This window comes from Microtus pennsylvanicus, chromosome 6 (assembly GCF_037038515.1).
Source record: "Microtus pennsylvanicus isolate mMicPen1 chromosome 6, mMicPen1.hap1, whole genome shotgun sequence".
Classification (NCBI taxonomy): domain Eukaryota; kingdom Metazoa; phylum Chordata; class Mammalia; order Rodentia; family Cricetidae; genus Microtus; species Microtus pennsylvanicus.
Genome location: NC_134584.1, coordinates 87,667,820 through 87,811,221, shown reverse-complemented (window position 1 = coordinate 87,811,221; position 143,402 = coordinate 87,667,820). Strand labels below are relative to the sequence as shown.

The following is a 143,402-nucleotide window of genomic DNA, read 5'->3' as shown; positions in this document are numbered from 1 at the left end:
GTTTTCTGCCTGCATGTATGTCTGCACACCAGAAAAGGGCACCAGATTCCATTATAGATATGTGAACTACCATGTGGTTGCTGGGAATTGAACTCTGGACCTTTGGAAGAGCAGCCAGTGCTCTCAACCTCTGAGTCATCTCGCCAGCCCAACCTGCTCTTTTTTTTTTTTTTGAGGGAAACAGAGGAGGAGTGGATCTGGAGGAGAGGGGAGATGGGGGAGACTAGAAGAGGGAAGGGAGGGGAAACTACAGTCAGGATGTAATGTATTAAAGGGAAAAATGGTTTCTTTTTATAGTACATTTAGTGTGTGTGTGTGTGTGTGTGTGTGTGTGTGTGTGTGTGTGAGAGAGAGAGAGAGAGAGAGAGAGAGAGAGAGAGAGAGAGAGAGAGAGAACACATGCATATGCACCATTGTATATATGTTGAAGTCAGAGGACAACCTATAAGATTTGTCTCCTTCCACCACAGGGTTCTGAAAATTGAAATCAGACTTTTCTGTAAAGCAGGAATCATGAAGGACTGTCTTACCTTGTCTTGACAAAGTTGGCAGTAACTTTCTTTTGTATCCTGCTTGTCCAATTCGGACAGCATATTGTCGGCAATAGAGAAAAGGGAAGTTTATTACCCAAATGACTAGCTTTTGCTATAAAAAAAGTAAACTCCATATGGAGGTTCTTTGATGCTCATCATTCTCTTTTGAAGTGAACTGGTACTGCCAGGAGAAGACATGTTTTACTATCATAAAAATTCTCATTTTATTATAGCATTTTAAATGTCATGCTCTGTAGATCTTGGAAGTGTTTGAAGATCATCTACCTATCTCAAATATATGTCTATATGAACTTGAAAACATGCCTAACATGACTATAAGCTTGATAGTAATAGATGACTACTAACCTGTACTTTTTAAAATATTCTAAATAGCTTTTAAAGACTAAAACTTTATAAAACTTTTTAAAAATGAACTGCATAGGTTCTAAAGAAGAATAGGAACTAGATATAGTATAACAAAAATAATCTTAAATTTGTATTTATATACAAAAATCCATATTAATGTAAAATAGAGACTAGTGGTTGTTTACAAGTAGATTCAACAATCCACCCTTTGATCTAATCATTTTTATATTATATCCCCCTTTTTCTTTCAGAAAGAGATCCTTGAATCTAACTTCTTTGTTTAGCTTTTTTTCCAACTAAGACCAACAACAACTTGTAACTAACCATCCTTAACGGATGACAGACATCTATATCCCTTTGAATGACCAAAAGCCATTCACCCTGCCTCTTGAAAAAGTGGACATCATATTCTCTAGACTGCTTCCTGTTGTCTGGGGGTGTTGGAATCTTTAGGAGACCCTGAGAAAATTGGGATAATGGTCAAGTCCTGGGAGAATTAGCTGTATAATTTGTTGTCCAGTCTCTGTGTGATGGGAAAGTGCAAGGTTTATCTGAAATCCCGGCAGGAGTAGTCTGTGAGAGGGTGGACCTTCTCAGCCAGCAGCCTTGAAGCTGTTCTGGATGCAGAACTCTAAAGAAACCGCAAAAGAAGCGCTCTGAGATGCTGAATCACCTGGGCCACCTGTTTTCTTTGGTGTCTGGTCTCCTTGCTCTGAAAACACAAACTTTCAAGGTAACAGACATATCTGCATTAACACAGTATGGAATGTATGGTGTGCCCAAGTCAGTTAAAGATGCTTTTTTGTTTTATTTTTGGGCAGGTAAAAGGCATCTGTCAACTTTATAAGTTCGTTTGGACTGCATAATCAGACTGTAATATAAATCTCTATCCATCCATATGAAAGGATGGCATGTAATCAGTCATGAAGATTCTGTAGCCAACAAGATTCATCATGTCTCATCCAGTCTCAGAGCTGTTCCCATGTCAAGGGATCGGCTTACATGTCACCTGTCCTATAGCCTTTTTTGGCTCCCTCCCCGACATCTGTAGCTCCCCTGGTCAGATCTGATCTCTGTTAAACTGGAAGGAATCTATAGTCTTTTGTTTCCACAGGAAACAAACCTCTTCTCCAACACAATACATTATCTGACTTCTATTTTGAAGTTAATACATTTTAAAAAATATATAGGTTGGTTTAATTTAGCAGTTTTCTTAATCCAGTGTCCCCAGGCAACTATTGGTTTTTGTACAAGAGCATTTACAAAATTCAAAGTTAACAAGAAACCGTATAAGATCGAGACCTGCCCCCTCCCCCGTGTATTTCCATCCTTACATGGTTTATTTTTTATTGCTTTACTATTTCTTTAAAGACTTTGCTTTATTATTTCTAAACTGTTTTTTTTTCTATGGCTGTCTATACTCATTTTTCCCCTTAACATTGTTAAACACACTGTAACCTGTTTAGAGGCTTTTTCTGTCTGGATCTGCTTTACTGCACAGCTGTAACCTTTTCTGTCTACACGAGTGAAATCTCAAACCACTGCTTTCTCGGGTCTTAGGTGGACATTCGTGGCCCCACGTTGACTGCTATATGCAGTCATACCTTTTTGTTAGGACAGCCAGCTTCCCAATAATGACATAAAGGTTTATTATTAATTATAAAGGCTTGACTAATTGTTTACACTTGTTACTAACTAGCTCCTATAACTTAAATTAACCCATTTTATCAATCTACTGTTTGTCTTGTGGCTCTATTACCTGTACTCCGTACTGCCCACTCTGCTTCCTCTCCATCTGGCTGGCGACTCTCTGCATGTCTGTCCTTCTTCCCAGCATCCTCTCTGGCCTGAACATCCTGCCTAGCTATTGAGCGTTCAGTTTTTATTAATCCGATCCGAGTGACAAATCTTCACAGTGTACAGAAAGACTATTCTATAACTTCCTTCCTTTCAGTTGGAATCTTGGATCTTTTGACAGGGCAGTTGTGGGACTTCCCTTTTTGAGTGTGTTGCATGCGAACTAGGAAGACATTTCAAAGGTGCCTATGAAGGAGGGGTCCGTACCCATCGACCTCAAAGTCTGATCATGGCTATCTCCTGTCCAAATGACAGTTGGGAATAAATGTACATTGCAAAAATAATTAAGGCAGGACCAATACTGTTCATGAAAGGGCAATGTTAGAGTTTCTGTTTATTGAATTATTATTTGTGAATATTTGTGTGTGTGTATGCTATCAAATTTCTTTGTTAATCTTTAGTTTTCTTTTTATTGTTCACTGAATTATTAAACTCAGTATTTACCTTTGTAGGTAGAATATTCTTATGAGGTGCTAGAGAGATGGTTTGAGGGCTAAAAGTGCTTCTTGTTATTCCAGAGGAGCTAAGTTTAGTTTCCTGGTATTCACACCTGACAGCTCACAACTGCCTGTAGCTCTAACTCCTAGGGATCTGACACCCTCTTCTGGACTCTGTGGGTACCCACATACATGTAACCCCTGTTTTCTTCTTGTAATTCAAGGAGTGAGTTCCCACTTCTCCGTCCTAGATCTTTGATCAAATACTTATATTTCTTCAGTGAATTGAAACTTGTTTGTTGGAAAACTTGGTCTTTCTCTCTGGTGCTGTTTTGTATGTTTGAAACTGTGATGCTATGTCCTTACTCCAAGTGTTGCATGAACTAAGTGTATGCTCTTACCAGGAGGAGATGCCTGTGATGCTGTGTCCTCTTCCAGGTGCTGCACAGGTTACATGTACACTCTTACCAGGAGTAGACGCCTGTGACGCCGTGTCCTCCTCCAGATGTTGCACGAGCTACATGTATGTTCTTACGAGGAGGAGATGCCTGTTTTTAAAGGACAAACGTATCTAAAAGGAGTGTTTATCTTGATTATTCTGTGCCTCTTCAGCTTAAGCTAAATTCAGAATGGAGCAGTGGAAAGACCTAAAAATAGCATTAAGCTCATCTTCTCCTTCTGCCCCAGTTTCTCTGAAAATAATTTTCTTCTGGGAACTGGAAACGACAGTTTGTGTGAGTATGAGCCATCTTAGAACTATATGGTTGTTCTAGGAAAAAAATGCTTTTAAAAAAAGTTTTGAGTTTTGTCTTAGTTAGGGTTTCTATTGCTGAGATGAAACACCATGACCAAAAAGCGCCTGGGGAGGAAAGGGTTTATTTGGCTTACACTTCAGCATTGCTGTTCATCAGTGAAGGAAGTCAGGACGGGGACTCAAACAGGGCAGGATTCTGGAGGCGGGAGCTGATGCAGAGACCATGGAGGGGTGCTGCTTACTGGCTTGCTTACTGCATGTTCTTATTGAAGGCAGGACCAGCAGCACAGGGAAAGCACCACCCACTATGGGCTGGGCCCGCCCCCCATTGATCTCTAAATGAAATGAGAAAATGCCTTTCAACTGGGTCTCAAGTAGGCTCCTCCCTCTGATGACACTAAAGCTTGTGTCAAATTGTCACACAGAACCATCCAATACTGGTTTTGTTTTCTTTTTAAAACTTAGTTTTTGCTACCAGGTTGTGGTAGCACACGCCTTTAATTCCAGCACTCGGGAGGCAGAGGCAGGCGGATGTCTGTTGAGTTTGAGGCCAGACTGGCCTACAGAGTGAGTCTCAGGACATCAGGACAGACACCAAAGCTACAGAGAAACCCTGTCTCAAAAAAAAAGAATGGTTTTGTTATTTTTAATTCTCTCTCTCTCTCTCTCTCTCTCTCTCTGTGTGTGTGTGTGTGTGTGTGCGTGTGTGTGTGTGTGTGTGTGTGTGTGTGTGTACATGAGTGTAGGTGTCCACAGAGGCCAGCTTGGTTAGATCCCCTAGAGCTGGAGTTACAGGTGGGTACTGAGAATCCAGCTTGGGTCCTCTGGAAGAGTAGTACATGCTATTAAGCCATGAGCCGTCTCTCTAGTTCACCTTTGGGTCTTTGTGAAATAATATAGGCACAGACAACACATCTTGCTATGATAAGAGGCCAAGACATTCCCCTAGAATATGAAAGACCTCAACCTAAGTCTAGCCAGGATTTGTAGCGTTGACGCTGAAAGGAATTTCGGGACTAGCCAGTAGAGAAAGTGGAGTTGCAAAGATATTTTTAACGCAGTCTTACTTCTATTTAGTGATCACATGGTCTGAGGTCCTTAGACCACGTGGGGTGTAGGGAGTGGAATGAGACAGTACCTGAGGCCATATACACTCGGACCTTAAGCTGAGTCCTTAATGTTTTAACATAAAATACCTATAAGTAAAAGGAGCCTTCAGCCTTGTTCGTGCAAAAACACTACTCTAGCCTCAAAGAGAATAGTGACATTTATTCTTGAGCTGGCCTGTGAACAAATTCCGTGTTCCAACATAGAAGCAGTTTCATGACGTTCTTATGGTAACTGAACAAAGAAAATCATGAAATCAAGACGCTTTTAAAACACACAGATGGAAACCTCAGAGAGGAGAGTGACAGCAAATCCTAGCAGACTCGCCAAAGGCCGCCTGACCAATCACATTCTTAGCTTTTTGGACTGGTTTTATTTGTTAATCGCAGGCTGTTAGGTCTGACACAGAGGTGAGCCAGAAATGATTAATTAGGGGGCTAACGATGTTCCCCCAAAATTATAATTGTGTAACTGGGCCCCAGCATACTGGCACCATGAGAGAAGTACTATTTAGGCCGTGGAACCCAGCAGGTAGGCAGCACCACCTGCCAAAACTAAAACAAAGACCCATTCCATCAAAGTCCATCGTTCTGGAAAAGACCCTAGCTGTACTAACCTCGCTTTTTGGCTTCCGTAGTTCTGCTGGCTAACTGCTGTGTCAACCCAGAATGTGGTGTTTGTATTTAAACGCCCACCCTGAGAAAGACTCAGGACTGCACTTGGGTCCCAAACACCCAGCGAAGTTGCAGGCCGGCTAATAAATAAAAACTTCCCATCGCCTTGAACCCGTGTCTGCGTAGTTTTCTCTACGCTGGATCTGCAGCATTCCAACCTCCCTACGTCACTGCCGTTCAAGCCAATCAGACTCTGCAGACTCAGCTTCTTTCCAGGGACTTTTGCCAGCAGCGCTAACTCTTGTTCATTAATTGTACTGAAGTTCCCGCTTCTCTGTTGGCAAGGGGCTGATTTTTCTAAGACTCCAAGAGAAAGGATTTCTTTCTCTCTCATACCCCCCCCCCCCAAACTTTCTGTCCTCCCTCAATTTAACCTTTCAAAAATTCAAACTGTAAATGATATTAATGGGGCGGGGTGGTATCTGGAGAGCGGGTTCAAGAGTTGAGACTGCCTGCTGCTCTTGCCGAAGACCGGGGCTCAGCATCTGACTCCCACGTCAGGAAGCTCACAGTTGCCCGAAAGCCCCACCTCCGTGGACTCCAACACCTTCCTCTGGCCTTTGCGGGCACCTGCATATACTCACATGCATATACCTTGACATAAGTAAAAATAATACAATTATATGTTTTTTAAACTTTTGTCTGTTTTTCCTAGTCATCCATTAGCTGCTTGTGGAAAATCACAAGCTTGCTGGATCAGTTAGTGGGTGGAAGAAATAACAGAGTATCTATTTATCAGAAACCTGGACAAATAGAAAGTGGCCTCAATGCACGAATAACCTCCTAGAATCCTCTGAAAGAAAACTTAAATGTTAATAATTGAAACTTGGATTTTACTGCATTTGCTGGAAAGACTTTTCAGCCTTTAGACCAAGGCTGAAAGAGAGAAACTAATAAAATGAGGGCCACCGATTTAAAAATTGTGAATTTCCTAGTGTAAAGACGGCGGTGTAAAACTAGAGCCCACCTCATGCCTGAAGAAACAAGACGTACTTTCTTGTTGTTGCTCTCATGGGTGTTTACCACACACCCCTACTGTAAGTTGTCTGATAATTTCTGTGGATACAAGACTGAGAAAGTCATGCCCTGTGGTCTGGCCCCACAGCACAGTCTCCTCAGTCTTAATGGAGGATGGTTAGCATTTGCCAGACCGGCCAGCAGTTCTGTAGTGATTGGGAGCCTTGACACTGCGACCTCATGTGTTGGCTTTCTGGTCAGTCATGGAATCCTCCTGTCCTCAGTCATGTGATGTAGGATTTCCCTCTATATGCTGTGATTAAAATTAATGAATAAAGAAACTGCTTTGGACCTCTAGCAGGGCAGAATTTAGGTAGGTGGGGAAAACTAAGTTGAATGCTGGGAGAAGGAAGGGCGGAGTCAGAGAGAAGCCATGGAGCTGCCGCCAGAATCAGACATGCTGAAACTTGCCGGTAAGCCACTGCCACGTGGTGATACACAGGTCAATAGAAATGGGTTAAATTAATATGTAACAGTTAGCTAATTAGAAGCTGGAGCTAATGGGCCAAGCAGTGATTTAATTAATACAGTTTCTGTGTGATTATTTCAGGGCTGAGCAGCCGGGAACCAACAAGCGCCCTTCTCCAACAGCCGTGAGATTCTGAAAGTGCCCTTTTGCATCAGTAGGAGAAACAAGACATTCTTTCTTTTTTGATATATTTATTATGTATACAACATTCTGCCTCCATGTATACGCGCACGCCAGAAGAGGACATCAGATCTCATTACAGATGGTTGTGAGCCACCATGTTCTTGCTGGGAATTGAACTCAGGACCTCTGGAAGAGCAGTCAGTGCTCTTAAACCACTGACCCATCTCTCCAGCCCAAAACAAGACATTCTTAAGGATATTATTTTCCCCATAACATCCTGTAATTGACTCAAAAGACACGATTTTAAATTTTGTAAAGAGTTGCGTTTCTACTTCTGACTTTCAGCCTCTTTGGAAACCGTCTGTGCCAAGGCAAGGTTCATTTGAGTATCAGTTTGTGTAGGTGTCTTTTAGGTGACTTTGTAAACAACCGTTTTTAAGTTTAGTGCATTTGGTGTCTTACAGATCCTAGAAATATGAATAGGCACCAGAAAAGCCTGGGCAGTGGGCACATCAGGCCAGAACATAGGCTGCTTTCCTCTGGTCTTGGGGCAGGCTCAATAGCTTGGCTAACCCCACTGAGGATGGAGAGCCACAGGGCAGCCCCAGGGACTGGAGGAGAAACAGGGCCGACTCCGGGAGTTGTGAGTTTCGAAGCGCGTGACTAACAGAGGTGTATTAGCTGTCTTTCTGCTGCTGTGATAGAACACGGTGTCCAAGACAACTTCAAGAAAGGAGGATTTGGCCGAGTGGTGGTGGCACAAACCTTTAATCCTAGCACTTAGGAGGCAGAGGCTGGTGCATCTCTGTGAGTTCAAGGTCAGCCCGGTCTACTAGAACTAGTTCCAGGACAGGCCCCAAAGCTACAGAGAAACCCATCTCAAAACAAAACACAACACAGTCCAGACGGATAAGAATTCATCATGGCAGAGGTGCCAAGCATGGTGACAGGCACAGAAGAAGGGGACTCACATTTTGAAGCAAAAGCAAGAAACAGAGAAAGGAAGCAGAATGGCTTTGCTTTCTTTTGAAACTCCCAAAGCCTGCCACCCATGACGTACGTACTTGTGACATACTTCCTCCTAAGCCTCCCCAGAGGACCAGCTGGGGACTGAGTATTTAAATGGTCAAAGCTGTGGGAGCCCTCTCACCCAAACCACTGTCAAGGGCTAAGGCAGAACGCCTCCCACCCACACAGCTGTACCTAACTTTGCAGGAATGTTGATACAAATAACAGAGCCTTTTCCCCTCTGCTCTGGAGACGCTGTTCATGTTTTCTTTTGTTCCTTTAACTGCAGACTTCAGAAAGAAGCTAGCGCCTGTTTACAGTGGACAGCTGTGAGCTTTGTCAATCCCTCTGTAGAAAGTTTCCATCGTCACGTTTAAACTTTAAACATGTGTTGTGTATGGGTGTCTTGCCTGCATATGTGTCTACGCAACACATGGATGCAGTGCCTTTGTCGGGTCCCTGGACCTGGGGTTACAGATGACTGCAAATCTCCACATGGGAGCTGGCAATGGAAGCTGGGTCCTTGGGAAGAGGAGCCATTGTTCTTTTTTTTTTTTTTTTTTGGTTTTTTTCAAGACAGGGTTTCTCTGTGGCTTTGGAGCCTGTCCTGGAACTAGCTCTTGTAGACCAGGCTGGTCTCAAACTCACAGAGATCCGCCTGCCTCTGCCTCCCGAGTGCTGGGATTGTGCGCCACCACCGCTCAGCTGGAGCCATTGTTCTTAAAGGCTGAGCCATCTCTCCAACCTTAAAAGGTTTTTATTATAAGTGCAGTATAATGCTGACCTTTTACTGGTTTACACACTTAAAAGGACATTCAAGAAAAATCTGGCATCTGGACAACCTTGCTACTTGAAATCCTGGTGTGTTTCTGTTTGCTCTGACCATGCAAGCATTTTGTCATCGTATATGTGAGGTACACTTGCATGTAATTTGTTTGTGATATCTGACCCTGTTCCTGAACCTGTAAGACATTTAAATGTTTGTCAATATTATAGATTTATTCTACTAACGCTATATTTATTTACAGATCTATCCTACTTACATCCTATATTTATTTATAGATTGTCAATGATATAGATTTATCCTATTAAACCAGATATTTGAAAGTTTCAAATAAATCGGTTTTTTTTTTTTGGTTTTGCTTTTTGTTTCTTAGTTTTTAGACAAGGCCTCATTATGTAGTCTCAGCTGACCTGGAACTCACAGAGATCCACCTGCCTCTGCCTCGCACTGGGATTAAAGGCTTGCGCCACCTAGCCCATTCATTGAATGGTGCAGCCCATATTTAGGGCAAGGTAACTCAATCTGCAAGCTCCCTCACGGATGTGCCTAAAGGCTGGTCTCTTGGGTGGGTGATTCTGGAGCCTGCCAAAGTGACAATATTAATGTTCATGGTATCTAATAGACAATTATCAAATAGATGAACTAAAGTTATTTAGTTGGTGTCTACTATGTGCCGGTTGCTATAATAGATTCTGAAGATATGAATCCTTGTCCCTGTGAACACTATACTAGGGAAGTCTATGGTAGAAAGACACACACTCGGTGAAAAAGCTCACATGCCACCATACAGCCAGGACTCATGACTGCTTTAATACACACATGCCACGCCACACATTGTGGTGAGAGGACCCGGGGACTGGATAAGAAGGACTGTTATCTATGGAGCATGCACGAGGAAGAGCTTCCATACTGAGGTGTGCTGGATGTGTGCTGGATGAATAAACAGACGGAAGAGTCGAAAGGGAGCTGGGCGCCCAGCCCTCTTGGCACCTGCTGGTTCATTTAACTGCCCTGTGGATCCCCCTCTCGAACAACAGGCACGTGGTATAACCAAGCTAAATGTGGTGTTTCTCAAGCCTGCTTCCACGAAGGTAATTTAGTCGTGAGTTTGGACCCCAGATAAGTCTGGGATTTTGGTCAGAACTGTAAAGAAAGACATTTCTTCCTTGGCAGATTGTACTTCAGAGAAAGGGTGGGAATGGACGGAGGCAATGCCTGGACCCAGGGGTGCCTGAAACTCATGTGGGAATGGTCAGGTTTGGATTCACACAGCCTGCACAGCGGTTACACTGACTGGGTATGGTGGCGCATGTCTGTGACCCCCTTACTTGAGAAATTCACAAAAGAGGACAAGGTGTCGAGGTCAGCCTAGACTGCAAAGTCCATGTCTAAAACAACAACAACAGCAGCAACAAATGCTTGTGTTGACCAAGTAACTTCCCCTCTTTCCATTAGATGTAAGCTAGTTTAAATAAGGCTTTAGTCATCTGGAATCAAGTATCTTTATTAACGTAACAACTTTGACTAATGTCATTCCTCTGCTGAGTCCAAAAAGGTTGGAGGACGCCAGCAAGTTTACTTAAATTTAACCAGGAGAAGGGACAGAACCACAGTATTTCCAGGAGCAGAAAGTTCATATTCACCACGTCCTCCTCTCTCCCTCTCTACCTGCTCCTTTGCTTCCTTCCTTCTATCATTCTTTATTTTCTTCTTTTCCTTCCTTCCTTTCTTTCTTTTTCTTTTTATTTCTTTTTGGAGATAGAATCTCACTCTGTAGCTCAGATTGACCGAAAACTCACTCTGTGGCCCAGGCTGGCCTCAGATTTGCAGCAACCTGCCTCAGCTTCCACATTAGAAGGATCTCAAGTATGAGCCCCTGCATCCTGTTCCACACTCTCCTCTAGACTTCCAGGACTGAGGTTGTACAGACTACACTCTCTCCTCTAGACACCCAGGACTGAGGTTCTGCACACTACACCCTCTCCTCTAGACACCCAGGACTGAGGTTGTACAGACTACACTCTCTCTTCTAGGCACCCAGTCCAAGATTGGTATAACACTGGCTATCCAGGAACTCACTCTTTAGACCAGGCTGGCCTCAAACTCACAGAGATCCACTTACTTTTGTCTCCTGAGTGCTGATATTAAAGTGCCACCAGTGGGGCCTTATCTCAAAAACAAACAAACAAACAAACAAAACAAAAAACCTTTTACTTCTGCTGTGAAGAATCAGGCAAGTAAGCAGACCCAGGGGGAAAGTCCAGAGGTTTTATTCCTAACTCAAGGGGGTCTGAGTCTCATTTTGATTGGTCAGCATCCAGCCTTACATTCTTATGTGATTGGCTAGCAATACAGAATGAAGCAGTTTCTAGGGAAAAATGAAATTTGAACACATATTTAATTTCAGAAATTGCTGCCTTAGGTATAATTTTCACCAAATGGAGCTAGCTTCCTTCCTTCCCTTCTTCTCTTTCCTCCTCCTCCTTTTAACTAGCTCTGTGGCTCAGACTGACCTTGAACTCAGAGATCCACCTGCCTCTGCCTCTCGAGAGCTGGGATAACTGGCTCTTTCTCTTGTGACAAGATCTATCTCACTATGTAGCCCTGGTTGGCTTGGCACTCACTATGTAGGTCAGGCGAATTCACGGAGATATGCCTGCCTCTGCCTCCCAAGTGCTCGTACTGAAAGGTCCATCTGACATGATTCGTGTGTTAGGACACACTCTAACTCACTCCTGGGATGTATTTTCAAAAACAAGCCTAAGTTTGTTCCTCAGACTCTAAAATTGAGAAAATACAGATGCTTATTTTTCTTTGTAACGAAATTTGGTTTTGCTGGGCAGTGGTGGCCCATACCTTTAATCCCAGCATTTGGGAGGCAGAGGCAGACTGATCTCTGTGAGTTCGAGGCTAGCCTGAACTACAGGAGCTAGTTCCAGGACAGGTTCCAAAACTACAGAGAAACCATGTCTCGAAAAACCAAAAACCAAAACAACAACAAAAAAACAAAAACAAAAATTCCCCCCAAATTTGGTCTTTATACTATTCCCAGATCGAGAACCCTGGCTGCCTTAGCATACTGGATTATAACTCTGCTGTAATTGGACCTCTTGGTCATAATTTAGGCTAGGATCCTGAGATCCTTTATACCTGAGCTGTGGAGACTTGAATAGAAAATGTCCTCTATAGACTCAGGTGGTGCTGTCAGGGAAAGTGACACCTTGCTTACGCAGTATGTCATTGAGACTGGTCTTGAGAGTTTAAAAGTCTCACCCCGCTTCTAACTTACTCTCTACTTCCTGTGTGTGGTTGAAGAGGTGATCTCTCAGCTTCCTGTTCCTCCCACCAGGCCTGCCTGTTGCCATGCTGCCTGGCTACTATGGACTTACGGATTGTCCCTCAGAAACTGCAAGCCCAAATGAACACTAAGTCACCTTTAGTCATAGTGTTTAAAGACAGCAACAAAAAGTACCTAGCCCACAGGCCTTGCCCCAGAACCCTGAGCAGAGAAAAGGATGCCACGTGTGCCCTGGACTCACTCACACTACCTTGCCCGTCTCCCTTAAACTCAGCCCGGATGACGTACTCGACATTTTTACCTCACAAGTCTCTGTTCAACCTCTGCCTTCATCGCCTCTGTTCCGGTCACCCCCTCTTGAACAGCCATTCTCCCCTTCCTCTCCACCCATGGAGCTCTCTCTAGCCACACTTCCTCCTTATCCAGACACGCGCAGTCTCTTTCAGACACTGTGGAAACAACACAGAATCCTCTGGGAGAACATCCCTCTTCATGACGTGGCTAACAGGGATCCTGGTACCCTTTTCCGAGAGATCTCGAATACAATCCGATTAAAGTGATTTAGTAAGGATCCCCTCCACCTCCACTAAAGGATTCCAAGGGCTTACTGCTGCTTTTGCCCTAACTTGGCAAGACCCCTGGCTGCATGTCCGAGTAAAAGCTCCACAACCAGTCTTTGACACACACTTGTACTGATGAGTTCCATTCAATTACAGCCTGGTCAGCTCCATTGCTAATGTGGAGCTCCCCTGGTCACCGACAAAGGAAATGATGAAGGAAGGACCCATTGGAACTGTAATATTATCAGAGGAAACAGAAAAGGCCATTGTCAACACAGGAAGCTTCCAAAAACAAACAACCCCCCCGTTTTCTTTCAGCCTAGCCTAGCTGAAGCCGTGTATACATATACTAACCTGGACCCTGAGAATATAGAAGGACAAGCCACCCTGACAGTACACCTTACAGTTCAAGCCTCTTCAGAAACTGGGGCATACATGCTCCATAGGACAAAAGCTTCAAAAACTAGACCAACAACTCCTGAACTCCTTTCCCTTCTTTATGAGACACAGTCTTCAAAGTCTTTAATAGGTGGGAGGAGTCTTCGACAGTCAGAACAGCTAAAAGAGCAAAGAGTCAAAAGACCTGGCCAACTTACGTCCAGAGCTATTGTGGCTGTTACTCTCATCTCTGCAAACGCTAGGGCTCCCTCTAGTGGCTACCTGGTTTAGTCTAAGCGACTAACCAACCTTGGGTCTTGTTATCCTGTGGTCAGCCAGGATGTTTCAGACACTGGGCTACAAGCATCCAAGAACCATGCCTAAGCTGCAAAGTGAGGTCCCACTGGGAGCAACAACTTCTTTCTCTTCCTCGTGAGGGAGGACCAACTTCCACCCAATGGTCATATGCGTGCCCCTGACTTTGTCCTGGACAGGGAGGAGTTCAATAAAAAAAAGAGACCTCTTCGAGGACTGACAGGGTTCTGAGATTCCCATATTTCCTCTCTGGGTGTGAACCTCAGGTAATTCTAGGTAGCATAGGGAACAAAATTATGTTCCTTTTAGCATTAGAGGGGTTTATTCAGCTCCAATCACTTCCCCCAGTTTGACCTTGCTTGCTACAAAGTTGAGAACAAACTGATACCTCTGCCTTCACCTCCTGAGTATTAGGAATACAACCAATGGCTACCTGGCCTGGCTTCTGTTTAAACTTTTCAAAAACAAGAAATCATCAGTTACAAGGGGGCCATAGTGGCACACGCCTTTAATCTCAGCACTCGGGAGGCCGAAGCAGGTGGATCTCTGTGAGTTTGAGGCCAGCCTGGTCTACAGAGAGAGTTCCAGGACAGTCAGGGCTATAGCCAGGGCTACACTGAGAAGTCCTGTCTCAAAAAACAACCCCCCCCCCAAAAAAAACAAAAAGAAAAAAAGACAAAGAAAGGAATCAATAGTGAGACTTGCTTATCTTTGGTATCAAATCATTGTTGGAAATTTGCTCTTGGTGCTGGAGAGATGACTCAGTGATGAAGAGTGCTCGCTGCTCTTGCAGAGGACCTGGGTTCAGTTCCCAGCACCCACATGGTGGCTCACACCATCTGTAGACATGGTAATGGGTCACACTCACCCTCTTCTATTTCCTATCCTCATGCTGCCTCAACTGTCCTCTTCCTTCACTTTTCTTTTTCTTTCTTTCTTTTTTGTTTTGTTTTGGGTTTTTTTGGATTTTTCGAGACAGGGTTTCTCCGTAGCTTTTTGGTTCCTGTCCTGGCACTAGCTCTTGTAGACCAGGCTGGCCTCGAACTCACAGAGATCCGCCTGCCTCTGCCTCCCGAGTGCTGGGATTAAAGGCGTGAGCCACCACCGCCCGGCTACTTTTATTTCTTTTTGCTATTTTTTTTTAGTTATAAACTGGTTGGCCCATTAGCTTTCTTTTTGCTATTTTTTTTATTGACTTTGAAATTTTTCTTTCTTTTCCTCCCCAACACAGGGCTTCTCTGTGTATCCCTGCTGCCCTGGAACCCACTCTATAGATAAGGCTGGCTTGGAACTTAGAGATCCTCCTGGCTCTGCCTCCTTGGCACTAGGATTAAAGGTGTACACCACCACGCCAGGCTAAGAAATTTTTTTCATACAATATATTTTGATCATATTCTTTCCCCTTCCTCAACTCCTCCCAGATCCTCCCATCTCTCTACCTATGCAAGTTTATGCTCTCTCTCTCTCTCTCTCTCTCTCTCTCTCTCTCTCTCTCTCAAAACAAACAAATAAATAAAAGCAGCAAAACCCACACCCAAATCCAAACAAACAAAAACCCAAAAAAGATAAAAAAATCAAACCATAAAATTAAAAATCCCATAAGAAAAGATCACAAGAAGAGTATGAGATCTGTCTTGTGTTGGCCAGCTACTCCGCCTCAGCATGGAGCCCACCCTGGAATGAGGCTTATACACCCATGTCACTCCACTAGAGAAAATCAATCTCCCCTCTCTCAGTAGGTATTGATTGCAAATAGCTTCTTGGTTAGGGGTGGGACTCTGTGCCAAGGCCCCTTCTCTGTGCTGGGATTTTGCCTTTGCCTTTTGGCTGCTTGAAAGGGCAAAGCTATCCACTGAAACATGACTGCTTCAGCTGCCCTTGACTACTGTCCGTTCCCCTGGACAAGACCCCATGAGCCCTCGCCCTGTCTGTGACTGACCCTTTACCGCTCAGCCTTGGGTAGGCCTTATATAAGTAACCACAGCTGTCCTGGGTTCATGAGAGTCAAGCCTCCATCACGCCATGCATGAGAGGGCATTTCACAGCCCTTCCTTATCGTTGGCTGTAACATGCTTTCTGCTCCCTTGTCTGCTGCATCCCTGAGCACTGGGAGGAGTGATGCTGGGACGGCCTTTTAAGGCTGAACAGTTACAGTTGCTTGTTAGGCTCATCTGAACCACTTGTGAGTCTCTGCGTCAACTGCTGTGCACTGTAAACAAAAACTTTGACCAAGGGTAAGCACTAGTCTGTGGATGTAAACATAAATATTTAAGGAGGACTTTGATAAAAAGTCCATTCATCAGGTAACAGTAATAGGTTCATCCCTGTGGCCTATGACTCCTCCAGTCATAGGGGTAAGTCACAGTTACACGTTTGACTTCTAGAATCAGTGAGATATGAGCTTTTGATTAGGTCCTCAGTGTTAGCCACAGCCACAGCAGATTGTAAAGCTTCTAGGTCTTTGATTGGACTATGACAATTCCCATAGCTATGGTAATTTGGTTCCTTGAAATCAAATAGCTTATTTCTCTAGTTTCTTGCCTTCTCTGCCCTAAGGGCCCTGAATAATGGCCAGCCAGAAATGATGCTTATCGGGTCACATTCTTTAACTGACTGCTCCCTGGTTACCCCTTGCGATCCAGCTGTGGGCCACAGCAGGAAACAGTTCAACCTCCTTCTCCACCCCTGCCCTGCTGCCCTATACCTGCTTCAGCTTGTGAGTGGGCAGCGGTCTCTGATTCCTACAGAGCTCTGCTCCGCGGGCTTTGCCCCCAGTAAAAGTTTGCGCTGTCTTAGCCACTCATTGCCTTCTCACTGACATTTCTCTTGGTGTCGCAGATGGGAAGTAGGGGTGCAGGCTCTCCATGGGGGTTCTCCTTTGCTCCTTTCTCCTCTCCACCCAACTCCGCATCTCTCTTTCCCCTTGAGAGTCTGACAGAGACCATCTCTCTACTGTGCTCCTGCATCCGGTTCACTCAGTCTTAGGGGCATTTGGAGACAATTTTTTTCTTCTCCCTTATCCAGAAACCATTCTTTTCTGACTGTCTTCCAGGTGGATTTTCCCAAAACCCTGGTGCCTGGGAGAGAACCGTTGGTCTCCCTTGAGACTAGTGGAGATATCTTTCCTCTTGCTGGGCCCTTCTACCAAGCAGCGCCATTGATTGGCTGATGACTCTTCCTTTTGACCTGTTTTCAATCAGGAAAGATCTTTCTCGCCCTTCCAGTCACGGGCACGTGGCTTTTTGGCATGTCTCCTGAAAACTGTTTCTACTATAACATTCTGTACTGCTAGTGTGCCAAGCTGGCACAGGCCAGGGTCATTAGGGAAGAGGCACCTCAATCCGGAGAACACCTCCATCAGACTGCGTGTAGGCAAGTCTGTAGGGCATTTTCTTGATTAATGAATGATGTGGGAGGGCCCAGTACTGGGGGTTGTATCACTCAGGGAAGGGGGTCCTGGGTGCTATAAGGAATGAAACTGAGCCGGGCGGTGGTGGCGCACGCCTTTATTCCCAGCACTCGGGAGGCAGAGGCAGGCGGATCTCTGTGAGTTCGAGACCAACCTGGTCTACAGAGCTAGTTCCAGGACAGGCTCCAAAGCCACAGAGAAACCCTGTCTCTAAAAAACAAACAAACAAAAAAAAGGAATGAAACTGAGCAAACCAGGGAGAGCAAGTCAATAAACAGTGCTCCTTCACGGTTCCTGCTCCAGTTTCTGCCTCCAGGTTCCTGCCCTGCTTGAGTTCCCGCCCTGACTACCCTCAGTGATGAAGTGTAAGATAAAACAAACCCTTTTCTCCCCGTTGCTTTTGGTCACGCTGTTTTATCACAACAACCAAACCCTAACTAAGACACAAGGCCTGACCTAAATGACCTCCACAACGGTTATCACTGGCCAGAGGCTGACACATTTGACCTCTAGATTCAAAAGGACCTATGTTAACTCAAAGGAATAAACCTGAGGTCCTGCATCTAAACCTTTCTCTCAGTTTCTGCCCTCTTCATCCATGCCGCTTAGCTTCTCAGGTTCCTGTCTCCACAAAACTCCTCCTCACGCTGCCTAAACCTATTTTCTCCACCTCCTGATTTTCTGTGGTCATGTGTTCTTCTCTCAGTGCTGACCACACACAGACCCTGCCTTCTCTCATAGTGTATGTAGCCCTTCCACAGCTAAAGGTCGGCCTCTCCAGGAAAAAGGGAGGGAGTGAGGGAGGGAGGGAAGGAGGGAGGGAGGGAGGGAGGGAGGGAGGGAGGGAGGGAGGGAGGAAGAGAGAGAGGGAGGGAGGGAGGGAAGAAGGGAGGGAAAGAGGGAGGGAGGGAGGGAGGGAGGGAGGGAGGGAGGGAGGAAGAGAGAGAGGGAGGGAGGGAGGGAAGAAGGGAGGGAAAGAGGGAGGGAGGGAGGGAGGGAGGGAGGGAGGGAGGGAGGGAGGGAAAGAGGGAGGGAGGAAGAAACCCTTCTCTCTCACTGGCTGAGGACAACTGCTGCCCTGTGGAGTTTCTTTCCCTGCTAACCCGCTCCTCCAGGCAGTTTCTCCCAGATCAGAGCAAATACAAATTCTCAGCCCTTAGAAAACAGACGTCTCTTCCCTCTTGCTGTCTGTGCTGTTTTTAGTGCCCCGACCACCCCACCACACTTTTTTAAAGCTCATCTCTATTCAGTCCAGAGTTCCAAACAGCTGCACTAGCTTACCAGACTCCTTCGTCACACCGGGTTCTTGCTCCCCGAGTGCCCTCCTTTTAGGTGACACCCTGAAGACGTGTGAATGTTCACAGGTATATATGGATGGGGTAGAAATGTGTGTGTGTGTGTGTATGTAAGTATATAACATTTTAAGGTGTATTAATTTTCTTTTTTTAACATTTATTTAATATATATACAACATTATGTACACAACTTTTATTATGTATACAGCATTCTGCCTCTATGTATGCCTGCACGCCAGAAGAGGGCGCCAGATCTCATTACAGATGGTTGTGAGCCACCATGTGGTTGCTGGGAATTGAACTCAGGACCTCTGGAAGAGCAGCCAGTGCTCTTAACCTCTGAGCCATCTCTCCAGCCCCTGATTTTCTTTTTGATACAAGGTCCCCTATGTAGTCCTGGCTGACCTGGAACTATGTAGACCAAGCTGGCCTTTAACTACAGAGACCCACCTGTCTCTGTTTCCTGTGTGTTGGGATTAATGGTGAGCTCTACCTGGACAGGTGATTTAATTCTTGAAAACTGTCAGTTTCTCATTTTCATCATGTTTAAGATGATTGCCGTATTCTGTCTGTTTCTGATTGTCAAACAGCTGAAATACCATGAATGCCTAACTCACTCTGTAGAACAGGTTGTCCCCCTACTCAAAGATCCACCTGCCTCTGCCTCCGAGTGCTGGGATTAAAGGCATATGCCACCACCACGCCAACTCTAATACATTGTTTAAATTTAAAATATATTATAAAATATTATAAACAAAATTAAGCTATTAAATTTAGAAAGACATGAAATGCTGTCTCAGTGCTAGCTTCTGTGGAGGCAGCAGCCTACCTCTGTCACGGAAGCAGTTCCTTCATCACCTGCTGCCAGGTGCCTTCCACAATCAGCTAAAAAGTGCCCTCCAGGCAGAGTTTGCTCTCTTGCCTCTTGCTCCTCTCTTTTTCCTCCTGTCTCTTCCCTCTTCTCTCTGTTTCTCTGTCTGCCTGCCTCTCTCATGTCCCCTCTCTCATGGCCTTTCACTCTTACACACGCGCGTGCACACGCACACAAACCACTACTGCCTCTTCCTGAGCGTGGAATCTCCCCACCTTTCCCTGGTCTTGGGAGTCGCCTCCCTCAACTACCAGAACTGACAAAAAATTTCCCCCTAAACTTCTTAACTTTATCTTCTGCTCTGTCAGCATCCTTCTGGGTCTAGGTGTCCCCTTAAATAAAATCTGTACCCAGGACAGCTTCAAAGTGGCTAGCCCCAAGTGGTCCAGCACAGTCTGCTTCAGCTAGTCCTCACTTTCCTGGTGCCGGATACTCCCATAGAGCCTGGACAGTGAGAGAAACAGCCAACTGTACACCCAGATCTGCACAGTCCTCCAAAAACCAGCAAGGAGACTGAGTCCTTTCACATACAGTGAAAGCAAAGAGTCTTTATTTTATACAAGTTTGCAAACTCGGTCTCTCTGTGTGTCCAACATATTGGAATAATCAGAGAGCCTCAAGCTCAGTTAGAGTTAGGTTTTTATAGTAATAAAGGTGGGGGGGGGATTTCTAAGGTTCAGGACCTCTGATTGGCTCACATTTGTCCAGAGGAGTCCTGGTGACCGCGTGCTGGCAGGTGATCCTATCTACAATGGTTGGAATGTTAGGCATTTCCTTTGGAGGGTCTGTTCCTGGGTGGTGCCTGGGTTATCTCAATTTGTGGTCCTTCCTGCAACCAGGTATTGCCTCAGGGTAAACTACTGAGACTCGGGCCTCCCCTTAAGCTTATCATGGCTGAGTCCCACACCAACTACACCAGGACTTGGCCAGCATCCCAGCTTTCTCAGGTCCCTCAAAGATGCTGAAGCAGTCTAGAGAACACGGCGCCCCCATTCCCACCTCACCAGCTACCTCTTCCCATTTCCTCACCCTTTTATAATAAACAAAAAGGAAGGAAGTTGGTTTCCTCCGCAGCAGCAGCCTGCCTCTGCTTCCAAAGCAGCTGCACCATCACCTGGTACCAGGCGCCTTTCTGTCAACAGCTACGTGACGGGTGCACCCCTTAAAAGTGCCCTCCAGGCTCAGTTCACTCTCTTGTCTCTTGTTCCTCTCTTTCCTCTTGTCTCGTCCCTGTTCTGTTTCTCTGTCTGCTTGCCTGCCTCTCTCTTGTCCCCACTATGACATCGTTTCTCACTTTCGCTTCCCTCTCCCCCATAAACCTCTTGCACTAACTCCGTTGTGGGAGGCGTGCTTGCTTGGTGGCATACCTTGGCAGGGTCCACAGAAGGGTAGCCACTTCACCTTTCTTTTTCTATCCTTTCAGTTAGGGTTTCTGCTGCTGTGAAAAGACACTGTGACCAAGGCAACTCTTACACATGTGAGAACATTTAACTGGTGTGGCTCACTTAAAGTTCAGAGATTCAGTCCATTATCATCATGGGGGGACGTGGTGCTAGAGAAGTAGCTGAGAGTCCTACGTCTTGCAGAAAACAGGAAGCGAACTGAGTGTCGTGGTGAGCAATGCTTGAGCAAAAGAGATTCCCAAATCCCGCCCCCACAGTGACACACTTCCTCCAACAAGGCCACACATACTTCAACAAGACCACAACTCCTAATAATGCCACTCCCTTTGGGTACCATTTTCTATGAAACCACCACAAATATAAAGTATATCATCGATAAAATGTTAAAAGAATTTTTTTTTTGACACAGGTCCTGTTTTTACAGCCTTGGCTATCCTGGAACTCACTCTGTAGACAAACTGTCCTCAAACTCAGAGATCTGCCTCCCTCTGCCTCCTGAATGCTAGGATCAAAGGAATGGATCATCATGCCCAGCTAACAAAATGGTTTTACATTAAAGTAGCTCTACAAAATTTTTTTTCTTTGTTTTTTCAAGACAGGGTTTCTCTATGGCTTTGGAGCCTGTCCTGGAACTAGCTCTGTAGACCAGGCTGGTCTCAAACTCACAGAGATCCGCCTGCCTCTGCCTCCTGAGTGCTGAGATTAAAGGCGTGCGCCACCATCGCCCAGCTCTACAAAAATTTATGAAGAATGGTTCTAACAATTATAAATTCTAAGGTCAAAAATTCTTTTCCATCCAGATAAAACTAAGTTTTGATTCTCTACAAAATCTTAGTAGTGTTTACAAAAGCAATGATTTTTGTTTTATTCTTTTACTATAGGAGATAGTAAAAAAAAAAATAATAAACCTGTAATTTACATCAGTTCCTGGCTTGATGGTTCTCATCCACGTTGATCAACTTGAGCACACGTCTCCCCAGCTGAAACTTCTCCAGAACTACTTCACATACCGTGAAGCTCTGTTTTCCCTTTTTATTTCTCAAAGACTATTCCTGAAACAAACTGTGCTAATTTAAATGAGAATGTGCCCCATAGGTTCAGATGTTGAGTACACGGTTCCTAGCTGGTAACACTGTGTGGGTGGGTTTAGGACGGTCTTGCTGGAGGAAGTACGTCTTGAGGGAAGGCTTTGAGATTTATTTATTAACACCTCATACCACTCCCAGTGTGTTCTCTCTATTTGGTGTTTATGGTTCAAGACGTGAGCCCTCAGTTCCTTGCTCCTACCAGTCTGTCTTTGCTCCATCCTCATGTGGTCGGACCCTCTGAAACTGCAAGCCCGAATAAACTCTTCTCTAAGCTGCCTTAGTCATGGTGTTTATCCCAGCAGCAGAAAAGTAGCTGATAGCCCACCCTCTCTCAACACACACAAATATCAGATCCCAAACAACCAATAACACAAGAACCTCGGGCTCGACAGATGTGACCATTAAATACTGCCTTTTAAAAATACTTATTTTTAGCCAGATGTGGTGATGCATGCCCTTAATTCCGTCACTCAGGAGACCGAAGCAGGTGGATCTCTGTGAGTTCAAGGCCACCCTGTTCTACAAATCAAATTCCAGAACAGCCAGGGCTACATAGAGAAACCCTGTCTCAAAAAACAAAACAAAACAAAACAAAAAAACTTTTGTTTTCTATGTATGGGTGTTTTGCCTACACCTATATGTCTGTATGTGTGTATGTCTATGCACCATGTGTGCAGTGCCCACAAAGGCCAGAAGAGGACTTTGGAGCCGTGGAACTAGAGATACAGATGATTGCGAGCTGCCATGTGGGTGCTGGGAATTGAACACAGATCCTCTGCAAGAACAGTGCTTTTCAACGCTGAGTCATTGCTCCAGCACGGCCTTCTGGTGTTAAATAACAGGCCTGAAGATCCAACCCCGATGACCCCAGGACTGAGGCACTCAGGACAGACGAACCTTAGCACAAGACAGTTAACCTCATTCCCTCCAAAGACCGAGACGGGACCTCTTCACCTTGCTGATGTAATTGTGTAATCGCTTGTCTGTCATTCTATTTTGTGACAGCACGGAGCGGAACACAGTGCACCCTTAAAATTCCCCAGAGCCACTTGTGACAACTTAGATTTCTCTTTTTCGTTAATTATTTTGCATGCTGAAATTATTTTTGAATGTCTTGCCTACTTAGAACTGTGTGTGTGTAAAAGCAAGTGTTTTGAAGATGTATTAAAAGGCTACAAAGCGTGTACTTCTAAACTGAGGTGCTTGTTTACCCTCTTCAGGTCTATCAGAATGGTATCTTTGGGTCTATTAGATATTTCATAAAACCTTGAAATATTATTTGTTTATATGAAACAAGATTATTAAGGTCATAAGGTAAAAGTCTCATTAGGTTATAGAACTTGACATTAGGGCTAGGTAGGGTGGCACAGCATTTGGGAGCAAAGGCTGGTGTTGCTCTATGAGTTTAGGGCCAACAGGGGCTACATGGTGAGGCCCTACCTCAAAACAACATTTTTTTACATTAGATACAAAGATTTTAATGATTTTTTTTAAAGAGATAATATTGATTTCATATCATTTGTGTAATAGTCATGGGTAACAAAAATAAAAAGATATAAAATTGCTTTTTGTCCAGCTGAGGTACTTTTGGGTGCTGGCCGTTGTTTCTGGACTAGTTGCTATTGGTTTCTTTGAAAAAATTGTTTTGTTTTTCAAGACAGGGTTTCTCTGTGTAGCCCTGGCTGTCCTGGAACTCTCTCTATGGACCAGGCTGGGATTAAAGGTATGCACCATCATGTCCAGCCCTAAAAAGATACTCTTAATATAAAAATATTAACTATGAAGTTTTTAAGTTGAGGTTGTAATATATCTAAAATGATGTTTTTAGCCGGGCGATGGTGGCGCACACCTTAATCCCAGCACTCGGGAGGCAGAGGCAGGTGGATCTCTGTGAGTTCGAGACCAGCCTGGTCTACAGAGCTAGTTCCAGGGATAGGCTCCAAAACTACAGAGAAACCCTGTCTCAAAAACCAAAACAAAACAAAAAATAAATAAAAATAAAAAATAAGGTTTTCAAGGTTATTTTGTCCAACTTAAAAAAAATCTATGCACATGACTTACATATGCCTATATTTTATATTGTTTACATGATATCTAATTAGCTTAAGTAAATTGTATAAACTTGAGACATGACCACTCCATGGTATGGTTAAGGGGAAGGTTTTTATTGTAGATATGGAGAGAGAGAGAGAGAGAGAGAGAGAGAGAGAGAGAGAGAGAGAGAGAGGAGAGAGAGAGAACATACCAAGCATAGCAAGGCCACAAGAGGAGTGAGTATCTAGGGGAAGGAATCCCCTGAGCTGGAGGGCGCTTAGGGCAGGAGAGACAGGTCACGTTACAGGTACTTGTGATACTGAGGGGGCGTGAAGCCCAGCATTTGCTTGATAAGCTGATAGGGGCCACAGGTAGCCATATATCCCTTCTGCCAGAAGTAGGGGACGTTTGAAAAGATGGGAACTGGCTGCACAAGTTCCAGAGCAATGCTGGCTGTATTTGACCACCAGAAATGCTCCCACATTCCAGGTTGAGCTCATTTTTGGCTCTTTGGACAGCCTTTGGGGGTTTGGGGCACTGGAGTTTCCTTCGTACCTGACACCAATGATTATTTTAACTGAAAGTCCAACGTTAGTCCAAAGCCTTTTAATTCACAGTGTAAGGAAAGTTTTGAAAAATGTCAGGCAGCATCTCAGATGCTCTGTAGTTCATCGTTGTCTCGGCTCTGGTCCACAAGCAATCTAAAACTGTCCTGTCGTTTGGGAAAGCAGACTGGCCTCCAGGACACAGTATCTTCTGTTCCCGGTACAGCTCTGTCCTCGGAGACAGTTGCCCTCTCTCAGAGGTGACTCTCTAAAGTTTGCTGCTCCTAGAATCCAAAGGAAAAAATTACTTCCTTTCAAAATAATTGTTTATAGTTTCTATAAGGTGCATGGGGCTTCTAATGAAAAGAACAAATTGATTCTTAAATCAGGTTTATTTAAAATAAAAATCTCTGCCAAACTATATCTAAACGTCATACAACAGTTACACCAGCTGAGCTGTTCTCCAAGACTGTTGTAACTGGCCTTCCAGGGGCACACTAGCGTACTTGGTCCCGTACTTGGTCCCAGGGCCTAAAATGGATACTATTTTGACCCTGACCCTCTGTGGTGGTTCAAACAAGAAATGTCCTCCCGAAGTACGTGTGTTTGAATATTTGGTACCCAGTTGGTGGCACTGATGTAGCAATGAGGTCTTTTTTTTATAAGTATCTTTTTATTTATTTATTTATTTTTTCTTGGAAAAAAAATTTCCGCCTCCTCCCATCCCTCGCATTTCCCTCCCCTTCCTCCCACTCCACACCCCCTCCCCTCCACTCCTTTCCTTCTCCCTCTCCAGACCGAAGAGCAGTCAGGTGGAAAGTCCAAGGTCCTCCCCCCTCCATCTAGGTCTAGGAAGGTGAGCATCCAAACTGGCTAGGCTCCCACAAAGCCAGAACATGAAGTAGGATCAAACCCCAGTGCCATTGTCTTTGGCTTCTCATAGTCCTCCTTGTTCAGAGAGTCCGGTTTTATCCCATGCTTTTTCAGTTCCAGTCCTGCTGGCCTTGGTGAGCTCCCAATAGATCAGTCCCTCTGTCTCAGTAGGTGGGTGCACCCCTCACGGTTCTGACTTCCTTGCTCATGTTCTCCCTCCGTCTGCTCCTCATTGGGACCTTGGGAGCTTATTCCGGTGCTCCAATATGGGTCTCTGTCTCTATCTCCATCCATCGCCCGATGAAGGCTCCCAATGATGGCTCTTCTGGTCAATGAGGTCTTTTTTTGTATTTTGTTGTTATTTTTAATGGGGGTTACTAACAGGAGTTTGCGGGGTGAGGGGCTACTTAAAAGGAGGAAGGATAATCCCAAACAGCTGCAGCACCGCACCGGCTCTCGCTCCACCTCCCCACCAACATGGATGACTTTTCAGAATCTCTTTCCTTTTCGGTCTGGTAGCATGTGTTTAGTGCTTTTTATAGTGCTGGGGAGCAACTTTTGAGTTTTCGTTCTTCCAGACGTGAAGCTTTCTGCGATCTCCTGTTTCCCGCTGACTCTGCGATCCTTCCCTTCCGTCCTGGAAGAAGTGGTTCAGTTTAGAGGAAAAAGCCCCACAGCAAATCCACGCTTCTGGAATCAGCACCAGTCACTCAAGGGACTGTTCAAAGTCTGTTTTTAAATTATGTTTTTTTTAATTAGTTTATAAAGTACTAGGTTTTGGGGGCTGGAGAGATGGCTCAGCGGTTAAGAGCACTGGCTGCTCTTCCATAGGCCAGGGTTAGATTCCCAGCTCACATTTTCCCATCCATTCATTGGGCGGGGCGGCAATGAATGTGGATAAGCAAGCATCCCTGTAGTTACTACAGTGTAACAGGATGGAGAGTCCTTCGGGAGCATGCCCAGGAATGGTACCCGCCTCATCCGCTAGTTCTACTTCAGATTTCCAAAATAGCTATACCAGTTTAAATTCCCACTAGCAGTAAATAAAGCTTCCCCTTCCCCATATCCACACCCGAACTTGAGGTCATTTATGTTCCTGATAATGGACTGGATGAGGCTGTTGAGATGTTGAATCCACTGCAAAAGACCAAAGACTTAGACTCAAGTCAAATTTAGATTAAATGAGTTTATTCTTACTGCTGGCAGAAGGAGGACACCTAAGAGCCAAGCAGCACCCCACGCCGAAGGGGCTAAAGGGGAAGGGGTTTGTAAAAGGTGATATCAAAGGTGCACATTACAATTATCTGTGGAGTCGCAGCTGGGCAAGAGAACTGTTTCACTCCCCAGTCAGCTCTTGCTCTATCCCGCTGTAGATCACCCCCCACCCCACCCCCACCCCGTCCGGTGGCGAACCACCAGCGCTCTCTCTCTCTCTCTCTCTCTCTCTCTCTCTCTCTCTCTCTCTCTCTCTCTCTCTCTCTCTCTCTCTCTCTCTCTCTCTCTCTCTCTCTCTCTCTCTCTCTCTCCCCGTCCCGCTGTAGAGCAATAAAAAGACCACAGCCCCTAAGTCCCGTGGCGTTAAGAAAAGTTTACCAAAGCAGACAGCAGGTGGTTAAACACCTCACAGCAGGAACACCACTATCTTGTACCTAACCCGCCAGCCGGCCGCTAGGCTCACCCAGACATTCCTGGCAAAGGTCAAAGGCCCTTAAGGAATGCAGGGTTTCTTAGCTGTCACAGGGGCGCCCTGAACACTCTGGGGCTGGAGCAGGCAGTGACGTGGTACCCTCAGGTTAGGGCTGGCTATCAGACCCACAAAAGTAGAATCTTTTTTTTTTTTGAATCTTAATTTTAACCTGCATTTCCCTGATGGCTAGGGATGTTGAACACATTTTAAGTGTTTAATAACCATTTTTCATTAAAAATTTCTTTAAAAATTAATAAAAAGTCTCTGTGAGTTCGAGGCCAGCCTGGTCTACAAGAGCTAGTTCCAGGATAGGCACCAAAGCTACAGAAAAACCCTGTCTCGGAAAAACAAAAACAAACAAAGCAAAACAAAAAACAACAACAACAAAATTAATAAAAGTTCCCTTTATGTGTGTGACTCTCGTTATACATCATGCATGTATGTGTGGGTACCCACAGAGGATCTCCTGAAGTCTGAGTTAGAGGTAGGTTTGGTGTCTCTTGACGTGGGTACTGGGAACTGAACCCAGGCCATCTGAAGAGCAGTAAGTGGCCTTCTATGGAGCCGCCTTTCCAGCCCCTTTCTCTATTTTAAGAAAATGTGAATTACATTTTGTTTGTTTTGTATATAAGTGCATATGCCACAACACTGTGTGATGGTCAGCAGGCAACCGGTGGCTTCTTTCCTTCCTGGGGATTGAACTCGGGTTGCAAGGCTTGGTGGCAAGCACTCTCACCAGCTTTGTTGGTTAGTTTTTGTCAGCTCGACACAAACTAGGGTCACATTTTCTTAACTGATAATTGATACGGGAGGGCCTAGACCAATGTAAGTGGTGTCATGCCGAGGCAGTTGGGCCTGGGCTGTATTTTAAAAAGGAGCTGGACAAGCCAGAGAGAGAAAGCCCACAAGAAACAGTCCTCCATAGAGGGTGCTTCAGTTCATGCCTCTAGGTTCCTGCTTGAATTCCTGTGTTGGCTTCCCTAGAAGATAGGCTGTAACCTGTAACCCAAAAAACATTTCCTTCCCACGTTGCTTTTGTGAAAGTTTTATCATTGCAACGGAAATGCAAGCGCTAGCCGGGCACCCCTCTGGACTCTATAGAGTACGGCTCCTTCTGAGAACTCTCTATTTAGTTCTATACCCATTTTAACTGGTTAGTTTGTTTTCGGAGGTTTATTTATTTATTTTATTTAGTTCTTTGTACATTTTAGAAACTACTTCTCTGTCAGATGTGTAGCTGAGCAAAGATTTTCCCCCATTTATTGGGCTGTGTCTTCACTTAACTGACAGTTTCCTTGATTGTATAGAAGCTTTGGGGTTCCTGATATCCCGTGTGTCAACTGCTGGCCTTTATTTCAGCATTTGTGAAGTCTCCCTCCTCAGAAAGCCCACACCTGTGTCTGTAGGGCAAAGGATGTTCTTAAATCTTCCTCTGGCAGTTTCAATGTATTGGGTCTTTAAAAATTTATTATTATTATTATTATTATTATTTTGTTTGTTTTATGTGTCTGGGTATTTTACCTGCATGTATGTCTGTGCACCACATGGGTGCCTGTTGCCAGGGGAGACTGGAAGAGGGCATCGGATCCCTTGGAACTGGAGTTTACAGAAGGTCGTGAGCTGCCATTTGGATGCTGGGAACTGAACCCAGGTCCTCTGTAAGAGCAGGCAGTGTTCCTAACTGCTGAGCTAACTTAACTCTCTAGCCTTTATTATTGTAATTTTCATGTGTGTGTGTATGTGTGTGTGTGGTCTGTGTAACTGTCATTGGTGTGTGGGTGCCACAGAGGCCAGAAAGGGCATCAGATTCCCTGGAGCAGGAATTGCAGGCTGTAAGCTGCCTGACATGGGTGCTGAGTTCCAAACCTTCCTCTGTAACATGTAATTCTCAACCTGTGGGTCTCGACCCCTTGTGGTCGCATATAAAGTAGATGCATTATGGTTCTTAAGAGTAGCAGAATTACAGTTATGAAGTAGCAAATAAATAGTTAGTGATTTGGGGTCACCACAACACAAGGAACTGTATTAAGGAGTCACAGAATCAGGAAGAACCACTGGTCTGGAAGAACAGCAATGCTCTAAACTGCTCATCCATGTCTCCAACCCCTCAAAGTACCAGATCTTCCGTACACATCTTTGATTCATCTGAAGTCGAGTTTTGTGCAGAGCAAGAGATAATGGTCTAGTTTCATTCTTTTACAAGTCGATATTGAGTTTTCCCATTATTTGTTAAGAATAATGTTTCTCCAATGTATGTTTTTTGACAACTTTGTCAAAATTTAGGCGCGTGTAACTGTGTGGATTTATTTATGGGCTTCCTAACATATTCCATTAATCTACATGTCTGTTTTTCTGCCAGCACTAACCTGTTTTTATTCCTCTGGCTCTATAATTTAAGATGAGTTAGGTATTATTATCCTAACAGCCAGTATTCTTTTTGTTGAGCATTGTTTGGTTTTCCTTGGTCTTTTGAGCATTCATGTACTTTTTGTTGGTTTGTTTGATTTGGTTTTTTGAGACAAGGTTTCTCTGCGTAGTCCTGGGGGGCCTGGAACTCCCTCTGCAGACCAGGCTGTCCTAGAACTGAGAGATCTGTCTGCCTTTGCCTCCTGAGCGCTGGGATTAGCGGTGTGCACCACCACGGCACCCAGCTGCATTCCTGTACTTCTTTTTTTTTTTTTTTTTTTTTGTGTGTGTGTTTTTTTTTTTTTTATTGATAAAAGAATAAAGGAAAAAAAAACAAATTTCCACCTCCTCCCAGCCTCCCCTTTCCCTCCCCCTCCTCCCACTCTTCTCCCCCTCCTCCCACCCCTCTCCCCTTCTCCCCACTCCTCTCCCCCTCCCTCTCCAGTCCAAAGAGCAGTCAGGGTTCCCTGCCCTGTGGTAAGTCCTAGGTCCTCCCCCCTCCGTCCATATCTAGGAAGGTGAACATCCAAACTGGCTAGGCTCCCACCAAGCCAGCAGATTGCGTAGGATCAAAACTGCGTGCCATTGTCCTTGGCGTCTCATCAGCCATCATTGTTCGTCATGATCAGAGAGTTCAGTTTTATCCCATGCTTTTTTTGGTAATAGTCCAGCTGGCCTTGGTGAGCTCCCAGTAGATCAGCTCCACTGTCTCAGTGGGTGGGTGCACCCCTCGCGGTCCCGACTTCTTTGCTCATGTTCTCCCTCCTTCTGCTCCTCATTGGGACCTTGGGAGCTCAGTCCAGTGCTCCAGTGTGGGTCTCGGTCTCTGTCTCTATCTCCATCCATCACCAGATGAAAGTTCTAAGATGATATGCAAGATATTCGTCAGTATTGCGCTAGGATGGGGTCATTTCAGGTTCCCTATCCTCAGCTGCCCAAGGAACTAACTGGGGACCTCAGCTTGGGCACCTGGGAGCCCCTCTAGGGTCAATTCTCCTGCCCACCCTAAAGTGGGTCCCTTAACTAAGAATTGTGGTTCCGTGCTCCCCTATCCAACCTTCCTTTATCCCGATCCTCCTATTTCCCCAAGTCCCCCCTCCTTCCCTTCTACCTTTTCTCTCCCCATCTCCCCTTACCCCCTTCCCACCCCACCCCCAAGATCCCATTCCTGTACTTCTTAAGACTCATTTTCAATGCCTGTGAAGAACGGCCTTGGGATTTTGACTGAATCATCCTGCATCTCTGTAATGAAGCCAACCTGACAATTTAGATGTTTTCTTGAATTCGGTGTGCAAGCATATTGGGAGTTTTGTATTGATTTGTGGATCGTTTCTGGCAGGAAAGTTATTTTCACGATATTAACTCTTCCAGTCCGTGAGCATGAGCGGTCTTTCCATCTCCTAGCGTCTTCTGTAATTTCTTCAAGCTTTCGTTGTAGAAGTTTTTTCATTTTCTTGGTTAAGTTTATTCCCAGACATTTTATTATCTTGGGGGTGGCTATGCAAGTGGGATTATTTCACTGATTTCTTTCCACTGAGGTTTGTTATTGGCATAGACCAAGACCATAGATTTTTGTGTGTTATTTTTGTATCCTGCCATCTGGCTCAAAGTGTTTACTGGCTCTTTTTTTTTATATGAAGATTTTAGGGTTTCTTATGTATCACATATCATACTCTTCAATGGGGATACTTTGACTTCTCTTCCTATAAATATCCCTTTTACTCATTTATATTGTCTTCTTGCTCTAGCTAAGCCTTTAAGTACCATATGTATTGAATTGGATTAGAGAGAGGACATGCTTGTCTTGTTCCTGGTCTTAGTGGGATTGCTTTGAGTTTTCCTCTATCTAGCATTCTGCTGACTATAGGTTTGTCATATACTACCTTTATTATGTTGGTATATGGTACCTTCATCTCTAGTCTCTCTGTGACTTTTATCAGGAAGGGCTGTTTGGTTTTGTCAAAGGCCTTTTCTGTATCTGCTGAGATAATCATATGATTTCTGTCTTCAATTCCATTTAAGTTATGCATTACATTTATTAATTTATATGTGTTGAACCATCCTGCATCTGTGTAATGAAGCCAAACTGGTAATTTAGATATTTTCTTAAATTTAATTGGCAAGCATATTGGGAATTTTTCATGTATTACTAGGGAGATCAGTCTATAATTTCCTTTTTATGTGTGTGTGTGTGTATGAGTGTAATGAATCTTTGCCCTGGTTTTGTTATCAGGGTAATAGTAACATTGTAAAGACAATTTGAAATACTTCTTTCCCTTTTTATTTCATGGAATATTAATATTGGCGTTAGTTCTTTGGCAGCTTGATATAACTCGGAAGTGGATCCATATGGTCTTGGACGCTTTTATTTGAGGAACTTTTAAAAATTACTACTGCTTCAATTTCATTGCTGGTTATATATTTGTTCATATTATTTGTTTAATTTTGATAAGTCAGAATGTAGAATTTCATTTATTTCTTTTAGGTTTTCCAGTTTAGCAGAATATAGGTTTTTAAGTTATATCTTTATGGTTTTCTGGATTTTACTGGTACCTCTTGAGTTTCTCCTCTTTTGCCTCTAATTCTATTGGCATCTGTTGAGGGAGCTGTGGGCTGCATTCCTGCTACCCAGCTAAGCTGCCTGACTAGCTTATACCCCGAAATAACAACATACAAACTGTATTCATTTAAACACTGCTTGGCCCACTAGCTCTAGCCTCTTACGGGCTAATTCTCATATTTTGCCTAACCCATTTTTAGTAATCTGTGTAGCACCAGTCTTACCGGGAAAGATTCAGCATGTCTGACCTGGCAGCTTGCTTCATCGCGTCTGCCCAGGAGAGGGGAGCATGGCCTCTGAGCTCCTTCCTCTTCTTCCCAGCATTCTGTTCTGTTTTCTCCTCCCACCTATGTTTTAACCTATGAGGGCCAAGCAGTTTTTTTATTCTTTAACCAATGACCTTCCTCCATCAGGCATCTGTTATAAAAACTCTGTTTTAACTTCAAATTTTATAAGATTTTTTTCTCTTACTTTTTTTTGGTTACTTTGGCTAAGGGTTTGTCAATCTTGTTTATGTGTACACAAATCCAACTCTTTGGACTAGAGAGAGAGCTCAGCAGTTAAGAGTACTTGCTGCTCCTGTAGGGGGCTGGCGTTTGGTTCCCAGCATTGAGTGGATCACCGTTCCCTGTAAGTCCAACTCCAGGAGATTGAATCACATTCTGGCCGCCATAGACACCAGAACTGGCAGACATATACTTATACACAGAAGCACACACATACACATAATTAAAAAGATTTTTTTTTCGCCAGGCAGTGGTGGTGCATACTTTTAATCCCAGCACTCAGGAGGCAGAGGCAGGCAAATCTCTGTGAGTTCGAGGCCAGCCTTGTCTACAAGAGCTAGTTCCAGGACAGGCTCCGAAGCTACAGAGAAATCCTGTCTCGAAAAAAAAAAAACTTTCAAAAATATCCAAGTTTTGTATTATTTTACTAATTTCTTCTCTGATTTTAATCATTTCTCCCAATTTGCTGTTTTTAGGTTAAGTTTATTCTTGTTTTCCCAACGCTGTGAGATGCACTATTAAGTTATTTGAATTTTCCCTGATTAATTTATTTGCTGTAGGCACTTAGAGCTAATATGCTATTTCTTAGGTCTGCCTTCATCTTATCCCATAGACTTTTGGTGGGTTGCATTTCCTAACTCATTATTCAATAGTGTGTTGTTTAATCTCCATGACTTGTGTGCTTTATATAGTTTCTCTTGATGTTGATTTCTAGATTTAGATTCATTGCGGTCAGATACAAGAAATTATTTTAATTTTTCTATGTTTGTTGAAACTGGCCCTGTGTGTTAATGTATGATCAATTTCAGAGGAAGTCCTGTGGGCTGCTGAGAAGATAGTGTATTTAGTGTTTGAATGAAATGTTCTGTAGATATCTGTTAGGTACATTTGATTTATGATGTCATTTAACTTCAACATATCTCTGTTTAATTTACCAGATGCCCTGTCCATTAGCAGAGAGGTGTTGAAGTCACCCACTGTTACTGTATCGGTGTTACTGCATTGTCGTTACCTAACAATGTCTGTGACTTAGCATATAGCTCCATTTGCTCTAGAAAACTGGGTGCACTGGAGTTTGAATACATTTAGAATTATAATAACCTCTCGGGGGATTGTTCCTTAATGAGTGTGACGTGACCTCTGACTAGTTTGGCTTTGTTAGAATTTAGAATGAATAGCCCTGCTTGTGCCTTTCTTTTTCTCTGGAGTGCCATTTCCTGTTCTTTTACCCTCAGTGGTGTTTATGTTTGCTGGTGAGGTGAGGTGTGCTTTTTCAGAGCAGCAAGAAAGGTGGGCCCCATTTACTGGTCCTGTCAGCATCTTTTTCCTGAGACCATCAGTTACTGAGACAATCAATATTAAGTGTTACTATTCTTTGTCATTTTGTTGCTTTTGTGTGCAGAGGAACTGTACTGCAGGGTCTCAGCATTAGGAAGGTTGAGAACCACTGCTCTAGGGTATGGGAGCCTTGCCTCTGCTTTCTGTTTCCAGGATTTTTTTTTTTTTTTGAACTGAGCTTGTCTATGGTCAGCAAGAAGTACACCACTGAGATACGCTGCCAGATTCCATGAATTTGGCTACTTGAAGTGCATCATACGGATGGAATCAGTCACTGAGAAACTAGTCCTTAAGATTCATACATGTCGGGATTTCCTTCTTTTTATGATTCCACTTGCTTTCCCCATTTTATTCCACCTGGGACCAGGGCCCACATTCATTGACTCTCTCATGTCCATCTCATAATTCAAAGTGTAGGTGGAATTTTCTGTCCTGACAGCCAACTCCCAAGCAACCACAGAGATTTATCACTCAACTGATAACTTAGGCTTGTTGCTAACTAGCTCATACATCTTAACTCCTATTTTTTTTGTCTCCCACATGGTGGTACGTTTCTTCAGCACAGCTTGTTCATATCACCCCCCCCCCCTCCCGCATCTCCTGGTGACTCTCTGCCTTTCTTCTTCCTAGTCTCCTCTGTGTCTGGCTGCCCCGCCTATACCCCTTCCTGCCTCGCTATTGGCCAGTTAGTTCTTTATTAAACCAACAAGAGCAGCACATCTTCACATTAGACAAAAGGATTATTCCACAGCACAAAATTCATTTAATCTCTCTCTAAAAGTCGCCAAAGTCTTAACAGTCTCAAAAGAGTTTAGAAGTCCAGGCCGGGCAGTGATGGTGTACACCTTTAATCCCAGCACTCGGGAGGCAGAAGCAGGCGGATCTCTGTGAGTTCGAGGCCAGCCTGGTCTACAAGAGCTAGGTCCAGACAGGCACCAAAGCTACAGAAAAACCTTGTCTTGAAAAAAAAAAACCAAACAAATAAATAAGTACAAAACAACACCAGAGCAAGCTACATACTTCTAATACACAATGGTACAGAGTAAATATTCTCATTCTGAAAGGGAGAACGAAACATGAAAGGAAGATCTGACCAAAGCAGGATCCAAACTTTTGGATCAAACATTGACCCCTACAGTTCCCTGTGTGGCATCTGGGTTTTTGATGGATTTATCTGAGACCCTTGGGCAGGCCAGTCTTCCAATTATCCCTCCTACATCCCATGATGGGCTGGTAGCTTTTCTCCATGGTTGTAGCACGTTTGTAGCGTCTCTAACAGCTTGAGGTCTCTAGTGAAACTTAGGTTTCACCTTCCCAGCTTTGTAAGATTGTCTCTCAGTGCCTCCCTGCAGGAAATCTCATCCTGCCACACATTGCTGGGTCTCTGCAGCTATAGCACAAGGCCCAAAGGCCCTATCATAATTATATCTCCCTTACTTGCAAGACAGATGCTGTCAGCTCCAGATTTCTTCTGGTCCTTTGGATCCAAAGTGGCAGCAGTTTTTTGTCCCTTCAGGGTGATCCTGGAGACTTCTTTAGGGGGTCATTTTGGAGCAGGGAACCCTTGTGGCAGGATTTTATTCTTCTTTTAAATGAATTTACATTTTCTCAAGTTTAGATTTTTTGACACGCGGTGTCTTGCCCTTAGGATACCTTTCCTATAGTACCGAGTATGTAGATGCTTTGTGTCTTCCCTATTCCTTTTCTGCTACTTTAAAGCCAGCGCATGCTCCTTTCTTCCTCAAACTGTACATTTAAAAAATATCCTTCTGTTCTCTCACTATGAATCTGAACAAGAGCAGTAAGAGCTGGGATTACAGGATTGCATGGCATTTTGTTTCCTTTTCCAAATAATTTACTTTTAATTTTAATCTAGTCAGTATCAGTGATACATCGAATCAAAACAGGGCATCCTCTCCCCCTTCCAGCCAAATACAAAGCACTGTAGAATGTTCTTAAGGCGGATATTTCCTATTCAGTGTGCCTGATAGCGGATCGCAGGCAATTATTTATTAAATAATGAATATTGAATCCCTGACGCTGTGAGCCTAGAGGTTTCATCGAACGTCCATTACAATTTCTCACGGATTAGCATTGCTGACATTTACAGGGGTATTCGTTGCCAGTATCCATTTTCAGTCTCAGGTTCTGGGGCAGACAGATAAGGGGGCGTGTCCAGCCAGGTCCACGGGTGCGTTGGTTGGTGGAGTCTCGCAGAAGCCACGCCCCTCGCGGCCAGCCGCCATAGAGGGCGTGTCTGTGGGACTTCCCTGGAAGGGCTGCGCCCCCCCCCGCCGCCTTTCCCCCCCCCGCACGCAGCCCCGCGCACGCGCACGCGCGCCTCCACGGCCCGGTCGCGCCTGGAGTGAGGAAGCGCTCTGTGGAGCGGCGGAGCTAGGGCGCTGCTTCCACGGCTGCTGAGGAGGGGAGCATGTCTGCAACTCGAGCCAAGAAAGTGAAGATGGCCACCAAATCGTGCCCCGAGTGCGACCAACAGGTGGGCCGGGCCGGCGCGAGCGAGCGGGCGGGCGGGGCTGGCAGGGCGGGAGGCCGTTGCTCGGCGGCGGTTGGCGGCCCGCGGCCGGCGGGGGGTCTGGGAGCCGGGACCCGGCGCTGCCCTTCTGGTCCCCTGCGGGCCCGCGGCCCCCTGCCGCCCCGGGTGGCTTTGTTCGCCTTTGCGGGGAGTGCGGTGCGACTCCTTAGCTGTCGCCCCCCGCCACCTGGGTGGCAGCATAACGCAGACAAAAGGACAGTAATGGTGCTAACTTTTTGCAAATTTTTGGACTTCCGGAACACCGCAATAAAACCAGTTTTGATGGGTGATTTCTAGTCCTTCCATTACGTTGTTAAGGTTGTTAACGGAACACGATCGAATGAAGTTGGCATTGAGGCTCTTCCTCTCTGCATGCGCCCCTTCCTATTAGTGCTATTTACTGTTGTAAATTTGACATGTCTGCTTCCAGATTTTTTTTTTAATTATGCGGGTTCGTGAATTTGAAACGAGTCGTCTAAATTGAATTCATGGAGTAGTAGCTGCAATCTTTAAAAGATACATGTTTTTCTTTTCCTGCATTTAAGCACGCTTTATTCTCATTACAGTGTAATGAACTAAAATTCTCTCAATTAAAACCATCCTTAAGGCCCTTCATGCCAGCATGCAGACCTTGATATACTTCTTTTTCCACTGACTGAATATTCAAATTTCCAAAATGACTACCTCGCTCTCCTCCCCTCCCCCTTCCTTCTCTCTCATTCTCTCTGGTGTAATTTAAAATGGGCGGAGACTTAAGCTGATTTTAATTTATTATTTAGGGCGTTTTCTTGTCGGTTTATCAAATCTTTTTTAACAGAATGTTAACATATTTTTTTCATATAATTTATAAAAACGCCGATCAGGGAAAGTTGTGCAAGAATAGAGACGATAGAGCTCTATAAAAACAGTCATATTTTCCAAAATGTAGTGTTACATTTATTCTTTCCACCAAACTAAAATTTTAACAAGCTTGAACTTTGTGCTCAATCTGTTGGTACATTACTTGGATGTTTTAATAATTTCCAGTTAAGGCTTCTATAAAGTGAATTATGCATTGTTTCTGTATGACACAAATCCCGTGTATCCTTTTGTTTTACTTGGCATAAAGTAATCTTTTGGGGGGAAAGGCCTGATTTTAATATTCTTGTTAGAGGCCAGTGAGATGGTGCAGCAGGGAAAAGTTCTGCTCAGGCCCAACCACCTGGGGTGGATGCCCAGGAGCCAGGAGAAGGGAGGAGAGAGCTGGCTGCACAGAGTTGCCCTATGACCTCCACGTTTAGTGCTAAGCAGGTCAGAGATGGGTGTAGGTACACCAGTTCTACACACACTAATGGTAATAAAAAAATACCGGAAAAAGCAAACAAACCAAAAAAACCTGGCTAAAGAAAGAGCAGAAGACAGAGTCCTTGAGACTGCTCAAGACGTCAGGGTTTTATTTGGAAAGATGACCTTCATCTCGATATCCAAATACAGGCGTCTCTTTTCTCGTTTTAATTTTGGATGTATCTGTGTTCTGTGGGAGTGAGAGGACATATGGTGGCAGTCTGCTCTCTTCCACCGTGCAAGGGTTGCAATCAAAGTGGCAGTGGTGCCCTTCGCCTCCGAGCCATGTCCAAGGCCTCACATGCATCCCTTCGTGTAATATCAGCTTTATCTTGGCTGCAATAATAAAATACCCAAAATAATTATCTAGTTTTTTTACAGTTCTGATGGAAGTTCAAGGCCAGGATGGGTTCTAGTGAGAGTTCCCTTGGCTTTCGATGCCAAGCTGTCTTCTCAGTGTCCTCGTGTGGCAAAACGTGCAGGTTTCAGTCTCTTTAAGGTCACTAACCCCATTAGGGGCGTCCCACTTCACTTAAACTCAGGCACCTTTTGAAAAGCCTTACTTGGAGATGCCGTCACAGTGGGGTTGAGGGAGTCAGCATGGACATGCTGGTCAGTGGACACTATTTAGTCCTTTATAAACTAGTGCATTGTCTTTTAGTCTCAATACCGAAGAGAATATACAGGATGACAAATGAATTTTTTGGTGATCTCCTTGTGGTAGGGTTGAATCCAGGGCCTTGCCCTTTGCTGATTTTTTTTCTCAAGTAATAGTAATTGAAGAAAGTGATAGGTTAATTTTAATTTTCTAATTACTTAAAAAAGTAGAAGCTTGCTAGGCAGTGGTGGTGCACACTTTTAATCCCAGCACTCGGGAGGTAGAGGCAGGTGGATTTCTGTGAGTTCGAGGCCAGCCTGGTTTACAGAGTGAGTTCCAGGAAGCCAGAGCTATACAGAGAAACCCTGCCTCAGGAAAAAAAAGTCGAAACTTTTAGTTTTAAACTAGAAAAAAAAAACTATAATCGTAAGCAACTTTTTAAACAAAGCACTAGAATATTGTCAAGATTAGAAGTTATTGCATAAACGTACTGGCTTTGTGGGAGCCTAGGCAGTTTGGATACTCACCTTACTAGACCTGGATGGAGGTGGGTGGTCCTTGGACTTCCCACAGGGCAGGGAACCCTGATTGCTCTTCGGGCTGATAAGGGAGGGGGACTTGATTGGGTGAGGGGGAGGGATATGGGAGGCGGTGGCGGGGAGGAGGCAGAAATCTTTAATAAATAAATAAATAACAAGAAATATTAAAAAAAGAAGTTATTGCATAAATACTGAATTAAGTTTTTGTATATACTTTACAAGCATAAATGAAAAATCTTTAAGGTGAAAAATTTCCAGTTGACTAGGTAGGCTAGTTTAAAAAACTGGTACGAGGAGGCAGAAAGCTCGATTTTTAGCAGCTTTTTAACATCTCTTATTTAGGCCCTTAAAAATACAGTTTCATAACTGTTAAAATTTTGTGTTCTACACTTTCATGAAGGTCTCATTCACTGACTGGAAAATTACTAAACTGTTCTGGGTATATTACTATTCAATGTATTTGTCATTTTTTTTTCATTTTTTTAAATGTGTATTTTTGGCTTGCTTTCATTTTAAACAATGTACAGTTTCTCCATATATATGTCACATCTGTCAAATGTGTGTGCTGTATGTGCCCACACCCATCTCTTATCTGGTTAGCACTGAAGAAACTCAGTATTCACCCTTATTTTGGGCAGATACATTAACAACTGTATTAGATGTCCAAAATCTCAGACAATGCCAACCCTGTCTATACTGTGTTTTTGCATATGTACACACACCTAGAATGAAATCTATGTTAGGCATAAGCAGTCAATAGCTAATAATTAAATAGAACAGTATATTCTAATAAAAGTTCTGTGATGTCTTGTGAATGAGAATTTTTGAAATGAAACTGTCTACAAAGACAGTTAAAACGTCAGTAATGTGGAGAGGGCGGAATGTTACTGGCTTAGTAGCGATGGGAGCTATCTTTAGCCCACAGATAGCCTTCTCTGCCTTGCTCTGTGTCAGATCTAAATCTGGAAAGATAAAAAGCTTCTGAGATGAGTTAACTTGAAACTCTAATTTTCCACCAATCAAAGGGCTAAAAGATTTGTCAGACAGCATCTGAGGCCTGTAATGAAGATTTCTCACTTTGCTGTGACTTTCTACTTAAATACCAGTTTATTTGAGAAGTGCTTTGATCTATGACTCTGTTCTGTCCCTATGAAAACTTCATGGAACTGCTTTTCATGTAGGAACATAGAATTTGGGATAACCTACATCTGTTCTTAGGCCTTGGTTACTCAATTTAGCTCCAGCATAAACTCTCTCTTACTCCTTTTGATGTGAGTGCTGTGTTTTTGCATCAACAACCTCAATCTCTTTCTAAATACCCCTTTCCATTTTTAACCTTCTTGTTGACTTTGGATAACTAAAAACTCAGAAAGCAAAAGTAATGAGATTTCTATAAATGAGTTTTCTGTATTGGTTTTAGTTATTTTCAGGATTAAAAAAAGTTAATGAAATATTGTAGTGCCCAAGTCCGTCCATTCGTCCGTCCTTCCTCCTTTATTTTGGTCCTGGACAATTTCAAGTACAAATTTTAGGAGCGCTATCATTTTCATATCTCGAGACTTTTTCACCCACAAATATTTATTGAATGTCTATTTTGTGCTAAACATGATCTAGACACCAGTAGTGTGACATTGAACAAATGTGTAGCTGACCTTGTTTTTCCTTTCTTCTTTAAAATTGACAGCCTGAATAGTACTTTTCAAAGAATGAATTGGTAAATAATAAATCTTAGTAAACAATATTTTGGATTTTCCCATTAAAAACTGAAAGTTTATTATTAAAACTTAAATTATTATTATCTTAATGTGAACTGAAATTTAAGGAGTGTTTAGGGCATTTGTATAAAATCTCCCTAACACTATAATTTAATCAGACTAACTAACATTATTCAAGTTGTCCAACCTGTTTGAAGATTCTTTTTATAGGATCTGGTTGTGGTGGGGTTTTTGTTTTAAATTTCTGGGGCAGGAGTTGAGAGGGACGTTCCACTAATAACAGGACTTTAGGATTCACAAGCTCCGATGTAGGAAGTGTTTTGAGTGGAACTCATTAAAAAAAAAAAAAACCATCTCATCATTGAATTAGTCAGTGGGCACCTGGGTATCAAAGCCAATCTTCATCTGTTAATTACAGAAACAGGTTTCTATGATTTTATTTTCTTCATATTTTTCCTTTGGTGGTATTTAGTGTTGAACTTGGGGTCTTGTACATGCCGGGCAAGTGCTCTACCACGGAGCCATTATATTCCTAACTTTTTAACTTTTTGAGACAGTGCCTTAGCAGGCTGTCTAAACTAATCTTGAACTGATTGCATAGCCCAGGCAAGCCTTGAACTTGTGGTCTACCTTCCTTAGCCTCCTGTGTTTCACTGAGTTGTACCATTGTTCTCTTCTTTTTAAATTAACTGGCTCACTAGTTAATTTATAGTGTGTGTGTGTGTGTGTGTGTGTGTGCATGGGCGTGCACACACACACACCCCCCATATGTGTATGGAGAGTACAGCCCTCGGGAGTCAGTTCTCTCCTGCCTTTTACCTGGTATTGAACTTAGGTCATCATACATACAAGCCATCTTGTAGGCCCCATTTATTTTCTCCTAAGTGTAAATTAAAGATCTTATGTTGTAAGCATAGTGACCCATGCTTACAACTCCAGCTCATGGGAGGGAGAGGCAGAAGAATCAAGAACTCAAGGGTAGCTTTTGCTATATATAGCAAGGCTAGTCTAGGCCACATGAGACTCCGTGTCAACAAAGCAAAAACCAGAGCAGCTGAGGTGGTTCAGTGATGAGGTGTTTGGGTGAATGCAAACCTTATTATACCTTGAGTTTGGAACCCAGGAAAAGTGGAAGAAGAGAATGAGCTTTGTAGTGCCCACACCTCTCCTACGCAATACACACTACTACTATTACTAACTAATAGAAGTTAGTAGTATTAGTAGTAATAATAATTTTTGGGGGGGTGTTTTCGAGACAGGGTTTCTTTGTGTAGCTTTGGCACCTATCCTGGAACGTGCTCTGTAGACCAGGCTAGGTTCGAACTCGTAGAGATTTGCTTGCCTCTGTTTCCTGTGTGCTAAGATTAAAGGCGTGCGCCACCACCACCACCCAGCTATAATGATAAATTTCTAAAAAAGAAAAGAGCCAGTGTTCAGTACTTTTTGTTTGTTTTATTTGTGTTTTTCAAGACAGGGCTTCTCTGTGTAGGGCTTCAAGACAGGGCCTCACTGTTCTAGAGCTCGCTCTGTAGACCAGGCTGGCCTCAAAGTCAGAGATCCGCCTGTCTGTGCCTCCCAAGTGCTGGGGTAAAAGTATGCACCACCATGCCTGGCCGTATTCAGTACTTTAATGCAAACAAACAAACAAAAGAACGGGTTTTTCTCCTGCCCTGTTAATAAGCCTCAGTTGTTTGGGCTCCACTCACATGATCAGTAGTTTGGTTTGGATCCATTTCTTGTTTTTTCATTCTCTGAAATGTAGCTAATCTAATTTTTCAGTTTCCATTCTCATTGCAGCTGAGTCTCACAGTCTTCCGTTCGTATTATTTAACTTCCCTCTTTTCCTCAGTTTGCTGTAAACTGCTGTCATTGTAACAGTGTAGAAATGCTGCCTCATTGTATGAAACCTCCCCTGGCTCTGATCTGTTAGGGTTTTCTGTTGGTTATTCACATTTACACGCACTTACATTGTGTTTAGTATTTTCATATTGGTACCGTAAGATAGTTCAGTGTCATAAACACTAGGAAAATGCGATTGTCTGTGAAGCGGTGATTATCTTAAAGAGATTTGCGTTCACCTCTGGTTCTTCAAGTAGTTCATTCAAGAGACTTCATGAGTACTGAGAAATCTAACCATGGGAGAAGAGTAATCCAATTTTTCTTTTTTTTTCCCTGCAGATTCCTGTTGCATGTAAATCATGTCCCTGTGGTTATATATTTATTAGCAGAAAACTTCTAAATGCTAAACATTCAGAGAAATCTCCATCTTCTACAGGTAATTGTGAAAATTAAACACAACAGTTTAGCTCTTGAAAACCAACTTGTGACATGGGTTCATTTTACTTAAATGTGAACTCCCTTATAATATAATATTGATAGTGTGTAGTATAGTTCTAACTTATTTGTTACTAAGTGTGGTAATGGTATAAAGTGAAAGACAGCGTGTGGCCTGCCATTTGATGGTTCTGCTGTGTGGGTGCCCGGTTTCTCACCGGCTCCCTTGCTGTTCTTGTCTCCCATTGCCGCTCTTTGTTGCTGACCTGTTGGTGGAATCACAGTATGTGAGACTCTATTTGGCTTCTGTCATTGAACAAAGTAGTTAACTTTAACGTCCTTTGTTTGTCTTGCTCAGTTGTGTTCTTTGTATGGATATGCCGCCATTTATCACTTCCCCTATTGGTGGACCATTGTCTTTATTTTTGTTCCCTTTCACAATGCTGGCAAAACTTGTAATAACTTTGGAGTTTTTTGTTTTAATTATAATTTTTTCAAGATTATAATTGTGTCATTTTCCCTTCCCTTTCCTCCCTCCACCCCTCCCTGTATAACCCCTTTCTCTTTCTCAAATTCCTGACTGTTTTCTTTGCTGTTGAATGTGTGTGTGTGTGTGTGTGTGTGTGTGTGTGTGTGTGTGTGTGAGAGAGAGAGAGAGAGAGAGAGAGAGAGAGAGGAGAGAGAGAGAGAATGTATTTTTAAATATAAACAGTCTGCTCAGCCCATATAATATTAATTGTATGTGTGTGTTTTCAGGCCTGACCATATGCTATTAGATAACTAATTGGCACGCCCCTTCCTGAGGAGTACTGTTTCTTTCGCTCTCAGGACGCCTTAGCTTTGTCTGGGCTCGAGGCCTTACGAACTTTCTTCTTTGTGTTAGTGTATCTATTGGTCTCATCCCTGTTCAGGCAAGCCATGCTGGTGAGACTTCATGGATATAATTTCTCTGACAATTCTAAGAGATACAATCTCACAGCAAACTTCTTGTTCCTCTGGCTCTTAGAATCTTCCTATACCCACTGTTCTCAGTGATCTCTGAGTCTTAGGTGCAGGAGTTGGGTTATAGATGTATCAGTTGGTGGGTCTAGGCTCCACAACTCTGCATTTTAATTGGCTGTAATGGTTTCCATCTGTTGCAAAGAGAGCTTTTTTTTCTTTTTTCTTTTATTTTGATGAAGGATAAAAGCTTTTGTTGTTCTGTTTTGAGACAGGGTTTCCCTATGTAACCATTTTGGCTGTTCTGGAACTCATTCTGTGGACCAGGCTGGCCTCAGACTCACAGAGATCCGCCTGCCTTTGCCTCCTAAGTGCTGGGATTAAAGGCATGCACCACCACCTGGCTGCATTTGAAAAATAATTGATACATAATTCTTGTAAGTAATTTGTGAGGTATAACACCAACATTTGAGTCATATGTTGTGTACATGGCCAGGGTTATTAGTGTTTGCATCTGCTCACGCACTTATCACTTCTGTTGTGGAGGTTCTGAGTCTTCTAGTTATTGGAAATATGTTATCAATCATTGCAGACCGTAGTTACCAAACTATGCTGTAGAATCACTAGAATTACTCCTTCTGTCAAGGTTTATTTTGGTACATGTTACTTATTCTGTCTTCATTCTTTTCCTTTGTGCCTGGTACCATTATTTCAGAATCGTGAGTGACAGCATACAGCATTTCGCTTAATGTGATGCTCTTTGTGATGGCTGATCTTTGTTGTCGACTTTATTGGACTGAAAATCATCTGGGAAACATGTCTCTGGGAATGTCTGAGGCCTTTTCCTGAGAGTTTTAACTGAGGGGGAAAGATCCACCCTGAGTGTGGGCAGCTCTCTTCTATGGGTTGTGGTTCTAGACTAAAGGAAAAGGAGGAAGGGAGCTGAGCTCTAATGTTCTCTGTGCTTCCTTAATGCAGGTACAGCGTGACAGACCTCACGTTCCTACTTCAGTGGGGCAGCAAGACTAACAGCTAATATATCTTCTGCTTCTGTCACATTGCTACAAATGCTAGAATTTGACACCCCTCCCCCCATGCCACACTCATAGGGATTCTTTGTGTAGCCTTGGCTGTCCTAGAACTTGCTCTGTAGATCAGGCTGGACTTGAACTCACAGAGATTTGCTTGCCTCTGCCTCCTGCGTGCTAGGATTAAAGGCATGCACCATCACTACCCAGCATGATTTCAGTTTTAATAGCTGAATACTATTTATGAACATTAGTGTGTGTGTGAGATTGTGATTTTCTTCATTAGTTTGTCTGTTGATGAACACTTGGGTTGATATCTAAGATCTGAAGAGTTGTAAATGGTTTTGGAGTAAACCATTTACAGGCAGCTTTTTTTTTTTTTTTTTTGGTTTTTCGAGACAGGGTTTCTCTGTAGCTTTGATGCCTGTCCCTGAACTAGCTCTTGTAGACCAGGCTGGCCTCGGGGAGTTCAGGCAGCTTTTTATTTGTTCATTTTATTTGCTTTGTATGTGTACCTAATGGAGACATTGGATTATATACGATACTTCTATCTAGCCATGTAAGCGCATATATATAGTTTTCCATATCAATTATACTATATTTTTATTAACATGTCAAAATATGTCCAGTGAACACAAAGACGTAACTCTCACCTCAAAAGCAGAGAGAGTTTATTCTGGTGCCAAGTGAGTGACAGTGGCCCAGGTTACCTCAGATTCCATGTTTCAAAATGGTAGCAGTTTGATGAATTTTAAAAAGTAACAGAACAAAAAAGTTTCAAATTAAGTCGCCTTTCAAACTCATTAGAAGAAATACTCGGTAGATGAGTTAAAAAGCTCTGCTGTGCCTTTCCGATGCTATTTGAGGACACTCTGAGATTTTTATTCAGTGGAAGCTAGTGGTCCTTTAATACTTTCCAAAAGGTTTTGCCTGATATCTCAAGGATAAAAAGATAGCCCAGGATAAATTGTAATTAGACCCTGGATCTGGAGCCTCTGACCTTTCCACATCACTGACATTCTGTTCCGCTAATCTGCTTGCACACTGTTCACTGGCAAGTATGAATTTTTTCATGACCTTTTGTTCACAGTAATTACACGGTAGCACGAGGCAGAGCCTTTAGCGCAGTCTTAAAGCATTTTCTGGGAGTTTGAAGTATAGCTACCTACAATCTGTAGTTCTTTTTGAATAGGCATGTAACTTAAAGAGCCTTAATTGTTTATAAGCACAAAGGATTATGTGAATTTTTAAGGCAACATATTGCAACAGCAAATGTTAGCAACCATCTGTCATGAGTGAGATAAATAGTCTTTTAGAGAACAATAAGTACTAGTTAGAATGATAATAATTTTTACGAACTTACCATGGAAAACTTCTCAAAACATTGTTAGGTAGTGGCATATGCCTTTAATCCTAACCCTCAGCACTAGGGAGTAAAAATAAATAATAAATGATCTATTATATAAAGTTAGGAATTTTTAAATGTTTAAAATGAATTTTTGTTTGTTTGTTTGTTGTTTTTTTTTTGAGACAGGGTTTCTCTGTAGCTTTGGAGCCTGCCTGGAACTGGTTTTTGTAGACCAGGCTGACCTTGAACTCACAGAGATTCGCCTGCCTCCCAAGTGCTGGGATTAAAGGTGAGCACCACCACTGCCCGGCTGACCACAATAACTCTTAATAAGCAAAACATTTAACTGGGGCTGGTTTACAGTTTCAGAGGTTAGTCCATTATTGTTATCAGACATGATGCATGAGAAGGAACCAAGAGTTCTACTTGTGGATCAGCAGGCAGCAGAAAGAGAAAGCGCGAGACCTGGGCCTGGCTTAAGCTTCTGAAATTTCAAAGCCCACCCCCAGTGTCACCCTTCCCCCAACAAGGCCACACCTACTCCAACAAGGCTGTACTTCCAATAATGCCTCTCCGTGTGAGTCTGTGGGGCCATTTTCATTCAAACCACCACACCAGCCTATGTTCATAGCTGTGTTTTCCCGCTGCCCTAGTTCTTTTTCTGTTTCTGTGATACAATACTGACGAAAAGCTTTGTTGTGCTTGAATCCAGTGCTGTGGGCTGTCACATTTCTTAAGTGACCCGCTTTTTTATAAGCTGAGAGTTGGGTCTAAAAATGGTGAGACTGGCTTTCAGTGTCAATACTTTTCCTGCAGACATGGTGAACATTCTTTTTTTTTTTAAATATTTTTTTATTATGTGTATAATATTCTGTCAGTGTGTATGTCTGCAGGCCAGAAGAGGGCACCAGACCTCATTACAGATGGCTGTGAGCCACCATGTGGTTGCCAGGAATTGAACTCAGGACTTTTGGAAGAGCAGACAATGCTCTTAACCACTGAGCCATCTCTCCAGCCCATGGTGAACATTCTTTAGACCCACAAACTTTGTGCAAGAAGTATGGCAAGCACCAGCCCCACAAAGTGATAAAGTACTAGAAGGCAAGAGGCTCTTGGTGTGCCTAGGGAAAGTGGCATTGTGATAGGAAGCTGTGACTGCAGTGGGCAGGCTAAGCCTGTTCTCCATAAAAGGCCTAAAGCTACAGAGAGTCGTGCTGAGGCATGAGTGTGTTGAACAACTGTATATCTACGGGAATATGAGCATTTGAACAGGGAGCCATTAAACGAGAAAGAGCCACTGGTCCAGTTCTAAGCTAATTTTGTTATAAGACAATAAAATCATGAGCTTTTACTCAAAAAAAACAAAACCCCTGAGACTGGATTCTTTATTTCTTGCCTGACTGTAGTAGGTACTTGCCCGTGTCTGTTAGAGATGTTAGCAGTTGTTGATGTTAGAAGTGGTTCTAGCACTCACGTATTTAGTGTGTTTGATAGCTTAAGAATGAAAATCTTCTCTTTGTCTGAAGATGATATGGTCTGAATAGAAAGATAAAAACAGGTTTGTTTAGCTGGGCAGTGGTGGCGCACACCTTTAATCCCAGCCCTTGGGAGGCAGCGGCAGATGGATCAAGACCAACCTGGTCTACAGAGTGAGTTCTAGGACAGCCAGAGCTACACTGAGAAACCCTGTCTCAAAAAAAAAAAAAAGAAAGAAAAAAAATCAACAAACTAAACAGCTTCTTCAGTATAGTGGCTAAGTATTTAGAACTTTAAATATCGTATGCTGGAGGTGTTAGGATATTTGACATGTTTCAGTTTGTTACAGTTGTGGTTTTTTAGTACTCAAATTGAACTATTATGGTCATTAGAGCCCTCTTCAAATTGGACCCTACATTTTTCAATAACTTCTCAACTGTATTTTTCTTGCAGTCTGGAATAATTGAATATTCTTATTTTTGTGTAATCCAATATGATTTAGTCTGAGGCCTAGGATAAACTATTCTGCACTGGCATGTAGAGATAACTAATACTGGTTTAATACCCGCCTCTCCCCCTCTTTTTTTTTTTTTTTTTGAAAGTACACTCTGTTTATGTAGTTCTGGCTGTGCTGAAACTAGGTAGACCTAGCTGACCTCAAAGTCACAGAGATCCACCACCTACCTCTGCCTCCTGAGGGCATGTACCGCTATGCCACACCCCCCTTTTTAAAGATACTCTCACTATGTAGCTCTGACTGGTCTTGAAGTTTCCACCTTTTCCCCTTTACCATTGTGATTTTAGGTTATTTGGAGAGTTAGCTTTCTAGTTTTTGAAGTTAGATGTATATTGAAGTAAAAAAAAAATCAACCTAACCTTTTAGTTTGTTGTAGGGAGTGATTTTTGCAATAATGAAATTACTGTATTAGTAAAGTTTCTGTATTAGTTTACTCCACTTGGAACAAGATTCTATTGCATCGGTGATTACCTTCTTTGTGGAAATTCCTTATTTTCTGTAAAACCATGTTGTATGGTTGCTCTCTAGTTGGTTTTATTATAACCTTTGTTGTGCCTAAAGCCAGTTTTACTTCTGTGTATTTGACAGTCACAGTTCAATCTGTAATTTGGGTAAGGGTTAGGAAGCAGTGGATTTTCCGTGTATTTTACTATGTTAAACTTGGAAATGAGATGAAAGACACGGGAAGGTTGTTGTGGAGTTGTTTAAACGTACAGAGGCTGAAATTAAAGTTGCCAAGTGAAGAAATTTGTTTTCTCTTACAAGGTGTTTTTTTCTACCTACATGGCATTCTGTTGTTTCTTTGTTGTGTGTGAGTATGGGGAAGATATGGGTGGGATTTCTAGATAGTACAGAATATGCTGGGAGGTGTGGTTTAGAAAGTAAGAGGAGGCGATGGAAACTGGGCAGACAGTTGTGCGAAGCCTAAAATAAACCACTTTTATTCATCCATACAGACAACAAGCATGAGGCCAAGAGGAGGCGGACAGAGAGAGTTAGGAGAGAGAAGATAAATTCTACAGTAAATAAAGATTTAGAAAACAGAAAGAGATCTCGAAGTAACAGCCATTCAGATCATATCAGACGAGGAAGAGGAAGACCTAAAAGTACAGCTGCCAAAAAACATGAGGAAGAAAGAGGTATGACTCGGTCCCAGCAGCCCCTTTTCAAATATTAAATTGGTAGAGATCATAACTAGATAACAGTAGTGAATATGGTGGAAGCTTTGAGCTCTTGGACGTAGAAAAAAAAATCACAATTCATAGTTTGTAAAAGAAAAAAAAAAACCTTTTTTTCCCATTGCAGTACTGGGTTTTGAGCCCAGTACACAGGCCGGATAACCTCTACTACAGAGCTGCGCTCTCGTCTCTTACAGTCTTAGTTGTTTTTTTTTTTTGATTTTTCGAGACAGGGTTTCTCCGTAGCTTTTTGGTTCCTGTCCTGGAACTAGCTCTTGTAGACCAGGCTGGCCTCGAACTCACAGAGATCCGCCTGCCTCTGCCTCCCGAGTGCTGGGATTAAAGGCGTGCGCCACCACCGCCCGGCCAGTCTTAGTTTTGAAATGAGAACAAAACACAAATTCTTGTGAGAAATCTGAAGTCTCACTCTAGGTAAAATTCACATTGTTACAAACTGGCAGTAAAAAAGTTAAAGATAATTGTATGTTTATGATGTGTTTCGAATATCAATAAAAATGATTGTACCTTTTTTAAAAACACAGGTCTAAGCAGTTATTTTAAACTGTTTTACTGTGCATTTTTAAATTGCTCTTTGGGAGATTTACATGCTTCCTACACAACTGGCTTTTGAATAGTTAGGTAAATTCTTGGTGTTTTTCTTTTGATAAGTAGTGTTTCTACTCATAACTTGTTTCTAGATGTCTGGTAGGACTTCTGCTTCTCCTTTTCCATTGTTTATACATTTTTTAAAAAAGTTTTATCATCGAAGATTTCAACATATAAAAGTGCAAGAAGTAGCCAGGCGGTGGTGGCGCACGCCTTTAATCCCAGCACTCGGAAGGCAGAGCAGGTGGATCTTTGAGTTCCTGGACAGCCGGGTCTACAAGAGCTAGTTCCAGGACAGCCAGGGCCACACAGAGAAACACTCTCTCAAAAAGACCCCCAGCAAAGAGTAAGAAGAATCATATAATGAGCTCCTGAATACCTGTATGAAAATTTGACTTTGACACCGATAATTAGTGGAGTCAGGTAGTTGCTATTTTTTTTTTATGTAGAACCCTCAGCTAAAATGATTTCATTTCCAGTGAAATAAATTTATAATTGTAGTTAGCTATGTTTTATGTATCTTTGGAAGCTTAATTTTAGATATACAGATATTTCCTATATAAACGCAAATGGTATTTGAGACACAGAATTATTCATGATTTCTCTGGTATATAGCTGTCTCTAGCTTTTACCACAATGAAAAGTGTTTTGATACTGTGCAATTAAAGAACATAATTTGTGTCATGAATTATTGTATAAGACTTAGGTATTCCTCAATTTTTGGAGTAATCTAAATCTTCCCTTCTGTTATACTATTCCAGCCACTTTGAGTTACTTAAACATGACTTCTTAGCAATGAGGTCATCAGAGAATCTTACTTGAAAGGCTATTTTGGAATAGAAACTGGGCAAGAAAGGTCCATAGAGAAGAAGAAAAGATGCAGTAATTGGTCAGACCAGACCATTGTTCTCAGCTGAAGTGAAACCAGCGGGGAAGGGCTGCTTCTGATGAGAGGCTGAGAGTCTGACAGGATAGTGGGGAGACAAAGGCTGTGTTGTTGAGCACATCCGGTTTCTGTGTACACAGCACTGAAAATTCACTTTATTAGTACTTGAAAAAGGAAGCACTTATTTGGCAGTGAATATTTTTCAGATATCTTTTGTTCAAGAATATTTTTGGCTGGGAGTAATGGTGCATGCCTTTGATCCCAGAATGTGGGAAGACAGAGACAGGTCTATGTTTTCTAAGAAAGCCTTGTTCCCCCTAGTTCCAGTCTCGAGCTTGAACCCAGGACCTTTTGTATACTAGGCAAGTATCATTCTATAGAACTACATCCCCAGAAGCCAAATTATTTATTTATTTGATTTTGATAAAATTTCAAGATATGATTTGGATTTCCACCCCCTTTTCAAAAGATGGCATCTTGCTAATTTATCCAAGGCTCTCTAACCAAGTTCTCTAACACAAGATCTTCCTGTATTAGCCTCCCAAGAGCTGGGATTATAGGCATATCCCATCATGCCTGAAATAAAGTGGAATCTCTTATGTACATTGGGCCCTCAATAAACTTTTTCTGTAAAGAGCCCAGATGTAAATATTTTAGACTTTGTGGGCCATACAGTCTCTGTCTCAGCTGCTGAGCTCTGGAGAGCAGCCGTAAGCAGCGTGTGAGTGCAGAGAGCTGTGCTGCGGTGAAAATAGGAGGGTGATGTTGTTCACTGGTCTTTAAGTAGAACACACGAGGGATGTCCATGAATTTTACAAAAGACCTCTTAGTAATGCTTTGTAGGGCTAACTAGCTGTTTGGTTTAATTTATTCTGCCTTTATTGGGCCTTTGCTCTTCAGGAACTTGAAAACTTTGAAGTAAGTGTAATTTTAAGTTATAATTTAATCTTAATAAATAAGAAAAAGTTGACACCATATAAAAATATTTTAATTGACTTTTTTGCTTTCTATTTTTGGCGAAAAAAGACTGGGAAGAAGAGAAAATGAAAAAGAGAGTCCTTTATTCACCAAGTTGACACTTTGAAAAGGAAAAGAAAAAGGAGTTTTGGTCTAGGGAACCAGACAGTGAGGGCAAAGGCACTGTAAAAGCTCAGGGAGACTAAGATTGAACAAGGCAAACACTGAGTTCTCTGACTGGTCTTCTATCTTTCAGTAAGAGAGACTAGACACAGTCTTCTAGGGAACTGGAAAAGCCCAGGAGAAAAGACCTCCAGTAAAAGACAAAGACTGCAGTCAGGTCTCACACGTGCGCATGCTGCTTCTAGTCAGCCCTTTCTATACTTTTAAATATAAACCACTAGAAGATCTAGAAGAAAGCATCTAGTAGAAAAAGTCAAGAATAAAGAAAAAGGAGAAAAAGAATGGGGAGAGAAAAAGTATTTTTCAGGGAAAGGAAATTAAGTGTTAAGAAAAAGATGCTGCCCCAGGAGGAGCAAGACGCTTGAGAGTCAGTGCAGGGCAAAGACAGAGCATGCCTAGAAAATAGTCTTCAAGGATCGCTTTAAATACAAAAAAATGCCAAAATGTGAGTTACAAAATGAAAAGTTTAATAGGTTTAAAGACAAAATTGAAGAAAGACTTCAGGAAGTAAAAAATAGAGAGAGTGAGAAAATAGATGGAGAAGATAAGAAAGTTAAAGGACCAATTTGAAAAGCTAGCATCTATGGTTTCAGTAAAAGAATTTAGAAGATGGAAGACGAGGATATTGTTGATGACTTCCAGAAGTCTCTCCAAACCTGAAAGACACTGAAAGGGCCTCTGAAATTCCCAATCCAGTGGAGGGCCAAAAATTAGAACAAAGCATATCATCACTGTTAAAGAAAAAGAAATGCCTAGGGTTTTTTTTTTTTGACAAAATAATCAAAATATTTGATTGAGTATAGTGGAATTCTGACTAGCAAGGAATAGACTACTTCTGTGTGAACGGCACTAAGGAAGTTTTCAAACATAGAAGGAAAGCTACATACAGTTTATCACTGACATTTAAGAAAAAACACAATCCAGTGTGTCACCAGGCAGGGCAGTGTGAATATTGAGAAGTGGGGAAGAGCCTGAGGAGTCCTGTAGAGCGAGGAGGGCCTGTGGCATGCCAGTGCCCTTTCTGTCGCCGTGATGACTCCGTGGCGGAGAGCACCATATAGAAGAGTTTGTTTGTGCTCATGCTTCCAGAATGCTAAGAGCATCATGGTGGAGAAGCATTGCAGGCATGGTGGCAGGAACAGGTGCAGAGAGCCCGCATCCTCACCTGCAGCCCCGAGCAGAGAGAGCAAAGGAAGTAGGCAAGACTTTTAAATCTCAATGTCATACTTCCTCTATCAAGACTACATCACCTAAACCTCCCCAAACTAACTGGGACCCAAATGTTCAAATGCCCAGGACTGGGAGGTGGTTTTTAGTCAAAACAATACACATGTCTTAATATTTGGGTTGCATGAATATACGAATCTGTCAGAATATATTCAGATCCTAAAGAATTTGTGCATTTTTTTATGGTATGTAAATTTAGCAGTGATTTAAAAAAATAATATAAGAAATTTGGGTTTTCTCAACAGCGATACCAGTGGTCAGAAGAAAATTTATTGCATTAATAATTCTAAGGGGAAATCACAAATCTTTTTGAACCAAACTGCAATTTATTGTGAAAATAGACTAAAGATACTTTGTGATATTCAGGGTTTCAAAAAGTATGCTACCCACACTCCTTTCCCAGGAAGCTACTGAAAGTTGCACACGCCACAAGGAAGAAGAAAGTCAAAAAGGAATACTGGGCTCTAGGACAGAGAGCAGCCGGCTCAGGAGAGGTGGAGAATCTCCCCTGGAATCCTCGAGAACAGCCGTTTCAGAGGAAGCAGATAGGGAGACTGGGAGGGATCTTTCCACGAAGATGAAATAGTGTGTGAATATCCTGAAAGATTTGTACAACTGAGACAGTTTGAGCTGAATTAGAAACGAGAGCTAAGCAAGTAATGAGCTGAGGCTGTGGAATGCTCAGGAGAGGAGACTCTAAAGCAGTCGTCCTTGATCTCCTGGGTGCAGTGCCATCCCTACGCACGCTGGCACATGCACACACACGCACACACAGAGTTAAATAGGATTGATTCTTCAGAGTAGTATTCAAAAAAAGTAAAATCACTCGTAGGCATAATGTAGCCATTGAAAATTGATGTTACTAAAGTTGTGATTTAAGAATAAGATGAAGGGATATGCAGTTTTGAGTTGGCCGTGAAACATAAAAAACAGTAAAATCCCGGTTTTCTAAAGTAGAAAAGGAATAATGCAGAAAACTCAGGAAGGAGCATCGTGTAACTGTTGTGTGGATGCAGATTTGTTTTATAAACAGAAAGGAGCAGCTGGGGAGGTAGTTGGAAATTAGGAAATAAGTATATAGGGATGCATTTTTTAGAACTTTTTTTTGACAAAATGAATTGGCTAAATTATATGCATGTTTAACTTTGATTCAGATAGCAAAATATTAAATCAGAAATAAAATTATTGCAAAATATGAAATAATATGAAGCATAAACACAAAGATGATGTTTTAACTGATTTTATGACTTTTGGGGATTTTTCTATTGCTTAACTTTCAAATTTTCTACTTTGAATGTGGTTTGCATTTGTTATTGGGTAGAGAAAAATGACAATTAAAAAGTTGGCTATTGGGCTGGAGAGATGGCTCAGTGGTTAGGAGCATTGCCTGCTCTTCCAAAGGTCCTGAGTTCAATTCCCGGCAACCACATGGTGGCTCACAACCATCTGTAATGAGGTCTAGTGCCCTCTTCTGGCCTGCAGACATACACACAGACAGAATATTGTATGCATAATAAAAATAAATAAATATTTTTTTAAAAAAATGTTGTCTATTGTTTCTGTAGTGAAGCTAAGGTGAAGATGTTAATATATTCAGAAAAGTATTCGTTGTTCAGAAAGGAATAACTTCTAGGGTGAAAATTTTGACAGATACAGTTTATGCTAGTGAAGGGAAAGAAAAAGACAAAATTTTTACAGAAATTATGCAATATTAGAAAATGAATAGAATTATAGTCTTCATTTCAAACCTCATTTGTGTCATTTTTTAAAACTATAGTTCAATAGCATTATAGTATTGTATAGTATCTGTCATTTGAATAAATACTTGAAAGCCTGAGAAATGTTGTTAAACTATTGCATCTGCACGTTTGTATTAAGATTTCCCTTTTTGTTTTAACAGAGAAACAGGAAAAGGAAATTGACATCTATGCTAACCTCTCTGATGAAAAGGCTTTCGTGTTTTCAGTCGCCTTGGCAGAAATAAATAGAAAAATTATCAATCAAAGACTTATTCTCTGATATTTGTCTGCACAGTCTGTTGACACTTTCTTCAGGATTACATCAGCAAATTCTCAAACAGTTACGGACTCTCAGGAGCGTTCTGACTGTATGAATGAGGCCATTGATTGTTTCTTTTCTCTGTTACTTAGTCCGGTGCCACACTTTGGGAGCAAAGCTGTGGGATTAGACTTTGCTGGAATTTCCTTGTTTACCAAGGATTATTATCAGTGTTTTGTGTTGGGATATAACTAAATGCATTTACAAAAAAAAAAAAAACTACCAAAAAATAAATAAATAAATAAAAAGCCCCGAAAACTGGATGGATATTTACAGATGAGAGGGATAGGAGTGGGGGTGGAAACGGGAAAACTAGGGCAGTTAAAATGCTTCATGGTTTTCAGGTTTGCACCAGAGATGCAATATTTTAAGTACTGTCAAGAGAGTGACTTTTAAATATTTATATTTCAGGCTTTCATCATTAACAAATTGCATATATACGATCCATTGACTTAATAAATTGGTAATTGATATTTTATTAAATGGAGAATTACGAATATAGATTATTAATTCTGTCTTCAATTGACCTTTTCCTTGGCCACTATTTTAATGATTTAAGGTAGAAGTTATATATTAAAAACTTTTTAGACAGTTTGGAAATTTGGGTGCTATATGAAGAAAAGCATTTAAGGCTGTATCGTATAAACACCTTGTTTTCTTGAATGTTTATTTATTGGTTTAAAAAATTTCTGTTATCAAGATGGTGCCTGTTAATCTAAACACAAGATATATTTATTACATGCAAAATATTTCTTAGCTACTTGTAAACAGTGATGTTTTGTCTGAATGAATGTTCATTTATACATAAATTCTGGTAATTATTTAAACTGTTACTTCATCCTGGAAAGAAATAAACCTTAATATTGAAAGTGAGTAGATTAGTGTGGTATAGCTCTTTGTCCTAGTGAAGTCTGTAAAATATCTCAGCCAGTTTTTCCAGTGTTAAGTCATGTTCCCATGCTTCGTGCATGCTGACACCGGTGCACTGCGTGCTGACACACTAATGCTGTGATTCATTTTTCCACGCTTGCAGCTTTGCTTCCTTTCATTTTTTCTTTCCCAGTCTGCTTGGAATTCCTATAGCTGCTTAGGGAAATGAGTCACTGTTTAGTGGACTTTTTAAAAAAGACTAACTTATTATTTTGTATGTGTGTACACATGCATTGAAATGTATGCATACCCCCACATGTACACACTAGCGCCTGGAAAGGCAGAAGAAGATGTTGGCTATCATGGAGCTGGAGTTAAGGTGCTCCTGAGCCTCTTACTGGGAACTGTCCTCTGTAAGAGCAACACGTGCTCTTAACCACTGAGCCGTTTTGTTAGCCCCTGCCTAGACATTTTTGCCCGTTTAAGGTACCCCTCCAGTATGTCCTTATAAGTCACATGGTAGTTATTTTTCTACTGTTGTGGTAATGTGCCACGAACCAAAGCACCTTACACAAGGATGGGCTTATGGTTTAAAGGGTTGGAGTCCATGGTTGTGCAATGGAGATAATAGGTGGCAGCCTGCTGGAGCGGTAGCTGAGAGCTCACATATCAAACCTCAAACTAGAAGCAGAGCTAGATCAAAATGCCACAAGTCTTTTGAAGTCTCAAAGCTTTCTCCCTGTAACATACTTCCTCCCGCAAGGCCACGCCTCTTAATCTTCTCTAAACAGCCACCAAATGGGGACCAGGTGTTTAACTGCTCAAAACTTATGGAGGGGACATTTCATTTCTATTATTTCTCAACAGGTCTACATTTTTCTCCCATAAATTTGCATCCAGCAGAGGGAGCTTTTGAGGCACTGCAGACAGGAATCCTCTCCACCTTGCTACTCTCTCCCTTGTTTCTCAGCAGTGTCTCTGAGACAAGTCTTAGTGTGTAGGATCTCCTGATGTGTATCGTAGGCTGGCCTGGGATTCATGATTCTCTTGTCTGCACCTGCAGATATTGCTGTAGTTTATGCATTTGAAACTCCTAATAAAGCTTTTTTTTTAAAATTTTTGAAACATAAAAACGTTAATTTTTTTTTGTCAAAAATGCTGTGATTAATACGTAAGCATCTCAGTGTGTGTTTCTCCATATGTTGTGAGAGTAAAGCACAGCTTTTCGAAGAAGCGTCTCTTCATAAAGAATTATAACAACTTATCCATTCAAAACTGAATAGTTTTAAGGAAAAGTTAGAATTTCATGGAGTATGATAACAGCTGATAGCTGAGCTTGCTGTGTAGAAATTATTTTATTTCAGATAGTATTAAATTATGAAGTTATTTCAACTTTTTTTTTTTTGTCAGAGGAGCAAATTAAATTAGGTTTTCCTTGTTTGCAGCCTAACTTATTTAGGCAGTTTCTCTAAACACTTTATTTTCTGGTTGTTTTAATTGCAAGCTGTTATTAAAAAATCAATGGATTTGTCTAGGTGTCTCCTCCAGAGCACCGTGCTGTCTCTGGTGTTGAGGTTTCACTTGTTAGCAAATGACCTTGGAGCAGGTAGTTCTTTAATTACTTGATCCTAAACTTTATTCTGTGGTATTACCCATATATGATTATTCAAGATCTCTCTTTTTTTAAAAATTATGTATACAGCATTCTGCCTCCAAGTGTGCCTGCAGGCCAGTAGAGGGCGCCAGATCTCATTACAGATGGCTGTGAGTCACCATGTGGTTGCTGGGAATTGAACTTAGGTCCTCTGGAAGAATAGTCAGTGTTCTTAACCACTGAGCCATCTCTCCAGCCCCCAAGATCTCTTAAAGATAATTAAAATATTAGGTTAGGTGTGTTGAAAATATTCGCAAATGTGGACAAGAGTAAAGTAATTTGGGAGGTAGGCCAAATCACAAATGTGGACGCTTACCCCCTGTGCTGGTTGGTTTTTGTTATCCTAACACAATCTTAGATATACCTGGGAAGATGGAATCTTAACTGAGGTGCTTCTATAAGACTGGCCGGTAGCCAAGTCTGTGGCTTCATCTTGATAATGACTGAATGTAGGGGGCACCCAAGCTCACTGCAGGCAGTGCCTTTTCTGGGCAGGTGAGCCTGGGTGTGTAGGGAAGCAGGCTCAGCAAGCCAGGAGGAGCAAAGCTGGTAAGCAGTGCTCTTCCATGGTCTGCCTTGGTTCCCTCCAGGGTCCTGCCTTGCCTTCCTCTAGGGAACTATGATTCTGGGGCATGTAGGCCAAATAAAGCCTTTCTCAAGCTGTCTTTGGTCACGATGCTTTACCACAACAGTAGAAATAAGTAAGACGAGTTCCTACTCCACTCAACTTCGTGATACTCTAAAACATTTTGGGAGTAGTTTGTTTGAGGCTTGAGTTTGCTCTTTATTAGTTTTAAATATGAGCCATCTTTTCATTGTAAGGATTCCTTGAGCTACACTCATCACACCATTTTTTTTTTGAATTTCCGAGACAGGGTTTCTCTGTAGCTTTTTGGTTCCTGTCCTGGAACTAGCTCTTGTAGACCAGGCTGGCCTCGAACTCACAGAGATCCGCCTGCCTCTGCCTCCCGAGTGCTGGGATTAAAGGTGTGCGCCACCACCGCCCAGCTTCATCATACCATTCTAATTCTCTTTTAGGTTTTATTTTTTGCATGTGGTGTATAGATGTACATTAGTGCAGGTGCCTATGGAGGCCAGAAGAGGGCGTCAGGTTCCTGGAACCCCTGCCCAATGTGGATTCTGGAAACCAAATTCTGGTGTTCTGCAAGAATAAGTGTTCTAACTGCCGAGCTGTCTCGCCAGCTCTTTGAATAGAACACTTAAAGTATCTTTTCAGAGGGGAAGTGGACACAGCCCCACCCCTAAACCGAGAAGCTATTGCAATTGACACCTTCTGGGGAAGGAAAATCAGTTTTCTCCAGTGTAGTGTCTGTATTGTCAACCACATTCCAGGGTCCCAGGTGTAGCTGACCAACACAAAATGGATATTTTGTAGGCAGAGTTTCTCTGTGTCCCGGCAGTCACTCCCAAATCTAACCACCCAGAGACTTAATATTAATTATAACTGCTCAGCCGATAGCTTAGGCTTGTACTAGTTAGCTCTTAACACTTAAAAATTAACCCATTTCTATTTATCTATGTGCTGCCCTGAGGTTTGTTTACCTCATCCGTGAGCTTTCCATTTCCTCGGACCCTATCCTTCCCAGCATTCTTTCTGCCCCCAAAGTCCTGCCTAGCTGTTGGTCAGTTAGCCTTTTAGTAACAATGAGCAACACGCCTTCAGAGTGTACAAAGATTGTCCCACAGCAGACTCCGTATTTCTTTGTGTGTGCTTTCTGTTCTGTTCTTTTTTTCTTAGTGATTTTGTTTTTTGAGACAGGGTTTCTTTGTGTAGCCCTGACAGTCCTGGAATCCACTTTGTAGACAAGGCTGGCCTCAAATTTATAGAGATCCACCTGCCTCTGCCTCCTGAGTACTGGGATTAAAGGTGTGTGCCACCACTGCCTGACTGTCTGTTTTTATTTTCCTTTTTGTTTGTTCTCCTTAGAACAACACACACACAGAGGGGCAGAGAAAGAGAACAATCATGAAGTTAGGGAAGTAGGGGTAAGATCTGGGAGAAGTTGAGAAAAAGAATATTATCAAAATATATTGTATGAAAAAAAGATTTTAAAGAAAGTTAAAAATATCTCTCGGCCATTTGTAAAGTAATTGACAGTAGTAATGTTACTCATATATAGGGCTTTGAACTTCTGCATAACTGAAACTTACGTCCTTGGACTGCCTTCCACTTGTCTTTCTTCACTTAATCCTGCATTTTATCTTTGTTATCACAGATAATAGAATCTTTTAAATACTGTGTGTGTGTGTATGTGAGAGAGAGAGAGAGAGAGAGAGAGAGAGAGAGAGAGAGAGAGAGAGAGAATTGCGTGCACGAGAGCTCTTAGGAGTTGGTTTTCTATTGTATGGGTCCCAGTGTCAAGCTCAGGTCAGCAAGCTCGGCAGCAAGTGCACTTACCTACTGATCCGCCTCATTCCAGGAGCCTCCATATTGTTTTCCATAGTGGGTATTCTGGTTTATATTCTCAGTAGTGTCCAGGATTTCCGTTTCTCCACATCGTGCTGGCACTTAATACTGTGTTTGTGTGATAGCTGCAGTAGCAGGTGTGAGGCAATACCTCTTCATGGGTTTGATCTGTGTTGCCCCATGCTCGATAGGGTGCACCTTTTCAAATACCTGCTGGCCGTGTGTGTGTCTTGAGAGATGCTTGTGTTGGTCCTTTCCCCACTTTTTAACAAGGCTATTTGTTTTCTTTCTACTGAGTTGTTGGAAGTACTTTACATGTGGTAGCGCATGCCTTTAATCCCAGCACTCAGGCAGAGGCAGAAGGATCTCTGTGAGTTTGAAGCAAGCCTGGTCTACACAACAAGTTTCAGGACAGCCAAGGCTACACAAAAAAAACCCTGTCTTGAAGAGAGAGAGACAGAGACAGAGACTGAATTCCAGAACAAGTTTCAAAGCTCCAGAGAAACCTTGTCTCAAAAAAAAAAAAAAAATGAAAACCAGTTGGGTGGTGGTGACACACACCTTTAATCCCAGCACTCAGGAGGCAGAGGCAGGCGGATCTCTGTGAATTTGAGGGTAGTCTGGTCTACAGAACGAGTTCTAAGACAGCTCCAAAGCTACACAGAGAAACCCTGTCTCGAAAGGTCAAAAAACAAAAACCGGGCTGGAGAGATGGCTCAGAGGTTAAGAGCATTGCCTGCTCCTCCAAAGGTCCTGAGTTCAATTCCCAGCAATCACATGGTGGCTCACAACCATCTGTAATGGGGTCTGGTGCCCTCTTCTGGCCTGCAGACATACACACAGACAGAATATTGTATACATAATAAATAAATATTAAATTAAAAAGACAAACCCCCCAAAACAAAAATTATGTATATCTTGTAGCTATTTTCTCCCATTCTGCATGTCGCCTTTCATTTTGTTTTGTCCTTTGCAGTGCGGGAGACTTAGTTTGGCTTACATGCAGCCCCTACTTCTGCCTTTGCAGTGCAGGAGACTTAGTTTGGCTTACGTGCAGCCTCTACTTCTGCCTTTGCAGTGCAGGAGACTTAGTTTGGCTTACATGCAGTCTCTACTTCTGCCTTTGCAGTGCAGGAGACTTAGTTTGGCTTACGTGCAGCCTCTACTTCTGCCTTTGTTGTGATGCCAAAAAACCATTAATGCCCTACACTGGAGCTTGCCCCAGCTGTTTTCTAGTTTCAGGTCTTACGTAACGAGTCCATTTTAAGTTGGTTCTTTTGTGTGATGTAGCTTCAGTTTAATTCTTTTGATGTGGCAATCCAGTTTTCGCAGCTTCAGGGACTGAAGGGTCTGTCTTTTCTCTGTGTGTCTTTGTGGTGCTTGTTGGAATCATAGCACGCTTCAGAGGCACAGTTCCAGACTACAGCAACAAAATGAATCCAAGTCTAGATAAAAATAGTTTTCATGATATTGAATAGCATTATGGCAAAAAAAATGTACCGGATGTGTTGGTGCACTCTTTTAATCCCTTGCAACTCCAGAGGCAGAGGCAGGTGGATCTCTGTAAGTTGAGGCTAGCCTCGTCTACATAGTGAGTTCAAGGTTAGCCAGAGCTGCATAGTGAGACTCAGACTCAAAAACACAGAAACAAAACCAAACAAGAGAAGTTCCTTAATCTATAAATGCTTTACTCCTGGAAAATGCTAATGACCATTTGAGACTTTGGTGGTGGAGGACCTTGCCGTGATGTTGGTGGCTGCTGACTGGCCGTGAATATGGATACTCAAGTCGGGTTGTGCTGTACGGGTTCTTACGTTAGCACTTGACTCCTAGTAGACTTTCTTTAACAATTGGAATCAGCGCTCTCAGATGCTGCCACTTTATCAACCGACACATTTCAATAAAGAAACTTTTGATGACGTTATTTGTGTATGGGTATGTGCACACGGGTGTAGGCACCCTGGAGGCTGGAAGAGGACTCTGGACCTTTTGCAAACTCATTAGCCATCTCCAGTTCCTCAGTCCCTTTTAAGGATTTTATTTTCATTTTATGTGTATGAATGTTTTACCTACTTGTATGCACAGTGTGAATGTTTGGTGATCTCAGAGGCCAGAAGAGGGCATCGGGCTCCCCAAAAACTGGAGTTACAGATAGTTGTGAGCCCCCATGTGGTTGCTGGGAATGAAACCAAAGTCCTCTACAAAAGCAACAACTGCTCTTATTGGGCTGTCTCTAGCCCCCTGGAATTCTGTTTTAACTCTGTTGAGAGCATCTTCACCTGTGGTGGATTCCATTTCAAGAAACCACTTACTTATTTATAAGAAGCAACTATCACATTTTTTTTAGTTTTAAAGACTTTTTGTTTATGTATGTGTCTGTGTGAGTTAATACCACATATGTGCAGGTGTCCATGGAGATCAGCTGGGGTTACAGGTGGTGGTGAGCCACCAGATGTGAGCGCCAGGAACTGAACACCTGCCCTCTGGAAGAGGCACCTGCACTCCTAACTGCTGAGGTATCTCTCCAGCCCCTACCGAAATCTTACCTTGTGGCTGTAGTAATTCACTCACATCTTAAGTTCTGCTTCAAGCCAACTATGAAAGTTGGAATCAGCATCTCCCAAATTCTTCCTGATACTTTAGCTGCCTCCCGTGGATCTTAGCAGCATCTAAAAGGGGCCTGGATGCGCAGTGGAACCCACAGCTCTAGCGCATTGCAAACCTTCCTGTGACTTGGTTTGTAGCATGGATGTGTGCAAGCAGTCGAGTAAACATTCATCTTGAACATTTTTTTTAAATATTTATTTATTATGTATAATTTATTTTTTTATTATGTGTATAATATTCTGTCAGTGTGTATGCCTGAAGGCCAGAAGAGGGCGCCAGACCTCTTTACAGATGGTTGTGAACCACCATGTGGTTGCTGGGAATTGAACTCAGGACCTTTGGAAGAGCAGGCAATGCTCTTAACCACTGAGCCATCTCTCCAGCCCCCCATCTTGAACATTTTTATTGGCACTCTTAGGGACCACAGGCATTGTTCAGTGGGCAGTAATACTGAGCATTAGATCTCAAGTGAGCTCAAAAGATTCAGAATATCATGCCATAAACAAATGTCATCCAGGCCTTGTTTCGTTTTCTTAGTACATGGTAGATTCATTATATATGTCTCACAGAATTTTTCAGAATGATAATGAGCATTGCCTTAAGTACAGTTCCCAGTTGTATTGCCACCCTCCCACCCCCCACCACGTGTCAGCCAGCAGATGCTTTGGTCCTTTGAAGCCAAGCATAGATGTTTGTACAAATAAGAAATTCCTAGACAGTGTCTTGCAATGTAAGACTGTTTACTTCCACACTGACAAATCAGTTTATTGTTGCTACAGTTAGGGTTAGGGGTACTGCCTTCATCTGCGATTTTAGCTAGCTCTTCTTTCTAGCTTGCTGCATTCACTCTGTGGCTTTGTTTTGTTTTGTTTTCGAGAAAAGGTTTCTCTGTGTAGCCCTGGCTATCCTGGAGCTCATTCTGTAGACAAGGCTGGCCTGGAACTCACAGAGACCCACCTGCCTCTGGCTCCTGAGTGCTGGGAGTAAAGGTGTGCGCCGCCACCACCTGTTGTACTTTAGTTTGGGGCATGGGTTTTAAACCTCCTGATCCCACCTCAGCTGGCTTCAGTCTTCTCTTCAGCAGCTTTCCCAGCTCTTACCCAGAGAGCTCTTCCTTGTGCTTGCACAGCCTGGTAACCACTGGCGTTCTTCCTAAGAGGCCCAACTTTTAGTCTGTGTGGCTGGCTGTTTTCATCGGAACTTAAGTTGAATCTCGTTTTTTATTTAATTAGAGAAATTCATGAATCTTCCTTTTTCTTGAACTATTAATTGGCCTTACTACAATGTTGTCTCAAAACAGGACCAAGGAGACTGAAAAGAATGGACTGGTGGTGGAGCAGTTAGAGCACACACAACACATTGAATTGTGTGGCTGTGGCTTGTGGAGATCACAGAGAACCTCAAACACATAGAAATACTGAAAAAGAGCTTGGAATATTACAAGAACTACCAACATTTGACCAGAAGATGTACATATTCACCATGGAGTTGCAATGAATCTTCAGAGTCTGTGTGTGTTGTATATATGTGCATACACATAAGTACGTGTATATATGGGTTCATTTGCCTGTGTGTGTGTTGTTTATATGTTCATACGTGTATTTATCTGAGAGTGTCTACACACTTGCCCATGCATGTGCATCTGTGGAAACCACAGGTAAGCATTGGGTAGCTCATTACTGACCCTCCTCATTGTTTAGACAGTCTCTCACTGCATCCAGAACTCACCCTTTCTAGAGCCTGGCTGGTGAGTGAGTCCTCTGGGTCTGCTTGTGTTGTGCCCAAGTGCTAGGGTTACACTGACTTTCATGTGGGTGTGGGGATCCAAATTCAGGTCCCCAAGCTTGTGTAGCAGGTGCTTTCCTGACCCAGTCATCATTCCAGCCTCAAATCTTCCATTTCTAAAGAAAACAAGGGGTGGGAGCATGGAGATGACTCAGTGAGGAAGGACGCTTGCTATACAAGCATCGCTGTTTTAAGCTGGGCATGGCTGCAAGTGTGCCCACGTGGAGGGGAAGAGAGAGTCACTCAGGCACACTGGCTGCTGGCCTACCTCACGAGTTTGTGGGAGACCCTGTCTCAAGCATCAGGTGGAGAGTGATGGGGCAGTACTCCTCCCTTCATGTTCTCTGGGCTTTGTGCGCACACAGGTGTGTACACCTTCACGTGTGTGCACACATTGCACATACAAACAACATTTAAAGCATAGTGACATGTAATCCTAGCGCTCAGGAGTCTGAGACAGAAAGATCGTTGTGAACTCTAGTCCACTATACACAGCGAGTTCCAAGCCAGTCTGCAGTCGGCTGTGTTAGACCCTGTCTAAAAAAGCAAAGATCTGTGAAGTGCAATGAAAAACAGAGGCAGTACGCCAGCAATGGCTCGCAGTTCTTGGCCTTGTTTCAGTGCTCTGCGTTCTGTTCCATAACCAGTGCTTTGTGCTAGCGGTACAAAGGGTACAGTAGCTTTGTAATGTAGTTTGAAATCAAGAAACATGAAATCTTGGGGTTGGCATGATGGCAAACCATCCATCCATACACATAAAATAGGAATAAAGAAATGTGATACCCCTTATTTGTTTTGTTTCATTTTGTTTTGTTTTCTGTTTGAAAATCGTTTCGGCTTTGGGAAGAGTCTTCTCTGCTTCCATATTAAGAGATGGATCAGTGGTTAAGAGCATTGCCTGCTCTTCCAAAGGTCCTGAGTTCAATTCTCAGCAACCACATGGTGACTCACAAGCATCTTTAAAGAGGTCTGGTGCCCTCTTCTGGCCTGCAGACATGCACACAGACAGAATATTGTATACACAATAAATAAATAAATATAAAAAAAAGATTGTTTTCAGATTCTGTACAAAATGTAATTGGAATTTTGATAGGAACTTGTTTATACGTTAGGTAGCTGATACATTGGAACAGTACACTTCAGATCCATCGTATTCAAGTCTGTAAGCATGAAATATCTTTCTATTTATTTGTGACTTTTCTATTTCACCAGTGTTTTCTAGTTTTTAGGGTACAGATCTTTTACTTCCTTGACTAAATTTTATGTGATTTCAGTGCTTTGTTCTCTTCTCTTTTATATAGATAGTTCCTGGTGCAAAGAGATGCAACTGAGCCGGGAGTGGTGGTCCACATCTGGAATTCCAGCACTTTGGAAATAATGGCAGAAGGACTGGGACTTTGAAGTCAGATTGTGTCAAAACTTTGACCCTAGAGGCTTAGCGGTTAAGAGCACTGGATGCTCTCCCAGAGGACCTGTGTTCGATTCCTAGCACAAATATCATCGCTCACAGCCGTCTGTAACTCCAGTTTTAGGGGATTTGACTCCTAGCCTCCACAGGAACCAGGCACACATAGTACAGAGACTTACATGTGGGAAAAACTCAAACACATTAAATAAAAACTAAGAATGTGGACTCTGTGTTTGAAACAAGAGCAATAAGAAAACTTAAACTGATTCTGTATGTTTCAATTTTACTGAAAACATTAGTTAATTCTAGTTTTTCATCTTGCTTTCTGCAAATGGGTAATAGTACATTCGGACTTGAATGCCTTTTTCTTTGTGTTGCCTGATTGCTCTTGGTGCAACTTCCAGACTTGTGTTGAGCGGAAGTGGTGGGAGCAGAAATCCTTCTCTTGTGATGATCTTAGAACGGGGGTGGGGGGGTGGGGTGCTGGGGAGAGCTCCCAGCAGAGAGAGCTTTCATTGCTCCCGTAGAAGATCCAAGTCTGGTTCCCAGTACGTGAGTCAGGCAGCTCACAACTGGCCGCTACTCTAGCTCCAGGGGAGCTGGCGCCTGATTTCAGCTTCCATGGGCATCTACACACACGTGATTCATAGAAACTCAAACAGCATTCATACATGCCCATGAACCCAAGGAAAGTGATAATAATTTAAATAAAAAATGCTTAAAGTAAAAGCAGTGGCTTCTTCTGGCAGGTGATGGGACAGGGGCCACAAGAGAGCCTGCAAGCAAGTCCTCTGGACAGCTGAAAATATTTGACATTTCTGTCCTTTCAGAGGCTGGCAGGAAGTTGCACACAGTGTGATTTAGTCTCGAATAGTCTATATGTGACAAGCATGGGAGAATCAGATACGGTTGAGGTCATAAACTAGGTGCTATGGACCCACAGCACAGACGGCTTCTTAACTCCCTGTCCCAGAAAGAGGGTGCTGGGACAGAGAGTGCTACAGAGGGCATGGCTGACTTTCCCAGGCTGTGGGATCTGACCACCCAGGGTTGTGGTTCTCAACCCATGGGCTGCAACCCCTTTGGAGGTCTATCACAGGGTCACCTAAGACCATCGGAAAACAGATACTTACATTATCATTAATAACAGTAGCAAAATTACAGCTATGAGGTAGCAGCAAAATAATTGTATGGCTGGGGTCACCACATGAACTGTATTAAAGGGCCTCAGCACTAGGCACTGAGAACCACTGATAGAGAATGACTCGAGTCTTAAAGGAATAGGCCCATGATCTGTGAATGGATCAGTGTGGTGCAGGAGGTCCTTCTGTTTATGTGTTGCTTTCATTGGTCAATCAATAAAGAAACTGCTTGGCCTGATAGGGCAGAACTTAGGTAGGTGGAGAAGACAGAACTGAATGCTGGGAAGAAGGGTAGAGTGGCAGAAGCCATGAATCTCCTGCCTGAGACAGACGCTGGTTAGAATCTTGCCGGTAAGCCACAGTCACGTGGCGATACACATTAATAGAGATGGATTAAACTAATATGTAAGAGTTAGCCAATAAGAAGTTAGAGCTAACGGGCCAGGCAGTGTTTAAATGAATACAGTGTCTGTGTGATTATTTCGGGTATAAGCTGGCTGGGCGACCAGGAGGGAACAAAGGACCACCCTCCTTGTGAAACATCAGTGTGCCTCTCTCCCTTCAGCTCCACCTGGCTGCCTATGGTCTGATCACTCTTTTCTAATGTTCTCCCACTTTAAGCTGCTCACCTACCCACGGTGGTTATGAGACTCTCTGTCGGAACATTTCCTTCTGAGGGTAATCCTGAATCAGCTCCTTTTCGCAAACCTGCCGTTTCTCTTTATTTAGGTTATAACCTGTGCTTCTGGCTGAGCGTCTGTGGGCTCCTCTGAACTCGGGGTGATAGGGACAATGGCCAGGAGATAGTAAGTCTCTTTTGTCCTGGACATAGGGGCCTGCTTTTCACTGCTAACTGAACGGCAGGGAGCTCCATCCCCTCCCCTTTTACAGTTACTGGAGGGTCTGTGGTGCCTATATGACCCAGAAGCACCCTTCCACTCCCTGTCAGTTTAGATTCTCATCTCTAACATATATATTCATAATAATGCAAATTTCCCTTCTACTCTTCCTATGATGAGACCTCCTGTTTTTCAGTTTTTGACTTAAAAGACCTTTATTATACTCTGTACGTGGATACTGCTTGTTTGTTTCCTGGCCATCCAGACCCGAAATAATCACACAGAAACTCTATTAATTACAATACTGATTGGCCAATAGCTTAAGCATATCTCTAGCCAGCTCTTACATCTTAAATTAACCCATTTCTATTCTGTGTATTACCATGAGGCTCGTGGTTTACTGGCAAGGTTCCAGGGTGTCTGTCTCCTTTGGTGGCTACATGGTGTCTCTGTCTCTGCCTTCCCCCCCCCCAGCATTCAGTTTAGTTTTCCACCTAGTTTTTTTTTTTTTTGATTTTCGAGACAGGGTTTCTCCGTAGCTTTTGGTTCCTGTCCTGAAACTAGCTCTTGTAGACCAGGCTGGCCTCGAACTCACAGAGATCTGCCTGCCTCTGCCTCCCGAGTGCTGGGATTAAAGGCGTGCGCCACCACCGCCTGGCTTTCCACCTAGTTTTATTCTGCTCTGCCCCACAGGCCAAAGTAGCTTCATTATCAACCAATGATAATAAAACATAGTCATAGCATACAGAGGGGAATCCCACATCAATACTCCCATCGCCCGCTCACCCGTTTGACCTAGGCCAAGCCCTGCAGAAGGACCTGTCTTCCCTAGACCTTCTTCCTTTCTTTCTGTGATGTGAATGATCTCTTCTGCAGCCCTACACTCCGGGAAGATCCCTGCCAGTCCACAGCTCTCCCCAGTGCACTGGCTTCCCGGGGCTGAGGTGCAGAGAGAAGGCCCAGGTCTGCATCCCTCACTGTTTGCTCCCTAGGTCTCCCTGCCTCAGGAGTGGCTCCACCCCCTCCTCAGGTTCAGGAGGCTCTCACATCACTCACCCAGGACACAGGGAGGCCTCCAGCTTCACTGGGCCGTTTTAGCTTTTCCCATATCTGGATTCCTAACTTATCAGGCACAACACACCCCCTCCGTGAGGCCATTAAAGGGCCCATAGAGGAGCCTCTCCCCTCTCTGCTGTCTCACCAGAGATTCATAGATCAGCTAAACATGCCCTGCCCCAGGCCTCTACCCTGTAGCCTCCAGACCTTTCAGACTGTTTCCTTCACTCAGCCAGCCGTGATCCAAGGACACCACCACTCCCAACCTCTCACCACACCACCTCTCCACAGGCAGTGTGAGAGCCAAAGTTACATTTTAAGTTGTTAATTACTGTGCCTAAGAGATCCATGAAACAAAAACGCCTCTTGACCTACAAGCCCCTTGCCCAAGGACAGGTACTTCCTAAAATGCTGGACATGATTGCTTATGGAAGATAACACGCCACGTGTTTTCACTGCTCCCCTAAACAAGTTTGTTTGACACAACCGCACCGGATGCATTTGATCACAGGTAAGTGGGAACTATGCAGGCAGGAAGAACGTCAGGATATATGCTTGCCACGGTTGGGTCTGTTTATGAGTTTGCCTCTTTAAGCCTCTGCAAAATGGCCATTTTCTGGGTACCCTGGAATGAACCTGGCCAAAATTCATCATTCTGGCAAGTATTTATTTAATTAAAACTTGCTTCAAATTTGGCTTGAAAATTGTGGAACTGGTCTTTCTCTCATGTTCTTGTGTTTAATAGCAGAGCTGACAGCTCCCACCAGGGCCCTCATCCTGGCCCAAGACAAACAGGCTGGCATCTCTACTGACTCCAAGTATGCCTATAACATCATTCATTCCAACACGTTGATCTGGAGACCCGGGATTCCTAACACAAGAGGAACACCCATTGCCAGTGCCGAAGCCAGCCATACAGGAACTCCTAGGGCCATCCAGTCTCAATGTACTCTGTAGGGGCACCAAAAGAATAGACACTATAGCTCCCTGACTGGTAAAATGGTAGATGAACTGGCCATGGATGCTGTTCTCACCCACCAGGACCTGAAGAGACAGAAACCTAATCCCTGCACACTCCCGTGGTAGCACATACATCGTCGGAGCCCACAGATGTGGATCCATTACACCTGGACCAAAGGCCAGAGAGTCCGGGCCTGTTCTTGCTCCTTCAAGGTTCTAACTGGAGGTCTGATCCAGGGTGTGGCTACCTACAGGATGTTTTGACCTAGGCTGTGGTTACTTGATGCTTTGGGTAGTGAGAAGGTGATTACTTTATTTGTTCCTTCATCTCAGTGAAGAAGTCTTTTGTCTTCCCCCTCCTCTTTGAACTGGGGTATGTAAAGTCTATGATACATAAACGTGGGCAGATTCAGCATTCACTGGGTTGCCCTCCCGACTCTATCCTGTGGCTCTGTCTATTTCTCTTGTGTCTCTCTGCTTCTGCTTAACATTTCTACTCCACATGCTCCCTACCCTGGAGTGTATGAACCCATCGAGGCTGGACCCCAACAATACATTAAGCCTCAAGCCCCATCCTATCAACCTCCCCCATACACTCTTGAGGTTCTTACGCACTCACACACTCTCTATACCACCCAGCGTAACAGACTCTCATTCCTCAAACAGTACCCGTCTGGCCGAGGCAGGAAGATAAGGTTTTTCTTATCTCTCCCAGACCTGAGACTTCTGTTTGTGTCCTAACCCTAGGCCATCACCTTCCCCACTCACCAGATGAGAGGGCTTCTGCCCGCTGCAGGCTGACTTGACACATGGTCCACAAATCTCTCTTGGTTCTAACCGGTGCTTTCTCAGCGTGGGTGGAGGATTTTCCTGTGTCTAACAGAAGAGCCTCCACTGTTACCCATCTCCCTCTCTCTGCAATTTTTCTCCTCTTTGGCAGGGAATTTCCCTCTTTTCAACCTCTATTCATGCCAACAAGTTCATCTCAGCTATCTCCCAACACCTCGTTTCTTAACATATGCTGAAAGTTCCACATTCCTTATCACCCACAGTCCTCGGGAAAGATGAGACTAACTAACCGCTTAAGAGAACTGATAGAACTCTCTAGAACTGAAATTTAGACCAGATAAAGCTTCTTCCAGCCCTTTTGAGAATCTGCTCCCTCCCCCCAAATCCCACACACCTCAGGCCCTTTGAGGTCACATGTTCTCCCTTGGGGCACGGTACACCCATCTCTCCTCCTTAAAATGCTTGCCTCAGAAACAGCAGTCATGAAATGCTCTCTAAAATCTAACCTGATTGCCGGATTTGTCTAAGAACAAGACAAGTTACATAGGCTTAACTCAGATCCCTTGAGCCAACAGCTCCACGTTCAAGACCTGCCTCTGGGCCCTGCCTGTACAAACTGGGGCACAGCTGTCTGTGGGGGTCCCTTCCCCAATTGCACTAGGTTACTCTCCAATTCAGGAGCTGATATAGGTATGAATAATTTGCACTGGTATGGATTTTAAGGTCAATATATGTATATGTATTTCTGATCCTGATTAAGGTTATTGTGATTGTGTAGTTCATTTTAAAAATGTGATGTATAATTAGGAAAGATAGGTTGATGGAAAATCATCAATAATAGTCAAGCTTGTAGTCATGTTAGTTAGATTTTCTAGATATGCATAGATATATTTCAGATAGGCATTCTTCATATCTTTCAAAGGCTGCAGAATATGGCATTTAATGTTTTAATAACTTAGGGTTTTTCATGACAATGAGACACTCTGCTCCTGGCAGCACCAATCTACTTCAAGAAGAAGATGGGCATCGAAGAGGATCCTTATGGAGTTTGATAGCCATTTGGGCAAGAAACTGCTCTTGCCTGGACTATTTCATAAACTGGACACAGAGAACCCGCAGAGAGAGGACTGCTAAATTTGCCTAAAGGTGAGACGGTCTTTTGGGATTCCTGATTCATGAAAGAGTCTGCGAGACATTCTGCAGGACACAGCAGATAATGACTGACTGCCTTTGAAATTTCCTGCTTCATGGAAATGTCTCTGCATACTATGGGCCTGTAGGCCAAAGATGGATACCCCAATGGTATAGAGGAACTTTGGGTGACTGTCCAGGCAGCAAAATGTCTCTGTCATTTCTAGAGTTTTGAAAGTTGCTTATTTCTTGTTTACTTAGGTAATATTATATCCTTCTGGAGTCTTTGATGCAGTTGAAGGCTAGATAGTTATAGTTGTTTTCCTTTGTTATGATAAAAGATAAAATAGATATAAATATTATAACTGTAATTCTTACTTGATAACTGTTTTGTTATATGTAATTTTGCTATGTTAAAGTTAAAGCCTTCTTCCTTTTTGTTTAAACAGAAAAAAGGGAAATGATGGAGGAAGGTCATTGGTTAAATAAAGAAACTGCCTTGGCCCTGATAGGTTAAAACATAGGTGGGTGGAGTAAACAGAACAAAATGCTGGGAGGAAGAGGAAGTGAGCTCAGACGCCATGCAGCTCATCACCAGAGCAGACGCGATGAAGCAAGCCGCCAGGTCAGACATGCTGAATCTTTCCCGGTAAGACTGATGCTACACAAATTATTAGAGATGGGTTGATCTGGATAGGAGAATTAGCCTGTAAGGGCTAGAGCTAATGGGCCAAGCAGTGTTTAAAAGAATACAGTTTGTGTGTTGTTATTTCGGGTAAAGCTAGCCGGTGGCGGGAGCTGGGTGGCGGAATGCAACCCACAGCTCCTTCAACAAGGAGCCTCTGGGGGCACCCATTTCACATGCCCCTCTTCTCCTGTTTCCCTGTCAGTTCCTGCCAAGTGGTATACTTAGTTCCGGATTTTAGAGTCATCTCTGGAAAAAGGATAAGTCAACCGCCCCATCCTCATCCGAGCCAAAAGGAATAGTATATTACTTCCGTTCCTATGAGGAGTAACCACAGCAGGGGCTGTGGCCCCGGGGAGCACAGCCACTGGACTCCAATACGTACAACACAGCCAACTCTCCTAACCAACCAAGGCTGACCTGACGCTGGCCAGGACAGTTCTGAAAAACGCCAGACTCAGTTGATTCCCTCGCCGCAATGGCATTACAGGATGGATGGTGATATCAAAATCCATCTCATTGCGGCAGAGAGGGGAGGAAACCGCCGTGTTAGGGGAGGCATGTGGATGGTGATATCAAAATCCATCTCCTTGCGGCAGAGAGGGGAGGAGACCGCCGTGTTAGGGGAGGCATGTGGATGGTGATATCAAAATCCATCTCGTTGCGGCAGAGAGGGGAGGAGACCGCCGTGTTAGGGGAGGCATGTTGCTTCTACAGGCATTTTTCGGGTGTCTAAGGAAGACTACAGACAGCTAAAAGAAAGAATAGACTCATGGGCCTGATAATCCCCACCATGTTTGACAGTCTTCTGGGGGCACTTGGGGAACAATGATTATGAGGGCCAAACTTATTATTATTATTATTATTATTATTATTATTATTATTATTTTTGGTTTTTCGAGACAGGGTTTCTCTGTGGTTTTGGAGCCTGTCCTGGGACTAGCTCTTATAGACCAGGCTGGTCTCGAACTCCAAACTTATATTTTAAGTTTAAATTACCGTCATTAAGAGATCTTTGGTACAAAAATGCATCTAACCTTTAAGTCCCACTTGCCCAAGGACAGATGATTTCCTGGAATGTGGGGGCTGTAATTCATGTAAAATAATTAGCCATGTGTTTTCACTTCTTTAAACAAACTTGGTTGCTCCAGCTACATAGGATGTGCTTGCTCTGGCATTGGTGGGATGTGTGTCGGCAGGAAGTAGTCAGGATGTATGCTTGTACCTGATTGGATGAAGGCAGGAAGTACATAGTCTTGCTACTTTTGTCTTTATAAGCACCTGACTAAGGTAATTCGTGGCCGTTCACTGGAAATCCTGGGTATGGACCTGGCCGGTGTCCATTGTCCTGGCCATTTAAATTTAATAAAGCCTGCTTCAAATCTGGTTCAAAAATTGTGGTAGTTGTCTTATTCCTGCCTGGTGGGATTAGCACTCTGCTGAATTCAAAAGCAATGAACAAAGCCGGATGTGGTGGCGCACAACTTTAATTCCAGCACTAGGGAAGCAGAGGCAGGCAGATCTCTAAGAGCTTCAGGCCAGCCTGGTCTACAGAGTGAGTTCTAGGATAGCCAGGGCTGCCTAGAGAGATGCTATCTCAAAATCCCAAAACAAACAGTGACACTGAAAAAGGAATGGGTGAAGTTGTCTGGCAGAGGAAACTTCAAGGTAGAATTCCATCTGGGTTGAGGCATGACTGCGGTGTGGTTGCTTTCTGTGCTTACCGGTTTTGACAGTGAGAGGAGAGAAAGTGGAGCAGGAAGGTGAAGGAGCACGCCTTCAGACCAGAAGAAAGCACACCCGGTTAGCACTGGGGATGGAGCTGTTTGGTCACAGAAGCTGTGCCGGTTACTGTTCTGTGGCTGTGATAAAACATCACAATCAAAAGCAGCTGACGGAGAGTTTCTTCTGGCTTATGGTTTCAGAGGAGTCTCGCGCTATGGTGGTGGAGCAGAGAGAAGACAACCAGCAACTGGCATGGCGACAGAAAGGGAAGCTAAGGGCTCACGTCTTGAACCACAGGCACAAAGCTCAGAGAACAAACTAGAAATGGCTCAAGTCTTCTGACTCTCAAGGCCTACCGTCAGCGACATACTTCTTCCAACAAGGCCGTATCTCCTAAGCCTCCCCACACAGTGCCCCACCTGGGGACCAGGGTTCAAGTACATGGAGTTGTGGGAGAGCATCTCATTCAAATCAGCACAGGGCCTGGGACCAAACAGATAAATGCCACTGAGGAGAAACCTCAGACCCTGGACAATAGGAGAGGTGCCTGGCGAGTTAGATGCGCCATCTCCAGAGCCCTGGAGTACAGCAGTGTGAACACGTGGCCAGAGACTGCCAGAAAATATGAATGAGCCTTCGGGGTACCCGTGGGAAAATGGCTGCCCAGGGAAGTGTTTTCCCAGATTCAGTTATGACGGTACACAGAGGTGGCTACAGCTGTGGCCCACAAGGGTCATGCTGCTGCCTGAGCTGGCTTTGTCCACATGGTGCTGGTTTTGCCTGTATAAGATCCGAGAGTAATGGGGTCATGGAGGCTGGCATCAAGATTCCCAAAAGCCGAATTCCCATGGACTCCCAAGTGGGCTGTGTGTGAAACTGTAAAGGTGTGTGAACAGTAAAATTGCAGTGAAGACCCCAGGATGTTGGAGGTGCCAGAAACACACGGCATCTGCTAAAGATAGCAGCAGGCGCTTAGTAGAGAGGCTGTCTACACTGTAGGCCACCGAGCTGGAGGGGTGGGGTGACGCCAGAGGTCTTGCATTGGTCTGATCTTTCCTCACTATTCTCCCCATCCTCCCTTTGAAAAGAAACTATTTACATTGTGTTTGTAGCAAATCACTCTCTCAAAGGGGGAAGGAGGTTTGAAGAGAGAGAAGGGGAAAGAAACAGTAGGGGGGAGAAAAAGGAAAGAGAAAACGGAACTCTTTTAGTTTTTGATTTGGTGGGCTGGTGAGTCTAAAAACTATTCTCCCACAGTGGTCACCAAATGGGTTTCCATCAAAGTCCCATCCCGTGTGTGTGTGTGTGTGTGTGTGTGTGTGTGTGTGTGTGTGTGTGTCCCTGTCCAGAGATAGAAGGATAGGAAAATTGCTGGTGTTAATCCAGGGCGTATCTCCTTGTTAATGACAATTCCTGGAGAAAAGGCCTCTCTGCAGAGACCGATGGACTGATTAGAACTTGATGATGTGGAGAGGTTGGAATGTCCGCAATCCAGAGACCTTAGCCTGAGCTCTCTTCAGCCCTGCCTCCTGCCTCCCGGTTCCTGCCCTGCCTTCCTGCTCAGAATTGCTTTTGGTTGCAGTGTTTATTACAGCAATAGAAACCCTAACTAAGACCCTAGCTCCAAGTGATCTTGGGGCTATGGCCTCACTGTATCCCTGCTCTGATGTTCCTTCCCTTCAGTGTATTTTAAACCTGCCTTGATTTATGACTTTCTCTGTTCTGTGAAATTATAAAGCTTCATGAAAGTGCTTCCATGTTGTAACATGAAACCAACATCTGTGTTCCTTGGCCATGGTCACTCAAAATAGCTCCAGAATAAACTCCCCTTGTTACCTTATAGGTTTTGTTGATGTTTCTTTCTAGCCTTTTCTCTGTGTGTTTTCCTGGACTCCATTTAGTAAATATTGGACTTTTGTATCTTTTCTTGTTTTTTTTTTAATCTGTCCTTTCATGTTTTTTTAGTCTGTTCTGACAGTCCCTCTTTTATCATTATTTGAGCATTTTATTTCAACTATTACGTTACTGGTTTCTAATAACTATCTTTTCTTCAGACCGTCTTATTGGTAAAGTGTTGAGTCGTTTCTCTCCATCTCCAGATTGTCTTCCTTTCCCGTAGAATTTACTTTTCGAGTCTGTGTGCGTTTCGGTTTCTTTTTCAGGCTGCTACTTTTGCTAATACTCAGGTGGCCATCCTTAAGGAGAGGCTGCGTAACTGGATTTCTCTCAGCGGTGAGAGTTATGACATGATGCTCTGGAGAGGTGCGGCAAGGTTAAAATTCATTTTTAGCCGGAGGCCCCCTGGTTAATAGGACAGGATTTCCCTTAGGGGCACCAAGCTGATGACTAAAGCCCTGAGATTCTCTAGGACAATCGGTGTCAGATGCTTGTTTGCTTAGGTCTGGAGTGACCGACAGTCAGGGGAGGAAAAGCTGCTGTTAATCTATCAGAGATTGCCTGGTCACACAGTTGGCTAGGAGCTCTCCTCCCCAGCCTGCTATCTGACGCGCCAAGACTTTATTAAACTATCTGACGCACCAAGACTTTATTAAATTATCTTACTCTAGCTCATGCAGAATGCAGAACCAAATCTCACTTATTTTGCTTAGAGTTAGTAAGCCAGTCTACACTCCACTCCTAACCAATAGCCAGGTTTGAGAAACTCCTGACTCCTCTCCTCTTTTCCCACAGTGCTGCTTTCTCTTCCCTCGTCCCTTGCACACTGAGCCCTTGCTTCCCAGGGCTCCTTTTGTTCTGTTTTCCTGCCTTGCAGTTCTCAGAATCTCTCTCAGGGTCTCATCAGGTTCGGCCTGTGGTCTGACTGAGTAGCCCTACCTTTGACCTCTGATAGGGACTGCAGCTGTCGGACAAATACCGGCAGCAGTGCCGGCTAACCTGGTAAATACTGCAGTAACTTCCTTAGTTTGCTGGATCTGATTCTGATCGATCGTTCCATGACAGATTAATAAATACAAGTAATGCTGCAGCTGGGAATCACAGTTGTTAGCTATGTAACTAATTAGTGCCCAGAAATAAGACTATCGGCCTGAGTCTCAGATAGCCGAGATTCATTTGTTCCTGTGCGTTCCACAGGCAGGGGGTTGTGAGGCAGTGGGTCCGCTGGTGAGTTCTCCTTTATTTACTCAGTATGAAGAGATGCTGTGACATTGCCATTAGGTTGTGGGGGGTGGATAACAGAGGAGTTAGCAACACGGCCCAGAGGAACTCTCCGAGGGCTGGGGCCAGCTGACACATGCCACTTAGGTTTCCAAGGAGCCAAACGCCCCACTCACACACGGCTGATGCATTTGTGTCTAAATGCGGTGCTGCCAGGGCCTCTGGCCAGCTTCAGGGCAGGAAATAGAATGTCCCCTTCTTCCCCAGTGAAATCGGCCTGTGCATGATTTATACTGGGGCCAGTGAAAAGGCTCAGAGAACAGGCAGCCGAGGCAGGCAGACCAGGAGACGGCTTCTTCAGATCTTCACGAGCTGCCTACTTGCCCAGGTCTAAGGGCATCTGCCTGGAAGATGGCGATATTTGACATCTTACTGGAGACTTAGGGAAACAATGTCTCCCACTGGCCACTTGGGATCATGGATGAAGGCGCCTCTCGAGCTCAGGTGATAAATTTACGGTGTGTTTGTGTTTTCAGCAGTGTGTCGGGCGCTTGCAAACTCTCCTGAAAATGCTTTTAGAGTTTGGTTTTTCTAAACAGCAATAGAAAATGAACAGCTGCTGGACTTGGATGCATGTATTTGGTTTTAGTCTGACCAGGTCTGGGGAAATTACACATGTAATTTAGAGATCATAGTGCGATTTTCAAACATGTTGCCCTGATTAATAATTCAGACGCTTAATGCATTTGAGAATGTTGCAGCTGGTGACTGTTCCCAAACACTCACTAACTTTGCTTTACAAACATGTCCCAAGTTGATTCTACTTTGTAGATTATGAATTGTGCGTAAAGTTAAGAACCTGTCTTCCTAAGCTGACTGGGAGTCTATTAAGACAACAAACCAAACAAAAACAGCACAACTGGTATCATGGCTCATGCCTGCAATACCAGCACTTGGAAAACTGAGGCAGGAGGATTGCTGTGTGTTTGAAGTTAACCTGGGCCACATAGTGAGTTCTAGGCTAGCTTAGGCTATAGAGTGGCTAAAAAAAATAAAAAAGTACCAACCGAAAAACAAAAATTGTTGCTTTGTCTCCCATGATTTGCTACCTTTGAAGAGTTTGGTTCAGCTGTGACCCAACAGTTGAGCTCACTTGTGATTCTCCTGCATCACAGAGGTGGCTCTGTGTCAGGCTCTCTTGATCACTTCCGTCCATTTCCCCAGGGACCTTATCATGGCACTTCCCACCTCAAGAAAGTCCGTTGCTGGTTGTCTCCCTCACTATTTCAGTCCGAATATTTCTCATCACTTTTCAGTTCATCCTGCTGGATCTCCTGAGCTTTCCCTGGCCCCTTGAAGGATGAGAGATAGAAGGGGCCAAGCAAAGGCAATTTAGTGAATACAGAGGTAACAAAACTCCAAGAAGAGCCTAGGTCCCTTATAGCTCTCATCTTTCAAGGCTCAAGTTAAAGTTTGTTTTCTCCAGAACATTCCCCTGCCCCCAATTCTTTTGTCTCCTCTTTCACAGTGGCACTCTGGCTAAGCATCCAGAAAGATGGTTGTGGGAGTCCCGCCATCCGCCATGCCATTTGGTCTCCTGACTCTGGCTGACCCTTTGGTTCCTGTTCTGCTTGCTTTCTGAACCCATCCTCACTCCCTCCCTCACATGGCAGGGCTTCATGGGGGTCTGTCAGTCATCCAACCCCAGACCTGCTTGGTGTGTTCATGTCCTTGTCTCCTTTCCCTGTTCTTAAGGTCATTAGGACAAGCCAGGAGCCTCTTCTATGTTCCCTCAGGTCCCTCAGATCACACACACTGGTCCAGGAAAAGAGGAGAGGTGAGATGCAGGGAAAGAGCGTAAACAGGGGAAGATAAAATTCCTTTCATCAGATACAGACAGGCAGGAAATACTTGCGTATTGTACAGTTTTATTCCATCACACTTATGCCCTTTGTATGTATCTGTGAATGGCTGTGAGGGTTAATTTTGATCATCAGATTCACACACCTGACAGAAAAGAACCTGAACTGAGAAACTGACTCCATCAGATTGGCTCGTTGGCGTTTTCGTGGTGGTAGCGTTTTGCTTACTAAGTAATGAAGTAGGGTTCAGTTCACTGTGGGCGGTGCCACCCCTCAGTAGGTGGACAGGGCCTACATAGGACAAGCAATGGAACAAGCCCTGGGAGCCAATGTGAAGTGTTTCCCGCCTGAGTTGCCTCCTCTTCCTTCAGTGATGACTACAGTCTGTAAGCAGAGACAAACCCTTTATTCCCAGGGGCCAGCTTTGGCCATGCTGTTTATGACTACACAAAGGAGACCAGGGCAGAGATAGGCCACCTAGAGTCTGTGGTTGCTGTAAGGGATGCTTCATTTTGAGGGCGGATTGTGGATGTGTTTGAAGATTTGGGCTGAAAGAGCCATTGCTCCCTCAGGACGTAATGAAGTGTCCTGGGACTTGAGGGAAGACACCGAGAGCAAGGCAAACAATGGAAGCCTGGCTTATGAAGTCTCAGAGGGAAGCCTGAAAGTCCCTTACAGCATCTATCAGGGCCGTTTGTGAGAGAATCTGTGGTGTCTGGTCCTTTGGGGCTGAAGAGTGAGGTGTGACGAGCAGCACGGAAGCGAGGCTGGAACAATTGAGGCTGGCGAGCTAGGCCTGAAATGCCAGCTGTGATAGACAGGAGACCGGAGTCGCTGAGGTGAACTCTTCCAGCAAGTGTCGGGTCAGAAGCTGTGCTGCAGAGGGGGCCAGGGCTGCCTTTCAAGCAAGTAACCAAACTCGATAATGTGAGGTCTCCCACATGGGACTTCAAGGCGCTGAAGGGGACATGGAGAGCAGCTGAGACTTAGCACCATGTGGCAGGGTCCCTGGAGACAGCCAAGACACCATTGTTGAAAGTGCTGCTTTGATTGCAGAGGAGACATCAGAATAGAGAGAGGCAGGGACATCCACCAAAGACAGCCACAAGCAGGGAGTAGAGTCAGCTTGATTGCAGATATGTGGGACTCTCCAAGTCCTTGGATTCCAGAGGATCATGAGTCCCAGACACTGGACACGTTTTACCCTGTTGGGGTTGGTTTTGCTTTGATCTGATTGTAACTATGCCTTGGTTCGGCCCTTCAGGGATATAAAAGTATATAACTTACTTTGAATTTTACAGGCACCCACAGTTAGGAGAATTAGTTGAGACTTTTGATACGGTGCTTTTTATATTGTGATATCAATACGAGAGCTTGGGGACGCGGCAAGGTTGTGTGTGATTCAACAGTGACGTGTTTGTGTGTCAAGTTGGTGACGGGTGGACTTGTGATGGCTGGCCTCCCCTTGGTTCTCAGCTTGACGCACCTGGGAAGAGGGTACCCCTCAGACTGGCCTGTGGTCACGGCTATGGAACATCTTATTCTTGCTGGCTGGTGCAGGAGGGCCCGGTCCACTCTGGGGCAGATGGGTCTGGGTTGTTTAAGAAACGTAGCTGAGCAGGCCGAGGAAGCAGAACAATAAGCAGTTCCTTCACTGGTTTCGGCTCCTAGCTCTTGTCTTGGTTTCCTTCAGAGATGTACTGTAAGCTGTAAGCTGAAACACACCCTTTCTTGTTCAGGTTGCGTTTGGTCAGTGTTCTATCACCCTTTATCCATTGTTCTGCGATGCGGCCTTTACCACCATCCACACTTCTGGGGTTTCTTGTGGCACAAGGAGAACTCTGAGCTCACAAGTAAATGCAGCCAGGGAGCCTAAATAAGATTGCAGTTAAAATCATCTAATATCAAAGGTCTGCAAGTTCTTCTCTGAGCAGGATTAGTCCTAGCAGATGAGTGGAGGTTTTCAAGCAATGTGTGTGTGTGTGTGTGGCGGGGGGGGGGGTACAGAGGTCTACAGAAGCTCTTCCTTCTATACGACTTCGGGGGTGTAGAGGCCCAGCTCCCCACGTCTTCAAGAGTCAGAGATCCCAATCCCTCCTCCTCAGACGAACGGCCAGAGTGAGGCACATATGAAAACACGCCACGGACGGGAGCTTCCTTACGGCGAGAGCCGGCAGAAGGATAGCCCAGGCATCTGCCAGCATGGAGCCGGTCGGCCTGGCTCTCACTTGTGAACTTATTTGGGTTTTCTGAATTGGCAGTTGGCGAATACAGCCCCCTGGAGACAAATGCAGGTTCCAGTCAGACAACGGGAGGTTTCAGACTGCTATATGACTGCCTACATTTAAACTGAAGTTCTTCTGTGTACTTTGGAAATTTCTCGAGTTTTGCAAGCCTGAGTTTGTCTTTAAAAATGAAGATAACAGCTCCTACCTCCTACACTTGTTGGGAAGGCAAATAAGGTAATTTATATAGAGATGTTACACCAATACCAGCCCCTTAAGTGCACTTGCTCTCCAATAAACAATGAATAAGTAGATAAATGATTTAACTATTCATTTGGATTTAGTTCCTGGTGGTGCTTTTCGGTTTTCTTCCAGTGTCCAGCTAATTCCCTCTGCCCTTGCTGAGACAGGGAAGCTATCCAGCTGGGGATTCAGGGAGGGAAGAAATGAAACAAAAGGGCTTTAACCAGGGCTAAGATGGCTGAGCTCAGAAAACCGAGGCAAATCTACCAGCAGCACCGGGCTGGAGGGAACCACTACACCCAGGCGAGGCTTCAGCACAGTTGTTCCTCCCACTCTGCCTCTTCAGAGGAGCCAGCCTGGCTTGGGGCTTGGTTCCAGGCAGTTTCTGGATTCATCCTGTCAGGATACGGGGCTGCTTCGATCCTCTATCTGGGGTCACTATGACAAGACAAGTTAGAGACATTTTTTTTGTGTGTGAAAGAATTAGCAACCAATCTTGGTATCTGGGGGTCCCTGCATTTCAGCCCCTTCCTTACGTCCTCAAATGACTGTTAGAACTGAGCCTGAGGGACACAGGCCAATCGGACCCTCTAGCTGCCTCTGAGGTCTCTTAACTCACAGAACTGGTGGGGAGTTCCATGATCTCTCTAAGGGCTTCGTTTAGTCATCCAGTTCTGTCTTCGCCAATCACCTGCTGTGTATCTACAGAAACATTCTTCCCCTCTCTGGTCCTTAGATTTCCCATCTGAAAATCAAGGGAGATTATAGCCCCGTCTGAAATTTCTCTTGCCTCCCAGGGTATTCTGGGAAAGATCTGACTCTGGCACATCGTTGAGCACAAGTCCTGTGTCGCGACCTTCTCCTGGCTGCATTGTGCCTGAGTTCTTATGGAATCTACACGTAGTTATGGCTTCCTGAGTCCTTTCATTTGGGAAGGTAATTGTCGGATCCTCCTAGCCCAGAGGTAATCAATTAGGCTCCCAGCCAGAGTGTGAGCAGCCCCGTAGAAGAAAATTAGGGCTTCTGACCTCTTCTGGTGCTGGGTGGGACTTCTCTGACCTGAAAGGCTCAAGACAGGAATTCCCAGTTCATCTAGGCCTGTACCAGATCCTGAACAGAGTGTTTCAAGCCAGCTTAGCCCCAGGACTCCCCTACCTTCACTCCACCCTCTTTGGACTACGCGATGTTTGTTTCACAATTAGACAGCTTGCTAAGTGATGCAGGAAGTAGGCCCCCCTGGGAAGGCAGATACAGCCCAGCAAAGCAGATAACCAAGTGAAGCCTCTGGAAGCTTCTGGGGCCTGGACAGGGTCAAAGATAAGTGGAAATACCAGGCTTATCACTAAGCCTGAGCTCTTCCAGAGAAGCCAACCCAGCCAACCAGCCCACCTCATTCCCAGGGCTCTGTATAGTTGGGCAACATCTATCTCCAGGCAAAGTAAACACGACTTGGCCACTGTGGCCACAGGATGGGAACTCTGTGCCCTGTCCCAGCACTGTGCAGGCCTGGCACCAGAGGCCAGCAGCGGGCATCAGATTACACCCAGATATTTGCGGTAAGGGTGGCGTCAAGCCATGGTGCTTTGAAGTTAGAGCCTGAGAAACAATTGGTAAGGTCGCAGGACTAAAGAAGACAATGACGATTGTTCCCGAGGCTTAGGTCCTCTTGGATAAAGAAATGTAGTCAATAGAAAATTTTGATTGATGGGTATAGTCTGTGGATAGCCATCTTGGGCGTCCCTAAAAGGACAGCAATGTCAAGCGGTAACTAACCCTCCAGTGGGCGCTGGACTCTGGATTTCTGGGACCGATTTCCGTTTGCTTTCCTTTCTTAACTAAGTTTGGTTCCACAGAGAGTGTGTGTGTGTCTTCCAAGCTTCCAAGCATGTCGTCTAATGCTGCATGCGGAGGGTGCAGAGAGGTCCAGGGCAGACTGACCGGAGAGGGCGGAAATGTGTTCCCTGCTTGTACCCATAGCTGCCTTACTGGGCTGACAGCTCCGCGGGGAAGGTGGGGACGGCAGTCTTAATCTCTACCTGTGCTAGACACTGTGCAGGCGCTGGGCTGTCTTTCCCGGTCAATCGCAAGCCTCTGGTGAGGAGGAGGGATGCCGCAGGCAGCAGTCCCTATGGCACTACTCTCTGAGCGTCTGCTTCTGGTTCTAGAAAACATCTCTTGATACTTGGTTTGTTAGAGTAGGACCTGCCCCTCTCATAGCAATACACAATATTGTTATGAACGTACAAAAAGGAGGGGTGCTTTGTGTTCTGTTTCTTAGACGTGTGCCTTGAGTTCTCTGTAACAGACCTCTTTTTCCCACAGACAACGATGGAAAATTTTCAGTTGTTTTTGTTTGTTTGTTTTTGTTGCTGTTTTGTTTTGTTTGGTTTTGGTTTTTCGAGACAGGGTTTCTCTGTGTAGCCCTAGCTATCCTAGAACTTGCTTTGTAGACCAGGCTGGCCTCAGGCTCATAAATACCCACCTGCTTCTGCCTCCGGAGTGCTGGGATTAAAGGCGTGGGCCACCACACTCGACTCAGCTCTTTTCCCATACGTGTTTGCTGTTAGTTCCGTCGCTGGACTTCCTTAGCTAAATCGACCTGGACCTTTCTCGCTCAGGCTTCCAAGCTCATCCTAATCTTGCCACATTTCTGTTTCTGCATACTCAAGTGTTTGCTTCCTTAGGGCTGTATATATTCATCGCTAAATCAATGACTGGACTCTAACATCCTTCTTTCTTGTAAGACATTTCTGGGGTTTTTGTTTCTGTTTGTCATGCCTGCCAACCGTCAGGCAACCTGCTGAAGGCTTCCACTGTGTCAATCACTGATAAACCTTGTAAGGTTCCGCATTTCCCTGGTAACATGATATACACATTTAGTTACCTTTCTTATGTCACAGAATGAGCAAGAAGGGCAGGCTCAGAAGTTAGGTAACCCTTGGCCACCGTTCTAGATAATAATAGAGAGAGAGAGAAGCAGGAGTTAAATCTAATCATTCTGACTCTCAGGCCCCAAGCTCTTAACATTTCTCAGATATTTTAGGACTGGGAGTGTAGCTCAGAGGTACAACGCTTGCCTAGCATATGAACATCACTCCTCCAACCCCTAACAACAACGAAACAAAAAAACAGTGTGTGTGTGTGGGCGGGAGAGACACGTTGCTGCATTTTGAGACAAGGGTTCACAATCTCATGTAGCTCGGGGTGGCTTCAAGCTTGAACTGTTGACCCTTCTGCTTCTACTTCCCAAGTGCTAGGATCACAGGCATGGGCTACCACACTTAGCTAACTATTTTACAGACTGTTCCCCCCTCCCTTAGAATCATCCCTCGGGAGAATTCTTCATTCTCCTGCTTCAACATCGAGACTGTGTTGAAACTTTTTCCCCCTGCTTTGACTGGAGTTCAGCTTTAAAGCAGCTCCCCTGGGGAGGGCGCAGGGAGGAAAGGAAACTAAAGTGTCTGTGTTTCTACATCTTTGCGAGCTCTAGAATTCTCTGGCAAGGGTGCATTGTCGTCAAAGTTCTGAAGGGAAAGGCTTTCCAACCTAGAAGTCTACGTCCAACCCAGCTGTTTTCTAGTGTCCAGTTGTTAGGATGAGAAGTCTGATGTCTGACTTCTCATTGTTGTGTTTGTGGTTCATTGTGCAGTTTTGTTTTCTAATTTCCAGAAGCTTTTATTTATTTTTTAATTAAAAATTTATTCTATTTTAAAGTGTGTGTGTGTGTGTGTGTGTGTGTGTGTGTGTGTGATGCACATTGTAAGCTGGTTCCCACAGAGGCCAGGGGTGTTGGATCCTTTGGAACTGGAATTACAGGCTTCTGGGAGCTACTGGGCCTGGATGCTGGTTTTCTGGAAAGGCAGTGTGGACTCCTAGCTGTTGGGTCATCTCTGCCATAAAATTGCACAGTATAGTATTTGCTAAGTTTCTGAAACCTCAGTTAATTAGATGTGACACTAGCTGGGTACATACTTTAATATATTTTTTTCTGGTTTTTTTTTTTTTTTGGTTTTTCGAGACAGGGTTTCTCTGTGGTTTTGGAGCCTGTCCTGGAACTAGCTCTTGTAGACCAGGCTGGTCTCGAACTCACAGAGATCCGCCTGCCTCTGCCTCCCAAGACTTTAATATATTTTTGCTTATTTTCTTAAAATAATTTTGATTTTATTTTATGTGTGTGGGTGTTTTGGCCTGCATGTAGTCTGTGTACATGCAGTCCCAAGGAGGAGAAAAGAAGGTGTCAGGTCTTCTGGACCTAGAGTTGTGTGGGTGCTGGAAATCGAACACAGGTCCTCTGGAAGAGCATACAGTGTTCTATAATCAACAAGCCATCTGCGAATGGGGTATCCTGTCTCTACAAGTCCTCTGACTGAATGCTGTCTCTTTGAAACCTCAGGCTGAGGTTCCTGTCTCCTCCCGCTTTATAGTCCTCTCTCCACCCAGCCATCTCACTTCCTGTCTCCACCTCCCTAGTGCTGGGATTAGAGGTGTGAGTCACCACTGCTTTGTTCTGTTTGTTTCTCTTTTAGACCAAGCGGTCCAGGGTGGCCTTGAACTCACAGAGATCCTTCTGCCTTTGTCTCCCGAGTGCTGGGATTAAAGGTTATGACACCACTGCCTGGCCTCTATGACTAGTGATTATTGCCAGCTCCACACTCTGATGTCCAGGCAAGCTTTATTTGCGGAAGCACAAACAAAATATCACCACATTTGGCCACAGGGCCAGAGAGGCAGCTCCGTGGTGAAGAGCGCAGATCCTCTTGTAGAGGATCCGAGTTCAAGGCAGGTGGCTCACAAGCAACTATAACCCCAGCTCTGGGGAACCTGACACCTCTGGCCTCCACCAACATCTGAATCCAAGCGCACATATCTTCTTCCCTACAGATCTTATGTTAGGAAGAAAAAAAGCCTAACAAGAGCACAATGATCAAGAGCAAATGTCTTCGCAGTTAACAGACAACAGATGCAGAATTTACAGAAACAACCAAGAGGAAAGCTAAGGTGGAAGTTAAGTACTGTTTGTAGACTTACAAGTCTTCGTTACCTTTCCATCACCAAGAGGCACAGCGTGGAGGCCAACGTAAGGGCCTGTGTGCTTGCCTTTGCTGAGGAACATATTCTTACTACAGGTAGGAACTGTCTTAGTTAGGGTTTCTATTGCTGCCATGAAACACCATGACCAAAAAGCAAATGAGGGAGGAGAGGATTTGTTTAACATACACTTTCATGATCACTGTTCATCAACTGAAGGAAGTCAAGACAGGACCTTGCACAGGGCAGGAACCTGGAGGCAGGAGCCGATGCAGAGGCTATGGAGCGGTACTGCCTACTGACTTGCTTCTCGTGGCTTGCTCAGCCTGCTTGGTTATAGAACCCAGGACAACCAGCCTAGAGAGGAGGCCGCCCACAGTGGAATGGGCCTTCATCATCGATCACTCATTAGGAAAACACCTTACAGCCAGATCTTCAGGAGGCATTTTCTCTGAAATGACATTCCCTCCATTCAGATGACTCTAGCTTGCGTCAAGATGACATAAAGCAAGCCACCACAGGGAGTACACAAAACCTGGGGGAAGGTCGGCATCCATAACAATTCTGTTTCATAGAATGCCATCTTTGTAAAGTGTTTGCTTAAGCTTAGTGTCGTAGACTATTTAGGAGTACATATAAAAAAGAGCCGAAAACAACTAGCATCATTACATAGAAGAATTATACAGAGGTCTTTTTTTTTTTTAAATATATGAAGCCAGCTTCTTTTATGGAGTGAGATTTAGAATTTTTCTTTCAGCAGGGCAATGGAGTTACAACACTGGCTAAAATTTAGATCTCTTACAGACTTATGGGACGAGGTTAGTGGTTACAAATAGACCATGGACAAGTGCACCTTGCATAAAATAACAAATACTTATTTTGTCAGGTTAGGCAGATATATACCAGGGTTTCAACCACCAAGATTTCCCAGGTGGAGGACTGCCCTCAGATTCTGTTTAAGCTGACTAGGAAGGCAGCATTACATATTCATATGCTGCTGTGGGCTGCCTTGCATTTCTTGATGCTTAGTTTAGCCTGGCTCAAGGCCGAGGGGAAACAGGACCATACTCTGGCCTGACGTGCCTACTGCTTAGGTTCACTGTGGCTACAGCCATTGTTCAGCCACATCTTAAATGAATCTGGACTGTATCCCACGTCTGAAACAGAAATGGTTTTTTAACAAAACACCAAATCCTGTCTTTTAGGTTAAATATAAAATGTTATTAGGGACAGAACAATGGACTTCAGTTTAAAGCGTCCTAAGGTGGCTTAACCGTCTATTAGCTACAGACTGCCTTGTGATTTCCCCAGGTCTCCGACAAACACATGTTGCACAAGAACCCAAACTATATAAAAATAATTACATACACTTTCAGAGCCAAGAAACGGCAAAGTCCACTTCCTCAGCATCCCCATGATTCTGAACTGATGACATAGTCAATGAATAACTAGAAAGGAAAACCAAGATTTAAGTGTATTTTGGGCATCAATAGATGCCCACTTTGAATTCTTGAAAGACTGAATTACATCTAACTTTTAACTCTATTTTTAATTTTACATCTAATTTTACATTTAATTTTTACAGTATTTTACAAATATCAAAGTGTTAAAGTAGAATTAAAAATAGTAGAAATTTTCTGTAACGATAACTAGATGAGCTTCTTAACTGATTAAAAACTTCTATATTGTTTGGGAAAATGAAAACTTGCCAAATTGGCTTGTCACCTCTTTTGAAATCTCCTAAATCATGCAATTAGCAAACAAGATGGGATCTCAAGGCACAAGCGCAGAAGCTCCTCCAAGGAAAACTGATGAATTCAAGCTGTAGACTTTTAAGGGTGAAAGGTAGTGGAACCAAGGTGATTTTTAGGAATGTCTTTGTTCTCTAAAAATAGGCTCTCTCTCTCTCTCTTTTTTTTTTTTTTTGGTTTTTCGAGACAGGGTTTCTCTGTAGCTTTGGAGCCTGTCCTGGAACTAGCTCTTGTAGACCAGGCTGGCCTCGAACTCCCAGAGATCCTCCTGCCTCTGCCTCCTGAGTGCTGGGATTAAAGGCGTGCGCCACCACCGCCCAGCTAAAATAGGCTCTCTTATGAAGTCCTCTTGACTCTCCATGCCTCACTTACTTTCCTGTTGTAGTGGTAAGGCACCATGGCCAACGCAACAATACAGAAGGGAGGGCTTATGTTGGGCTCATGGCCCTGGATCCATCTCCATCACAGTGGGAAAGCAAGGCACCAGACCACAGCGTAGAGGCAGGAAGAGCTGGGGGCTTGCATCTTGAAACAGAGAGTTGAACTGGAAATGGAGGGAATCTTTTAAAACCCCTAGGCCCATCCCCAGAGGCATACTTCCTCTAGCAAGGCCACACCTCCTAAACCTTCCCAAATAGGGGCCCCAACTAGAACCCAAACATTCAAATGTCAGAGTCCTCTCATTCAAACCACCACACTTCTCTAACAGTTCAGGAAGCAGAGTTACAGCAGGAGAGGACAGCATACATATAATTTTCAACACACAATGCAGCTTTCTCTTGTTTTGAGACAGGGTCTAGTAGGGCCCAGTGGGCCTGGAGCTGGTTGAGGCTAGGCATGATTTGGAAGTACTGATCCTTTACCCCTGGAATTATAGGCCTATGTGCCTCCACCACCCCAGTTTGGGCAGTGCCAAGGATCAAACCCAGATCCTCTGGTAGGCTAGGCGATCATCAGTCTACCCCCTGAGGCACACCCCAGCCAAGTTTAGAGTACAGAACGCTCAGCATAGTCTATTGTAGCGCCAAGGTCCCTAGCATACAAGTTTCAAGGAATAGGATTATTTGAACAAAGGGACAAACGGGAGAAATATTCATGTGAAGATGGAGAATAGGGTGCTAATTCTCTGTATTACAATGAAAGGATAAATTTTTTATTTAAAAACAAAAGAGCGAGCTTCAAAATGGATTTGATATTGAAATTGTCATGTATATATATATATATCCCATACATATGTATGTATGCAAATATACCCCAAATTATCTTTTTTAATAAGAAATTATTTTTTATTATTTTTAATTTGTATTAGTGCTCTGGCTTTATATATGTCTGCTTGTGCACCACGTGCATACAGAGGCCAGAAGAAGGCATTGGATTCCCTGGAACTGGAGCTGCAGACAATTGTGAGCCTCCATACAGGGGCTGGGAATTGAACTCAGGTCCTCTGGAAGATCAGCCGGTGCTCTTAACCACTGAGCCATCTCTCCAGCTCTGGGAACAACATTTCTAATAGCATTTTCATTATGTTGCATCTGTCAAAGTTACATAACATTACATGTATAATGAGAACATTCTGTCTACAAATACAAGCATAGAATTTAATAGTTCAATGGATGGAGACTAATTCTAATATATCTTTGTGAATCTCGCTGGTTTTATCTTTATTATTTTACAATGTAGATTTATATCAAATTGTTAACTAGACAGGAGATAGATTTTTACCAGACTTGGAGGCCATTAAGATAGCCATCTCCCATTTCCTGGGTAACACACAAGAAAATAACATAGAGAAGGAAAGAGGCCAGAGATGCCGTGGCTTGGTGGAGGTCTAAGGGGAAGCTGCTTCCCCGTTAAAGCAAAAGAATTTGAGTTCTATCTCTGGTCCTGGATAGGGACATAACCCTCCAGTGGGTCTGAAAGTCCACGACATTCAATGTTATTGCCCTTTTCTTGGTGTAACCCTTAGAGATCCTCACTATCAAGTCTGCCTACCTTTCTTGCTACCTACCTTTTTATCTCTTCTTTGAAAACAGATCCCCATCCTATCCTAAGTGTCTGATCGGCAACCTGGACATTCTCTCATTCTGAAGAGCCCCCTCCTCCATTTAGCTTCAAATCAGTCTCTTATTGAGATCTGCCCCGTCCCCTTTTGGGAACTCTGTCTCAGAAGGCTCCCTTTTAATCTCTTTTCTTTCTTTAGCTACCAAGGTGTTTAGCCTGCCCATTTCCCTGTTCTCAAACTCCAACAACATAGCTTTAGGTCTTTCCAAATACAGTGTTCCAATATAAAAATAGTTTCATGGAGTTTTTATAGGAAGAGAACAAAGAAAGCCACAAATCAAGGAACTTTCAAAATACATTTGGTGGAAATTTTGGAGAGGTAGTTAACAGCAAGATGGCGGAACCTCAACAAGCCCCAGGTCTTTTCTTTGATTTTTGAAAAAAAATATTTTAGATTTATTTATTTTATGTGTATGAATGCTTTGCACATTATATATATGCGTATATCACGTGACGTGTGGCATCAGCAGATGTCAGAAGAGGCTATCAAATCCCCTGGAACAGAAGTTACAGTTGTCAGTCACCCTGGGAGTGCTGGCAGCTAAGCTGCTGAGCCATCTCAAGCCACCTCTCCAGCCCCGAGAGCATTCTTAGCTCTTCCAGTGGTAGAGGGGAGGGTTCTGCTAAGTTAATGCATCTGTCAGGATGTTAGAGCTGACACAGACGGGTCAGGATAGCTGTTTGGTAGCCCTGAAACTGCGACCTTCCAAACTCTGCCCAACCCTCAAGTTTAAGGCAGTTGGCCTCTGCACACAGCTTTTTTTTGGTACCTGTGTAGTTCACACACATCTGTCATTTCAATAGTCTGAGAGCCTAAATGAGGAACACAAGATTGTCTGTAGGAAAACTTCATCCCTGCCAGTCGGATGCACTTCCATACCTGGTTTATGTAATGCTGGCAATTGAGTCCAGGACTCTGTGCACACTAGGCAATGGTTCTCCCAGCTGAGCCACATCCCCATGTTGTGTATCTGTCTTTAATCTCATTAATGGGATAGACCAAGCTCCTCTTGAGCTTGCTGAGCTCATTTCATTACCAACACTCAGGACTGCTCTCAGAGCGAGTTTGGATCCTCCCAGGCTGAGGAACAGGCGTTCTGAAGAGGGATGGGTACAGGGATTGTGACCAAGCACAGCAAGGACACTATTGTAAGGCCACCTATGGCTTAAAATAGCAAAATGGCTTGATAGTGCCTGTGGGTGCTAAATTTCCAGGCCAGTTTATCAAAATTGCTTGTGTTCAGTAAAGGGAATCTAAGGGGAGTGACACACTAAAGACCCCTTCCCTTGGTGCCTCCCTGTCCGTGACAAAACCACCTTCGGAGCCCATGTGCCTGCCTGCCCTGGGCGTATTCACCTTTCTGAGCTCTGTTCTTTACCAAAGGGACTGGATGAAAGATGTCCGGCTGCTCTGTGACACCCTTGGCACTCTGAGATGCAAATTCACCTTCATGTCCCACCCCAGTGACGATCTGAATGTGTCCACTTCAGACATTGGTACTTCTGTAACAATCGATTCAAGCTAAGATTTTTCTAAGATAAAGTGTTTGAAAAACCACAGAAACACAGGTCTCATTGTCGTAAACACTATAGAGACTGGAAACTTAGACTTTGGTTGTCTGAGGTGTTCCTCATCAATGTTGGGAGCCAGAGGGTCACTGATAATTGTCCTCAGAGGGCCTTTTTAAGGAACAGGACCCATGGGGTTGCACTTGGTGAGTAGCCTAGGTTGTTGTTTCTCAGATCTATTTTTAGGTACAAGTGGGGACCCAAGTGCATGTGTGGTAGGGGCAAGACCTGCAGACTCTCCCCACAGGCGGTCCAAATCCACACTTCATGTATCATCCAAGCAGGAAACAACAACGAAAAGCTAGTTTTTAGTTTGTAGAAACAGTAAAATTTTCGTGACTGTGAAAGGCACAACTTGGTGGAATCGCCTTGCAGTTTGCTCTGCTCTCTGTTGTGAATTAGGTGTGGATGGCTCTGGACACTGTGTCTTCAGTGTCTGCAATTCTGAAAACTGCCTTGCATAGGCTGGCTAACAGATATACTCACTTAGGGATTTTTGCTAATAATAAATCACAAGGAAATTTATTTTAAGACAATTTGTTGATATACATACAATTTTATCATTTTAAAAGACCAAAGTGAATTTGTATGATAATGAGAACATGTTTTTCTGTGTTTTATTTTGTTTTGGTTTCTTGAGACAGGGTTTCTCTGTGTAGCCCTGGCTCTTCTGAAACTGGCTCTGTAGACCAGGCTGGCCTCGAACTCAGAGATTCACTTGCCATTGAGTGCTGGGATTAAAGGTGTGTGTCACCACTGTATGGTTATTTTTATTTTTAATTAAATTGGAATTATGTAATTTCTCCTTTCCTTTTCCTCCATCCAACCCCTCCTATATCCCCCCACTCAAATTCATGTCTTTTTTCTTTATTGTTATTAGATGTATAAAAGCACATGAATTGATAACTACAACCTACTGAGTTTGTTTAGTGTTACTTGTATATTAGTTCAGGTCTGATCACTTGGTATTGGATAATTAGTTAGTGGGTTCATCCCTGGGGAAGACTAATTCTCCTGTTCTTAGTTCTCCTTAGTTGCCTGTAATTCTTCGTCTAGAGGTGGGGTCCCGTGGATTTCCCCTCCCCAGTTTTCATGCTAAAAGATAATTTTCTCCCAGCCTTTAGCATCGGCTGTATGAACCCCAGCCTGCTCCGGGCAGATTCTTAAAATAACTGCCATCAGCAGCCTCTCAAAGGGGAATGTTAATTGTCACCATGATGTCAAAGAGGCCCCAAGAAAAGGGCCTGGGCTAAACTCACCCTGTCACTCCCTGGCAGTGGCTGAGTAGAAGATAGGCAAAGCAGACACACGGAAAACCTGGCCCTCTCAGCGCCCCAAATGCCCAGGCAGCAGGGCAGGCTGATGCTGTATAGCAAGGCTCTTACCAGAACAATGGCCTTCCAGACGTTACCGCCTAAGTGAGAAGCGGGCCTGTGGTGCTTCTTCGTGGCCTTGCCTTTGCCCTTACCTAGCCGGAATTGGGATGTCAGGAGTTCCAGAGGGGGATCCCGAGGGTCTGGGCCCCCTGGGGCTGCCAGCCTTGGGCATTGCTCCCTTAGCCAACATGGACAGCAAACTTACGGTGCTGAGCGAGAAGGTTGACAGACTCCTACATTTCCAAGAAGATGTCACAGAGAAGCTGCAGTGTGTGTGCCGGGGCATGCACCAGCTGGAACAAGGTCTACATCGGCTGGAGGCCTCCCGCGAGTTGAGTCTGGCAGCGCCCGACGGCCCTCTTCCAGCCACTGCTCAGGCTGCATGGCCTGAGGTCCTGGAGCTGGTGAGGGCGTTGCGGCAGGAGGGTGCCCAGCATGGTGCCAGGCTCGAAGCCCTCTTCAAGATGGCTTTGGACAGGGCTATTACTTTGGTAGGGGCCACATTCCAGAACTCAAAGGTGGATGATTTAATCACGCAAGGAACGGTGGTGCCCTGGAGGAAGGGCAGCCTGGCCGCTGGCTCCGAGGAGGTTGGTTCTGGATTCCCTGCCCTGGCTGGAGGGTGTTCCGGGACCCTGGTGGGAAGACCTGCCTGGAAATTATTCTTAGAAGAGCTGGGGACATTGTTGCCTTATCATGTATTCTGTGTCCCGTTGATGGGGAAATGAAAGATGGAAACTTAGGGAGAATAGATGGATTTCCATATAGTTCAATGATCCCCGCTCTAAGAAAGGATGAGGTAGTGGTCCAGTCAGAATGTAGCTCCTTGGGCAACTATGCCACCCAGATGTGAAGGACAAACTAGATGTGAGGAAAAGGAGGGTGCTGTGCTTAACACCCCTGGGACTTCTCTCTTGCCCCTTCCTGTCCCTTTATATCTGGAGTAAGAGACATGGTCATTTTATCCCACAGCCCTTCCTCAAACAACCAAACCCTCATTGTCCTCTACACTGCGCTTTGTCCCAGAGATGGCAAAATGTATAGCTGCCTGTGGGAAAGTAAGTGTTGACAGTGACTAACAAGGGACAGCAAGCAGAGGTGTGATCCCCCTCCCCCCAGGGTGAAAGATGGCATTTCTGGGAGTGGCTGTTCCCAAGGGTTGTATAATCACTCAACCGCTGGCTAATAGAAGCTTGTCCACTGGGCACACTGTGTGTGTGTCTGTGTGTGTGTCTGTGTCTCTGTGTGTCTCTCTGTGTGTCTATGTCTCTGTGTGCGTGTGTGTCTCTGTGTGTGTGTGCGCGTGTGTGTGTGTAGGGAACACCTTGTTTGAGAACAGCTGAAGACCAGCCGCTTAGCAACACCAGATAGCCTGGAGCCACCATTTAAGATTCTGCGGTTATCACTTGCTCCTGGCACAGAAAGGATTGATGCGAATGAGGCCTGTACTTGAAGAGGACACCTTCCTGCCCAGTCCCGCAGGTCCCAGGCCACCCAGCTGTCCCTCTTCTCCCTGTCTGAAGCTCCTCCCTCCTGGAGCACACCTCTCCCCTCTCCCTCAGCTCCCTGATCCCTGCTCTGCAGCCCTGAAAATGCCGGCCTGCAGAGAAAATGGGGCACATGCAGTGCACTCCTCTGGCCGAATCTAATTACATTACTAAAATAAGTTGAATAAATGGCCTTGAAAAGAAAAACTAAAATACTTTTAATCTGATAGTTTAACACGGTAAAAGAAAACACTTTTGATATAGGAGGCCCTAAGTTTAATCCCTAACATCAAAGAGAGAGGGAGAGAGGGAGAGAAGGAGAGAGGGAGAGGGAGAGAGAGAGAGAGGGAGGGAGGGAGGGAGGGAGGGAGGGAGAGAGAGAGAGAGAGAGAGAGAGAGAGAGAGAGAGAGAGAGAGAGAGAGAGAAAACCTCACATGAAAAGCATCTCCTTCCGCTGGGTCCTCAGGAGACTCAGTTTCCAGGTTCCTGTGAGCTGTCCAGGTAAAGGTTTTGCAACTAAAAGCACATTATGTGCAAAGCCTAACCAGTCTTCAAAAAGTTCATTTTAAGGCAAGGTATGGCAGCACAGGCCTGCAGGAGGATCAGGGTCAGTCTGGGCTATGTGCGGCTTTGTCTAAAACAATTAGAAGTCATTCCAGGGGTTGTGGGCAGAGGTTCACTATGCCTTCAGTAAAGAGCTTTGTTCTTAGTTTTCCTGAGCATGGGGAGGGAATTTCACCCCCTCCTGGGGGATGTTTCTGCTACAAGATAATAGCTATTTGCATAGCACATTACATTAAGAACTATACTACACAATGCATAATGTACGGACGATTTAAAGTCGACAGGAAGATTGAGGCTGGAGAAAAATACTACATTTCCTGCATGTCCTGGATACTATTGTTGGACTAGATGTCCAAACATCAGGGAGGAGTTGCTCCAGACACCACTCACATAACCACAAATTGATGCAAAAGCAAGAGGATTTTTATTCTGTCATGACAGGGTCCTTCAGGTTCGGGATATGAAGGACATCGATAGCTGTTACAGTCCATCTTTTAAAGTGAAAAGCCACAGACACAAGGCGGGGACCTGTAGGTTGTTTTCCAACTTATTGGATTGGCTTATTCAAAGGGGTACTAGTAGTGATTGGTCTATTCCAGGGCAAGAGAATAGCTGCGTGGTCAGGTGATAAGGGAGAGCATCTGTGGTCCATCCTGACCTTTGGTTCAGTGACTAAATTAATACATCAGGAACTGAGTCAACATCCGTGGGTTGTATTTGCCTCAATTCCCAAAATGGAGTTATGTTTGAAGATTATTCTCAAGGACACAGGGGGATGAGCAGTCCAGTGTGTGTGTGTGTGTGTGTGTGTGTGTGTGTGTGTGTATGTGTGTGTGCAACTGTCCCCTTTCCAAGATAGAGTGAGTGTAAGGTTTTAGAAAAATGTTTTAGGGTTGAGGGGGGCTTACAAATGCATTTAGAGTCTTTCGCTATGAGTGAATGTTCTTGAAGAGGTTTGTTTGTTTCTTTTTTTTTTATTTTAAAGATTTACTTATTTATTATGTATACAACATTCTGCCTCGATGTATGCCTGCAGGCCAGATCTCAGTACAGATGGTTGTGAGCCACCATGTGGTTGCTGGGAATTGAACTCAGGACCTCTGGAAGAGCAACCAGTGCTCTTAACCTCTGAGCCATCTCTCCAGCCCAGAAGTTTGTTTCTTTTTGCTTTGTTTATGCTTTTGGAGTTTGCCATATTGAAATATTAAAAATGAACATAAGATCCCATTTTTTCATTCATCAGAATGAAAAGAATAGTGGAAGAGAATTAAAGTGTTGGGTAATGTGTGTTTCAGAGGCAGTGATCTCATGCTTATCTAAGGCAGAGAACTAATCTGGAGTGAGTGGTGTTCAAAGGGGTCTCTCACCCATCATGCCCAAGGCTCACGTTTCAAACCTAGCCCTACAATCAGCAAACAAGTAGAGTTCAGCATTTGTGTCTAAAAGACATGGACTACCTCAGAAACAATTGTATTGCTGTTAGTATGGCCCTGAAGTAAACGCTTTTGCTATTATTTGAAGTCAGTATTCAAGCATCCCCGAAAGTCTCAAACTTAAACTTCTTAGTTTCCTTATTGAATCAGGCCCCAATGAAACAGTTGGTGATGCCTTATAAAGTTAATACTTCTTCTGAATTCATAGAAAGTTGTCTTTTTATTCAGGAAAACCTCAGACATAACCAAGGACAGAGAGAACGTGTCCTAACGCTTTGCCATCTTTTACTAAAGGGTGGACCATCGTCTAAAACCATTTGCATTTTCAGTGAATGACCTGTTCACAAATTTTCCTCCTGTTTCTTGTTTTGTTTTCCACCATTTCCTGTTTATTCATAAGGGCTCTTTCTAGAATAACGGAACTAACTGACGCCCGTGTTGTAAATACATAGGCGTCCGGTACAGGGGAGGTCAGGGACTGTGTGTTCATTCCTGCAGCTTTACCTGTCTGCGAGGCCCCACTGCATCTCCCTCTGCTCTTTGTGTTTAATTTGTGTATGGTTGACTGTCTGCTGGTTTGGGTCCTGTCTTCCCATTAGATTGCCAATTGTTAATTGGATCATGGCATGCTTCTGCTTGTCAGGGGTGAATTTGCAGCTCAGAGAACCCTTCTAACGAGGTGGAACCACAGGCCTGTAACAAATTCCTCATGCTGAAATCTAGACTCCAGAGACTTCTGGAGACCCTCCTTTTGTTTCTTAAGAGAATAGGGGTGTAGTAATCACATGTAGAACTGAATTACATCCTAACGCTGGCTGTTAAATTCGGAAATTATGCCAGGGCTTGGTCAAGGTCCTCCTTGATTACTTTATATTATATTTTGGTGGTAGTGCTGGGGATTGAACTCAGGGCCTCACTTATACAAGGCAGGTGTCCCGTCATTGAATTACTTCCCCAGACACCACCCACACCTGCTTCATCTTCTAAAGTACCCACTGAACTCTGTAATGATGAACTCGATTATCACTAGAAGCCAGCTACCCTCGGCTTCAGTTCAACACAGCCGAGCTGTTCAGGACATCAGCCTTCATGAGAGGTGGACACAGGAGCCTTCCTATACTGAAGAAAAGGAGGGGAAGGAAGGACTGTTAGCATCAACAGGGACTGCCTCAGGAAAGTGTGCAAGTCAGTTTCTGCTGATGAGGTCTGTGGCAATGCCTCTGGTTTCCTAAACAGAAGTGGCAGAGAAGATCCTGCAGAGGAAGGGAGAGAGGTGCTGTTTGATGTGAGGATTATAGCAACAACTAGTATTTGTGTGTGTGTGTGTGTGTGTGTGTGTGTGTGTGTGTGTGTGTGTGCGCATGTGTGCATGTCCTTTGGGCATTGGGCTGTGTGTTCTACATGTATTGTGTCCTTACTATTGAAAGAGGAAATCTGGGTTGGCTTCTCAAAAACCGAGTTTAATCCCTAGGCCTACCATACAGAGAGAGAACAGACTTCCATAAATTATCCTTTGAACTCCACATACCACCTTGGCACATGCTCAAGTGCACACACCAAAGGGAAGACAGAAAGAGAAAGAAGGAAGGAAAAGAAAGATGGAGTCCTTTAGTGTCCTGGGGCTTGCAAGACGCTTGCTACAAAGTCTGGACACCAGTGGTAGAACGAGGGGACCAATTCCTGCAAACTGTCATGTGATCTCCAAGGGTTGGGCTCATGCTTGTTCTCTCTCACACACACACTTATACACACACACCTAACACACACACACTGAATAAATGAATGAATGAATGCAATACTTGATGTTCTAGAACCACAAAGAAGTGAGAAGGGAACAGGGCTGAGAAAGGTGACTGAAGCCAAGGAAAAGCTGGCAAGGGAGTTGGGGGAACTTGGCAAGGGGGTTGGGGGAGCAGAGGACTTCGGGAACTGCTCTGGCTGATGAACAAAGGACTTAGGTCAGGAATGGAAAATCAAACTCTACCCACCCTAAGTCGGATCAACATTCAAGCTGCTATAGTTCTGATTGAGACTGGATTCCGAAGTCAAATCATGCTGACAGGATGGGGCACCATAGTCAGGGTCTAACCTCAGCCTGGGGGCTAGGTGGGGGACCCCATGTCACCCTTCCCAGTGTCTAACCTCAGCCTGGAGGATGGGGGACCCCATGTCACCCTTCCTAGTGTCTAACCTCAGCCTGGGGGCTGGGTGGGGGACCCCATGTCACCCTTCCCAGTGTCTAACCTCAGCCTGGGGGCTGGGTAGGGGACCCCATGTCACCCTTCCCAGGGTCTAACATCAGCCTGGGGGCTGGGTGGGGGACCCCATGTCACCCTTCCTAGTTTCTAACCTCAGCCTGGAGGATGGGGGACCCCATGTCACCCTTTCTAGTGTAGCAGTGTGGCAGGAGCCTGACCTCCCAGGTCAAATTTGTTGCTTTTAACTCTGCTTTTAGCACCTGACCAACTCCTCTGCTTCTGTGTCTCTCATTTTCTCTCTGTAAACCAGGAATTATCCCATTAGTAAATGTTATCTCAAAGAGTGGGCAGGACAAGGGGGAAACTAATCTGTGAAATGTTTGGAAAAGTGTGTCCAGCACATGAAAGTTACTTAACAGCTATGGCTATTTTGAAACAGAGCGGTGAGTGGCCGGTGTCGAGGAGCCCTCTACTAAGGATGCTGAGGATAAGGATGCTGAGCGCTGGTCCAGAGGGATTCTCCTCAGCTCTTCTTTAAACCTAAAAGGTCTGCTAGAGACCAGGGCCTGACAGACATGCTCAGAGCCCTACACTGGACCTGGCCACTCCATGACAGTCAGGAAACCCTCCACAAAAGGTTGCTTCTCTTGCTGGTGGTTTCAACCTTTGACCAGTAAAGTCCCAACTGTGGCTCCTGGTGTTAAGTCACAGCAATAGCTCCAGTTAACATGTCCCTTATCCCCTGTGCTCCAGGGAATGTGACTCACCAGCTAACTGGCCTCTCTCTGGCCCCAGCCACAGAGTTCCTTAATGGGGAGCCCAGAGATCAAAACAGCTGAAGACACATGTCTGCAGCATTGAAAAGATTTTAATTGATTTCCAACACTGAAAATTGAAATCTTTGGATTAAAATGCTAGGGATCCTTTGGGGGTAGCAGAATTGCCCTGCATTTTGTACATTGGTTGAGCTGGTATAGTGCACACCTTTAGGCTCAGTACTCAGGAGGCAGAAGCAGGTGGATTTCCATGAGTCTGGTCTTTATAGGGAGTTCTAGACTCTCAGGGCTACATAGTGAGACAGTCTCACAAAAAAGTTTATAGTTTGTATGTGTAATTTATTGTATACAAATGATGCTTTAATAAATTATTTTTTATTTAATTTTGTGCTTTAGTAAGTCTGATTTAAGTAAAAATCTAAGTTCAATTTCTCTTGAACAACAAAGCTCTGGCAACTCTAGGCCCAAATGATAGAGCTCAGCTGGAGGCGGTTCCTCAGCGCCTGACATGACCGTTGGCTGTGCTGCCCAATCCCGAGCACGGATTTGACTTCGGAATCCAGTCTCAACCAGGACGACTGCAGCATGAATAGTAAAGCTGAGATGATGGTGATTTAGGATTGAGGTTTCTTTTCTTTCCCCATTCTTGGCTTAAGACCCCGGTCTATTTAGAACCTCCTCTCAGGGAGCCAGCTCGCTAGCCATTCAGTGAAGCCCTGGAAAGGACATGGGCTCTAGCTGTGAAGCTAGGCGCATGCGGCCTCAATGTCCAGCCACACTGCTGTGGGTCATATTAAATAAGCTAACTACATGTGAGCATGTGGCAGGTGGCCCGTGGATGTTTGAATGATGGTGTTTTTATGGTGGTTATTTTAGAACAAGGAGCCAGCAGAAGCTACGGGAGTCAAGCCGAAGTATGCGCTAAATACCCAAGGTGAGCAAGCTGACCCCGCCAGGAGGCTGTGGGTAGGTGAGGTGGTCCACAGGTGAGCAAGCTGACCTGCCAAGAGGCTGCGGGTAGGTGAGGGGGTCCACAGGTGAGCAAGCTGACCCCGCCAGGAGGCTGTGGGTAGGTGAGGTGGTCCACAGGTGAGCAAGCTGACCCCTCCAGGAGGCTGTGGGTAGGTGAGGAGATCCACAGGTGAGCAAGCTGACCCCTCCAGGAGGCTGTAGGTAGGTGAGGGGGTCCACTTGCCTGTTTCTACCGCACACATAATGGTTCAGAATAAAGTACCAGGTACGTCGCCCATGCCAAGGTTGTTCTCGTTTTGTTTGGACTTTTGAGACAGGGTCTCATGCACCCCAGACTAGTCTCAAACTCCACCACATAGCTGAGGATGACCTTGAACTTCTGGTCCTCCTACCTCCATTTCCAGAGTGCTGGAATTAAGACTTTGGCTGAGTTTCTTTTATAAAAGCTCATTCTCTTTTAAAACTTTACGTGCCTGGCGTGATGGTGCACACCTTTAATCTTGGTACACAGAAGCCAGAAGTGGGCAGATCTCTGTGAGTTTTAGGGCAGCCAACACTACACAGTGAGACCCTGTCTCAAGAAACAAAATTCTTTTTTAAAAATAGTATTTGTAGGGTTCTAAAGTCAGATTGACAAAGTAAGGTATACTAAGAGAAGCCTGCCCTTTGTCCTTTCTCCTCAAGACCTTTATTTATGATCAATTAAAAGTTCTTATCTTTCCAGTGAGGTCCAGTTTATGGAAACCACTCATAAGTAGCCGTAGGTTTACACACATGTACACACTCACAAACATCCTCCCTTCTTCTCTCAGTGCGTGTTGGTGTTTTGTCTGTATGTATCTGTGCACCACTGTGTGCGTGTTGTCTATGGAAGCCAGAGAGGGCATCAGATCCCCTGGAACTGAATTCCAGACAGTTGTGAGCTACATTGTAGGTGCTGGGGATCAAACCTGGATTCTCTCAAAGAGTAGGCAGTGCTCTTACCTACTGAATCATCTCTTCAGCCCCTCTTTTCTTACTTTAAGAATGGCTGTCCAACACGTCCTTGGGTGGGTGTTCTAACATACAGACACATCTCCCATGGCAGGATGGGTTACATCCAGTTTTCGGCTTTCGCAGTTGTGGTATGTGGGATGATACATATGTGTTTGTTTTCTCCTTGTGATCTGTGTCCCTTAGAGTATGTTTTCCCCTTCTCGTTATCTTGTAGCGAGCCAGAAGGAGGACACAGCAGTGGGGGCAGTGGAGAGGCTGCCTCTCATCATCAGTACTTCACTGAAGGGAGCTGACTCCACCCAGGCGGGAGCTTCACTGAGGCAGGGTACTGAAGTTCTTGGCTTAGGCCAAGCACCCCCATCCACAGAGGCAGAACCCAGGCTTCCGGGAACGTCTGGTGAGAATACTGAGGCTACCCTGGAATTGTCTGTCGCACTAGACAGAATCAGCGAGGTCCTCACCAATCTCAAGATGTCTCAAAGTGCAGGACAAGGAACCTCGTCCAGCAAGCCTGACTGTTGGCTCTCAGAAGAGAACATGAGACTGAATTCAGGGCTTAGCCCTCCACCCGTAGGGTCACTAACTCCGGCCAGTGAAGTCCACAGTGGTGAGGCATTTTCCAGGTAAGGGGTGTTCTTCTGTGCTGGGCAATGGGTGCAAATAGCTGTGTCCTTTCCGTATGGCGTGGCCAAGGGGCCAGTGACAAGTGTTGGTGACCACTGTATACATAGAGCTGCACTGGATTGACGGAGGAGATCTTATGTTTGGGATCCTGGGGGTAGTGGTGTCTACTGGCCATGAGAATTACCTGGGACTAGGGAGTAGGGATTAAAAGAAACATCCATGCCCAGAAATCTTGATTCCTTTGGTCTGGAGTGATTCTCAGGTACCATTCTTGGATTCTTGTTTTTCATTCTAGAGGAGAATAGGGTTGAGAATGACGAACTTTTAGATAAGTAATTACTTCAGCGAACAGGCTTCACAGAGCACTTCACCACGTTCCAAGCACTGGCCTGGCCTTCTGAGGCCTCATCTCATTTTATTCTCCCCGTGTTCCCAGTGTGGAGAAGTGGTCGTCCTATTATCTTACTGATGGTGACATGGGGACTGAGCACCACCATCCCACAAAACTACTAAATCTGTACTTAACCGCACACCTGCTTCTTTAGGCCAGCATTTAAATCCTAAACAATCTGGCGAGGAGAAAAGGGCGGGGCAGGTAGAGGCATTCTAGAGGCTTTGCAGAGGTTTGTGTCAGAGGTCCTGGAGAGGCAGTGACACCTGGGACAGGAACTGTGCTCAGCAGAAATGGTGGAAGAGAGAACTGGCTGGCTGCGTTCTGTCTGTATTCAGTGCCGTTGGTGCAGCATTGCTGTGTCCGCACAGCCTGCGAGGGCCCTGGCCTTCTAGACCTCTCTCGGATGCCCTTGTACTTGATGCCCTCTCCACGTGCTCCACGTCTAACACGGAGACCTCAAGACCCAGCACTGGGAGATTATCTAGCCTCTTTTTGCTGTGGTGATTGGTTCTGGAAGGAAATGGGACCCCATCCCACCCCACCTCCCTCTGTGCCAGGGGCCTTGGCAGGCTGGAAAGAGGGATTCGTGGTAGCTGTGCCTAGAAAAACTCTGAATGTAGCAATTGTGGAAGGAGTGAACTTCCTCTGACATGTTAGGTGTAGTGAGCCGGACAGGATCGCCATTACAAGATGGCGCCGACATCCTGTCTTGTTGGTAATAAATAACTCCATATTTGGCTATGCCTTTGAGAGCTGCGCGTCCCCCGCTTCCCGCATGCGTGGTGGATGAGGATCCTTGAGCCTATCCCAATGCGGTCTGGTGGCAGCTGTTGGTGGCAGCCAATCACAGGGCGACCCGTGTGCCAATTCCCTATTTAAGCAGCTGCCTAAGTGCCCTTCACCCCTTCACTTTATGCGCTCTCTCTCTCTCTCTCTCTCTCTCTCTCTCTCTCTCTCTCTCTCTCTCTCTTTCTCTCTCTCTCTCTCTCTCTTTTCCCCTTCGCTTCATGCTCTCCCTGCCCTTCCCTTCTTCCTTCTTGCCCCTCGTTTCCTGCCCCTCTCGTTTCCTGCTCCCCATCAATCAAGGGCACTCCAGTAAAGCGTGTTCTGAGTAGAATCTTGATGTGGTGGTCATTCTTCCTCGCCGGTCTAGAAGTCCGCCACAGTTAGGGATCCCCAAAAACCTCTCAGTGAGAAGCATGTCCCACCCCAGACACAGCCCTGAGCTGAATTTCAGACACGCCAGATCCGAAGCAGGTCTCAGGAAGTGGGGAGGCCACCACCTGCCCTTCCTTCCCTAGAATGTGTCTTTTGAGGAAAGCGTATCAAAAATTGTCAGTTCTGACCAGAAGGGGCTGCTTGTCTAGGTAGCCTGAGACCATACCTGAACTTGGCAGCCCGGAGTTGTTGGCAGTGCCTGTGGTTGGTGTGCTATGCAGTGGGTAAGGAAGCGTTAGACATCAAACATGACTTAGAGCTGCGTGACACTGGGGTCACCTCCTACCCCACTGGAAGAGAAGACCGGAGAGGGCTGAAGTGGCCAATGGCCGATGGACTACCTGGATTCTCCTCCAGCAATTGGTTTGTCAAGCTTTTGGGGCCCCTTGGTCTGAGACAGGCTCAGGTGCTTAGCTTGGCTCCCACCTTGCTTCCCACTGTTATCACAGCCAGCTGTCTCGTCCCCACACTCTTGCCCCGTGCTCAACTGTAGACAGGCTGCCGGGTCTCTCGACTGCACCACTTGGGATCAGCGTCCATTTTCAAAGGCCTAAACCTCAGAGCAGCCTGGGCTTTCCACTGCTGAAAAAAGGCCTTGTATTTTTCTTTATTCTTTTTATTAGGATAAAGGACATACAACATAGAATGTACCATTTTAGTCTATGTGTGCGTGTGTGCGTGCGTGCATGTGTGTTCGTGCGTGTGTGTGTGTGTGTGTGTGTGTGTAGCTGGGAAGGGAACTAAGGGCCCTGTGTACACTAGATGAGGGCCCATATTAACTATTTTTTATTTCTTCTTAAAAAATCTAAAAAAATCCATATTTGTGTTTCTTTTTGTAAACATTTTAAAACAAAGATGTATTTCTTTATCTATTTGTTTATATCTTCAGAGACATTTGAGCTACAAACTTGGAGGCTAATTTTCCAAAAGAGAAAAAATGAAGAACTAAAATGTTAATCTTTACTTAACTCCTAACTCATGATTTTATATCATATACATGACAAACTCAAATTTTTATCTTCCATAGCACATTAAAGATTATTAGTGAGGGGGGGTCATGTAACTATATTTTAATTAAATAAAAGTAAACACTCAAGCCTAGTATTGTACAAATGATGGCTAGAAAATATAGTTCAATATTCTTGTTATCACAAATACTATAATATGAATGCTATTGAGGAAATTTTGTCATTTGTATTTGTAAATCTCCTAAGTATTTGTTTTATTTTTTAAGATCTCAACAAACCACCATAAGGTATATATGCACAGGGCCTAGATCAGCCCATACAAACTCTCTGATTGCCCCTCCAGTCTCTATGAGCCCCTAGGGACCCTGGTTAGATTCTGTGGGCCATGTTATTGTGGTGTCCTTGACCGCTCTGGCTTCTACAACCTTTCCTCCCCCTCTTCTGTGGGACTCCCTGAGCTTTGCTGTGCGTCTCTGCTTCTCAACTACCTTTCTTTTATAGTCCAGGCCTCTCTATCTAGGGAAAGTGCTGCCTATGGTAGGCTAGGCCCTTCTGCATCAATGAGCAATTAAGAAAATGCTTCATAGACATGGCCACAGGCCAGTCCAATCGGGTCAGTTCTTCCATTGGGGTTTCCTGTTTCCAGGCGACTCTAGGTTTGTGTCAAGTTGACAGCTGAAGCTAACTATGACACTAAGCAGGGCTCTACTACTGAGCTGCACCCAGGAACGTCCTTGTTTCAAACCTCAGGGCTGTGTTTCTCTCTGCCCAGGATCTCTATCCTTGTACAAGAGATGGCTGCTCCTGGGGAGATGCTTGAGACCCAGAGGGGCAGTCCCATGGCCTCTGCAGAAACTCCAGCAATTACCCAGCCTTGTGAGCAGGACCCACATCCTGAAGGCCCTGGAACTGCGCTAGAAGACCAGATCCCTAAAGGAGAGTCCCTAAAGGAGAGTCCATTTCTACCACTACCAAAGAGGAGTAGCAGCAATGGAGGAGCAAATGCAGAGGAGGAGGCGGGGCCTGGGGCTGAGCCTCTCACAGGACCAAACTTGGCCACAAGAGACTGGGGAGATGAGACTATTGGGACCATGGATCTGCTGCAAGAAACAGACCCAGGAGCAGGAAAACCTGAGCCTGGGAAGGACCCTGCAGCCAAGGGCTCAGGGGGAACTGAGGTCGGAAGTAGGATGCCTACTGCTGCGGAGGCTGCCATCATGGTTCTGGGTAAGTGAGGCTGTGATCCAGCTCATCACGGCCTTGAGGTGAGTGACTGGGAGCCTTCCTTCACCTTCTGTAGATTATGTGTTTCTGAGGAAGCCTAAGTCTCTGGATAGTTAAGTCCTCGTACTAGAGTCCAAGATACAGAAATGTGGAGGGATTAGATTTGGGTCTTTGATGGTTGGGAAGTGGGAACTTCTGTGGCCCAACTGGGTAGACATCTCAAAGCAGCTCCCCTCCCTGAGGGTTCTACCACTGCCATCATTCTAAATGAGGACAGGCGAGCCTGCAGAAGGCAGGAGGCTAGGGATGTCGTCAGTTGCTAGAGTGTTTGCCTAGCATAGAGCTGGAGCTGTGGCTTTGATTCCCAACACTGCAGAGAACCAAAAGTGGTGTTGCGCATCTCTAATCCAAGCTCTTGGGAGATGGAGGCAGGAGGATAAGTTCAAGATCATCCATTGCTATGTGATGAGTTTGAGGTCAACCTAGATTATATGTTCTCCCCTCAGAGATGGGGTGGAGAAGAAAAATGAAGAAAAGACACTCACTGATATGTGTAAGACACAGTGAGCCATTCCCACCGCCATTTGCAATAGCGCGGAAGTGTTGAGAATGACCCACTTGTCTAACCAGATGGGGAGCAGGCATCTCTGTGTTCTTCTGTTATGAAGAACTTCAGCACCAATGGTTTGGGAGTCTCCCACCTGGTGGGAGAATTGTCTGTGGAGCACCCTCTGCACTCAGGGAGCACGCAGGATCGTGGAGCACTTTCTGCACTCAGGGAGCATGCAGGATCGTGGAGCACTTTCTGCACTCAGGGAGCATGCAGGATCGTGGAGCACTTTCTGCACTCAGGGAGCACGCAGGATCGTGGAACAGTCTCTGCACTCAGGGAGCATGCAGGATCGTGGAGCACTTTCTGCACTCAGGGAGCATGCAGGATCGTGGAGCACTTTCTGCACTCAGGGAGCATGCAGGATCGTGGAGCACTTTCTGCACTCAGGGAGCATGCAGGATCGTGGAGCACTTTCTGCACTCAGGGAGCACGCAGTATGCTCCCAGGACAAGTGTGAACAGACGATGACCCAGCCATTTGTGCAGAAAACGCTTTGTAGTATCATGACTGTTGCATGTTTTCCTTTTCTTTAAAATATAATTTCACATGATATTTCTAGGTATTCATATTAACCAATTAAAATGAAATCGTAGGGCCATTTTCATCTGGTAAAGGCATTTGTTGCCAAGCCCTGAGTTCAGTTCCTGGGACCCATATGGTGAAAACTGAACCAACTCCTGAAAATGATCCTTTGACCTCCACATGTATATGACATGGTGTGTACACACACACACACACACACACACACACACACACACACAGAGTAATAAAATTAAAAAGAAAAAAACCCCGCAATCCTAAATGCCTGTCTTCTGAGTTTCCAAGTGCTGGCTGCCCTTTGCTTCCCTTCTAGATCTACTATCCCTCCTCACCAGCCCATGCCCTAGGAGAAGCTCCCCACAGGCTCCCCCCACGGGCTCTCTTGCCCTCTGGGATCTAGTTGAGACCAGCTATCAGGGGGCCAAGGCTGAGGGTGAGAATGGTGTGCTTGTTTTTCTAGCAGTCTCCCCTTTATGCTCCCCTGACTGTCTCCCATAGTTTCGTTGCCTTTGAACACAGCCGCCTCATGAAAATCCGCTCACTGATGCAGTGAGCTCGGCTCTCTCTCCTGACAAATGGGGCTGACTCTAGAGTCAGGGCTCCCACATGCTGGGAGTGTAAGAAGGGCGGTGGTCTTGACATCTGGTTATCCAGGTGACGCTTAGTGGGTTTAGGAGGGGAGACGACTGGTTGGAGACTCATGGGTGCTTTGTCGTCTCTCTACAGACGACAGTGCAGCACCCCCAGCCCCCTTTGAACACCGGGTAGTGAATGTCAAGGACACCTCGGTCTCAGCAGGCTACACAGTGTCCCAACATGAAGTCTTGGGAGGGTAAGTACAGCATCCGCCTGGGTGAGGGGCAGGGACTGGAACACAGAGGCTGACGGCATAGAGAAAAACCGGGGTCTCCCTGGGGTACAGGCGACTGCACACATGAGGGAGGAGGGGTGTAGGAGGCCCTCAAAACAGGACACGGGAAACAACACTCCTGAGGTAGCAGGGGTGACAGGAGGGGCTGTGTCAGGGGGCCGGTAGGATGGGAGTGAGTACGGTGTATTCCCACGTGCAGAATAGCCCGTGGCAAGGTCAGGTTTCCCCTTCGACTGTAGAGTGGATTGCAGGACTGTGGGTGGTGAAGAAGTGATTTTCTCGACTCAGGGTTAGCCCAGGGTGAGTGATGACTAAGACAACAGCCTGTGCTGTAGGACAGCCCACATGAGGTGTGTGAGGAGAGGAACGGCGGACCTTGTGAGTTGGTGAGGTCTGCATGTTCTCCTCTTACCGTGTCCCTCTGCCTCTGTAGGGGCCGGTTTGGCCAGGTGCACAGGTGTACAGAGAGGTCCACAGGCCTTGCACTCGCGGCCAAGATCATCAAAGTGAAGAGCATCAAAGACCGGGTAAGACATCTGCCCCAGGCCAGCCAGATCCTTCTAGCCGAGACCTAGAATCTTTCGTTTCCTAGTACCTGCTCCAGCCCCCTCTGTGCCAAGTAGGAAGCATGGTGTACTCCCTTCCTCTCTTCCTGGACTCACACTGCTCACTGAGTCACCCACGTTCTTACTCCAGACCCCATTTCTGTGGATAGCCTGGCACGGCTCTTCCAACATGCTTGCAGGACCTTGGGCACCAAGGGCTTTTCCTTCTGGGGCCTCCGGTCTATGAGAAGAGCGGGTGTCTGTGAGATGATGAGCGGGTGTCTGTGAGACGAGCGGATGTCTGTGAGGTGAGCGGATGTCTGTGAGGTGAGCGGATGTCTGTGAGGTGAGCGGATGTCTGTGAGGTGAGCGGATGTCTGTGAGGTGAGCAGGTGTCTGAGATGATTGGGTGTCTGTGAGGTGATGATTGGGTGTCTGTGAGGTGAGCGGGTGTCTGTGAGGTGATGATTGGGTGTCTGTGAGGTGAGCGGGTGTCTGTGAGGTGAGCGGGTGTCTGTGAGGTGAGCGGATGTCTGTGAGGTGAGCGGGTGTCTGTGAGGTTATGAGTGGGTGTCAGTGAGGTGATGAGCGGGTGTCTGTGAGGCAAGCGGGTGTCAGTGAGGTGATGAGCGGGTGTCTGTGAGGCAAGCGGGTGTCTGTGAGGTGAGCGGATGTCTGTGAGGTGAGCGGATGTCTGTGAGGTGAGCGGATGTCTGTGAGGTGAGCAGGTGTCTGAGATGATTGGGTGTCTGTGAGGTGATGATTGGGTGTCTGTGAGGTGATGATTGGGTGTCTGTGAGACGAGCGGGTGTCTGTGAGACGAGCGGGTGTCTGTGAGATGATGAGCGGGTGTCTATGAGGTGAGCGGGTGTCTGTGAGGTGAGCGGATGTCTGTGAGGTGAGCGGGTGTCTGTGAGATTATTGGGTGTCTGTGAGGTGATGAGCGGGTGTCTGTGAGGTGAGCGGATGTCTGTGAGGTGAGCAGGTGTCTGAGATGATTGGGTGTCTGTGAGGTGATGAGCGGGTGTCTGTGAGGTGAGCGGTGTCTGTGAGATGATTGGATGTCTGTGAGGTGAGCGGGTGTCTGTGAGGTGATGAGCGGGTGTCTGTGAGACGAGCGGGTGTCTGTGAGACGAGCGGGTGTCTGTGAGATGATGAGCAGGTGTCTATGAGGTGAGTGGGTGTCTGTGAGATGATTGGATGTCTGTGAGGTGAGCGGGTGTCTGTGAGATGATTGGGTGTCTGTGAGGTGATGAGCGGGTGTCTGTGAGGTGAGCAGGTGTCTGTGAGGTGAGTGGGTGTCTGAGATGAGCGGGTGTCTGTGAGATAATGAGCGGGTGTCTATGAGGTGAGGGGGTGTCTGTGAGACAAACAGGTATCTATGAGGTGATGAGCGGGTGTCTGTGAGGCGAGCAGGTGTCTGAGATGAGCGGGTGTCTGTGAGGTGATGACTGGTGGGTGGAATCAAGGTTCTTTCTGTTATAGGAACACAGTTTTGGTGATGGGTCAAGGAGAGCTGGTGTGTCAGCAGCATAAGATGCATGTGCATGCATGTGTGTGTGTGTGCGTATGAATGTGTGAGAGTATATATGTAGGAATGTGTGTATGTGTGTGCGTGAGTGAATGTGTATATGCATGACTGTGTGCATGTGAGTGTGTGATTGTATGTGAGTGTGTGTGTGTGTGTGTGCATTTGGGCCTGCCCACCTGCATACATCTTGGGAGATACAAGTGGCTTCTCTTCCTAATCTATTTTCTTGAAAACCAATTTTCTCTGGTCCCACCAGGAGGATGTCAAGAATGAGATCAACATCATGAACCAGCTGAGCCATGTGAACTTGATCCAACTCTATGACGCTTTTGAGAGCAAGAACAGCTTCACCCTGATCATGGAGTAGTGAGTATCTCAGAAGTGGTGGCTTCCTTCCGGGCCTCGCGGCAGGGACTGAGAGCCTTCAGTCTAGGCAAGCTCCCCTCTCTGCTCTCACAGGCACCCCCAGAGGCTGCCACATGCCCTGGTTCTGTGCTTTGAACCCGAGAGTGGAAGTTGGAGGACAAAGTTCTTTTGTCTCAAACCAGTGGCCAGCATGTCTGGTCTAATCTGCAGACATTATGCCAGTTTGGCCTAAACAACTTTTAGTGATTTTGTATGATAGATTAATGGTTGGAAATTGGAAAATATAGACAGAAATTGGAAAATCTTTCTATCCAGCTTTCATGAAAATATAAAGAATATAGTTACATTGGAACCAAACCTATATCTGTAGAGGTGTACAGCAGCTCTGTCTGTGTGGGGGTACTACAGCTCTCTCTCTGTGTGTGGGGGTACTACAGCTCTGTCTGTGTGGGGGTGTACTACAGCTCTGTCTGTGTGTGGGTGTACTACAGCTCTGTCTGTGTGTGGGTGTACTACAGCTCTGTCTGTGTGTGGGTGTACTACAGCTCTGTCTGTGTGTGGGTGTACTACAGCTCTGTCTGTGTGTGGGGGTACTACAGCTCTCTCTCTGTGTGTGGGTGTACTACAGCTCTGTCTGTGTGGGTGTACTACAGCTCTCTCTGTGTGTGTGGGTGTACTACAGCTCTCTGTGTGTGGGTGTACTACAGCTCTGTCTGTGTGGGTGTACTACAGCTCTCTGTGTGTGGGTGTACTACAGCTCTGTCTGTGTGTGGGGGTACTACAGCTCTGTCTGTGTGTGTGGGTGTACTACAGCTCTGTCTGTGTGTGGGTGTACTACAGCTCTGTCTGTGTGGGGGTACTACAGCTCTCTCTGTGTGGGTGTACAGCTCTCTCTCTGTGTGTGGGGGTACTACAGCTCTGTCTGTGTGGGGGTGTACTACAGCTCTCTCTGTGTGTGGGTGTACTACAGCTCTGTCTGTGTGGGGGTACTACAGCTCTCTCTGTGTGTGTGGGTGTACAGCAGCTCTGTCTGTGTGTGGGTGTACAGCAGCTCTGTCTGTGTGTGGGTGTACTACAGCTCTGTCTGTGTGTGTGGGTGTACTACAGCTCTGTCTGTGTGTGTGGGTGTACTACAGCTCTGTCTGTGTGTGTGGGTACTACAGCTCTGTCTGTGTGTGGGTGTACAGCAGCTCTGTCTGTGTGTGGGTGTACAGCAGCTCTGTCTGTGTGTGGGTGTACAGCAGCTCTGTCTGTGTGTGGGTGTACAGCAGCTCTGTCTGTGTGTGTGGGTGTACTACTGCTCTGTCTGTGTGTGGGTGTACTACAGCTCTGTCTGTGTGTGTGGGTGTACTACAGCTCTGTCTGTGTGTGGGTGTACTACAGCTCTGTCTGTGTGGGGGTACTACAGCTCTCTCTGTGTGTGTGGGTGTACAGCAGCTCTGTCTGTGTGTGGGTGTACAGCAGCTCTGTCTGTGTGTGGGTGTACTACAGCTCTGTCTGTGTGTGTGGGTGTACTACAGCTCTGTCTGTGTGTGTGGGTGTACTACAGCTCTGTCTGTGTGTGTGGGTACTACAGCTCTGTCTGTGTGTGGGTGTACAGCAGCTCTGTCTGTGTGTGGGTGTACTACTGCTCTGTCTGTGTGTGGGTGTACAGCAGCTCTGTCTGTGTGTGGGTGTACAGCAGCTCTGTCTGTGTGTGTGGGTGTACTACTGCTCTGTCTGTGTGTGGGTGTACTACAGCTCTGTCTGTGTGTGTGGGTGTACTACAGCTCTGTCTGTGTGTGGGTGTACTACAGCTCTGTGTGTGGGGTGTACTACAGCTCTGTCTGTGTGTGGGTGTACAGCAGCTCTGTCTGTGTGTGGGTGTACTACAGCTCTGTCTGTGTGTGGGTGTACTACAGCTCTGTCTGTGTGTGGGGGGGTACTACAGCTCTGTCTGTGTGTGGGTGTACAGCAGCTCTGTCTGTGTGTGGGTGTACTACAGCTCTGTCTGTGTGTGGGTGTACTACAGCTCTGTCTGTGTGTGTGGGTGTACTACTGCTCTGTCTGTGTGTGGGTGTACTACAGCTCTCTGTGTGTGTGGGTGTACTACAGCTCTGTCTATGTGTGGGTGTACTACAGCTCTGTCTGTGTGTGGGTGTACTACAGCTCTGTCTGTGTGTGTGGGTGTACTACTGCTCTGTCTGTGTGTGGGTGTACTACAGCTCTCTGTGTGTGTGGGTGTACTACAGCTCTGTCTATGTGTGGGTGTACTACAGCTCTGTCTGTGTGTGGGTGTACTACAGCTCTGTCTGTGTGTGGGTGTACAGCAGCTCTGTCTGTGTGTGGGGGGGTACTACAGCTCTGTCTGTGTGTGGGTGTACAGCAGCTCTGTCTGTGTGGGGGGTACTACAGCTCTGTCTGTGTGTGGGTATACTACAGTTCTGTCTGTGTGTGGGTGTACTACAGCTCTGTCTGTGTGTGGCTGTACTACAGCTCTCTCTGTGTGTGGGTGTACTACAGCTCTGTCTGTGTGGGGGTGTACTACAGCTCTCTCTGTGTGTGTGGGTGTACTACAGCTCTGTCTGTGTGGGGGTGTACTACAGCTCTCTCTGTGTGTGTGGGTGTACTGCAACTCTCTCCGTGTGGGGGTGTATTGTAGATCACTGTGTGCAGTGGTGTGCTACAGCTCACTCTGTGTGTCAAGGTATACTGCAACTCATGGTCCTTAACTCTTGACTATCTTTTCTCTGCCTCCCAAGGACTGGGATCACTGCTGGGGGTCACCATGACAGGCTTCACTTGGGTTTCTTGTCATGTGGGTGCATCTGGCACTCCCAAGCAGCTGAATTTGCAGCCCTAATTTAGATATCCAGGTTCTAGGCAAACCTCCTGTGGGGAATATGCCAGAACAAAGGACCCAACCAAACCCCATGTAGCAGTATCAGGAGCCTTTGTAAGCCACCTTGGGCATTCCGCGGGCTATACCCGACTTCTGCACACTTAGGCTGGCTGCTCTCAGGCCCTCTGAGAGCTTCGCTCGGTTTGACACCTGCTTCTACTTTTCTCCGGCAGTGTGGATGGAGGTGAACTCTTTGACCGGATCACGGATGAGAAGTACCACCTGACTGAACTGGACGTGGTCCTGTTCACAAGGCAGATCTGCGAGGGTGTGCATTACCTGCACCAGCACTATATCCTGCACCTGGACCTCAAGGTCAGTGCTGGGCCTTGGCAGGCGCCTTCTGAGCATCCGCACCCAGCTCACTGGGGTCTCTGGGGCTTCCCCTCCTGGCTCTGCCATTTACTAGTTCTGGTATCTGCAACAGACCTGTTATTTTGCCTCTATTCTTTTTTTAATATTTATTTATTATATATACAACATTCTGCCTCCATGTATGCCCACATGCCAGAGGAGGGCGTCAGACCTCTTTACAGATGGTTGTGAGCCACCATGTGGTTGCTGGGAATTGAACTCAGGACCTTTGGAAGAGCAGGCAATGCTCTTAATCGCTGAGCTATCTCTCCAGCCCCTGCCTCTATTCTTGTATGTGACATGTAGACAATTGTGCCTCTTTAAGTGTTGTTTGAGTATTAAATAATACAGTAGCCTTTTTCTTTAGTAATGTCTTAAAATTAATATTATTTTTTTTAGTCTGGAGATATGACTCAGCAGTTAAAAGCACTTGCTGCTCCTCTCAAGGATCTGAGTTCAGTTCTCAGCATCTATACTGGGTAGCTCACAACTATCTATAACTCTAACTCCAGGGGGTTTGCTACCCTCCTTTGGTTTCCACAGACACCCAAAAAACATGGCATGCGCTCATATAGACACGTCCACATAAATAAAAATAAATCTTTAAAATTCTTTTTTTTAACAACCTCAAGGGGTGGGCCTGTGAGATGGCTTGACAGAAATGTCGCCAAGCTTGATGACCTGAGTTTGACCCCTGGGTTCTACACAGCTCAGATCCCAGTGCCCGTGTAAGGAGCATTATGGGGGGGGGGGGTCCTGCCTCTGCGATCCCTCCAGAGACAGAAAACATGGGGCCTGAGCTCAGATCCCACTGCCTGTGTGAAGAGCATAATTGGGGGGGGGGGGTCCTGCATCTGTGATCCCACTAGAGACAGAGATTCTGGGGCCAGACAGTTTACCCAATAGGAGATCTCCAGGTTCAGTGAAAAACCCTATCTCAGAAATAAGGCGCATGCCTCTAGTCCCAGCACTTGGAGGCAGAGGTAGGTGGCTCTCTGTGAGTTCGAGGCCAGCCTGGTCTACAGGAACTAGTTTCAGAATGGGCTCCAAAGCTACGGAGAAACCCTGTCTCAAAAAACAAAAGCAAAAAACGGTGAAGAGTAGGTAGGGGACACTCAATGTTTTCCTCCAGTCATTACACATACAATCACGCACGCTTACACACAGATATGTACATCCATGCATACATCACACATACATACTTACATGCATTACACACACAGTTTTAAAGGGGATATACACTTGTGGTAACAAATATGGGCAATATAAAAGTGTGTAAAATACATTTTTCCCAACTAGTTTTCATGAAGGGAGGACTTCTTCATGAGTGACTTAGCATCACACAGGAATATCTACAAAGGGGTCATAGGCTGCGTCCTTGTTTACATTTTGTGTGCGTGTGTGTAGTGTATAGCGTGTGTGCATGCATGCCCTCACAGGTGTACATATCCCATGATGCACGTGTGCCACAATGCGTTATGTAGAAGTCAGTGAGAAACTCATAGGAGTTGGTTCTGTCCTCCACCGTATAGTTTCCGGGTCAAAGCTGGTCATCAGGCTGGGCGGCATGCAACTTGACCGGGTGGGCCGTTTTAGTAGCTTGTATCTTATTTCTAAGCAACAATTGTAGACATCGTTTCTTTAGTTTAAAAGAGCCATCTGAAATTTCACTGAATGAACACATTATACTTTTCTCTGTCTCTTAGAAGAATCTCTGGCTGTCATGTGTGTTCAATCTCAGGCATATTTTCTGGCAGGTAGAGAGAACATATGGTCCTGCTGAGATTTCTTAGGCTATTCCCACAAGAGGGTGCCTTTCGATCACCCATTTCAGAAGGGGCTTGCATTTCTGTGACTCCCTTTCAGATGAGAAGCAGGGTGCTTGTACCTGCTGGGGTGCGGACCACTGTTTTTGCCCACCTTTCCTGACTGGCATCAGACTGTAAGGCAAGCACTCGGAAAGATATTGGGTAGGGCAGGGACCCGGCTTTGACTGCTACGAGAGCCAATTTCAAGGCTTTGGACCAGATGCCCTGCAGGATGAGCAATTGGGGGAAACCTGGGACTCTTATCTGCACTTCCGGGTCAAAAACTGGCCTTTGGGGAAAGAGTCCTCAAAGCTTGGAACTCTGATCTGAGATTTGGGTGGAGGAGCAGTTCTTTCGGGGGGAGGGGAGGTTTCCTATAGCTCTGTAGAAGAGAAACTGAGTTTCCTGAGGCAGTACAGTTGTGAGTTGTCCTACATGGGTGTGAGGTACTGAACTCAGATCCTCTGCAAGAGCAGCACAAGCTCTTAACCTCTAAGCCATTTCTCCAGCCCCCCATGGCACAACTGTTTCATTAGTGCGGCTCATTTATGTTTATTGTCTGTCTAGCCCCATATGACGACCCTAAGCCATTTACTTCCCTTAGATTCTGGGGAAACGAGAGCTATGGACAAATAAGTGTGGGAGCTGTAGGCTTCCTTAGCCAGGGGAAATAGGGATAAAATATCTTTCCCTTCCTTCTCTCTTCCAGCCAGAGAACATACTGTGTGTCAACCAGACAGGACATCAGATTAAGATCATCGACTTTGGGCTGGCTAGAAGGTAAGGCTCCTGATATGCTGACAAAATTCCTTCTTCAGTGGCACCTACAGCTCTCTGGAATGTCAGAGATCTAGCCATTCTTGAGTGTGGGGATGAATGCAAGAAAGTTCTCGCTTAGAGACTGGTGGCCTTTGGCTTGTCGTTAAGGCAGTGGGTTGTAGTACAGGCTCCATTTGTTCCGAAAAATCACGGAGTTAACTATACTTTGAACCACCTGTCTGAGCAGAGGGAAAGAGTTACAGGGGACTGCTGAACAGGGTTCAAGGCAGACTAACTTCCATCAGTTCTCCCTTCTGCCAGGGGCCATGCTAGGTAATCCATCCACCACCATCCTTGCACTCTGAGAAACCTCTAGTTTACATATGAAAACACATGTGTCACAGAATAGGGTGGTGCCCTGATAAGTGGATTTGGAGCCACTGAAGACTAGATTAGAATTTAGTGCAGTGGGAGGCTGGAGAGATGGCTCAGCACTTAAGAGCACTGGTTGCTCTTCTAAAGGAGCCGGGTTCGATTTCCAGCACCTGTATGGCAGTCCGTAACTGTCTGTAGTTCCAGGGGATCTAGCCTCCTCACACAGTCATACATACCTGGACATAAAAGATAAATAAATAAATCTTTGTTGGGTGGTGGTGGCACACACCTTTAATCCTAGCACTCGGGAGGCAGAGGCAGGAGGATCTATGTGAGTTTGAGGCCAGCCTGATCTACAGAGGGAGTTCCAGAACAGGCTCTGAAGCTATACAGAGAAACGCTATCTCAAAAAACAAAACAAAAAATCTTTAAAAAATTAAAAATAAGAACTTAGTACAGTGGTGACATAATGACATTCTTGCTCATCTGGAGATCACCCTCAGATCGTGAGGGCTAAATGGGTTCTTATTTGATGGTGCAAACTCTATCAGGTCCTCAAATTTCAGTGCATTAAGTGTATTGCATACAATTACAATTTTTGTTGCATTTATTTATGTGGGAGCAGGGAGGCACAGTGCAGGCTGCAGACGCTGTGTGGAGGTCAGAGGGCAGCCTCTAGGAGTTGGTTCTTTCCTCCCTACAAATGGGTCCTAGGAGCTGAGCTCAGGGCATCAGGCTTGGCAGCGAGCACATTTACCCACAGTATCTCACTGGCTCTTATGAATAATTGAAAAAAAATATTGATTTATTCTTATTTTATGTGTAAGGGTGTTTTGCCTGCATGTGTATCTGCACAGCATGTGTGGAATGCCCACAGAGGTCAGAAGATGTCAGATCCCTTGGAACTGGAGATACATATAGTTGTGAATCTCCATATGTGTGCTGGGAACTAAACCTAGGACCTCTGAAGGGGCAGTCAGTGCTATTAACCACCTAGTCATTTCTCTAGCCCTCCTTGTACATAATTTTTAAAATATCTTAAAGACCCTTAAAGTTCATAGAGCCTAATGTGGACACAGTTTTACTTCTCAGTCTTGACAGTTCCATGCCCATGACTGGCACAGCCGGCAGCATGGGGTCCCAGAAGAGGCTGCAGCAGACCCGTGGTGTTTAGGAAGACTTCCCACCAAACCTCCTGTCTCAACTGGGATGCTAACTAAAGTTGTATGCCCATCCTCCAAGCTTCTGTCCAATTTATTTCCTCCAAGAATGAGTCTTCTTTGGGAATCACATACTTTCTGCGTAGTTCCGAATATAGTAGCTGTCTTGCTTAGGGTTTCTTTTTTTGTGTGTGAAACTTTTTTTTTAAAAAAATATATGTTATTTATTGATTTTTAATGAACTTTACATTTTTCTCTGCTCCCCTCCCTGCCTCTCCCCTCCTCTTCAACCCTCTGCCAAGATCCCCATGCTCCCAATTTACTTCCAATTTCAATAGAAAAAGATCTTGTCTTTTTCTATTTCCCATGTAGATTAGATCCATGTATGTCTCTCTTAGAGTCCTTATTGTTGTCTAGGTTCTCTGGGATCGTGAATTGTAGGCTGGTTTTCTTTGCTTTGTGTTCAAAACCCACTTACGAGTGAGTACATATGATAATTGTCTTTCTGGATCTGGGTTACCTCACTCAAAATGATGTTTTCTAGCTCCATCCATTTGCCTGCAAATTTCAAGATATTGTTATTTTTTTCTGCTGTGTAGTACTCCATTGTACCACATTTTCCTTATACATTCTTCAGTTGAGGGACATTTAGGTTGTTTCCAGGTTCTGGCTATGACAAATAATGCAGCTATGAACATAGTTGAACACATGTCTTTGTGTCACAATTGAGCATCCTTTCAATATATACCCAAAAGTGGTATTACTGGGTCTTAAGGAAGGTTGTTTCCTAATTTTCTGAGAAATCGCCACACTGATATCCCAAATGGGCTGTACCAGCTTTCACTCTTACCAGCAATGTAAGAATTTACCCTTTACCCCATATCCTCTCTAGCATAAGTTGTCATCAGTGTTTTTGATCTTGGCCATTTTTACAGGTATAAGATGAAATTTCAGAGTTGTTTTGATTTGCATTTCTCTGATGACTAAGGATGTTGAACATTTCCTTAAGTGTCCTTCAGCCGTTTTAGATTCCTCTGTTGAGAGTTCTCTATTTAGGTCTGTACTCCATTTTTTATTGGATTGTGTGATCTTTTGGTGTCCAATTTCTTGAGCTTTTTGTATATTTTGATGATCAGACCTCTGTCTGATACGGGGTTAGTGAAGATCTTTTCCCATTCTGTAGGCTGTTTTTTTTTGTCTTGTTGACTGTGTCCTTTCTTTTACAGAAGATTTTCAGTTTCAGGAGGTCCCATTTATTAACTGTTTCTCTCAGTGTCTGTGCTACTGGGGTTTTATTTGGGAAGTGGTCTAATGTGCCAGTGTGTTCAAGTGTTCTTCCCACTTTTTCTTTTATGAGGCTCAGTGTGGCTGGCTTTATGTTGAGGTCTTTGATCCATTTAAACTTGAGTTTTATGCATGGTGATAGATATGGATCTATTTTCATTCTTCTATAGATAGATATGTTGATATCTAGTTATGCCAGCACCATTTGTTAAATATGCTTTCTTTTTTACATTTGATATTTTTTGCTTCTTTATCAAAAATCAGGTATTTTAAAGTGTGTGGATTAATATCCAAGTCTTTGATTTGGTTCCAATGGTCCTCCTGTGTGTTTTTATGTCAATACAAGGTTGTTTTTAGTACTGTAGCTCTGTAGTAGCATTTGAAGTCAGCGATTGTGATACCTCCAGAAATTCTTTTATAGTACAGTATTGTTTTGGCTATCCTGGGTTTTTTGCTTTTCCATATGAAGTTGAGTACCATTCTTTCGAGGTATTTGAAGAATTTTGCTGGGATTTTGATGGGCATTGCATTGAATCTGTAGGTTGCTTTTGGTAAGATTGTCATTTTTGCTATGCTAATTCTACCTACCCAAGAGCATGGGAGATCTTTCCACTTTCTGGTGTCTTCTTCAATTTATTTCTTCAAAGATTTAAAGTTTCTGTCATACAAGTCTTCCACTTGTTTGGTTAGAGTTACTCCAAGATATTTTATGCTATTTGTGGCTATTGTGAAGGGTGGTGTTTCTCTGGTTTCTTTCTCAGCCCATTTATCATCTGTGTAAAGGAGGGCTATTGATTTTTTGAGTTAATCTTGTATCCTGCTACATTACTGAAAGTGTCTATGAATTGTAGAAGTTCCTTGGTAGAATTGGCTGTTTATGTAAACTATCATATCATCAGCAAATAGTGAGAGTTTGACTTCTTCTTTTCCAATTTGTATCTCTTTGATCTCCTTTTGTTGTCTTATTGCTCTAGCTAGGACCTCAAGAACTATATTGAATAGATATGGAGGGAGTGAACAGCCTTGTCTTGTTCCTCGAAGGACCCAGATTCATGCCCAGACCCACAAGCAGTTTCTGGGTCTGGCCCACTGGCTTAGCAGTTGCTTCCCTGTACCTGCTCCTGTGGAGTTTGCTGTCTCAGGTCTGCTCTAGCCCAGGTTTCTGGCTCAGTCCTGCTCTTGTGAAGTTTGCTGCCTCAGGCCTGCTCTGGCCTAGGTTGCTGGCTCAGACCTGTTTTTGTAAATGTCCCTGGTTTGGACCCACTCCTGCAGAGGTCCTTGGCTTGGGGTTGGTTCTGCAAAGGTCTCTGGCTCCAATCTACTCCCTCGGAGGTCCCAGACTCAGGTGTTCCTCAACCCGCAGAGGCCCTAGCTCAGGCTTACTACCTCAGAGGTCCCAGACTGATGCCCAGACCTGAAGAGGTCCTGGTTCAGGTCTACTCCCTTGAAGGTCCCAGATTCATGCCTGGACCCACAGCAGTCTCTGGCTCTGGCCCACTGGCTCAGCAGTTGCTCCCTGCACCTGCTTCTGTGGAGCTTGCCATCTCAGGCCTGCTCTGGCCCAGGTCTCTGCCTCTTACTTAGGGTTTCTATTGCTGTGAAGAGACACTATGACCATGGCCGCTCTTATAAGGAAAATATTTAATTCAGGTGGCTTGCTTATAGTTTCAGAAGTTCAGTCCATTATCCTCATGGCACAGGCAGACACGGTGCTGGAGAAGTAGCCGAGAGTCCTGCATCTTGTATGCAACAGGAAACAATCTCTAAAGCCTCAAACTTGTTCTACAGTGAGGATGACCTTGACCTTTACGTCTTGATCTTCTGACTTCCACCTCTTTAGTGTTGGAATTATAGCCAGTGCCACTCATAGCTTTGTTTACCAGTTTGTTATTGAGACAAGGTCTTATTGTGCCGTCCTCGGCTGGCCTCAAACTTGTGATCTTCCTTCCTCACCCTCCTGAGTGCTAAGACGTGTGTGTGTGTGTGTGTGTGTGTGTGTGTGTGTGTGGCCAGATTTTCTGTCGTCTTCATGGCTTTTTTCCACGGGAGCTGTCTTTGTGGTTCCCGAGCTGCTAAGTATTTCCCCCCACCCTTTCCCCACCATCCACCAGAGGCAGAGCTACTCACCTACAGTCAGCCTCTAGCTTCTGCCCCTGCTTCCAGGAGGCATCCTGAGCCACAGTGGCAGTCTTTTGGGTCACTCCTCCATTTCATTGCCCCATATGCTGTTTCTATAGCAGAAGATTGTCACCCCACCACCTTCAGTGAACAATATAAACCCCTCTACGCAAATCACCTTCTATCTGTAATGTAGAAAACCTGCTTCATAGATTCCTAAATAATGTCTTCTAAAGTTGGGGTTATTTTGCACATATGTGTGTGTCTTTTACAAGAGAGCGATGCTTTTCAACCTATTTCTCATTATCATCATTTGCCTCCAGCAGGCCTTTTTAGACTTTTCCCATAATCATTGTCCACCACTCAGTGGAGTGCGATGCCGTAGAAGCACTGCGTATCTGTGGTTGTCCTGTGGCCGCTGGCAGAGCCATAATAGAAAAATGTTTTTGATGGCTCAAAGCCCTCTTTTTCTGGATCCTTGTGGCATAATATTGTACTTATTGTACAGCACATACAAAACCAGCAGGACACACTGGAATGCCGGTTGGCATATGCCACTCATAGTGTCGCACTGAATAAGAGCAAAAAGAAGCTAGATGCTTCGCTAGAAGCTCCTGGGATGAGGGATGCTTCTCTCATGGGCTGGACTTACCGTGGGTAGGGATTGATATGCTGGCGAATATTCAACGACCAGCACAGAAGAGGAGGGAAGTGGGGACGCAGGGTTGATTTGTGATATTTTCCAGTTTTTACAAATTGATGAACGTAATTAGCTTTGGTGCTCTCCTGAGCTGCAGAGGGGAATTGGGAGGGATGGAGAGGGGAATTGGGAGGGATGGAGAGGGGAATTGGGAGGGATGGAGAGGAGGCAGGGATGGCACTAGTTATGGCCTGAGGACAGATGTGAGTGTGAGCAGAGCAAGCTAAGGAGAGCACAGTAGGGGATGAATGCCCTCAAGAAGAATCCTGAATGTGAGGCTAAAAAGCTTGAATGTTACTGACAGGCCACTGAATCTTTCCACACAGTGACTTCGTTTTGGTCCCTTGAAACTACCCTTGGAAAACCAGTATTTACATCACCCAAACTGGCAATTACTGCAGATCCAATCTTTAAAAAATCTAGACAACGAATTTTGAACATTTACCTACACACCACTATTTGAGATCATTAAGCTGGCTCGGTTTAGTTAGTGTTACATTTTATCTAATTACATATATATGTATATGCATATGTATATGGGTGTTTTACCTATATGTATGTCTATGCACACATGTATAGTGTCTACAGAGGCCAAAAGAAGGCACTGGATCCCCCGGAACTGGAGTTACAAATGGTTGCGAGCCACTGTATGGGTTCTGGGCATCTAGGTGTTCTGCAAACATTCCCGTCTCCTAACCACTGAGCCATCTCTCCAGCCCCTCGGTGAGGTCAGATAAGCACTGTATTTCTCACTCTCTTCTCATGTCTGTAACACAGGGGCAGTTATGGCCTCATTTGGTTATTGACTCAGTGTCATTTTTACTCAAATTCCTCTGACTAAAGCAATTCCGATGGCCAGCCCCAGCATCAGAGGAATGCAGCAAGGTATTTCCACTTCTAGTGGAAAGAATATCACATCTCAGGACACAGGGGGTGGAAAGGGGACAGAGGAAAGGGCACAACTGTCCCCTGGAGCCCCACTTTCAATACTTTTGAATACATGCTCAAAACATTGCTAGATCACATCATCCTATTTTTAATTTTCTGATTAGTCATCTCTCAGGATTTTGTTTTGTTGGGACAGAGCCAGTCATCCAAGTTTGCTTAAGCTCATTGTGCAACTTATCCTGGTCTCAAACTCATCTTGGTCCTCCTGTGTTCGCCTCCTGGGTGTTAGAATCACAGTTTAAGACACCACACACTGCTCACTTTTCTGTTTTCCCCAGTGTCTGCTCCATTTAACATTCCTCACCTACGCTCCATAAAGGATGGGAATTCTCTGCATTCTAGTTAACACTTGCTAGAATCTCTCTCCCTCTCCATATGTGTGTATGTTTTAGCACCATAGACATTTATATAGGTGCATACAGGGGCCACGTTTTATTATTAATTTGTATTTCTCTAATGATTGCTTAGAATGACCTTTGTTTCTTTTTCTTACTATGACGTGTAAACCAAGAAAGCAGTCGCTCTCCAGATGCTCTGCCCCATTTGTCTGTGCTCATTCATGTGGGTTACACCAAGTAAGATATATGAGTCTTCTCTCATCTTCAGATTGTAAGGGGCTGGAAGGAGCATAGCTCTCTGCTCTACCGCTAACTTAAGGCTGGAAGGCATGTCTGAGGGTGTGGTTATTCCCTGGGAAACGTCGTGTGTAGTTTGAGTGTCGGGTCCATGCAACATGCCTGACAGGTAGAATCCACATCTGCATCCACATGTTCTCTCCCATGGTGCACCGCATTCTCTCCCTTTTCCTCAGGTACAAGCCTCGGGAGAAACTAAAGGTGAACTTTGGGACCCCAGAGTTCCTGGCTCCAGAAGTTGTTAACTACGAGTTTGTCTCCTTCCCAACAGACATGTGGAGTGTGGGAGTTATCACCTACATGCTGTGAGTACCCAGGGCCTTGTTCTGGGTGGGGGACTGGGGCTATCCATCTTATGGTGGTACTTTTGGAAATGGAAAAACACAATTTGGGGAGTGTTCTCAGGACCACTCATAGAGGAGCAGACTGGTGAGATTGAAGAGAGGCAGTCAGTTAAGGATGTGCTACAAATGGATCTTACTTCTAGATACTGACTAAGATGGGGACATGAGTGTTCCTAGGTATGGTTGAGAAGGTTTCAGTGTAGTTATGAGAGAGAGGACATCCAGAGGCACCTGGAAGAGTCCAGACTGAACAGAGTCCTGGGGATGGGATGAAGAATGAGAGAGGAAGAGAAGGGGTGGGGGCCAGGGACCAAGAAGCCAAGAGAGGAACCAGGAGCCAAATGCTTATCCATAATGAATGAGTTTATATAGAAAAGAGAGGCTGAGGAAAGGGAATCCCAGTCCCTGGGAGGGAGAGTTTTAGGGTAGGGGGCAGGTGAGAAGTGCTGTCAGGAGCCACAGGTACTGAGTGATGCTGGGAGGGATGGGAGGAGCCACAGGTACTGAGTGATGCTGGGAGAGCTGGGAGGAGCCATGGGTACTGAGTGATGCTGGGAGGGCTGGGAGGAGCCACAGGTACTGAGTGAGGCCAGGAGGGATGATGGAAGCCACAGGTGCTGAGTGATGCTGGGAGGGATGGGAGGAGCCACAGGTACTGAGTGATGCTGGGAGAGCTGGGAGGAGCCACAGGTACTGAGTGATGCTGGGAGGGATGGGAGGAGCCACAGGTGCTGAGTGATGCTGGGAGAGCTGGGAGGAGCCACAGGTACTGAGTGATGCTGGGAGGGGTGGGAGGAGCCACAGGTGCTGAGTGAGGCCAGGAGGGATGATGGAAGCCACAGGTGCTGAGTGATGCTGGGAGGGATGGGAGGAGCCACAGGTACTGAGTGATGCTGGGAGAGCTGGGAGGAGCCACAGGTACTGAGTGATGCTGGGAGAGCTGGGAGGACCCACAGGTACTGTGTGATGTTGGGAGGGCTGTCCAGGATCCAATTTGATATGTTAAACACTTTAACTGCTATATTTATAGATCTCTGAAGAGTTTGAGGACCATTATCTATTAAGTATATTTGATATAAGTGAACTTTACTTGTTTTTAGTTACTTGCTTTTGGCTTAACCTTGGGAACATACATAGGAGGCTAAATAAAGCTCACTAAATGAATTACATTTGTACTTAGCATTACTATGAGGCTAATTCTAAGCACATGAAAGAATCTGATCATTTTTAGTAAGGTGACTGACCATTAACTTGCAAGTCTTAATTATTTTTAACAGTTTACAAGTTAGTAGTTTTTGTAAAATTAGGATTTTAGTTTTATCCCTGTTAACTTTGAGCCTTAAAATTTTAAGTTGAAGATTCTTTAGTATCAAAATAAAACTTTAGACTATAAATACAGTTCATAGAGAGACTGGGAACTTTAAATGCAATCTACAGACGGATTGGGGTCCTTATTTTCTTGATCTTTTTATAGTACATGATTGCAGAATATCACAGTTTCTTATATGGATCAGTTTATCCAAATAGCTAAGGCTTAACAAAGTTAGCAAAGGCAAGGAGACTAGACATGTATCTTCAATTCAGTTACTGTCAACCCAAGAAGACCTTGGAAATTTATAAACCTTATTTATCAACCATGTTATCCTTTATTTAAGATTTCTAGAAGCCTGTTGGTGAACACAGTTAACAAAGACATATGTAGTTATGCATACAGTTCTAAGCCAGTTACTATTAACCTGAGTAGACCTTTATAACCTTAGGAATTTATCATCAAACAAAACTCCATCCTAATTCAAGATATTTCGGAGACCTGCTATGGCCTCCTTCATCTAAAAGGAGATACAATGATACGCAGAGGGCCTAGTAGGACTAAGAAGTTTTATGATTGTTGTTTTGGTTGGTTTATACCACATGGCCATCTTCACCAAGATGGTGGTGAAGTTACATGGTATGTACCCTTTAACTTTAGTAAATATGGCTGTCAGCCATGTGGTTGCTTCCATCCTAATGAGGTCATCAGTCAAGATGGAGACAAGTCACATGGTTGCTATTTAAAACATCCATTTTCCTAAACAAGAGTTGAATTCAAGTTACACATACTGTAAGCAGATCTATTTTTTATAACAGTTGAATCACATATAGCAAATTAATATTAAATCTTTGTTTAAGGTTTCAAGCTAGTTTTCTTTTGTGATAGATTCTTTAACCACATCCAGTGAATTTTCAAATGCTGAGATAAAGAGTGTTTACACAATAATCTCAGAAGATTCCTTGAGAGCAGAGTGCAGAGAAATTGTAGAGATAAAAGACTGTAAAGAGCGGAGAGTGGAGACTTTGGGGACTGTAGAGCAGGGAAGGTTTAGATCTAAGAGGTCTGGGGTCTTTTGTATGGTGGCAGAAGCTGTTGTGATTGGGGAGAATTTGAAAACCGAGTGTGCCAATTTTTGGCCATTGATTGAGCTGAACCGAGGCCAAGCCTTTTGCAGTAGGACAGTGAGGTTTAACAAAATCTGAGCCCGAGACTGAAAGGAGAAAGAGCTGAAAAATGAACTCCACCCAAGCGAGGTTCGGGTAAGCTCCAAGAGGGAGCTGAGAGCCGAGAGCAGGGTAGCCGTGAGGACCAAGGTCCGCAGATAGGAGCTCTGCCTGAAGGAGGACTCCTAGAGGCCACAAGGGCTGCAGCTCCTCAGGGGAGGCAAGGATGCTCCGAAAGGAGCCGAGAACAAAGGGAGCAGAGGAGGTAAGTGTTGTGGTGACAACAATGTCAATCCGGGGCATCTCCACACAAACCGTGTCCCAAACACAGAGCAGGAGCATCTCTTTACACGTGATAGGGCCCCAGCAGGGTGAGAGGAGCTTCCTGGCACAGTAGACAAAGCAGGCAGCTCCAGGGTGGCAAGGAGTACAAGACAGATGTGAGTAGAAGAGAAAACAGCTGGAGGTGGGCAGGAGAGGCTCTTAGGAAAAGGGAGGGTTCCGGTAGAGGGAAGTGTGTAAGGGCTGCTCAAAGGGTGGGGCCCCAGAGGGTGCCGGAGGCGTCTTAGTAGAAAGATGCCCATGTGGTGGGTGCTCCAGAGGACACGGGAGGCTCCAGATGCCCGAGAGAGGATACTTAACCCAGTAGGTGAGGAAAGGCAGATGGCTGGAGCAGGTGGAAGAAAGAAGCGATGAGGAGTTAGAATCTAGAATTTGGAGTCAAATGTGGTGGGTGTCAGAAGCCAGCAGAAGCAAGTGATCCCTGCATACCTTGGGACAGTCAGATCAGCAGCTTGGTTTGGAGAGGCTGAGTCCCCTGGAAGGGAGCTCATAAATGCCAACCCTGTGGTTTCAGCACTAAAAGAATGAAAATGAGGACGTGACTGCTCCTAGGTATGACTGAGGGAAAGGGTTTTATTGTAGCTATGAGGCATCTGGAAGAGTCCAGACTTAACTGGACCATGATGGGGGAGGCAAGAGAAAAAGAAGGGAGGGGGACGTTAGGTTATCTTGTCTCTCTGCCTTAGCCTGAGCATAGAAAAGCCAATATTCCATTAGTTTGAAGGACAATAGTATCTATTAGCCCCTGGCTGTCCCAGAGAAATAGAAAGCTGTTTTTAAATAAATACACACACTGGGCATGGTGGTACACACCTTTAATCCCAGCACTCAGGAGGCTAAGGCAGGAGGATCTCTGTGAGTTCAAGGACAGCCTGGTCTACACAGTGAGTTACAGAATAGCAAGGGTTAACTAGAAAGACACTGTCTCGAAAAACAAAAAGGACAACAAAAATAAACAGATATACACTTGACAGCTGGACACACTGTGGTAGACTCCACTCTCCAGATCCTCTAGAGATACGGAAAGGGTGGTACGTGATAGGCTGTTCAGAATGTCCTTCCCATCTGCCTCCTTCAGTGAACACGTGGAACCACAGGCAGTGGAGAAGCAATGGAAATAGAGCTCATGACATACTGAGCGTGTGACACACTGAGCGTGTGACTCACTGAGCGTGCGACTCACTGAGCGTGCGACTCACTGAGCGTGCGACTCACTGAGCGTGCGACACACTGAGCGTGTGACTCACTGAGCGTGCGACACACTGAACGTGTGACTCACTGAGCGTGCGACACACTGAGCGTGCGACTCACTGAGCGTGCGACTCACTGAGCGTGCGACTCACTGAGCGTGCGACTCACTGAGCGTGTGACTCCACTCATGGTCCTTTCTCTCCTCTATAGACTCAGTGGTTTGTCCCCATTTCTAGGGGAAACAGATGCAGAGACCATGAATTTCATTGTGAACTGTAGCTGGGATTTTGATGCTGATACCTTCAAAGGGCTGTCAGAGGACGCCAGGGACTTTGTTTCCCGGTTGCTGGTCAAAGAGAAGAGGTATTTTTAATTTCTGGTCACTCCGTGATCATTATAATGGACCCTGATCTGTGTGCTGAGTTGGAATGCTGAATCCTTTCATCCTGGGGGATTTCTTAGTCTGTTAATTGTGTGGAACATTAAAAGGGGCAGCAGCAAGACAAAAGGAATTACTATAAAAAACAACTAGACAAGACAGAATCTCAGAAAGAGCTACATTACAAGTTAGTCCTATTCCTATCCTCAAGTTATCACTTACAATAAGTTAACATTGAGATATTATATCCGAGCTCTTTCCTTATCCCACCTGCCAGCTCCCAAATAATAAAACGGAGACTTAGTATTAATCATGAATGCTCGACCTTAGCTTAGGCTTGTCTCCCTAGCTCTTTAACTTAATTTAACCTGTGTCTCTTCATCTATGTTTTGCCTCAGGGCTTTTCACCTTTCTTTCACTCTGTATGTTCTACTTTCCTGCTTCCCTTGTGTCTGGCTGCTCCCTGGCATCTCCCTGCTGTCTCTTGTTTTTTATTTTCTCTGTCTCCCTCCGTCTCTCTGGAACCTAGATTCTTCCTCTTACTTACTTTCTCTGCCTGGAAGTCCCACCCATACCTCCAGCCTAGCTATTGGCTATTTAGCTTTTTGTTAGACCAATCAGGTACCTTAGGCAGGCAAGGTAGACAAATGCAACGCATCTTTACAAAGTTAAACTAATATTTACAACAAGATATGAATGTGTCATCCTTCAGAATACAGGTCTGGGTGCTTCGTTTCTTGGTCACAAAGGCCTCTTTAGATTTCAGCAGTGTCTTAGGATGACTATTGCAGTGATGAAACGCATGACCAAAAGCAAATTTGGGGAGGAAAGGGTCTATTGCACTCACAGTTTCATATAATAGTTTGCCATCCAAAGCAGTGAGGACAGGAACTCACACAGGCTAGGAATCTGGAGGCTGGAGCTGAGGCAGAGACCACGGAGGGGTGCAGCTTACTGGCTTGCTCTGCATGGCTTTCTTAGCCTGCTTTCTTATGGAACCCAGGACCACCCGCCTAGGAATGGCACCATCTACAGTGGGCTGGGTCCTCCTGCCACCAATCATGAATCAACAAAATGTCCTATAGACTTTTCTTCAGCCACATCTTTTTTTTTAATTTTTTAAAAATTATTTATTTATTTATTTATTTTTAATGAAAAATTTCCACCTCCTCTCCTCTTCAGCCACATCTTATGGAAGCATTTTCTCAATTGAGGTTCCCTCTTCTCAGATGACCCTAGCTTGTGTCAAATTGACTTAAAATTTTTGATACTCAGACATAAAATAATTGAAAATAACCAATGACAACAAAAGTACACCCCCAGGAGAAAGGCCCAAGAGCCCAGGCTTTAGGAAAGCTCACTGCTCTCTTTGTACTGTAAAAACCTTCTAGGTGGAAACCCCAAACTTGTAGGTTCAGATGAGCCAACTGATGTGCTAGACTCTGCCTCGAGAAATGGTTTTGTTCAAGCACCACCTTCTCCTAAGAGCAATCCAAGCGGGTCTTCCTGGGTCTTCCTTTGCTCTGCCTTAGCTTCCCCAGCCCTTCACGGGAGGTGATTGTGAGTCACTGGGATGCAAGATTCCCCGGAGGTCAGGAAACTTTCACTGACAACTTCCTGGCTATTGTGAGGAGTGGAAGGTTGGGTGCTTGTGTGAATCTGCCTGAGTGATGAACCTGTTCCATCGACTCAGGCTTCCTACCCAGTGGAACAGACTTTTAGACAACTCTCAGAGGCTAGTACAACTCAAACTTTCTACTGCGTTTGACTCCACAGCTGCAGGATGAGCGCCACACAGTGCCTGAAACACGACTGGTTAAACCATTTGCCTGCCAAAGCCTCAGGATCCAATGTTCGTCTCAGATCCCAATTATTGCTGCAGAAATATATGGCCCAGAGCAAATGGAAGGTATTTTGGTTTTTTTCCCTTCAGTCAATGCCACATCTGTCTTCTGTCCTTTGAAAGAATTACAGCCAAATTTTAACTAATACATGGATTCCTGATGCGATGGTTATAAAGGGAACACTCTCTCATGTCGCAGATGCTAGCTGGATTACGAGATGGCACAGGACTGGGCATGATGGTAGATGCCTTTAATCTCCATGACCTGAGAGGCAGAGAAAGAGGCAGGCAGATCACTGAGTTCAAGGCCAACCTACTCTACATATCAAGTTCCAGGACAGCCAGGGCTAAAGTTCAGGTTACAAATAAACAAACAACAAACAAACAAACATGCCACAGATCAGAAATCACTGGTATAAAAATGATGTTAGCCCTTAGCTATCTGAATTCTTGAAGTACCAGGATGAAACTCAGTGCATATTCTCAGTGGCGACAGTAGGCAGGATCCTGGCTTAGCTGTGTGTAGCTAGAGGCTTGATCCTACCACATTTCAGAGATGCGAGATGGAAAACCCATATTTTACACGTTATTCACCATGGATCTGTTTGGTCCCATCAACACAGAACCTGTCTCAACAGCAATTGTTTTCCAGGGAACTAGCTTTCCAAAATTTTGCTGTTGACTTAGATTCCCATGGGGAGAAACAACATCAGGATTTTGTGCTGGGCTCGGCACGTGTGAGGCTCTTGGTTCAAACCTCAGCATCAAACAAACAAACAAACAAATAAACAAGAAACCCCCACCTATATCTCCGTCAACTCAGAAACAGACAATGAAAGCAAAACCCCTTTCCTTGGATCCGGGACTTAAGCATAAACATGCACACAGCCCTGTGAAGCATTTACCCTACTCCAGCAGTGTAGGTCAGCCTGTTTTCTTTTCTGCGCCATTTGCTTCTAGTGCACAGGTTGGATTTGACGACCTGTTGGTGACTATAAGTTATACTTTGAAAACTTGTTCCAGAGGGATCTATTTTCCACTTGAAAGGGCAGAATAACTTTCCTTCTCAGTCATGACTCAGAATGTGACTGTTGATTATTCTGGAAACTTGGTCCCCCTTTGGAGCACTGGTTTTATTTATTTTTCATTTTATTGAAAATAGTTTTTTTTCCCCTCACGTAATATATCCTGATTACGGTTTCCTCTCCCTCTACTTCTCCCAGTCCCTCCTCACCTCCCCTCCCATCTGGAGCCATTTCTTTTCTGTCTTTCATTAGAAAACAAACAGGCTTCTAAGGGATAATAATAAAATAAGATATAATAAGACAAAACAAAAACTAACACATTGGAATTGGACAAAGAAAACAGAAGGAAAAGAGCTCAAGAGAAGGCACGAGAGTCAGAGACCCCTTGTTCACACATAGGGTACTAGTTTTTAATAAGCCCACATGCCTAGGCTTATATTTTTCATCATTTCCTCTTAAGTGTATCTAAATATATTCCTTTGTTTCTCTTTTATCCCCTTCCCCCACTTTACTTCAAGAAACATTTCCATGTGGTGACTGCAGTCAACAGGTTAAGGAAATTTCCAACGTGTCCCTAATCTTCAACTCTGCTGCTCCACTGGGCCCAGGAATGCTTGAGACAATGTGAGGTGGTCATATGAAGAAATTACCCAAGATTTTATGTAGCCTGGCCTTTTGCTATTATTGATTCCTCTTGGTTTGCAAAAAATGGTGGAAGAAAGAGAGAGAAAGGAAAGAAGAAAAAAGAAGAAAAGAAAAAGGAAGAAAGCTAGGGAGGAAGAAAGGTTGCTGTTGCCTTCCTGTGGATAAAAAGTGTTTGGTTTGGTTTTTTAAGCTCTAGGAATGTTTCTCTGCCTTGTAAGATCACCAGGTCTGATACACTGCCTCCTGCCTAGTACCCTTTCTGTTGGTAATAAGAGAAGGCGTGCTCAGGATGGGCAGGGAAGTCCTACTTGGCTTTAGTCAAGTTTGAATTACAGACTTGTCATGATTACAGAACTCAGTAATGAGGGAAGTATGGATCTGGAAAGGGTTAGGGGCAAGAGTGGGGAATGAATATGATCAGAACATATTGTGTGAAATCCTCAAAGAATTAATAAAATATATTTTTAAAAAGGAATCGGTAGATTTGAGCTGCTTGCACCTGGTCAGAGAAGCTCCTTCCTGCAGTGGTGGTAGTGAGTGCCCAGACTGGGAACTGGACAAAGAGCAGAGCAAGTAGGCTCAGCTCTGGGTGAGTCATCTTATTACCCTCCCACCATCCAAGACTCGGGGAAAGTCAGAGAAGAGAGGACAGAAAGAATCTAAGAGTTGGGGAGAAGGATGAGTGAGTGCTCTGAAGTGCTGTCTCCTAGACATGATACAACTTTCGCAGGCATCCAACTCACAGCATCTGTAGCTACAAGATCAAGTCAGTCAAAAACAGATGGGAGGGAACTCTTGAGGTTCACCCCTATTGGTGGAGCTGTTGACAATCGATAGCTGATGGGGTAGGGAGAATCATTCTCCTCCAGCCTCTAGTAGTAGCTGTTCATGCCCCTGCGGATACTACATTCTCATGTGCATATGAGCAGTACTGTTAGACTTGGGAGTTTCCTAATAGCAAAAAAAAAAAAAAAATGAAAAGGGGATATGAAGCTAGGAAGGAGGTGGGGTGGGAGGATATTAGGGAGAACTGGAGGCAGGTAGATGGATACAATCACTATGCATTGTACTACTATATGGAGTGTTCAAAGAATAAAGAATATCATTGAAAAAAAACTCAGTAGATTCTTTTGCAAGGAAAGACCTGTCATTTTTTTTTCTCCCAGTGCAAAGGTTTCCAGTGTCAAGGATTCCTAGAATTACGACTGACTTAGCATCAATCTCGTACTGCTCCACTCTGCTCTCAGGATATCTGAGAAGAACCCTCGGATGTTTTAACTCCTCTTTTAAGAATCAATATTGGTCAGATAGTGGTGGCACACCCTTTAATACCAGCACTAAGGTTATTTGAAAGTAGTGATTCTTGAGCAATTGGGTTTGCTCAATTTGTAGACCGAATTGGTAATCTTTTTCTGCTGATCGATTGCTGCAATTTGCACAAGTACATTTCTTTATTTTTCCTTAAATTGTAATGAAAGATCCCTTAAAGGATGCTAAGGTAAATTTTACAGATGTTTCTTCCAATGAAAGAGCAGCGTACGTTGTTGTTGGTAAAGGATATGTAGTGCAAACAGATCTGTCCTCAGCTCAAATGACTGAGCCGTGAGCCGTTGCTGTAGTAATCCAGCTTTCTGCAAATAAGGCATTTGATTTATATACTGACAGTCATTACATCTTTAAAGCTCTTCTGGCCATAGAAACTGTCCCCTGCATTGGACCTAGTAATAGTAAAGTTAAATTAGTGTTCCAACAAATTCAAGACGTCAATCATCAAAGAAAATTGCCATGCTTTGTGGGTCATATTAGAGTACATCCAAATCTTCCTGGCCCATTGGCTGAAGGTAGTACTTTAGCTGATAAATTTACCCAATTTACCATTTTATCTCAACTTGAGCTTGCTCAGCAGTCATATGCTATGTATCACCACAATAGTAAAAGCTTAAGAAAACAATTTGGATTAACAAGAGAAATTGCTTGTCAGATTGTTTTGTTAAGGAATGTGATATATTTACCTGTATCTCATCTGGGAGTAAAACCTTGAGGCCTGCTTCCTAATCATTTTCGGAAAAAGGATGTTACTCATTTTGCAGAATTTGGCATATTAAGATATGTTCATGTGACAATTGGTACATATTCAGTTTTCTTAAAGGCCAGACTGCACAGACTGGAGAATCCACTAAGCATGCAGTAACTCATTGCTTAAAGTGTTTTTCATATATGAGAATTCCTAAAATTATAAAGATGGGTAATGGGTTCAGATATACAAGCAAAGCATTTCAGCAATTTTTGTTCCCAGTGTAATATTGAGCATAAAACAGACATTCCTTACAACTCTCAAGGACAAGGAATTGTGGAGTGTGCCCATGTCTCTTTGAAAACACAACTTCAAAAGATAAAAAGGGGGAAATTATACCCCCAGTCATCACATAACACCTTAAACCATGCCCTTTTTATTCTAAATTTCTTGGATGTGGATGCCTGTACGCAATCTGCTTCACACAGATTTTGGCATGATGGCACCAGAGTGACCTTCACTAAATAAAAATGGAAAGATCCTTGCATTTGTGGAAAGGACCTGACCCTGTTTTAATATGGGGTCAAGGACATATTTATGTTTTTTCACAAGAGGAGAATGAAGTTCAATGGCTTCCTGAAAGCTCGGTGCAGTTCGTGGAACAGAAGAATACCAACCCTGATGACACAGTAGCTGCTGAGACCTTCCCAGAGGAGTTGAAGTGAGAGATTGCTGAATCTGTGTTCCTGACCCTCTGTTGCCATCATGCTACAGTCTGAGAAGGAAAGGAGATTGTGGTGATGGTTAAGATTCCTGCTTTCCTGATAGACCTGCCACACAGATTTCTAGACCTTTGTGAGTCCTATTTACTCTAAAGAGTAAATAGGCCCAAGAATGCTGACTGAATGTTTGACAGTTTTTCTACACTACATCTTGGGACTCAGAATTCATTTTCCAGTATAGTGTTCCTCTGCTGTAGAAATGGAAAGCCTTGAAAACAGGTGCCTCAGAAATTTCCCCTCTTGGAGAAAAAGACTTGTTAAAGCAATTGAACATCATTATGGAGATAAGGTGTGACTGAAGCTGCTCTTCAGAATATGAGGAGAAGTGGCAGAAAAGGTTTTGCTGCTACTCAGAGACTGGGACAGTTCAAACTTACCTTTGAAAGTTTAGAAGCAGCAGTGCAATTGGACTGTAGAAGAGGGAAAAGACTCATAGCTCACCCATCACAGAAAGGTTTTCTTGTTTTTTGTTTAGAACAAAGTTAAGAGAATTGTGACTTGACAAATTGTGTGTTTATTGTTAATTTTCATAGTAGAATCATGGTATTGAACTGTTAATGTTTGCAACTACTTTGGTTTACTATGAAGATGTTACTGGTTAGAAAAAGGTTAGATCTTATTTGAGAAAAACTTGACATGATGCCAATAAGTCCTTAGATTTGGTACATTTAATAAGACAAATTTGGATTTTGATGCAACTCAAACTGCTAAAGACATTGTAGACCAATTTAAATAGGCCATATTTACTCCTTTATTAGGAGGTTTTGTGGCCATAGGAGCATGTATATCACAAAGCATTATCTACTTGTCTATCTAATTATTTGCAAACTCTCTCGATGAAATGTTGGCTCAGAGGAACATGACATCTAGCTATGAGCTCTCCCTTAACCCTGCAAAACAGAGGCTGATAATCAATGACTGGTAAGATCTTGTTCCTTCCAGGCAATTTAGGACAGGACATGAATGATGGAATGTATGTACTGATGTTGGGTAAGTCTGAAAGGTGAAAGGAAACAACCTAAGCCAGGCACAGCCATCTGTTTTGTGGCAGAAGCACAGGCTTTATTAAATAAATTTAAAAAGTGGAATATGTCAGAGCAGTTGGATGTGGATCCATTCCACTTTGACTAAAGGTCAGAGAATTCAGGCTTATTATTGCTCCTTCAAGGTTAGGGCAGGAGGTTTGACCCAGAATGTGACTACCTATGGGATGCTTGGCCTAAGGTGTGTTTGCTGTCTGTCCTGCCTAAACAGCAGAATACTTACCTCAGGATATAGTTACTTGATGTTTTGGGTTTTGAAGAGGTAATTACTCTGTTTATTCATTGTATCATGGTAAAGTAGTCTTAGCCTTTTTCCCCTCTTTTGGATTGGGGTATATAAAGCATATGGAAAATAAATGGAAATGAATTTAGTATTCACTGGGTTGCCCTCCCAACTATTCTGTGTCTCTGTCCTTTTCTTTTGTGTCTGTTTTTTCTACCTAACATTTCTAACCCACATGCCCCTACCCTGGAATGTATGAGCCCATTGGGGCTCGACCCCGACAGTCATTGATGCCTTGAAGCAGAGGAGTTAAGAAGATGACTTGGCCCACAGTCATAGCAACAAAGGAGGCAGAGCATAACTGACATCGAGATCTAGGTAGTGGTACTCCACTTTTTGGCATCTCATGGATCATATTGAATGAAGGATTATTTTGAACTACATATTAAGCACACAAACACCAATTAAACCTAATATGAAAAATTCAATGTAAAATTTTAGGATATCTGCCTCCACAGATAAGCAAAAGATTTCTCACATAATAGTCCTAATTATATGGTGCTCTATTTAGACTCTAAATTTTAGAGAGTGTTTTAATTGTGGAGCAGGTTCCAAGTGTGATACCATTAGTAAGTGACTACACCGAAGTAATACAACTTTATCAATTTTTAATTTTGTTATAAATGTGAAAAAAAGAATAACAAGACCAGTGGGATATTGACATCGTATTTGCGAGGTGAACACATCAATATTTGTAGCTGTGCTACCTATCCTGTATTTTGGTTTTAATTTTACTCTTGTTGAGCTTCATTCTTGAAAATAATTTCTCACAAACATGAGTGCCATCAGGAAGTGATGACACACTGTGGATAAGAGGGTATTTGTCACTGGGAAGGCAGGATGATTCTATAGTGTAGTAGAGATACGAAGTGTAGTAAAAAAGTCGGGCATGGTGGCAAATGCCTTTAGCCTCAGCACTCAGGAGGCAGAGGCAGGCAGATCTCTGTGAGTTCAAAGCCAGCCTGGTCTACAGAGAGACTTCCAGGACATCCTGAGCTATGTAGAGAGTTTCTGTTTCAAAACAATAGTGACAAAAAACAAACAAAATCCTCAAACCAAACAAAGTCTACTAAGGAGACATGATCCAATTTTTTTCTATGCTGAATGTCAGATCACCAGGAAACTTTTTTATAAATTGAAAATAGATTTTTTTCAAAGAATATATTCTGATCATAGTTTCCTTCCCTTATCTCCTAGATCCTCCCTACTTCCCACCCATCCAACTCCACACCTTCTTTCTCTCTTTAGAAAAAACAAGCAAATAAAACAAACATAGAGAATAGAATAGAAATAACAAAGAGCACAGGAAACACGCTCAAACACATACACACACGGGGGGGGGGGGAGAGAGAAGAGAGAGAGAGAGAGAGAGAGAGAGAGAGAGAGAGAGAGAGAGAGAGATAGTTTAAGGCCATGAAAACAAATTTCAGAAACCATATTGTATAAGCTGGTGTAGGAGGTTCTTCTATGTGTTGCTTTCACTGGTCAAATAAAGAAACTACCTTGGCCTTTCTTAGGCAGAACTTAGGTGGGGAAGACAGGACTGGATGCTGGGAGGAGGAAGGCAGTGTGGCAGACGCCATGGCTCTCCTCTCTGAGACTGACTGGTTAGACTCATGCCGGTGAGCCACAGTCAAGTGGTGATACAGATTATTAGAAATGGGTTAAACTAATATGTGAGAGTTAGCCAATAAGGGGATGGATATAATGGGCCAGGCAGTATCTAAATTAATACAATTTCTGTGTGGTTATTTCAGGTGTTAAGCTACCAGGTGGCAGGACGCAGCCCGCCGCTCCCTCCCTCATACTACAATAAGCAAAAGGCTAGTAGGGTTAAAAAAAAAAGGGCCCAGACAAAGCATTATGAAACAACAACAGAACTCCAAAGATACCATTGACTTCATTTTGTGTTGGCTATTTGCTGCTGGCCATAGGGCCTGCCTTTAAATGTAGTTTGTATACCCAGTGAGACACCATTAGAGAAAATGACTTTTTCCTTTGCAAGCAGTTGTATTTGGAGATAGCTTCTTGGTTAGGAATGGGAGCTCAAGTCTCCTTCTCTCTTAGCATGGAGCCCCTCTCCATCTTGGACCTGTGCATGCTGCCACAATTTCTGTGGGTTCATATGTGCATTAGTCCTGTTGTATCTAGAAGGCCTTGTTTCCTTGATGTACTCGATCCCCATTGGCTCTCGTGATCTTTCTGCCTCCTTTTCTTCATAACTCCCAGACCCTTGAGGGGAGGGGTTTGATGGAGACATCCCATATAGGACTTGGTGTTCCAAAGTCTGTCTGTCTGTCTGTCTGTACATTGTCCAGTTGTGGGTCTTTGTATTTGTCCCCATCTACTACAAGAGGAAGCTTCTCTGATGATGGCTGAGTGAGACACTGATCTATGAATATAGCAGAATATGGTTAGTAGTAATTTTATTGCTATGTTAATTTAGCAGAACAATAGTATTTGGTTTTCCCCTAGGTCCATGGTCTGTCTAGTCTCAGGTTCTTGGCCAGATGGGCAGTGTCAGGCATGGGTTCCATCTCATGGAGTGGGCCTTAAATCCAATCAGATAGTGGTGCCACCATTGCGCCAGCATATTTATCTAGGCAGCTCATCACTGTAGATCAAAGAGTTTGTAGCTGGGCTGGTGCTTATCTTTCTCCTCTGGTAGGGTGCAGAGTACCTTCCAGTACTGTGAATAGTAGTCAGTAGGGAGCACGAGAAATATTGAAATCAAATTTCAAATTATTTCATAATTGAATAATAACATCACAGATTATTAGGTCTTTTCAATATTTGGCATCAATTTAACCATCTTATTCCAGAAAGTAAACCATATCATCATAGTCAGCTTCAGCACTTTGAGGCATTCCTGGGACTACAGATGACCTAATCCCTCTGTCCCCACAAAACACTGTCTTGATAATGATTTGCACACTGTTAACTGTTTTAATGATACTGCGTAGATATTCTTGATGACTATGCAGTTCTCTTTAGTTAAACTTGAGTTTAGGGTGAAAATTACATTATTTTATAATTTTACAAGCCCCCCTTTTTTACCTACCATTGCCAGGGCACTGTTAGTAGTTATACCAGACATGTCGACAATATAAGAAAAAAATATTAGCAGAAAGTAATGAAGAGATGATAAACAGAGGACCACAGTTTTACAAAATAGAGCTATTGTAGATTATTTGATGCTCAAATATAATCTTGGTTGTACAATTTCCTGGCACACGTTGCTTTAATATGTCAGATTTTCCTCATTCTATTGAATGTCAAATTAATGGTTTGCACAGTTCTCTTATGCTTGCCTATATTAATTAGAGAAGTAGTAGAGGAAAGGCAATCAATGTTGGCTCTAATACAGACACTATTATTTCTTTCAAAAATTAGGAAGGGGAGAATGCTGGGAGCTCAGATGTCCTTACTTCCACAGATAGCACTAGGAAAGCTAGGAATATTAAACACACAGGGTTGTCTTTTTAAGGGAAAAGAGTGTAGCCTGTTTTCTTCCCAGAGGGCTCAAAACAGCATTGACAGCTTATGCTGGAGAGGATGCAGAATAAGGGGGAACACTCCTTCATTGCTTTTGGGAGTGCAAACTTGTACAGCCACTTTGAAAATCTGTATGGCAGCTTCTCAGAAAATTGGAATCAATCTGCCTCAAGACCCAGCAATACCACTCTTGGGCATATACTCAAAGGATGCACACTCATACCACAAGGACATTTGCTCATCTGTGTTTATAGCAGCATTATTCATAATAGCTAGAACCCAGAAACATCCTAAATGCCCCTCAACTGAAGAATGGATAAGAAAAATGTGGTACATTTACACAATGGAGTACTACTCATTGGTAAAAAAACAATGACATCTTGAAATATGCATGCAAATGAATATAATTAGAAAAAAACCATCCTGAGTGTGGTAACAGAGATCCAGAAAGACATAGTATGTACTCACTTATATGTGGATATTAGATGTAAAGCAAAGGATAACCAGCCTATAGTTCATGACCCCAGAGAAGCTAGGTAACAAGAAGAATCCTAAGAGACATACATGGATCCCTATTTGAAGGGAAAATATACAAGATCTCCTGAGAATATTGGGAGCATGGGGGTGGGAGAAGGGAGGACAGAAGGGAGGACAGAAGGGGAGTAGGATGGGAGAATGATGTGGGATTCCCCTCTGTACGAGTGACTATGTTTTATTACCATTGGTTAATAAAGAAGTTGCTTTTGGCCAGTGGCTTAACAGAGTAATGCTAGTTGGGAAAACTAAATTGAATGCTGGGAGAAAGAAGGCAGAACCAGGAGAAGCCATGTAGCTACTGCCAGAGACAGATGTGCTGGAACCTTGCTGGTAGGTCACGAGCCTCGTGGCAAAATATAAAATAATAGAAATGGGTTAATTTAAGATATAAGAGTAAGCCAGAAATACACTTAAGCTATTGGCCAAACAGTATTGCAAATAATATAGTTTCTGTGTGATGATTTCGTGGTCTGGGCAGCCGAGAACGAACAAGCAGCCTCCCCCAACAGGAGAAGGGGAGGGGAGAGGAAAACACGAGAGAATGGGATGGTTGAGATGGAGGAAGGATAGAGAGAGAGAGAACAAGGAAAGAGATATCTTGATTGAAGGAGCCATTATGTGGCTAGCGAGAAACTTGGCATTAGGAAAGTCCTAGGAATTCACAAGGATGACCCCAGCTAAGACCCTAAGCAATAGAGGAGAGGGTGCCTGAACTTGCCTTCCCCCTGTAAACAGATTGATGACTATCTTGAATGTCATCATAGAACCTTCATCCAGCTACTGATGGAAGCAGATGCAGAGATCCATAGCTAGTACTACGCTGAGCTTCCAGAGTCCAGTCAAAGGGAGGGAGGAGTGATATAAGAGAAAGCCAGAAATGAGCAAAGGGGTCAAGACCATGATGGGGATACCCACAGAAACAGCTGACCTGAGCTAACGGAAGCTCACTGACTCTGGACTGACAATGGGGGAAAGTATAGGAGCAAAGTAGGCCCTCTGTGACAGTCGTGTGTCTGGGGTAGTCTGTGGAGCCACTGGCAGTGGGACCAGGATTGATTCCTAGTGCGATGAACTGGCTTTTTGGAGCCCATTCTCTTTGGAGGGAGACCTTACTCAGCCTAGATGTGTCGGTAAAGGCCTTGGTCCTGCCTCAAAGTGACGTGCCAGGCTTTGTTGACTCCCCATGGGAAGCCTTACCCTTCTGAGGAGTGGATGGGGGGTCAGGTAGGGGAAGTTGGGTAGAGTAGTAGGAGGAAAGGGAGTGGGAACTGGGATTGGTATGTAAAATGAGACAAGATTGTTTTAAAAAAATAAATAAAAAAGTAAAAAAATAAAACAAATCACCCAATTAAATAGGGATATTAGACAGAGTTTTTCAATAGATGAGACACAAATGACTGAGACCCTGAAAGAAATGTTCAATATCCTAAGTCACAGGGAAGTGGAAATCAAAACTACTTTGAGATTTTACCTTACACCAGTCAGAATATCTAAGATCAATAAAACAAATAATAGCTCATGCTGGTGAGGACGTGGGGTGAGAGGAACACTCATCCATTGCTGGTGGTAGTGCAAACTTGTACAGCCATTATGGAAATCAGTGTAGAAGTTTCTCAGGAAGCTGGGAATAGATCTAGCTCAAGATTCAGCTCTTCCACTCTTGGAGTCTATGCAAAAGACTCTACATCCTACCACAGAGACACTTGTTCCTCCATGTTCATTGCTGTTCTATTCACAGTACTCAGAAATTAGAAGCAGCCCAGATATCCATCAACAGAGGATAAAAATATGAGACATTTACATAATGGAATATTATTCAGCTATTAGAGCAAAATGATCAACATTGTGAAATTCACAGGAAAATGGAGTAGGGAAAAAATCATCCTGAGATAATCAGACTAAAAAAGACAAATATGTTTTCTTTTATATGTAGATGTTAGCTTTTAAGCCTTTCATTGGCATTCTATAATCCATATAATCACAGAGGTTAGGTATAGAGTAAGGGACTAGGAGGGAGGAGAGGATTTCCCAATGAAGGGAAATAGAATTTATAGTTCTGGAGAGAAGGGGGAATTGGAATGAGAGGATTAAATGGGGAGGGAAAGGGTGAAGGGAGGCTAGGAAGGAAATATGGGGAGGGACAACTAATACTAAGGGCTTTGGGGGGGGGTCATATGGAAACATACTACAGTAAAAGCTTCTTAAAATATATACACGTATAAAAGAAATCTAAATGGAGTCCCGAAATAATGGGAAGATGCCCCAACTAGACATCTTTTGCCAACAAGTGAAACCTCATGCCAAGAAATCTCATACATCTAATTGAGTTATTGGCCAAGGGGGCCCCATGGAAACCCCTAAACAATTTGGGCTATTGGTTGCTCTCCACAAACTGATGGAAAGGCCCCGTTGCTGAAGACAACACTTACATCTCAAGCTGGTGCCTTCACTTCTACTGACTAGTGTTCATGGTACTGGAAAGAGGAGAAAGGGAAACACCAACCATCTACAAAGTCCTCATTCTACAATGGTGACCTGCCTGGTGCAATAGTGGTATACGATGTGGGAGTAACCAACCACTATCTGACTGGATCTAAGACCCACTCATGAAGTGAAACCCATGCTTGACACTGTCCAGGTAGCCAAGACACTGAGACCAGATAGACCATGGTCCTAGGGAAAAAAACCAAATACTATATTGCTCTGCTAAAGGATCATAGCAATAAAATGACTAACACTATTCTGCTCTATCCATAGATCAGTATCTCACTCAGCCATCATCAGAGAAGCTTCCTCCTGCAGTATGTGGGAGTTAATAGAGACCCAAACTGGACAGTGTACAGAGAGAGAGAGAGAGAGAGAGAGAGAGAGAGAGAGAGAGAGAGAGAGAGAGAGAGAGAGAGAGAGAGAGAAAGAGGAGAGACCTTGGAACACTCAGTCCTACACAGGACGTCTCAGGGCCCAGGAAGATATGAGGAAAAGGAGGCAGAGATTTTAGTGTCAGATGAGACGAATGACACCAAGGAATGGATGGTGTCTTAGACACAACAGCACTGATGCACATGTGAGCTCGCAGAGACTGTGGCAGCATGCACAGGGCCTACCGGTCTAAGACACATGGAGTCCTAATGTTGAGAGGGGGAGGTGGGCATAAGCTCCCATCTCTAACAACAACAGCAAAACTATTTCAATTTGACAGCCGCAAAGGAAACTAATTTTCTCCAATGGAGTCTCACTGCGTTGATAAACCACATGTAAAGGTAGAAGGCC

The 143,402-nt window shown here is 44.4% G+C and overlaps 2 protein-coding genes across 7 annotated transcripts; both read left to right on the top strand.

The window, feature by feature from the left end:
- Positions 1-36,015: 36,015 nt before the first annotated feature.
- On the top strand, positions 36,016-67,630 carry C6H16orf87 (chromosome 6 C16orf87 homolog). Of its 3 annotated transcripts, none has more exons than XM_075976772.1 (4): positions 36,016-36,192; positions 42,582-42,678; positions 48,942-49,124; positions 65,726-67,630. In XM_075976772.1, the coding sequence occupies exons 1-4, from the start codon at positions 36,127-36,129 to the stop codon at positions 65,800-65,802; spliced, it is 423 nt and encodes a 140-aa protein (XP_075832887.1). In that variant the 5' UTR covers positions 36,016-36,126; the 3' UTR covers positions 65,803-67,630. The 3 variants fall into 3 exon arrangements, with proteins under 3 accessions (XP_075832887.1, XP_075832888.1, XP_075832886.1); XM_075976771.1 differs by lacking the exon at positions 65,726-67,630 and adding an exon at positions 54,923-57,065 and having other exon boundaries at positions 36,017-36,192; XM_075976773.1 differs by lacking the exons at positions 48,942-49,124; positions 65,726-67,630 and adding an exon at positions 54,923-57,069.
- A 9,993-nt stretch (positions 67,631-77,623) lies between these two features.
- Mylk3 (myosin light chain kinase 3) lies at positions 77,624-133,165 on the top strand. Of its 4 annotated transcripts, none has more exons than XM_075976770.1 (13): positions 77,624-77,780; positions 100,727-100,784; positions 102,033-102,441; positions 105,795-106,249; positions 108,126-108,231; positions 108,704-108,797; positions 110,603-110,712; positions 113,767-113,908; positions 116,465-116,535; positions 123,911-124,039; positions 128,297-128,449; positions 130,242-130,374; positions 131,852-133,142. In XM_075976770.1, exons 1-13 carry the CDS (start codon positions 77,754-77,756, stop codon positions 131,909-131,911), a joined length of 1,947 nt encoding a protein of 648 aa, XP_075832885.1. In that variant the 5' UTR covers positions 77,624-77,753; the 3' UTR covers positions 131,912-133,142. The 4 variants fall into 4 exon arrangements, with proteins under 4 accessions (XP_075832885.1, XP_075832884.1, XP_075832883.1 ...); XM_075976769.1 differs by lacking the exon at positions 77,624-77,780 and adding an exon at positions 83,044-83,162 and having other exon boundaries at positions 131,852-133,144; XM_075976767.1 differs by lacking the exon at positions 77,624-77,780 and adding an exon at positions 93,276-93,981 and having other exon boundaries at positions 131,852-133,148.
- Positions 133,166-143,402: the final 10,237 nt, after the last annotated feature.

Excerpts from the sequence above, each read along its gene's own strand:
- C6H16orf87 (XM_075976771.1), top strand. The coding sequence starts at position 36,127 with ATGTCTGCAACTCGAGCCAAGAAAGTGAAGATGGCCACCAAATCGTGC. Across the intron at positions 42,679-48,941 it reads GAAATCTCCATCTTCTACAG|ACAACAAGCATGAGGCCAAG; the intron begins GTAATTGTGAAA and ends TCATCCATACAG. Across the intron at positions 49,125-54,922 it reads AAAACATGAGGAAGAAAGAG|AGAAACAGGAAAAGGAAATT; the intron begins GTATGACTCGGT and ends TTGTTTTAACAG.
- Mylk3 (XM_075976767.1), top strand. The coding sequence starts at position 93,499 with ATGTCAGGAGTTCCAGAGGGGGATCCCGAGGGTCTGGGCCCCCTGGGG. Across the intron at positions 113,909-116,464 it reads TCCTGCACCTGGACCTCAAG|CCAGAGAACATACTGTGTGT; the intron begins GTCAGTGCTGGG and ends TCTCTCTTCCAG. Across the intron at positions 130,375-131,851 it reads TGGCCCAGAGCAAATGGAAG|AAACATTTCCATGTGGTGAC; the intron begins GTATTTTGGTTT and ends CTTTACTTCAAG.